At 42.7% G+C, this 144,179-nt stretch overlaps 1 protein-coding gene across 7 annotated transcripts; it reads left to right on the forward strand.

Annotated features, from left to right (window-relative positions):
• Positions 1-502: 502 nt before the first annotated feature.
• On the forward strand, positions 503-69,537 carry ODAD2 (outer dynein arm docking complex subunit 2). 7 transcript variants are annotated; one of them, XM_051834403.2, is made up of 17 exons: positions 504-1,120; positions 4,699-4,805; positions 5,002-5,138; positions 7,718-7,834; positions 25,189-25,394; positions 26,882-26,980; positions 29,554-29,701; positions 34,260-34,406; positions 34,710-34,919; positions 36,593-36,835; positions 37,168-37,278; positions 39,727-39,881; positions 42,694-42,936; positions 50,130-50,244; positions 56,762-56,950; positions 58,033-58,254; positions 69,131-69,537. In XM_051834403.2, exons 3-17 carry the CDS (start codon positions 5,058-5,060, stop codon positions 69,242-69,244), a joined length of 2,400 nt encoding a protein of 799 aa, XP_051690363.1. In that variant the 5' UTR covers positions 504-1,120; positions 4,699-4,805; positions 5,002-5,057; the 3' UTR covers positions 69,245-69,537. The 7 variants fall into 7 exon arrangements, with proteins under 7 accessions (XP_051690369.1, XP_051690363.1, XP_069925779.1 ...); XM_070069678.1 differs by having other exon boundaries at positions 504-874; XM_051834409.2 differs by lacking the exon at positions 58,033-58,254 and having other exon boundaries at positions 503-1,120.
• Positions 69,538-144,179: the final 74,642 nt, after the last annotated feature.

Here is a 144,179-nt window from a genome sequence, read left to right on the forward strand (position 1 = left end):
TCCAATAAATCTTAAAAAAAAAAAAAAAAAAAAAAGATTCACAGAGCTCTGCTGCATGAAGCAAGACCAGGACATCAAGCCACCTCCCTTTGGGAAATTTCTCTCTCTCTCCAGTTGCCCTCGCTCTCACTGTAGCTTGTAGGGGTGACCTAGGGTGAGGGCAGGCTCAGTTGATGGGGTTCAAGTTTGCCTACCCCCAAACGCAGAAGCAGATCACAAGACGTCCACGTGAGAGGTGCCCTTCCCAAACCCACACAGTTAACAGACCAGACCTACTTTAGGCGTTAGTTCGCTTGGGGAGTTGCTCAGAGCAAAGTTTTATTTCCTCGGACCGGCCAAGGAGACCCTGAGAAGGCAGAGTTCCCTAAAGGAATGGCCTGAGAGGCAGCTGCCGGGGCTCTCCAGCCAGCGGGAGCAGGGAGCGCCCAGCACGTGGACAAGCGGGGGGCGGGGGTGGGGGTTCTTCCTCTGTGGAACGTCCGTCTTCACACCGTGCACGCTCCAAACGGACAAACGTTCCTTGGTGGTGGTGGTCTAGAGCCGAGTCCAACGCTGGGAGAGTGGCCTCCGCAGGAACGCGCTCTGAACCAGGAGCGGGAGCGAGGGACCCGCGCACACTCCCTGTCCCCGGGCACGCATCAAGTCCTTGCCGGGATCCTAAGGCCACGGTTACCAAAACAGGGGAGCTGCGGCAGGCAGCAGGCTGCAGTGCCGGCGGAACCAGCGGGGAGCACCGCCAGAGGCGCCCCGCAGCGCCTGAGCCTGGACTTTGGGGGCGGCGCCACCGAGGCCACCCACAGGGGCGGAAGTTGATCGCGTCCTAGCAACCGCGGCGCGGTGCGCTGTGCGCGGTGAGCGGAGCAGGTGCGGGCAGGTGAGTGCGGCTGCGGGGTCGCGCCGCCTGGCGCTGGGAGCTCCGCAGCCCGCTGTCTGATCACGAAAAGCTTCGGTTTCTCTCGCCGCCTAACTTTTCTCTCCGCCGGCTGAGCTTCGCTCGCTCGCGCCCTCTCTGCCTCGCTGAGCCCCTGTCTCCGCCGGGGTCCCGCGCCTCCGACGAGCGGCCCGTGCACCGCGTTTGGCTTGCGTTGGCTGCAAAACGCTGTTCAAGTCAGCGCTGAAAGTAAGTTTTCTGTGGGTTTCACTGCGGGGTTTATTCACTCTCAGAATCCGCCGTCCTAGACCCGGCGGAACGCCTGCGTTTTCCAAAGGCTTCAGTTAGCGTCTGCTCAGGTGTTAACGGAAACCGTGCGCAGCTGATACTTGGGGGTTTCGCCAGCCCACACGCAGCTGCAGAGCAGTTCTCAGTCCATCTACTCCAATACATGTTGTTTTTCTTTTTTAAGCTTTATTTATTTATTTGAAAGAGTTACACAGAGAGAGGAGAGGCAGAGATAGAGAGGTCCTCCATCCGCTGGTTCACTCCCCAGATGGCCGCAATGGCCAGAGCTGCGCTGATCCAAAGCCAGGAGCCAGGAGCTTCTTCTGGGTCTCCCATGCGAGTGCAGGACCCCAAGGAGCTGGGCCATCCTCCACTGCTTTCCCCAGGCCATAGCAGAGAGCTGGATTGGAAGTGGAGCAGCCGGGATTAGAACCGGCGCCCATGAGCTTCAGGCCAAGGCTTTAACCCACTGAGCCCCAGCGCCAGCCCCCCAATACATGGCTTTTTTTTTTTTTACAGGCAGAGTGGACAGTGAGAGAGAGACAGAGACAAGGTCTTCCTTTTGTCGTTGGTTCACCCTTCAATGGCCGCTGCGGCCGGCGCAGCGCCGCGCTGATCCGATGGCAGGAGCCAGGTGCTTCTCCTGGTCTCTCATGGGGTGCAGGGCCCAAGCACTTGGGCCATCCTCCACTGCACTCCCTGGCCACAGCAGAGAGCTGGCCTGGAAGAGGGGCAACCGGGACAGAATCCGGTGCCCCGACCGGGACTAGAACCCCGTGTGCCGGCGCCACAAGGTGGAGGATTAGCCTAGTGAGCTGTGGCGCCGGCCAATACATGGCTTTTGTGACCTGCTTTGTTAATGCTGATTGAATATTCTTGACTCAAGATCGCAGACAATAACCCTACATCTACAATAGAGTTTTAAATACCAGTAGTGCTGTGTTCGCATTGCACTCAGGCGTGTAAGGAAGCAGCCGGTGCTTCCAACTTGAGTAGGACTGTGTGAACACAGCAGCTCCAGAGGCACCAGTCCTGCGCAGATGGGCAGATAGCTGGCCTTCTTTGTCCTCATCACTAAATGCCAGTGATAGGTCCCCTTCCTATCCATTCTGATAACTAGCAACCCCTAAAGCATTTCTGTCTACTAAGAGCCAGTGATCTGGATACCTGTTACTGGATTTCGAAATTTAGTACAGCACAGAAAGTGAACTCTGAAGTCATTTCTATAGAATTTGTACTTCTCAGCCTTTATAATGATGGAGGGAAAAGTTGACTGTGGTCTATATTTAATTTATAAACGTTTATCAGATATTCTGGGAGAAAGATTGTAATAATCAGTGTCACTGGAAATGAGAAAATGGGAGCCGGTGCAGTGGTGCAGCTGGTTAAGCCTCCACCGGCAGTGCCCTCATCCCATATGGGCACTGGTTCCAGTCCCTCTCTGCTGATGACCTGGGACAGCAGCAGAGAGTGGCCCAAGTGCCTGATCGTGGTGCTAACAGCATGAAGGAGACCCTGCCGAAGCTCCTGGCTCCTGGCTTTTGTCTGGCACTGCCCTGTCTGTTGTGACTGCTTGGGGAGTGACCCAGCAGAAGGAAAATGAGAAAAAATGAGAAACAAATAGATAATATAGGTTAGGGGGAAGGCCTTAAATATTCGTTATAAATTGTCAGAGCTTGTTAGAAAAAGTGGATCTTATTTAATGTTACAGATAATGGTACCTTTTTGAAGATTTTTTTGAAGATTTATTTTATTCATTTAAAAGGCAGAGATGGAGAGAGAGGGAGAGACAGAAAATATTCCATCCCAAGATCTTTTTTCTCTATTTACCCAAAGTGAGATTTGTTTCATTTCAATTTATGTTTTAAATTTTATGCTAGTCTATTTTGGTAATCTATTTAGATAAACAGGCTTAAAAAGAAGTAGTTATTCTTTTTTATTTTTTTAAAAGATTATTTATATTGATTGAAATTCAGAAGTCAGAGTTACAGAGAGAGAGAGAGAGAGGTCTTCCAGCTGCTTGTTCACTCCCCAATTGGCCACAATAGCTGGAGCTGCGCCAATCCGAAGCCAGGACCCAGGAGCTTCCCCTGGGTTTCCCACGTGGGTGGAGGGGCCCAATGACTTGGGCCATCTGCCAGTGCCTTCCCAGGCCATAGCAGAAAGCTGGATAGGAAGTGGAGCAGCCAGGACTTGAGCCGGCACCCATACGGGATGCCAGCACTGCAGGCGGCGGCTTTACCTGCTATGCCACAGCACCGGCCTCTGTAGTTACTCTTAACATCTCTCACATATGCTGTTAAGAAAATTGTGAGTCACAATAAAATATTACTATTATAGGCAGAGTATATTGGTAGAGAATATAATACTTGAATTTCTTGAATATTTTGCTGATAATATAGTATCCTCACATAAGTATATTCTCTACTAATCTATTTAGACTTGTATTATGCAATAATATTCTGTTTCTTATTAATTCAGAAGACACATAGGGAACTCACAGGTCTCTCAGAATCCTGTTCATCAGTCATTGGTTGATGCAGATATTGTGGGTGTGAGAAACAGAATAACTGAATTCAGCTTAGTAGCATGATTCTCAATGATAGTGGCCCAGTTACGATGGGTGTTTCTCACCTGTCCTCCAGGCACCAGCAAAGCCATGAACCCTTGACGCAACTTCCTGCAGTCCTTTTTTTTTCTTTTCAACTTTTATTTAATAAATATAAATTTCCAAAGTACAACTTTTTAATTATAGCAGCTTTTCCCCCCTTAACCTCCCTCCTACCCGCAACCATCCCATCTCCCACTCCCTTCCCCATCCCATTCATCACAATTCAAAAGAAGACTCAACTGCACTAAATATGTAAAAGTCACCGAAGTTGATGGCCCAGAGAGTGAAATCCAGATGAAGACTGCCATGCTACTTAAGCAGCTGGAGCCGCACCTTCGCAGGCACTTGCTGAAACACATTTCCCCGTGAGTCTTCGTAAAGAGGAAAACTCAAAAATTCAGCTATAAAAGCTGCTTTCAGTTTTAGAGAAAAACATGAGAAATGTAACGTGTGGAAGTCATTGCTATGGATTTCTTAACATAGAACAAAATCTTATTTGATTTCCTTATAATACTTCTAAAAATTTAAATGTAGTTAAAAATGCTAAAGCATTCTAGTGGGGCTTCATTCAGTTGAAGACGTTAAATGTCCTGTTTCTTCTAAATGACTCTTAAGACTATTACATGAGTTATTAAGTTATAAGGCACATACCACATAGGGTTTGTATAGTCCAAAACTTTTAATTTTTCCAATATTTTAGTGTTATTATTAAGAAACAAGGTGAACTTTAATTGAGTATATTTAATATTCAGTTCAACATGAATCACTACTTCCTTGATATATTGATAGTGTTGTTAAAAAATTATAACCTGGCTAAAATTAACTTTAATTACAAAAATAAATTTTCTCTTATTCAATGGAATGTTCACATGTCTCCTGTAGATTCTGTTTTAGTGCATGCGCGTAAATTTTTAACCATTTATTTCAGAGAAATATATTTAAATCCAAAAATTGTGAAGAAAGATATAAAGCTTCTAAAACGTTTCTCAGGAAAAGGAGAACAAACAGTTTTGGAATCTATTGAATACGCTTCAGGTTTGTGTTTTCTCAGATTCATTTTATGTTATATTTTCAAAATCTTATTTTCAACATGAATTCAATTGCTTCATTATAACTGGATGCTTAAGAAAATGAAACCATAAAATTTCAACAGTATTTATTTGGTTGAAGCCAACACATTTTACAGAACTGCGGTAAAGAAGCTCATTAATTGCTTGATGATTGGTTTCAGATTATGAATTTTCAGATGGATGTCGAGCTCCACCTTGGAGACGGATTTATGGGGAAATGTGTTATGTGCTGGTGAAGCCACATGGTGTGGAAAGTTGGTGCATTACTTGTAGTGCAGAAGGAGTATTTTTAAATGGTGTAAGTAATTGTTTAAAAACGGAACTGAAGCCAGTGGACAGGTTCTTAGCTAGGTGTGCATGAATGTGGGCGTGGCTCAGGGGTTGACTCTCTGAGACAATGAAATAGTTTTATGGGGTGAAAGCTATGCACTTGCAAAGCAAATCCAAAGTCTTGTCAGTCAGCATCGGCTTCATTGTCATTGCGTTCATTAAACCTGTCTAATAGGAAGAGTCTTCAGAGTGACCCACTCCTCTTTATAAAACCAAAACCTCTTCAAGGTAATCAGCTGAGTAGTTGTGCAAACATTAAAGGAAACAAAAGGCAAGAAAGGAACACAGAGGTAATAGAGAAGTACTGCAGCGTCCATACTATGAGTTGGAGGGAAATGGAAAGCAGAGACAGTCACACAAGTACGACGTTGGAAGATGTGTCCCACGAGCTGAGATCCAGAGCTCTGAGGAGTGGGTGCTACCCAGTGAATGCTGGTACTGCAGGAGCGTAGAACTAGGACCCAGACCTTTGAACATGTAGCTCTGGCCTACCAGCAGTAACAGGAGGATGTGAGAGGCTGGTTCCGGGACTATGGGGGGAAAACCCTGGAAACGAACCAGCTGTTGGTGCTGAAAGTGACTGCCCCTGCCAGGTGTACAGGGCCCTCGCAGGGCACCAGGCAACCCGGAGGATGTGTGCCCTCCTTTCTCTTCTGGGTTGTCAGTCTTCCTTTAGCTTTCTGCTGCCTGAACCCAACCTAACATTACAAAGGAAAAATATAATTTTGCAGGTCCCCAGTCCAACCAGCCCAAAGCAGAGTCTGAGTGGGTGCGCTTTGCACTGAGAGAAACAGCACACAGCCTCCGGAGTCATGAGGCTGAAAACACTTAGCTGTGTCACTGAACCTAGCTAGAACGAGCTTTCTTCTCTAACCAGTGTGCTCTCGGTGTCTGGTAGTCCCAAGCAAAACTCCACCAGGAGGATGCAAATCCTCACTGGGGACCCAGCAATCACAGGGAACTGCTTGGAGATGTTTTACACCTTGGTTTCGGTTGAGATCAAAATGCTGGTTTACCCGTTGCTATCTGTTCTGACTTGCCTTTTGTGCTGTTCTTATTGCTATCACACTGCACTAACTTTTGCATACAGAAGGTAGACACCTAGATGATTTTTGCTTTTGGTTTGCTTTGATATTTTAAAAGAAGGTCGTCTTTAATTAGAAAATAAAAGATAATGGAAGGAATGATTTTCTTTGACCTTTGAGACATGGACAAGGACTCTTTGTAGCAAAGGCTATTGATCCATGCACATACATCTGTGTTTGGTATGGAAGCATCTAGGTATTCCTCAGTTTAGAAAATCAAAGACAAAGCCCATAAAACTGTTCATTAAGTGAACATTCAAATCACACTGCAGTTTTATGTACATATATGCTAGTATATACACAGATATGCACAGATATTATATGCATACATACATTTATATGTAAGACTACAGTTATATATAATCAGATTTCAAAAAATTTGTGGACAAAATGGAGTTAAAAGGTAACTTTATGGGTGAGTATTTGGTTTAGCAGATAAGATAGTGTATGGGAGACCAACATCCCATATCTGAGTGCCTGGGTTCAAGTTCTGGCTCTACTCCCTACCCCCTGCTCATGTATACTATGGTTTTTGGTTATGGGGATGGGGGGGGCAACAGATGACGGCTCAAATAGCTGGGTCCCTGCCACTCATATGGGAGCTGTGTTCCCAGCTCCCAGCTTCAGCTTGGTCCAGCCCCAGCTGTTGCAGGCATCTGGAGAATGAACCCGTGGATGAGAGCTCTCTCTCTGTCTCAGTCTGATAAATAAAATACACATTTTTTAAATGAAAAATTAAAACATTAAATATCGCTGTGTATTTTGGTGGAAAAATATTTGAAATCCACATGTGAGGTGTCCTCAAAAAGTTCATGGAAAATGTGTATTATGAAGCCATTGTGCACGGATTTCAAATTTTGCACCAGAATTAACTTTATTTCATGATCCGTGATCTTTTTGATGTTCTTTTGCATATTTATATATGCAGTTATATGGCATATATGCATATATGTATACATATACACACACACACACATAATCCATCAAGAGAGAGTAATCTGGGAAACAAGGAGAGAAGATGGAGGAGGCTCGGAGTGTGGAGGGAGAGTTACCCTGGAATGAACATGAGTGGGTCGCAGGCACTCTGCATGCAGAGCAGGGGCAGAGGGTAGAGAAACAAGCTCTCCTGCGGTGGCCCACGCCTTTTACGACTTCATCAACTAAGGCTCTTTTAGTCATCATGCATTTCATACGGAGGAGAGCAGAAGCAGGGGGCTCTCGCCTACCGCTGTGTAGCTGGATGCCCTGAAAACCAGAGGGGGTCTCTAAGTGCTTGCTGAAAGAGTGCATGGACCAGGGAGTGAGTGGGTGACCTGAGTTATGTATGGGGAAGGACTTTGACTTGCACGTTTCATGTACAAAGGTCGCCGCCTGAGTTCTGTTCAGAGAAAAAAGCGGTGTGTGTACCTAGATTCTGATGTGATCTTCTTGCTATTAATCACACAACATTTTTCTCCCAAAGGGCAAAACAGATGCTGGAGATGAAATTAATTATGAGAGAAAAAGTGCAATTTACAAGGACATTGTCACATTTTTAAGAGAAAAATCAGTAATATTTTCAGAAAATATGTCTAAACATGTAAGTTTTAAGTCTCTTTTGAACTCTTGTAACATTGTGTTACTCAACCGCAGCTTTCTCATAGAAAATTGCATAAGAAAACTGCCTATTTTTAAACCTGCTTTTAGTTATCACAGCATTTTCTACAGTATAGTGGAGAATAAATATCGTAAATATTTCACTTTAAAATGTTTCTGATTGTCTTTTTAGATTGTAGGTGTAATTCTAAAAATGCTTTCTACATAGGACTTTTTCATCTTCCCTTTTGAATTAAAATCTTTTTAATTAATTAATTTATTTTTTTGACAGGCAGAGTGGACAGTGAGAGAGAGAGAGAGAGAAAGGTCTTCCTTCTGTTGGTTCACCCCCCAGTGGCCGCTGCAGCCGGCACGCTGCGCTGATCCGAAGCCAGGAGCCAGGTGCTTCTGGTCTCCCATGCGGGTGCAGGGTCCAAGCACTTGGGCCATCCTCCACTGCCCTCCCGGGCCACAGCAGAGAGCTGGACTGGAAGAGGAGCAACCAGGACAGAATCCGGTGCCCCAACCGGGACTAGAACCCGGTGTGCCGGTGCTGCAGGTGGAGGATTAGCCTAGTGAGCCACGGCGCCGGCCCTGAATTAAAATCTAACAACAGAAGATTCAGTCCTGTTAAGGAAGCCTAGATGTCTAATGACTTCCATCCTTTCTGTTCCTCCTGTGATTGTGGTCTTACAGGATGTTACAATGAGGGTCAATTGCATATTCACGAGAACTACATAATTTTTGTGTATTCCATGTTTCTGAAATAGTGCTGGACACAGAAACTAGTCAATGTAATATTTTCTGAAGTTAAGATACTGCGCAGGCAGAGGATTAGCCTACTGAGCCGCAGCACCGGCACACCGGGTTCTAGTCCCGGTTGGGGCACCGGATTCTGTCCCGGTTGCCCCTCTTCCAGGTCAGCTCTCTGCTGTGGCCAGGGAGTGCAGTGGAGGATGGCCCAAGTGCTTGGGCCCTGCACCCGCATGGGAGACCAGGAGAAGCACCTGGCTCTTGGCTTCGGTTCGGTGCAGCGCGCCAGCCGTAGCGGCCATTTAGCGGGTGAACCAACAGAAAAGGAAGAGCTTTCTCTCTGTCTCTCTCTCTCACTGTCTAACTCTGCCTGTCAAAAAAAAAAAAAAAAAAGATTCTGTTTGAAGCTGAAGGCGGAAAGGAAAGGAGATGCAAGATATGTAGGGTGTGCTAAGGAGACAGTGTGCTCCAGGCTGCTTCTCCAGCCCATAGGTTTAACTTAGGAGAGCGTAGCCATTGTCTGGCCAGCCCCGCCACTTCTGGAGGGCACCCTTCTGTCAGGCTCCGCTGCTCCCATCCTGAAACTCCTTCCTCTGTCTGTCTGCGAGTTCTTTTGTTTCCTGCTTGTTTGGTCACCTGATTCCTGCATCTCAGTTTTACTTTTATGTTGGTTTTTATCTTGGTGATATACACACATAAAATATATAATTGGCCATTTTAGCTATTTTTAAGTGTATAATTCAGTGAAGTTAATTACATTCACAGTGTTGGGCATTGTTACTGTCAGTATCCAAATCTTTCTCATCACTTCACACTAAATAAAACTCTGCACCCATCAGACAGTAGCTCCCCACTTCTACTCCCCCAATCCCCTGGTAAACTCTGCTTTACATCAGTGGAATCATAATGTTTGTCCTTTTGCACCTGGCCTGCTTTATTTAACGGCGTGTTTTCCATTTTGTAACATGTTTCAGAACTCCATTCCTTTTTATGCCTGAATAATATCTTACTTATGTATATGCCACATTTTATTTATCCACTCATCTACTGATGGACACCGGGGTTGTGTCAATCTTTTAGCTAATGTGAACAGTACTGCTATGAATATTGGTGTAAAAGAATCTGTTTGAGTTCCTGTTTTCAATTTTTAGGGGTATTTACCTAGTAGTGGAATTGCTACATCATATGATAATTCTATGCTTAATTTTTGGAGGAACCACTAAACTGTTTTCCACAGTGGTTGCACCATTTTACATTCTCTCCAACAATGTGCAAGTTTTCTCCTCATCCTTGCCAATAATTAGTATTTGTGGTTGTTGCTGCTTAATTATGGATATCATTATAAGTTTAAGGTGGTATCCTGTTGTGGTTTTGATTTTTAGGTATCTAATGATCAATGATGTTTAACATACTCTCATGAGATTACTATTTTATATCTTCTTTGCACATTTTTAAAAACTAGATTATCTTTTTGTTGTTGAGCTATTGGAATTTTTACATATTCTGGTTATTAATCTCTTGTCAGGTAGAAGATTTACAAATATCTTCTTGTATTTTGTGGATCATCTCTTCACTCTTGAAGTCCATTTTTTTTTCTTTTGTTGCCTCTGCTTTTGATTTCATGGTTAAGAAACTATTGCCAAATCCAAGGTCATGAAAATGTCTTCTTCTAAGATTTTATAGTTTTACCCCTTTAATTTAGTCTGATTCATTTTGAGTTCATTTTCGAAAATGATGTAAGGCAAGGCTTCTGGTTCATTCTTTGGCATGTAGATATCCTGCACCACTTGTTGAAGAGGCGGCTGTTTTTCCCCATTGAATCGTCTTGACATCCTTTTTGAAAATCAGTGGCCATAGATGGAAAGGTTTGTTCCATTGTGCTGAATGTCTTTTGCTAGTATCACACTTACAGAAGTACTGTAGCTTTGCAGTGGATTGGAACTGGGAAGTGTGAGTCCTCGAACTTCTTGTTTTTCAAGACTGTTTTGGCAGTTTAGAATTCTTTGACACTTAATATTTAGAATTTTGAATTTTAGACTTGGTTTTACCATTTCTGCTAAAAAATGCCATTGGGATTTTCAGAATGATTTCATTGAATCTTTAGATTACTTTATATAGTATTATTATTTTAATAATATTAAATCTTCCAACCTATGAATATAGGATACCTTTCTATTTGTTTGGGTCTTTAATTTCTTCCAACAATAATTTGCACTTTTCAGTGTAAAGGTCTTGCTCTCCCTTTACCTTTATTAAGTATTCTTTTTGTTGCTACTATAGATGGAATTATTTCCTTAATTTCATATTTTATTGCTCACTGAGAGTATGTAGGAATGCAACTGATTTTGAATGGTACATTCAAGATTATATTCTGCAAATTCACCGAGTTTATTAATACTTTGTGTGTGTGTGTGTGTGTATTCATTAGAATTTTCTACATAGAAGACAATGTCCATTTGTGAACAGAGTGAGTTTTACTTCCTCCTTTCTAATTTGCATTCTCCTTTCCACGCCTAATGGCGCTGGCTAAAACTTCCAGGATTATATTGAATAGCAATGGTGAGAGTGGACACCCTCTTCTGGTTCCAGATCTTAGTGGAAATGCTTCCATTATTTCCCCATTCAATTTGATGCTTGCCTGTGAGTTTGTCATGTATTGCCTTGATTGTGCTGAGGGATGTTCCTTCTACACCCAATTTGCTTAAGGCTTTTATCATGACAGTATGTTGTATCTTATTAAATGATTTCTCTACATCTTTTGTAATAATCTTATGGTTCTTATTCTTCAGTTCGTTAATGTAATATATCACATTTATTTATTTGCATATTTTGAACCATCCCTGCATACCAGGAATAAATCCCATTTGGTCTGGGTTGAAGGATCTTTCTGATGTGTTGTTGGATTCGATTAGCTACTATTTTTTTGAGGATTTTTATGTCTGCATGTTCATCAGAGAAATTGGTCTACAGTTTTCTTTCTCTATTGTATTTTTTTCTGGTTTAAGAATTAAGGTGTGGCCGGCGCTGTGGCTCACTAGGCTAATCCTCTGCCTTGGGAGGATGGCCCAAGTGCTTGGGCCCTGCACCCGCATGGGAGACCAGGAGAAGCACCTGGCTCCTGGCTTTGGATCAGCATGATGCGTCGGCCACAGCGGCCATTGGAGGGTGAACCTTTCTCTCTGTCTCTCTCTCTCTCACTGTCCACTCTGCCTGTCAAAAAAAAAAAAAAAAAGAATTAAGGTGATGCTGGCTTCACAGAAGGAGTTTGGGAGGATTCCCTCCCTTTCCATTGTTTTGAATAGTTTGAGAAGAACTGGAATTAGCTATTTAAAAGTTGGTACAAATCAGCAGTGAAGCCATCTGGTCCTGGAATTTGCTTTGTTGGGAGAGTCTTTATTATTGACTCAATCTCCAGCTTGGTTATTGCTCTGTTCAGATTTTCAGTGTCTTCAGGGCTCAATTTTGGCAGATTGTCTGTGTCTAGGAATCTATGCATTTCTTCTAGGTTTTCCAATTGTTTGGCATACAGCTCTTTGTGGTAATTCTTGATGATTCTTTTTATTTATGTGGTATCCTTTATTACATTTCCTCTTCCATCTCTGATTTTACTAATTTGGGTCTTTTCATTTTTATTGATTAGTTGGGCCAATGGTATACCAATTTTGTTTGTTATTTTCAAAAAACCAGTTTTTCATTTCATTAATCTTTTGTATTTTTCATTTCAATTTTGTTTATTTTTCTCTAATTTTTCTTAAAGATTTATTTTATTTATTTGAAAGACAGAGTTACAGAGAGAGGTAGGGACAGAGAGAGGTAGGGACAGAGAGAGAGAGAGAGAGAGGTCTTCACTCCCCAGATGGCCACAATGGCCAGAACTGCGCCTATCCGAAGCCAGGAGCCAGAAGCTTCTTCCAGGTCTTCCACGTGGGTGCAGGGACCCAAGGACTTGGGCCTTCTTCTGCTGTTCTTCCAGGCCAGAGCAGAGAGCTGGATCAGACGTGGAGCAGCCGGGACTAGAACCGGCGTCCATATGGGATGCTGGTGTTTCAGGCCAGGGCTTTAACCGAATGCACCACAGCACCGGCCCCTTTTTCTCTAATTTTAATTATTTCTTTCCTTGTACTAATTTTGGGTTTGGCTTGTTGTTGTTGTTGTTTTTCTAGGTCCTTGAGATACATTTGTAGCTCACTTATTTGATGCCCTTCCAATTTCTTGATGTAGGCACTAATTGCTGTAAACTTTCCTCAGCACTACTTCTGCTGTACCACATAGATTTTTATGTTGTATTTTCATCTTCATTCGTTTCCAGAAATGTTTTATTTCCATTTGATTTCTCTGTGACCCACTGTTCATTCATGAGCATATTGTTCAGTCTCCATGTGTTTGCATATCCCATGCCCTATCACGTAGTCACAGGATTCCCACAGTCAGTGCAGAGGATCTGCTCTCTGCCCCACAGGGCTGCCCCGTCCATGGAAAGAGCAGAGAAGTCCCCAGACCAGCTGCCTGTGGGTGCTCCACCTGGCAGTTTGCGTCCCGGAGCCTGTGATGGGTTGAGAGGATGGGAGCACTCACAGTCCTAGGTGTGTGTCCAGCCCTCTGTAACCCTCCAAGCCAGACTCGACATCTGTGGCTACCATGCACATGCGAGAGCTGCCAAAGCCTCTGCTGGTGTCAGGGTGGCGCCTTCTCCCTGCCTGTTGCCAGGTACCCTTGTGTGGAGATGGGGAGAAAATAAATGTGAATAGGTGGGTACCCTGCCCTTGGCTAGGGCTTTCTGCCAGACTCATAGTCTGTGTGGTCCCCAGGCTCTCCCTCAGGCGCAGTCACCAGCGGCACAGGTTGCCACAGTCTGCTCTCACCTCACTCTCAGAATCCGGCATCTCCTCCAGTCCCCAGCTGCGGAATCCTGGGTGGTGTCCTCTCTCCCTGCTGCACATCTGCACTTTCCTTTTGTAGAATTTCCACTTCTCTCCAGCCCGCCCCCTGGGAATGCACTTCCTCCACTTTTCTTCTGCTTTCTTGCCCTGGTCAAAATCAGCAAGTCTTTTCCCTATCCAGCCTTCTTGGAATCCACACCGCCTGTATTTTTAAAATTTTTAATTGAGATAACATTTAAATACAGTGACAGTACACATCTTAAGTGTGTGATTTAATGATTTTTGACAATATTTGTGCAATACCTCAATCAAGTTATAAAACATCATCATCACTCACCAGAAAAGGCCTCCATAACCAATTTCATTTAATTTTTCTCTTCCATGGGCAACCACTGTTCTGATATCTATCATGGTAGGTTAGTTTTGCCTATGACTTTATTTTTTTAAAGATTTATTTATTTATTTTAAAGGTAGAGTTACAGAGAGGCAGAGAGAGAGAGAGAGATCTTCCATCCACTGGTTTACTCCCCTGGATGGCTACAACAGCCAAATCTAGACCAGGCTGGCATCATTAGCCAGGAACTCCATCCTTGTCTCCCACAGGGGAGCCGGGGGCCCAAGCACTTGGGCCATCTCCCATTGCTTTCCCAGGTACATTAACAGAGTGCTGGGTCAGAAACAGAGGAGTGGGGGCTCACATCAGCCCTGCAATGTGTAATGCCAGCATTGCAAGTGGCAGCTTAACCTGCTGTGCCACAGTGCCAGCCCCTAGTTACTTATTAAATAACCAGAGTCTATATGTTATTAGTTTATGTCAGATATTAGTTCTGTCAGGTATATGGTCTACAAATATTTTTTCCTAGTTTTTGGCTTGTCTTTTCATTCTCCAACCAATGTCTTTCAAAGAGTAATTGTCCAACATATTAATTTTTGTTTGTATTTTATCTAGTGAAATTCTGCCAGACTCCACATTTGGCAAAGATTTTTTCTTGACTATTTTCTTCTAGAATTTTTAAAATTTTATGTATTACACTTAGCCCATGATCTCTTTTAGTTTAATTTGGATAGATGAGTCAAAGTTTTTTTCTTTTGTATACACATCTAGTTGTTCCAGCACCATTTTCATAAAACTATAATTTCTCCACTGAATTATCTTTATATCTTTGACAAAATTTAGTTGTTCATGTGTGTAGTATATTTCTAGACATTCCCTTCTGTTTATTGATGTCATATTTATTTTTACAACAGTACTACACTGTCTTGATTACTATAGCATTACAGCAAGTCATGAAGCCAGATAGTGTAAATCCTCCAATGTGCTCTTCTTTGTAAAAGATCTTTGGCTATTCTAGGTCTCTTGCACATCCATAAGAATTTTAGAGTTACCCTGTCAATTCCTTAAAAAAAAGTGAAGAAATTATGATTCAGGTTGTGTTGAATCTGTAGGTGAATTTGGGAAAATAAACATCTAACAGTATTGAGTTTTTCAATCCATGAACATAGTATGGCTGTCACAGTGGTTCCTTCTTATCTGCAAGTTTGCTTTCTGTTGTTTCACTTATGCCTAGTCAATGGTGGTTAAAAATATTAAAAAGAATATCCCAGTGATACACAATTCATAGGTTCTGAATAGCATGATAATTCCACACCGTCTGCCTCCATCCCGCCCAGGACATGAGTCACCCCTTGTATAGAGTCGGAGTAGGGAAACTTTTTCCTGCCAAGGTCCATTTGAATATTTAAATAATTCAAAGCCATACAAAATTATCTACTTAAAAATTAGTCTACTACAGACGTTTTGAATTTCTGGTCCTGCCTGAGGTTGTCTTTGCAGAGCCTGACCAAATGATTTTGCAGACTTCACACTGTATGTGCTACCTACCTGTTAGTCACTTAGTGGCCATGTCAATTATCAGATTGTGTGAATCACAATGCTTACGTTCATGTGACCCTTAGTTTACTTAATAGTGGCCCCAAAGCACAGGAGTAGTGATGCCAGCAATCCAAATATGCCAAAGAAGTTTTAAAGTGCTTCCTCCAGTGAAAATGTGAAAGTACTGTAAGATATTTTTATAGAGAAACCACATTCATGTAACTTTTATTATAGTATATTTTGATAATTGTTATATTTTGTTGTTATTTTATTATTGTGAATCTCTTACTGTGCCTAATTTATAAATAAAATAAAATTTGGTAATAGAAATGTATATATAGGATAAATAGTATATTTAGTATTACATAAAAGGTATCTCCTAGGAATCTAGGAACATGTCTCACATGGATAAGAGACGATAACTGTACTTAATTTCTGTCAGTGATATTTTGTAGCTTTCAATATACAGGTTTTATGAAGCAATTGTGAAACATAACTGTAAGTGTTTTATATTTAGGGACAATTATTACAAGTAGTTTTAAATGTTCCACTTCTGATTGATTGTTGCAACTACATAAAATACATTTGCTTTTTATATATTGATTTTATATCCTGAAACCTTACTAAACCCACTTATTACTTCTAGTATCTTGTTTGTGGATTCCGGAGGGTTTTCTACATAGATTATTATATTGACTGTGAATAATGATCAGTTACTTCTTCCTTTCCCTTCTCAGTGCCTTTTATTTCCTTTTTTTTTTTTTTTAAGATTCATATATTTACTTGAAAGAGTTACACAGATAGAGAAGGGGAGGCAGAGAGGGAGAGAGAGAGACAGAGAGGTTTTTCATCTGCTGGTTCACTCCCCAGATGGCTGCAATGGCCAGAGCTGCGCTGATTGAAGCCAGGAGCCAGGAGCTTCTTCCAGGTCTCCCGCGTGGGTGCAGGGGCCCAAGCACTTGGGCCATCGTCTACTGCTTTCCCAGGCCACAGCAGAGAGCTGGACTGGAAGTAGAGCATCGGGGGCCCATATGGAATGCTGGCACTGCAGGTGGCAGCTTTACCTGCTACGCCACATTGCTGGCCCCCTATTTTTTTTAATGCACTAGTTGGAACCTCTAGTAAAAATATTTAATAAAAATTGTCTCTTTTTCCTGATCTTAAAGGAAAAGTCTCCAGTGTCACATTAGGTATACTGTTGGCCATCCTCATGGTTGAGAAAGTTCGCCTCTATTCTGATTTGTTGAGAACTTTAATTAGGAGTGGATGCTGGACTTGATCAATTTGTTTCTGTTGTGCCTGTAGAAATAATCATGTGTTATTTTTTTTTAGCTCATTGATGAGATGAATTGCATTGATTGATATTTCAAAAAATAAACCATCCTTACATTTCTGGGATATTCCCCACTTGTTCATATTATCAATTTTTTTGTATTATTGGATTTAATTTACTAGAATTTTGTTATAGCATTTAACATCTATATTGATGAGGTTATTGGTGTATAGTTTTTTTTTTATTCTTTTTCTTTTTTTTTCCTGTGGATTTTTTTTAACTTTTATTTAATGAATATAAACTTCCAAAGTACAGCTTATGGATTACAATAGCTTCCCCCCATAATGTCCCTCCCACCCGCAACCATCCCCTTTCCCACTCCCTCTCCCCTTCCATTCACATCAAGATTCATTTTTGATTCTCTTTATATACAGCAGATAAGTTTAGCATACATTAAGTAAAGATTTCAACAGTTTGCTCCCACACAGAAACATAAAGTGAAAAATACTGTTTGAGTACTCGTTATAGCATTAAATCTCAATGTACAGAACACTAAGGACAAAGATCCTACATGAGGAGTAAGTGCACAGTGACTCCTGTTGTTGACTTAACAAATTGACACTCTTGTTTATGGCATCAGTAATCACCCTAGGCTCTTGTCATGAGCTGCCAAGGCTATGGAAGCCCCCTGAGTTCACTGACTCTGATCATATTCAGACAAGGCCATGGTCAAAGTGGAAGTTCTCTCCTCCCTTCAGAGAAAGGTACCTCCTTCTTTGATGACCTGTTCTTTCCACTAGGATCTCATTCGCGGAGATCTTTCATTTAGGTGTGTTGTTTTGTTTTGTTTTGCCAGAGTGTCTTGGCTTTCCATGCCTGAAATACTCTCTTGGGCTTTTCAGCCAGATCCACATGCCTTAAGGGCTGATTCTGAGGCCAGAGTGCTGTTTAGGACATCTGCCATTCTATGGGTCTGCTGTGTATCTCACTTCCCATGTTGGATCATTCTCTCCCTTTTTGATTCTATCAGCTAGTATTTGCAGACACTATTCTTGTTTATGTGATCCCTTTGGCTCTTAGTCCTATCATTATGATCAATTGTGAACAAAAATTGATCACTGGGACTAGTGAGATGGCATTGGTACATGCCACCTTGATGGGATTGAATTGGAATCCCCTGGTATGTTTCTAACTCTACCGTTTGAGGTAAGTCAGCTTGAGCATGTCCCGAATTGCACATCTCTTCCCTCTCTTATTCCCACTCTTATATTTAACAGCGATCACTTTTCAGTTAAGTTTCAGCACTTAAGAAGAATTGTGTATTGATTACAGTATTCAACCAAAAGTTTTCTTTAATGTCTTCGATTTTTTATGAAAGTAAAACTGACTTTATAAAATGATTTTGGGAGATTGTCTCCTCTTAGATTTTCTGAAAGAGTTTCATAGTATTGGCATTATTTCTATATTAAATATTTGGTAGGGGCTGGCGCCGTAGCACAGTAGGTTAATCCTCCGCCTTGCAGCTCCAACATCCCATATGGGCACCAGGTCTAGTCCCAGCTCTCCTCTTCCGATCCAGCTCTCTGCTATGACCTGGAAAGGCAGTAGAAGATGGTGCAAGTGCTTGGGCCCCTGCACCCACTTGGGAGACCTGAAAGAGGCACCTGGCTTCTGGCTTCGGATCAGCACAGCTCCAGCTGTTGCGGCCATCTGGGGGGTGAACCAATGGACGGAAGATCTCTCTCTCTGTCTCTACCTCTCACTGTCTGTAACTCTACCTCTCAAATAAATAAAATCTTTATAAAAAATATTTGGTAGAATTCACCAGTAGCCATCTTGGGCTTAAGTGATTTTTTTTTTTTTTTGAGATTTTATTTATTTGAGGGGCAGAGTTGCAGAGAGAGAGAGAGAGAGAGAGAGAGAGAGATCTTGCATTGTTGCTTCACTCCTGAAAGAGCTGCAAAGGCCAGAGCTGGGCCAATGCAAAGTCTGAAGCTGGGAACTACTTCTGGGTCTACCACCTGGTTGCAGGGGCCCATTCATTGGGCCATCTTCCACTTCTTTCTCAGGCCATTAGCAGAGAGCTGAATCAGAAGAGGAGCAGCCTAGACATGAACTGGTGCCCATATGGGATGCCGGCAACACAGATGGAGGCTTAGCCCACTATGCCACAGTGCTGGCGCCCTAAGTCCCTAAATGGTATTTATGTGAAAGTTTTAACTATAAATTAAATTTCTTTGATAGCTACAGAGCTATGCAGTTTCTCTCTCTCTCTCTCTCTCTTCCTCCCTCCCTCCCTCCCTCCCTTCCTTCCTTCCTTCCTTCATTTTTTTTTATTCAAGAAGTAGAGAGAAACAGGCAGGCAGGCAGACAGACAGGGTTCTCATCTACTGGCCCACCCCCTAAATGCCCTCAACAGCCAGGACTGGGCTGGAGCAAAATCTAGAGCTGATGACTCAGTCCAGGACCCAGGCATTCGAGACAGACACTCCCAGCTGCCTCCCCGGGTTGGCACTGTTAGGAAGTTGGAATCAAACCTGGCACTCCTGTATAGGATGTAGACTTCTTGTCCAACATCTTAATTGGTAGGACAAACACCTGTCCACATCTATGTCTTCCTGAGGGAGCTTTGGTAGATTGTCTCTTAAGGAATTTGTCCATTTCATCTGAGTTGTAGGATTTATTGGCATAAACATGTTGATAGTATTATTATTAGCCTTTTAATATATATGGGATTTGTTGCCTACATTATTGCTCTCATTCTTAATATTGGCCATTTGTGTATTATTTGGTCTTGATCCATCTGACTAGAGCGCTATCAATTTTCTACATTTTTTCAACTAGCTTTTGATTTAATTGGTTTTTCTCTATTTTTCTTTTTTACTTCACTTTGATATTTGTTATTTCTTCTGTTTACCCAGGGTTTCATTTACAAGAGTAAATTCCCCTACTTTAGAAAATTATGATGCATTTAATTTAATCTAGTCATATTGTCATTTAAAGGAATTTTGAAGATTTCAGTTATTAATAACATTTTACTCAGAGTATATAGAATAAGGTATCACACACTAAAAATATTCAGAATTTTTCAAAAGATTCTCTAATTCAGAGAATTCATATTCAGTGATGGGATATGGTTTTTTTTTAATCTCTTGGTTCTCACAAGGAGCATTTCTAGCTATTATTGTTATATAATCAAATGTTGTATTTGAAGTGAGTTACTTATAGATAGTATAGAGTTGGGTCCTTTTTCAAATCTACTCTGAGTTATTGATGTGTCTATTGATGTGTTTAAATTGTTTTTGTTTAATTATTGATATATTAGTGGTGAAATCTGCCGATTTTGGTTTGTTTTCTGTTTGTTCCCTATGTTTTCATTTTTCTGTTTTCTCCTGTTTATATATGTTCCTTAGATAATTTTTAGTAATCCATTTTAATTAATCCCTAGTGTTTTGAAAATATCTTTTTGCATTTTGTAGTGGTTGATATAGCTTTAGTGATTGATGTAGGTATTATATTTTATATATGAAAAGTATAATCTGTTGGTTTGACATTTTACCAGTTGAGTGAAGTATAAAACTTTGTCTCTCTCTAAGTCTGTTTCACAATGTCTCATTTATAATTGTCTTTGTTCTCTCTATATACATTGATAACTATTTAAGTGTTATAAATTTTGCTTTCACCATCAAATATTGAGAAAACTCGAGAAAGAAAGTCTTTCGTATTTGCCTATACTGTACTCTTTCCATTGTTCTTTTCTTCCTTTTTGATGTTGCTTTTATCTTTAATTTATCATAATCTTTCTTTTTTATAACTTCTGTTAGCCGTCCTTTTAGGTAAGTTTTTGGAGACAAATTTATTTCATTTTTCTTCACCTGACAATGTTTTGATTTCCCCTTCACTTCTGAAGAATATTTTCATAGGATATAGTATTCTGATTTGATAATTGTTTACTTTCAAAACTTAAAAGTTTTCCCAAGTCCTCTGGCTTCTATGAGAAATCTGCAGTTATTTTGTTTTTCCCTTACAAAGAACTGTTTCTCACTGCTTGCAGAAATGTTCCTTCTGGAACCTGTTCTGTGCACAGTGGCTTTCAGTTGTTGCCTGCATTGCTGGCATCCTGCCTGCTCCACTGTGTACCCAGCTCCCTGCTAATGCACCTGGAAAGCAGTGGAAAATGGTCCAAATACTTTGGTTTCTGTCACCTACTTGAGAGACCCGGTTGGAATTCCTGGCTCCGGGCTTTTGCTTGGCCCAGTCCCAACCATTTAGGGACTGGCCATTTGTGGAGTGAACCAGTGGAGGGAAGATCTCTTTCTCTCTGCCTCTCCCCCTCTTTGTCACTCTGCATTTTCAATAAATAAATATACCTTTTTTAAAAAAAGAATTTTCCGGGGCCAGTACCATGGCTCACTTGGTTAATCCTGCACCTGTGGTGCCGGCATCGCATATGGATGCCAGTTCTAGTCCTGGTTGTTCCTCTTCCAGTCCAGCTCTCTGCTGTGGCCTGGGAAGGCAGTGGAGGATGGCCTGGGTGTTTGGGCTCCTGCACCCACATGGGAGACCAGGAGGAAGCACCTGGCTCCTGGCTTCAGATTGGCGCAGCTCCGGCCGTGGCGGCCATTTGGGGGGTGAGCCAGCAGAGGGAGGACCTTTCTCTGTCTCTCTCTCTCTCACTGTCTGTAACTCTGCCTGTGAAATAAATTAAAAAAAAAAGAAGAAGAATGTTCCTCAGTCAGCCTTATGGAATTTTATTATTATGTAGTAATAATTATTCATTGATGCATTTTATGATGACTGCTCTAAAATGTTAGAATATTACAACACCTATTTTATTTTGTTATAAGCATCTGTTCCTTGTCCTTTCTTATGCAAGCTGTTATCTCTGGGTTCTGATGACACTCCGGGTTTTATTAAAATATTTTCCTTTAGCAGACCTTCTCTGACACCTCACTGGGATAGGTCTGGGGATACTTCAAGGTGAGGGTCAAAGTTCAGGGTCTCTGCTTACAACTGATCCACAACCCTGTTGGGAGAGGATTCGTTACCACTGGGCAGAGGTCTCCCCAGTAGGTGCTGCTGACCCACCCTCACTGGGAGGGGAGAGGACTTTGTTGTATATTTCCAATGAAGCCTGCACTTAAACCACCGAAAGTGACCCTATCAGGCAATCACACTTGTATTGCTTGTCTTGAGATGATGGTATGCTTTTTCTTCTTTATATTCTGATGATTTGATGATGAAATAGATTTTCAGGTATTGATCTCCTGTTGAGTTCTGGGGTAAATCCTTCTTAGATGTCTTACCCTGTTTATATATCGCTGGGTATAATTTGATAACATTTTTCTGAACATTTTTTATGTCTGTATTCATGAAGGATATGAGTTAATAGTCATGTTTTAATGTTTGAATCATTTTATTATCTGGGTAATGTGGCCTCATAAAATGAGCTGAGAAATACTCATTACTTTCTTCTTTCTAGAAATCTTTGGTAGAATGACTGTTACTCCTGTCTTAACTATTTGCTAGAATTTACCAGAGAACTCATCTGTACCTGGAACTTTCTTTGTTAGGAGGTTTATAAAGTGGTAATTTAGTTTCTTTCATAGATATGGAACTATTCAGATTTATTTTCTTGAGATTTGAATGTTTGTGTTTTCCAATTAATTTGTACATATTGTGTAGCTTATCTAATTTATGTGCATCACAAGTACAATATTCCATTATTATCCTTTAATGTCTAGATGATCTGTTGTGGTGTCTCCTCTTTCATTCCTAATATTGGTCTGTTTTTTTCTTGATCATTGTGAATAGAAATGTGTCAATTTTATTGATCTTTTCAAAGAACCAGATAATTATTTCATTGATTTTCTCTATAATTTGTCTGCTTTCAGGTTTATTTCTGCTCTTAATAATTTTCCTAGTTTTGCTTTCTTTAGGTTTAATTTACACTTTTTAAAAATTTTTTAAGTTGGAAGCTTAGATCAATGATTTAAAACCTTTATTTTTTGTACTAAGTTTTACATTTCTGTATAAACACATCATAAACAATGTCCCATAGATTTTGATATGTGGTATTTTTATCCAAATCAATATATTTGAGGATTTCTTCAGACATCTTTATTTTAGTGATTTCTAATTCCATTGCAATGTATTATGAAAAGATGTTTTTTATGATTTTTCTTCTCTTAAATTTGTTGAGATTAATTTTATGGCCCAGCATATGGTGTCTTTTGGCGAATTTTTCCTTATGCATTTGGGAAGTCTGTGTGTTCTGCTCTGTTGGGGGGCATATCCTGCAAGCGTTGATTATGTCGAGTTGGTTGATGGTGGTGCTCGAGTCGCCCATATCCTTCTTCTTGTTGTTGTTATTGTTTTACTTGCTCATTTTATTGATGACTGAGAAGAGTTTTGAAGTCTGATAGTTGTGCATTTACCTATTTTTTCTTGTTTTCCTGTGTTTGCTTCATGTTCTTTGAAGTTCTGTTGTTTGGTCAGTACTCATTTAGAACTTACACCGGTTAATTCTTCATCCTTATGTGCATCTGTCTTTATCTCTGATAATATTACCTGTTTGGGAATCTTATTTCATCTGACTTTAATATAGCTACTCCTGCTTTTTATTATTTACATGAGCAATTTTTCTCTAGCCTTTATTTTTAATGTGCTTTGTCTTTATATATAAAGTGATTTATTTTGACCAAAAGTAACAGAGTTTTCCTTTTTTAATCTAATTGTATGTTTTTTTAGAGATTTATTTATTATTTTATTTGAAAGTCAGTGTTACACAGAAGGAGAGACAGAGAGAGACAGAGAGAGAGAGAGAGAGAGGTCTTCCATCCACTGGTTCACTCCCCAACTGGCCGCAATGGCCAGAGCTGTGTTGATCCGAAGCCAGGAGCCAGGAGCTTCTTCTGGGTCTCCCACACGGGAGCAGGGGCCCAAGCATCTGGGCCATCTTCTACTGCTTTCCCAGACCACAGCAGAGAGCTGGATGGGAAGTGGAGCAGCCGGGACTTGAACTGGCACCCATATGGGGTGCTGGCACTGCAGGCAGCAGCTGTACCCGCTACAACCACAGGGCCGTCCCCTAATTGAAGTTTTTCAACAATTTTCATTTGATATAACTACTAATATAGTTTGATTTAAATGTACTGTCTTCCTAATTCTATTCGTTGTACACATTTTTGCCCCCTTTTGAATTAAATGAGCTTCTAAGTAATGGTTCCATTTTATTCATAGCCATCCTCATTTATTATTCACATCTACATTCATTAATTTTATTCATATGTATATTCATTTCTTTATCTTGCCTTCATTTTTCAAAGATTTTTTTACTTAACAAAGTATAAATTTTTGACACATTATTCCACTCACTGTTCTTTTTTAAATATTTATTTATTTGAAAGGCAGAGCTACAGAGAGGCAGAGAGAAAGAGAGGGTCTTCCATCTGCTGCTTCACTCCCCAGATGGCCACAATGGCTGAGGCTGAGCCAATATGAAGCCAGGAGTCAGGAGCTTCTTCCAGGTCTCCCTTATGGGTGCAGGGGCCCAAGGAGTTGGGCCATCTTCTACTGCTTTCCCAGGCCATAGCAGAGAGCTGGATCAGAAGTGGAGCTGCCCAGCCGGGACTCAAACTGGGTATATGGGATGCTGGCACTGCAGGCGGCAGCTTTACACTGCTACACCACAAAGCCAGCCCTCCACTACTTTAAAGATATTATTTTCTGCAGCCGGCACTGTAGTGTAGCAGGTAAAGCCGGCACTTGCAGTGCCAGCATCCCACATGGGCACCTGTTTGACCTGGCTACTCCACTTCTGGCTCCTGGCTTCAGATCGGCACAACTCTGGCCATTGCAGCTATTTGAGGAGTGAACTAGGAAATGGAAGATCTCTCTCTCTCTCTCTCTCTCTCTCTCTCTCTAACTCTGCCTTTCAAATAAATAAATAAATCTTTTTAAAAAAGATTATTTTCTTTATTTTCCAGCATGCTTTCACATGAAGACTCTTGAAATTCTTAATGTTTCTTCCGCTTTATGTAATATGTTACCTTTAGGGCTGTTGTTATGGCCCGGTGGGTTAAAGTCCTGGCCTACAGTGCCAGCATCCCATATGGGCACCGGTTCCAGTCCCAGCTGCTCCTCCTTGGATCCAGCTCCCTGCTTATGTCCCATGACTCTGTCTTTCAAGTAAATTTTTTTTTTTTTTTAAATGTTACCTTTATCTTTGGTTTAAGTAACTTGAATATGATATGTCTCAGTTAATTTAAGGTTTGAGTTTAATTTTTTCTAGGGGTGGTGAGGGATTAATAGGCTAAACCCTGCTATTGTATCTGTGCATGCTGCCACAGAGGTATGAATTGAGAAACACTGAAAAGCTTCTCCTATTGTCTGTTTAACCCCAACGGAGTCCTTGACCTTGAAGGTGACCTTGTGCATCTTTGTCATAAACAATAGAAGTTAGATGTGTCTGAGACTTTGTTTCCTGAGTTTATCACCAGTGTTAATCTTTAGGTAGCAATGGATAATTCAGAAGTGGTACCATTGTAAAAAATTTTCGTAACTTTTTCTTTGTGAAGGCAACCAAATTTAAAGAACAACAACAAATGGAAAAAGATCAGCATGATAAGGCTCTTAAGAAGGAAGAAACAGCCACCTTCCATAAAACTGCATCTGGTTCAGGAAAGAGTACACTGGAGAAGAACCAAATTAATTTTGTGAAAAATCAAATGACCAGGAGATTAGAGCCAAGCTTAAACTGGAAGACAACCCTTGATTTCAAATCGTATGTAGACAGCTGTGATGGGCTTTCTGAAACTTCAAACTCTTGTGGGGAAATGGGATTAAAAGATAAGTTTTTTGTATGTATAAGCAATATTTGAAATCCATACATAATTTTCTAGGAATGCTTTTGAGATCTCTCTTAAACGTAGATTTCAAAACTTTGGCATAGGATTTTTTGCATGAAACTTTTGAAGTACATTCACAGTATTAAAAAGGCTGAGTCTCAAAAATATTAATGGTCTTATTTAAAGGGAACATTGGTTTGGTGCATCTATGATATGTGCAAAACTAGTTCTATTTGGGATCCTCTATAAATCGGTGGCAAATAAAACGTAAGTCCAGTGCCACCTAAATATGGAGGTAAAACACTTAATTACATTTAGCAAATATCTCAGCAGTTTTAACCTCTTTAACGTTGCTTTGTTACATGATTGGATTAAGAACTGGCTCCTGATAGGTCACACAGGGACTGTCACCTACAGGGGTTCTGGAAACCACAGGGTGATTGTGGTTGTTTTGTTTTCTTTAAAGATTTATTTTCTTTATTTGAAAGGCAAAGTGGCAGAGAGAAACAGAGATAGAGAGCTTTTCCACCCACTGGTTCACTCTCCGAATGGCCAGAGTGGCCAGGGCTGAGCCAGGCCAAAGCCAGGGGCCAGGCTCTTCATCCAGGTCTTCCACATGCATGGCAAGGGCCCGGTAGTTCTGTTGCTCTCCAAGGGGAATCAGCCAGGAGCAGGTTGGACAGCAGAGCAGCTGGGGCTGGAACTGGCCATCCTGTGTTGAATGCTGGCGTTTCAAGCACCGGCTTAGCCTGCTGTGCCACAGCACCAGCCCGGTGAAGGTAAACCCACAGAGTTGTGGGAAAGGGAGATGCTCGTGCTTCCCTGGTTCTCATTTATTCTGGCTAGGGGAGGGAGGGTGTCTGGGTTTCACCTTTTTGACTCTATTTGAAAGAGTCAGTGTGCCAATGAAAAATGCATTGTGACTGTTAACTGGGACTTGCGTTTTAAAATTCTGCTTTGTCTGTGTACGTATTCTTTAAATGATGCATTTCATCAACAAGTATTGAATGAGAGCCCAGTATGTGCTCAGGGCTGCCTAAACCTGGGAATGCCTGGAAAACTCAATGTGAGTCCTGTCCCAATGTTGGCTGTGGGAGATAAGAAGATCGCTATCATCCGGGAAGCTAAGTACCTTTAGAATAGAAGGCCTGTGATGAAGGACTCCCACAGCAGGGCCAGCCTGTGAAGGCCAGTTTCTAGTACAAACACGCACTAGACCAGAATTGATAAAATTCATGGCCATGCTTGAAGAGCAAAAGGGACATCTCCGAATGGCAGGTGAAGCTGGAACTTGTCCTCCTGTGTCAGGAAAATGCATCATTTGGATGCATGAAAATTATAGAGTATTTGTGTACATTTCCATCTTGTATTTCCTTTTCATTAGCATAAAGCAATGAAGCTAATACAGATATCTTATTTGTAGTCACAGAAGTTCAGTAAAAGACAGCCAACAGGAAAAACATGGCGGAAAATTTGAAAAGGTGAGGTCATCCGCTTCCCATGGAAGAGCCCAGTTAAGCAGGTGTGTTTCTGCTGGTGTACCCAGCTCCTTAAAGCCACGCACTGGGATAAGTAGCACGCTAATTACTGGCATTCTTACTATTATAGTAAGGTCCTAAGATACTTATAGTCAAGGTTAGTAGGGATGTTAGTACACCTGATAATATTGGACCTATTTAAAATATATTTACAAGATAGCCTTTGAATGCATTAGAGTTAGTTGAAGTATTGGAATTTACTGGTATTAGTTGGCTCTAAGGAAATAAATGCATTTAATGCTAAGAGCAGTGAATTAAGTGTTAGGAGTACTGAGTTCCCAGCTGATCTCTCAGCTTTCCAACATTTGCTTCCCTGCAGAGTTCTCTCACCTGTCTGGGCCTTGCTTTTGCTCATGACTGACGACTCTGCCCACTCCCAAGTGATGTGTGTTAGTCCTAATTAAAGCGCAGTGCTTGCTAGTCGGCCAGCTAGCACACCTCTTACCTGATTCTCAGCTGCACAGCAGAAGTGACGTGTTTGGAGAAGGGTCTGCCACTTTCATTAGAAACTTCAGCGTAGTGGTAAAAATAAATGGCAGAAATTTCAAATATAAAAGTTGTATGCTTGGGGAAAAGGGTTGTGTAGAGTATAATGTGTATCACTGATGGCGTGCAGATTTGTGTGATGACCCTGGCAATCAGGACACAGAAGCATTCCATCACCACCCCGGGCTCACTCACGGCATACTTTGCACCTACTCCTCTTCCCCCTCCATCTCTAATTGGTGGCAACCATCGATCTGCTTTCCATTCCTACAGTTGTGCCATTTTGAAAATTTTATATAAATAAAATCAGATATTTTTATGCTTTTTTAAATCTCCATAGTACCCCTAGGAACCATCTAAATTTTGCCTATGTCAATAGTATTTTTCTTTTTAGTGCTGAGAAGCATAGCAGGGTATAGATTGTTTAATCGTTCATTTTCAGAGGGACATATTAGTAGTTTGAACCTTTTGGCTGTTACAGTAAAGCCAATATGAATAATTGCTTGCAGGTTTTTGTATATTGGCTCTGCTGTATCGATGCATAGTGATCGTTAAGCTTTCTAAGAAACTGTCAAAAGTTTCCAGAGGCGCTGCCCCCTTTTACATTTATACCAGTGATGGATGAGAGATTCAGTTCTGCTCATCTTCATCAGCATTTGTTACTGCCATTATGTTTTATTCTAGCAATTCTAAAAGATGTATGAAGCTACCTAACTTTGGTCTTATATTTAGCTAGTGATATCTTTTCATGTTGGCTAGTGATGTTGAACTAATGGTTAATGATAAGAACAAATCTTTCTGAGCTTAATTCTGCAGTGAAAACCATCTACAACTGAAGAATTAAACTTAATTCTTACAGATCTACTCAAAATTGTTGCGGATTGGGGAAATTGTGGTAGTTCATGTTTTTAAAAGAAGTGGTCCATTTTATCTAAGTTTACAATCTTGCTAGAGGTTTGTCAATTTTATCAGTCCTTTCAAGAAGCAACCTTTTGTTTTTATTAATTTTTGAACAATTTTGTTGGCATCTGCTTTTATCTTTATTTCCTGTCTTTGTTTTGCTTTGTGTTTAATTTGCTTTTCTTTTTCGAATTTCTTTAGTTTCTAGTTTTTTTTAGATTATTGAATTGAGACTTTTCTAATGGAAATATTTAGTGTTTTATATATTTTTTTTTCACTTCAATTTGAGATTTTTAAAATTTCTTTTAGACCCTTGGATTATTCTGGTGTTTGTAGATTTTTCTTGTTATGTTTCTGTTCTTAATTTTTAGTTTGATTCTGTTGTGATTGGTGAACATGTAAATTTTAAATTCTTTTAAAGTGGTTGACATTCTGTATGGCTGAGGATGTCTTTGTATGTATTCTGTAGATTCTTGTAAAGAATGTGTTTTCTGCTGTTTTTGGATGGAGTGCTTTGTACATGTAGGCTGAATTACATTGTTGAATGCTATTGTTGATTTCTTCTATATCTTTGCTTATTTTCTCCCTAATTGTTCTATCAATTGTTGATGACTTTAACTATAATTGCAAATTTTTCTGGTTCTCCTTTTAGTTCTGTTTTTGTTTTGTGTATTTTGTAGCTCTCTTATTTGGTATGTGAATATTTAGCATTACTATTTCTCCCTTTTATCATGTGTAATGTCCTCTCTGTCTTGGTAATTTTCTTTTTTCTTATTTAATTTGATATTAATGAATGAATTTCTGTGGATAGTGTGATTGCAGAACTGAATTTTTCACTTTATTCAGTTTTCACTACGGAGATAAATTTAAATGAATATCGATATAACTACCTGAAATTAGTTACTGTTTTATTTATACAGTGCATCCTTAGGACATTTACTTAATACTCTTGTTTACGTCTCACTGTTTCCTTTATTACTTATTCTTATATTTGGAGCAATAATACTGAGCTACACTTGCTATGGACCATGGGTTTATCTATTTCCTCATGTAAATCATGATAGAGAACTTCAGATCTGTTGCTTATGTATGTGTTGCCATAGTATTAGCCTTGTAGCCGTGTCCAGGTTGTGGCTCACTGGTATGTGTTTATTGCTGTTGTTATTCTTAGTAAAAGTGCTGATAAAATTGAGGAGATTTCCAGTGAGAACTCCTCGGAGAGTGAGGAGGATGAAGAGCCTGCTGACCACCGTCAGGAGGTGAACGTGGATCTGCCATCCGAGTACTGGCAAATTCAGAAGCTGGTGAAATATCTGAAGGTAAGAAAAACCTTGTGTGCTATGTTTGCAAGGTTTGTTTTAAATCCTCTCCCAAAATTGTCTATTCTGCTTCCATGTTTATTGAATGTTTCTTTTGAATGGGAGTAGTCGCATCCCTGGTATTACCTAAGTGACAAGGGAAAGTCTTACTACCCTGAAGTTTCAAGAGGAGTCTTCATGACGAGTCCAGGCTGCCTGGTAGCAGCCCTGTCTGCTGGCTGGGAAGTGGGGAGTGGGCAGGGCCATCAGCAAATATCTTGTTTTAATGCTATCTTATGATTGGCAATGTGGTGTGATAGAATGAGCATGAATTTTTGAAGTGTTCTTTCAGTTCTAAGCTGCATAACTTGCTAGCAGCCTAGCAGTTGAAAGTTTGCTTGTGTGGTTTTGAGCCTTTCTCCACCCATTGAATGAAATTAATGATAGCAGTACTATAGGATCACTTTGAAGATTGAAAAAAACACATTTGAGGAGCCCACGTTGCTGCATAGTGGGTAAGGCCACCACCTGGGAGGCGGGCATCCCTTATGGGGGTTGATTGAGTCCCGACTTCACTTCTGATCCAGATCCCTGCCAGTCTGCCTGGAAAAGCAGCAGAGGATGATCCAAGTCCCTGCACCCATGTGGGAGACCCCAAGGACACTCCTGGCTCCTGGCTTTGGTCTGACCTACCCTGGCTGCTTCAGCCATTTGTGGAGTGAACCAGCAGATGGAAGATTGCTCGCTCTCTTTCTCTCTCTCTCTCTCTCTCTCTCTCTCTCCCTCTCTGTATATAACCCTGTCTTTTAAATAAATAAAATAAATCTTTAAAGAAAACATCTGAAATATGTAGCATGGTGTTTAATAAATTGTAGGTGCTTCAGATGTGTATTGGTCCAAGTCCATAACTCTCAAGTCAGATAACATGTATTAAAATATTCTCTGTGATAACTGGCCCATATAATGTACTTTTTTTAAAAGATTTTATTTTATTTATTTGATAGACAAAGTTACAGAGAGAGGTAGAGAAAAAGAGAGAGGTCTTCCATCCACTGGTTCACTCCCCATATGGCCGCAACGGCTGGAGCTGTGCCTATCCAAAGCCAGGAGCCAGGAGCTTCTTCCGGGTCTCCCACGCAGGTGCAGGGGCCCAAGGACTTGGGCCATCTTCTACTGCTTTCCCAGGCCACAGCAGAGAGCTGTATCGGAAGAGGAACAGGCAGGACTAGAACCAGAGCCCATATGGGATACCAGCGCTTCAGGCCAGGGCTTCAACCCGCTGTGCCACGGCACCAGCCCCCATATAGTGTGCTTGAATGGAAGAAAGGGCAAGAAAAACAGCTTGCCAAAACCTAAATTTTTTAAAAAACAAATACGATTTATTTATTTGGAAGGCAGAGTTCCAGTGAGAAGGAAAGAGAAAGGAAGATTTTCCATCTGCAGGTTCACTCCCCAGATGGCTACAATGGCCAGAGACGGGCCAGGAGGCAGGAGCTTCATCCGTGTCTTCCACGTGGGTGGCAGGGGCCCGAGCATTTGAGGCATCTCCTCCTGATTTCCAAGGCACGTTATTAGGGAGCTGAGTCAAAAGTGGAGCAGCTAGGACATGAACCAGTGCTGATACGGGATGCCAGCACTGCAGCCAGCAGCTTAACACACTGTGCCACAACACTGGCCCCAACAGCAAAACTTCTCACTCCTGTCTAACAGTAACTTAGTGCCCATTAATCAACACTTTCTCACACCTCCACCTCTTCCCTCCACAGCCTCTTGTTGTTTTAAATTCTGACATCACAATTTTATAGGTGCCTTCTATGAATAAGATCACATGATACTCATTCTTTTGTGCTTGCTTTATTTAATCTAATATCAGGACTTCTAGTTAACATGTATGTTTTGCAAGTGACAGTATTTCAACTTTTAATTTTTTAAAATTTCACTTAAGGTATACAAACGTCATGCATTTCATATGTACAAATTTGAGGACATTGTATGCCTGCTTGTGTAATCACAACATCACCTCCTCTCTTCAAGTTGAGCAGTGCTCGGGCTTCTCCTGCACATGCTGGCACACGAACTGCACAAAAGATCTGTGCAGTCCTCTGTAGGCTTAGAACCCTCTGAACAACCAATGGATAAAGAAGGGAATTATGGAGGGAATTAATACATTTCATGAAACGAATAAAACTGGAAGCAGAACATAGCAAAACCTAGGAATTACAAAAGCAGTACTGAGGGAGAAGTTCATAGCAATCAATGCTTGCATAAAAAAAAAAAAAAAAAAAACAGAAAATCTCACTGAATCTCAAAGTAGTAGAAAAAGAAAAAAATCCAAAATTAGTAGAAGGAAAGAAATAATATTAGAGCACAAATAAAAGACTAAAGAAAATCAATGCAAGCAAGGTGTGATTTTTTGAAAAAAATAAACAAAATTGATAAAATCTCAGCTAGACAAACTGGGAGAAGACAAAAATGGGAGAAGATTCAAATCAGAAAGTCAGAAATGAAAATGTAGATATTATAATTGACACTATAGAAATACAAACAATTGTTAGATATTACTATGTGTAATTATAAGGCAACAAATCTGGTAATGTAGAAGAAATGGACTTTCATCAACTCCTTGATACCAAAACCAGACAAGAGCACAACAAAAAAGAAAGCCACAGGCCAATATCTGATGAATGTAGATCTGAAAACCCTCAGCAGTATAATAGCAAATCAAATCAAATCAAATCAAATGACATTAAAAAGATCATTCACTACGATGAAGTGAGATTCATCCCCAGGATGCAGTGACCCACCCCAGGCAGTCAGGGAGCTCTGAGCCTCTGACACCAGTCACAGTGATTGCCCAGAGACCCAGCTACACCCCACACCCTATTACACAGCCACAGAATTCCCACAGGCACAGCACACAAGGCCTCCACAGTCATGGGGCGCAGCAGACCCACTCAGCTCTGCAAGCGTGCCCCGCCCACGGAGAGAGCAGAGACGTTCCGGAACCAGCTGCCTGTGGGTGCAGATCCACTCCGCTCTGCAAGCATGCCCCACGCACGGAGAGGGCAGAGACGTTCCGGAACCAGCTGCCTTGGGTGCTCCACCTTGGGGTTGGAGCCCCAGAGCCTGTGATTGTTGAGAGGCTTGGCTCACCTCACAGTCCTGCGTGGGTACCCAGCCCCTTGTGAATCCTCCCTGTCAGACTCAAAGCAAGTGAGGAAATCGGATTTTGGTAAAACCCCTGGATCACACACACAAGAGCCACCACGGTCTCTACTGTCGATAACTACCCCTTTCATTTACAGGAAGCACCTTGCAGCTCCTCCTTGGAGAATGTGAATTGTCATCATCATTACTCTTGAGGCCTGGGACCATTATTAAGTAAAATAAAGGTTATTTGACCACAAGCACATTTTCCAGAATCCCCCACGTGTTCAGCACTCTGGAAGCTCTCTGAACCCTGTCCTTTTGGGATTTTGTGGAGGTCTCATGACACAGGCATGATTAAATAATTGGCTATCGGTGATCAGTGGTGATCAACTCAACGTTCATCCCTTCTCACCTATATGTAGGTCAGAGAAGGGACTGAAAAAAATCCTAAGCTAGGGCCGGCGCCGCGGTTCACTAGGCTAATCCTCCACCTGCGGCACTGGCACACCGGGTTCTAGTCCCGGTCAGGGTGCCGGATTCTGTCCCGGTTGCCCCTCTTCCAGGTCAGCTCTCTGCTGTGGCCAGGGAGTGCAGTGGAGGATGGCCCAAGTCCTTGGGCCCTGCACCCACATGGGAGAACAGGAGAAGCACCTGGCTCCTGGCTTTGGATCAGCATGGCGCGCCAGCCATAGCACGCTGGCCGCAGCGGCTATTGGAGGGTGAACCAACGGTAAAGGAAGACCTTTCTCTCTGTCTCTCTCTCTATCTCACTGTCCACTCTGCCTGTAAAATAAATAAATAAATAAATAAATAAATAAATAAAATCCTAAGCTAGAATTCTGCCTGGGTCTTTTTTGCAACCACCCGCAGCCTGAAGGTACCTACAGGTGGGTGGCTTGGCAGCCAAAGGACTAGCATGCAAAATGACATTATCACTCAGAAGATTCCAAGGATTTCAGGAGTTGAATGCCAGGAAACCAGCTGGTCAGAGACCAGCCATAGACTTCCTAGTATCACAGTGTGCAAGAGTAATACTTCAGACATGGTTTGCATTACCCCACCCAGTGTTTAAGAACCAGAGGGGCTACTGATTGCTTCCACATAAAACTTCCCTTTGCACACTCGTTTGCCCCTTGACTTTATTTAATGTAATAATGCTGCCTAATATTTAGCTGCTTAAAGGAGAAAGACCACCTTTAATTGTTGACTTTTAATTGGAACAATCTTTTATGATTTGTCCAACTTTTCCATGCTTCACCTCTGTATAGTTCATTGAAAGAAGTAGAGCACACCCAGAAAACTTAAAATTAAGTTAACATGCTATGAATGGGGAGATACATTTCCTAGTTCATGGATTCATAAGCGCTTAGTACATTTCTGTGGATGGTGTGATTTTACGTAACCTTGCAATGGCATTGCATCTTTGTAGGGAGGAAATCAGACAGCTACAGTGATTGTGTTGTGTTTGATGAAGGATTTCAACCTAGTCCATGAGACCTGTCAGCTGGCAATCAGAGATGTGGGAGGCCTTGAAGTTTTAATAAATTTACTTGACACCAATGAAATCAAGTGTAAGGTGAGTGGCATTGTGGCGGTGGATATAGTCTTGTCCCCACCTTGCAGAGGCTCTCTGCTCCAGGTGTCTGCATTCCTGGCTGCCTGGGTCTTGCCATTTTCTGCTACTGTTGCTGCTAATCAACCTGCTTCTTTTATTAGTTGCATTCTTTCTTGTCTCCCCTTTCTTTCTCTTGCTGTTTTCTATGAGTTCCTCATACTTTAAAAAAAATCAGGGCAGGAATTTAGGTAGATTTGCAATTTTAAAAACACAGTACTGGTGATGGGTACTAAGCACTCACTTATAACATTTTCACTCACGCAGATTGGGTCATTAAAAATCCTGAAGGAAATCAGTCACAATCCTCAAATCAGACGTAACATTGTTGACCTCAGGGGCTTACCTGTCATAGTTAATATACTTGATTCTCCGTACAAGATTCTGAAGTGTTTGGCTGCAGAAACTATTGCGAATGTTGCCAAGTTCAGACGAGCCCGGCAGGCAGTGAGACAGCACGGGGGCATCACCAGGCTGGTGAGTAGCACAGACATGTCTGCGGCTCCCTCCTGTCCTTCCCGGGAGTGTGTTCTGGGAGTTTTCCTTTTAATCACATGTCTATAAGGATTATTCGTGTGGCTACCAAACATGTTCAATCTCAGTTCTCAAAAACCATAGACAATTTAAAAGAATATCTGTCAATAATAGCATTGGTGTGCATGGACTGTGATGGGAAGAGTTGGGTGAGACCTGTGCCACGGGAGGCTGTCTGGTAAGCCCATGGCCTCAGATGCGGTGACCTCACTGTGAAGACTCCCTAAGAGGGCATTCTGACATGCAGGCACTTAGTCTTTTCCTTGTGAGCTAGGAGACTGGGAACTGAAAATAGCCCAATTTGATCAATAAAATAGCTCACAGTATGTCCTCAAGAAACATCTCAAATCCATTGTCACTGTTGTGTTTTGGAAGAACATGAGAGTACTTTAAAAACTTCATAATTGAAAGATACTAGACATTCACCATGAACTTTTGGCAGATCCTTTGTAGTTAATGTCAAGTAATAAAATGTATAATATTTAAATATAATATTTAAAACAAGAGGGGTCGTTGTTGTGGCGCAGCAGGTTAAGCCACCACCTTCAACCCCAGCATCCCATATGAGAACACTAGTTTAAGTCCCAACACTAGTTCAAGTTCAGCTTCCAATCCAACTCTCTGCTGTTATGCCTGGGAAGGCAACAGAAGATAGCCCAAGTTCTTAGGATCCTGCCATCCACACGGAAAACCCAGATATAGTTCTCGACTCCTGGCTTCAGCTTTGCCCAGCACTGGCTATTGTGGCCATCTGACCTGTGAGCGTGCAGATGGAAGATCAATCTCTCTCTGCCTTTCAACCAAATAAATATAAAAAACAAAAGAGATCAAAAACTGTTGATATTTATGATCCCATTTTTTTTTTGACAGGCAGAGTGGACAGTGAGAGAGAGAGACAGAGAGGTCTTCCTTTGCCATTGGTTCACCCTCCAATGGCTGCCACGGCCGGCGCACCACGCTGATCCGATGGCAGGAGCCAGGTGCTTATCCTGGTCTCCCATGCAGGTGCAGGGCCCAAGCACTTGGGCCATCCTCCACTGCACTCCCTGGCCACAGCAGAGAGCTGGCCTGGAAGAGGGGCAACCGGGACAGAATCCGGCGCCCCGACTGGGACTAGAACCCGGTGTGCCGGCGCCGCAGGCGAAGGATTAGCCTAGTGAGCCATAGCGCCGGCTACAATATTTCTATATCTCTATCTCTGCCTTTCAAGCAAATAAAAATAAATCACTGTTTTAAAATATAAGGCTGGATAGGCCTTTTAGTTATCATTAGAAAATTCCAATGGTGTTAAGAGCCCTAGTTTTCTGGGGCTAAGGTTGTGTTTTGCAAATATTACTAGTATTAGAGCCATACCAAGAAAATATGATTACTATCGTGGTGAGATTAAATTTCTTGAGGGAAGGAAATAAAAAAGCTCCCAAATCCAGAGGATAGTGTCTTCAAGAGTTTTCTTTGTCTCTTTGGTTTCATTGGCCACTGTGCAGTGTAAAAGTTGAATTTTTTAGAGCATTCTCATTTTTGACAGAGGCAAGGCTGATAAGAACCTGATAGCTACAGGAGGATACCTCAGCACATTCATTAACGTGTGTGTGTGTTGCATTTGTGTATTCCTGTAGGTGGCTCTCCTGGACTACACACAGCACGCCTCACAGCCTGCCTACTCCAGCCTGTACGAGACCACAGACGTGGAAGTGGCTCGCTGCGGGGCGCTGGCACTGTGGAGCTGCAGTAAGAGTTATGCCAATAAAGAAGCCATCCGTAAAGCCGGGGGCATCCCTCTGTTGGCTCAGCTGCTGAAGACTTCTCACGAAAACACGCTCATTCCCGTGGTGGGCACACTGCAAGAATGTGCATCAGAGGTGCCTGAAACAGTTTTGCCTCCCTGCATTTCCTTCCTTCATTTTCTTTAGCCAAAAAATAATTTATAACATTACCATGCATGCTAAGTATTTTTTATCAAGAAGTCATCATTCTGTTAGAGAAGATCAAACTGATAGTACAGTAAATCAGTACCTGAGGATATCGTTTTTTGAATGCTGGCTAATTCTCTTATTGTCATACAGTGTGTTTAGCTTGCACTTTAGTGTTGATTTATTGAGAAATTGCGTTCAGACTATCAGTCACTGTAAAAGTCTGTCTGTCTCGTATCCATCCACTATGCACATATAAATAGTTGAATGTACGTGTCTAGGAAAACTACCGAGCTGCAATCAAAGCAGAAAGGATCATCGAAAGTCTGGTAAAGAACCTAAGCAGTGAGAATGAGCAGCTGCAGGAGCACTGCGCCATGGCCATTTACCAGGTGAGCGGAGCTCTCCCAGCACTGGGGGACGTTCTTTCTCCTGTCACTCCCCGTCTTCGTGGAGGAACGACACAGGACCCTGCGCTGTTCTTTCGTCTGCTCGGCCCTCCCTGGGTTTGCTGCTGGTTCTTCCCGGGTTGGCTACCGTCCCTTCCACCTCTGTGGAAAGGCGGTTCCCCCTGCCACTTTCCCCACTTCCGCGGGGGAGTGGCACACCGCCGGCCGGCTCTCTCGGGGGCTTCTCGGGGGCTTCTCGGGGGCTGCTCAGGTGTTCCTCAGGTGTTCCTCTTAGATGTTCCTGGTGCATGCTGTCTCTCTCCTCCTTTATAGTCCTCTTCCGCCAATCCCAACTCTGCTACCCACACGCCGAGTACGCTGCTCTCCTCCAATCAGGAGCGGGATCAGCTCCTGCAGGTTACTGGTTGAACTGGAGGCAGCTGTGTAAAAGTTGTTTTTACTCCTCTCCCAGCGCCATATTGTGGGAGAGCAGATGCATAGAATAAGTCTTAATTCCAGTAACTTAGTCTAGTCCGAGTTGCTCCCCACATTCTCCGTGATGTAAGGCAGGTTTATAAACATGGGATCGCCTTCTCTGGGCCTGCGACCACGGAGTCTGCATTGTTTACAGGTGCCAGGTGGTGTTCATGCACGCCTGACCTGAGAGAGAAACTTGCTTCAACATTTTGGGTTATCTACATTTTCAAAAGGAATATATGTCTTTCTCTGTATCCGAAAGCCACTTACCTACTGTAAAATAGCACAATTAAGTACACCATCCCCCTTGTATTGCTTTTTATGTGTCTTGCCATTCACAGCAATCTTAGAAGTGTGTCTCCTACCAAGACAAGATAAATGAATGAATGTATATCTTCCTATTTTCCTAACTTATTTTAGACCACTAATTTTTGTGGATTGCAAATTTCATAATGCACCAAAAAACAGCTGAGAGTGGGGAAGAAGACAAGAGGGCCTTCAGAGAGCAGTGTCTGGCTGGTTACTGGCCAGGCCAGCTTCTACCAGTCACGTTAGATTTCCCAGAAGAATGCACTTAGGGTGTGAGCATGAGAAGGTATGCTGAGAAGACAAAGCCAGAGGAGGGATTCGTTTCAGTAGGGGTGGTCCCAGTCCTCCTGGACTAACATAACAAAGTACCAGTGACTGAGTGGCTTCAACAGCAGATTTTCACTTCCTGACGGTTCTGGAGGCTGGAACTCTGAGATCAAAGTGTCCCTGTGGGCGTCTTCTGAGGCTTCTCTCAGTGGCTTGCAGGTGGCTCTTTTCTTCCTGTGCCTTCACATGGTCTTTCTCTTATGCATATTCGAATCCTATTCTCATAAAAAGTCCTGTTGGAGCAGGACCACCCCAATGACCTGACTTAGCCTTATTTACCTCTTTATTATGTTTATTTCCAAGAATAGTCACATTCTGAGGTGTGAGAGTTAGAAATTTATTATATGAATTTTGAGAGGAAACGATTCAGCCCGTAACATAAATGCCTTGACTTGCATACATGCCTGATGGGGGTGTCTCTTGAGAGCTGCTTAGAAATAGTGGTTAATTTTTTTAAGTTACCACTGGTCAGAATCATACTCAGAAGGTAAACATAACAGGTCCCTCTGTGGCGCATGGAGAGGGTTTCCCTGAGTGACCCTCGGGGATGGCATGTGACATCTCTGCATGACACGGCATCAGAAAACAACAGTTTGCCCAGGGAAATAGCCAGTCCTGTACTAGACTTTTCATCTCTGGGTGTGTCACCTGGGAAGAATGCTTAGAAATATCTCTGCAATAAATACGTATCTCAGAGGGCGACACAGACACAGATAAACATGTTTGAATAGAATGTCAGGTGCCCTTGTTTCACGCCACTGCTCTGAGCGTAGAAATCCTGTGGACACATTCTTCATCTCTGTATTTCAGGGCTTTTTAATGATCTGACTCCTCTGTCTACTGCGTTTTTCTAAAACTCTGGATTGCATCACTGCAGACGTCCTTTGTCCGCCCCTGTGTGTTGTATGCTGGGTCTCTCTTAGTTGGGTCACTGCAGACGTCCTTTGTCCGCCCCTGTGTGTTGTATGCTGGGTCTCTCTTAGTTGGGTCACTGCAGACGTCCTTTGTCCGCCCCTGTGTGTTGTATGCTGGGTCTCTCTTAGTTGGGTCACTGCAGACGTTCTTTGTCCGCCCCTGGGTTTCTTTCTCACCTCCGCTGCCTCAGGGCAGCCCAGGCCACTCAGAACTGGCTTGAGAGAACCCCCAGGGCACGGAAACTGTTGTCCATTCCCAAAGCCTCGTGAGGGGAGAGAAATGATGTTCCGTAGCTGCCAGTGTGGAGAAGTGTGTTGCACTGAAGGTGCCCTCAGAAAATGCTGGAATGGCAGCCTCTCCGGCAGTCGCGGAACGCTGATGCGCCTGGACCGCTGCCAGCCTCTGACTGGACTTTCTGTGTAGTGCGCCGAAGACGAGGAAACGCGGGACCTGGTCAGGCTGCACGGAGGCCTGAAGCCCCTGGCGAGCCTGCTCAACAACACCGACAACAAGGAACGGCTGGCCGCCGTCACGGGGGCCATATGGAAGTGCTCCATCAGCAGGGAGAACGTGAGCAAGTAAGAGAAGGCGCTCGGGGGCCTGTGAGGAGGGCACGGCCGCCACCAGGCTTGGCGTCCCAGGCTGTTTTAGTAAAGGGTTCAGTCTAATGTGACAGATGGCCGCTTTGGATGAGGCTGGCGGAACGAAGTCATTCTTAGCCTGGAAAGACTCCCGTCCCCTCCCGCCAGCCAGAAAGGCAGTAAATTGCTGTGCCTCAGTAGGTCCAAGGGCCAGGACGCTGTGTAACATACGGCAGCCAGTTAAATCAGACACGTCCTGGTGTTTCCTACAGAGGCCTGTCGAGGTGCGGGCATGAATACTCCATGGGCTCTCCTGAGACGGAAGTGGCTCTCTTCTGTTCCCTTTCCTAAGAAACAAGCAAGATGAATCAGCTGAATGCCAGCCAAGCAGTTCCTCCTAAAGGGTAGTCATTTCCAAACCATTGTCACCGCATTTTACTCCAACATATGTGGAAAACTGTATTTGCTTTAATCTTTCAATTTGGCTCTTTCTCTAGAGTTTTAGAGTTTACACTGATGATTTCCTTTAATAAGATATTCATGCATCTTAACACAAGGTAAACCCAAACTCCTGAGACCAAGAGACTGAAATCAGAGGATTTATTGGGCAATTGCAGATGCTAGCCAGAAAGAAAGAGCTGATCCTGGGACAAGTTCTCACAGCCTCCAGAGCAAGGCAAGGGAGCAGCTGGAAAAATGTCCTCTGGACCTAAGAAGTCAGAGTTCTTAAAAATGAAAATTCAGGACGGAAACGCTTGGGTTATTTTATTGGACCTACATTAACCTGAAGTGGGTAATGCTTTGGCATGGGAAGCTAGGCCATAATGGGAAGCAGCTGTTGCTTATGGATTGGTGGAAACAACAAGCAGGATGCAGTAGCTTCTAACCTAGGTCTTTGTTTTTTAAAGATTTATTTTATTTATTTGAAAGACAGAGTTACAGAGAGAGGTAGAGACAGAGAGAGAGGTCTTTCATCTGCTGGTTCACTCCCCAGAAGGCCACAATGGCCGGAGCTGAGCCGATCTGAAGCCAGGAGCTTCTTCCGGGTCACCCACGCGGGTGCAGGGGCCCAACAACTTAGGCCATCTTTTATTGCTTTCCCAGGTCATAGCAGAGAGCTGGATAGGAAGTGGAGCAGCCGGGACTAAAACCGGCGCCCATATGGGATGTGGGCACTGCAGGTGGGGCTTTAACCTGCTGCTCTACAGCACCGGCCCCTCCAACCTAGGTCTTTAGGAGTGTAAATCACCTGACATCGTTCTGGCTTGCAGCTTTTGGTGATTAACCTTTCCCATCTCTCCTGCCTTCCATTCCTCCCAACCTGACCATCTAATAATAAAATTTAGGACATTTCATTTTTTTTCAGTCATCATACAAAATAATTTTACCAAATAAAGGACATTTATTGAATAGCTAGACTGAAAGTAACCTCAGCTAATTAAAACTTTTGTCTCAATTAAAAGTAACCGTAAAAATTCTGCTGCAGCACTTGAAAATATTGCTGAAATTTATTGGAAAGGTTAAAAATGTTTTATGTAGAAACTGGTGATTCTTTAATAGTTACTTTCTTTTCTTCAAAAGACGTCATGGTGGTACCATCCCTTTTTCCTTTTTTTCTTCCTCTTTTTTTTTAATAAATGTTTGTTTATTCATTTCAGAGGCAGAGTTACAGAGAGAGAGGGAGAGACAGAAAGAGAGAGAGATCTTCCGTCCTCTGGTTCACTCCCCAGATGACTGCAATGACTGGGGCTGGGCCAGGCTGAAGCCAGGAGCCTCCTACGCGATCAGAGGTGGCAGGGGCCCAAGTGTGATGCCAGTGTGAGAGGCATCCCACCCCTGCACACAACAGTATACCCCCCTTTTTAAAAATATTTTTCATTTTGTCTGAAAGGCAGATAGACAAAGAGAGACAAATGGATAAACGAAAAGACATCTGTCTGCTGGTTAACTTCCCGAATGCCCACAGCAGCTGGGCCTGGGAATTCAATCTGAATCCTTCACATGGGTGGCTGGGAACCAAGTACTTGAGCCATCACCTGCTGCCTCATAGGGTGCATGTTAGCAGGAAGCTGGAATCAGGAACAAGTCTTGAACCCAGGCACTCGCGATGTAGACATCCCAAGAGATACCTTCTTAACTCCTGTCCCAAATGCCCTCTGCCCCCTCAAATATTTACTTTTATATTATGTGCTTCCTCTTGTAATATACATAGTGCAAATAAACCAGTAAAATTGCATAACAGGAGAGATGCTAAAAGGTATTAGTGGTTAATACTGAAGACATCTGAGGCTAACAGATTTTTTTTTCTTTAGATAACACAAGCTACTCCTTACTTTGAGAGACTTACCAAACACAAATAGATACTGTTATGCCATCTTTAATGTGTTTAAAAACACAAATGTATTAATTCCTTTTCATTAAATATTTAGGGTGCTGTATTCATGTAAAATACCTCTGTAAGATAAGGGAAAACACTTAGCAGATTGGAATGGTGGAAGCTCAACTTTGGAGGAAGCCACAGTTGTCTCAGAAGCTGTGTAGCCTGAAGATTAGGGCACAGGCCCCGAGCCAGTAGCCGGGTGTAGATACCAGCCTTGCTATTCACAAGCTTCAGATTACTCACCTGATAATGGGGATTAAGTAGCACCTGCTTCACTAAGTTGTAAAGATTGAATGAACTTGTTGACGTCTAGTAAATTTTACCCATTATTAGTAGTAGTAATATTATCAATTAACATTGTACTGAAAATAATTCTCTCTCCTCTCTCTGTCTCTCTGTGTGTGTACGTGCCTGTGTGTGATGACCTAGGTTTCGGGAATACCAAGCCATTGAAACTTTGGTGGGACTTTTAACAGATCAGCCTGAAGAAGTACTTATTAATGTGGTTGGGGCCATAGGAGAATGCTGCCAAGATTATGAAAACCGAGTCATTGTCCGGAAATGTGGTGGCATTCAACACCTGGTGAACCTCCTCGTTGGAATAAACCAAGCTCTTCTGGTGAACGTCACAAAAGCAGTTGGTGCCTGTGCGGTAGAACCGGAAAGCATGGTGTAAGTTTCCTTAGGGGTGGAATGATTTTACATGAGGGTGCTGGGTGGTCATGGAATAGTGTCATCATTGGAATTTCAGTGCACAAATCTTGAAAATAAAATACCAGATGACCAAATCATGACTTCCTGAATCAAAACGTTACTTAGGTGAAGTGGGTGCCAATCTGGGCCTAGTGGGAGTATTTACAATATCCAGTAATCAGTTTCTCATGAGGAAACATTAATATCATCCCAAAGAATCGTCTGTCTCTGGGTATAGCCAGAGCAACTAGGGTCGTAGCTAGTCTAGGTAGCATCCTCAGAGTATCCTCCTCCATGTTGCATACTACTTCATCAAATATGTAGAGCACCTTCACAATGCCTACAAACAGATAAGGGGAAGAGACACAGAGTTTTAAGTTCTAATCTTGTCCCTTAAGCAAACTATTGTCTAATTAGAAAGGAAAATCCCAACTGGGGCACAATTTAAGAATAATAGCCAGATTATATAGAGGTTTTATATGCATATATATAGAGAGAATCATGTTCCACATTACAACATTGTGGTCAACACCAGACCGCATATACTACAGTAATGCTATAAAACTACAGTGATGCTGAATAATCTTGATTGTCTAGTGATATGGGGTAGGGAGCCATTGAAACACCCTAACACAATGCATGTTCACATGTTCAAGATGACACTGGTATTAGTCTTATGCACTGCCAAGTTGTGTAAAACGGTAGCATATGCAGCTACGTTTAGTATCTAATACTTGATAATAAATGACCATATTACTAGTCTGTATATACAGACTATACTGCATTTTTCATTGTCTTAGAGTGGACTCCTCCTACTTACTAAAAATAGTGTCAGACAGGTCCTCTGAGAAGTACTCTGGAGAAGGGCATTGCCACGGGAAGTGACAGCTCTGTGTGTTTTATCGCCCCTGAAGACTGTCCAGTGGGGCAAGATGTGGAATAGAGGACAGTGAGGAGTGAGCTAAGATTAATTTATTATTGAGGAAAGAAACATTTTTAAACTAATTTAGCATACTCTAAGTATACTTTGTATATAAAGTCTACAGCAGTGTGCAGTGATGTCCTAGGCCTTTTGTCCACTGACCACTCACTCACTCATTCAGAGCAATGTCCAGTCTTGTAACCTCCATTCATGGTGAAATGTCCTAAACAGGTGTACTATAATCTTCTTTTATACTGTCATTTTATGGTTTCATTCCTTGCTTAGGCATATTTAGATATATAAATATTTACCATTGTGTTAGTCACCTACAGTAGCATGCAAAATAGGTTCGTACCCTGGGAAAAGTAGGCTATAATCTATAGCCAAGACAAATAGTAGGCTATACCATTTAGGTTTGTGTGAGTACATTGGTACTCACACAATGAAGAAATCACTTAATGACATGTTTCTCACATTATTTATCCATCAAATAAATCATCACCGTATATGTTAAGTCCAGAAAAATGGAAACTCATGTACATTAAAATTGTGTTAGGTTCTCCAGAGAGACAGAGAACCAGCAGGGTGTGTATGTTGGTATTTAATGTATGTCTGTGTGTGTATACTCTTTAAAAAGCTCATGTAAATGTGTGTCATGAAAAAGCTGTACATAGATTTCAGTAATTGTACACCAAAATAAGCATTTTTATATCATTCTTCATAAATTTTTTGATGTACCCTTGTGTGTATATGTATATATGTACACAAGATATCTCTATATATCTCTCTATTTCTCTCTGTATCTCCATTTATCAATCATCTATCTCTTTGTGTAGGAAAAAAGAGAGAAGAAACAGAAATTGATTTATTTTAAGAAATTGTCTCAGGGGCTGGCACTGTGACATAGCAGGTAAAGCCACACCACCTGTGGTGCCGGCATCCCATATGGGCACCGTTTTGAGTCCCCGCTGGTCCACTTCCGATCCAGCTCTCTGATGTGGTATGGGAAAGCAGTAGAAGACGGTACCAGCATCCCGGGTTCTAGTCCAGGTCGGGGCGCCAGATTCGTCCTGGTTGCTCCTCTTCCAGTCCAGCTCTCTGCTGTGGCCTGGGAAGGCAGTGGAGGATGGCCCAAGTGCTTGGGCTCTGCACCCGCATGGGAGACCAAGAGGAAGCACCTGGCTGCTGGCTTCGGATCAGCACGGTGCACCGGCTGTAGCAGCCATTTGGGGAGTGAACCAACAGAAGGAAGACCTTTCTCTCTGTCTGTCTCTCTCTCTCACTGTCTAACTCTGCCTGTTGAAAAAAAAAAAAAGGCATAAAGGAAAGGAAAGCCAGGCAAATTTTGTAATAGGTTTTGTTAACAGACCTTAAGAAATGGTTTGCTCTTGCAAAACATGCAGAATGGTGTGAACAGAGGCTTGTTGTTGAAAGAAGAGTGTCTGTGGTCCATGAGTAAACTCATGGTTTCTCTCCGTGTCCGGATGGAGCCCTATGTACACATCTGTTGCAACATTTATTATACTATATGACGTGGTCTCTTCATCTTCTTCACTGTTTCCTAAATATAGTTTCCTAAATACTGCCCATTCTCAGTATTTGCAGATTCTGTACTGATGAATCTGTGTACTCCCTGAACTTGATTCATAATCCCAAATGAATATTCACTCACATCACTTTGATTGTCATTCAGAGACATGTGCAGAGTGGTGAAAAATTCGAGTGACGCTATGCACACATTCCCAGCAGAGGTGGAAAGGTGACATCAGTCTTACTGTTTCAGCTCTCTTACTATAAACAAGCCTGCGGCAGTCTTTGAGTGCGGTGCTCTGATTGATGATACTGCTGGGTGAAAGGGCCCTAGGCATAGCCCTGAGGTGGTGTCCTGTGTCCCTAGGACAAGGAGACCTGAAGTGCCTTACAGAGAAAAGGTGGTGTGAGATGGCCCTCATTCAGGAAAGAACTACAGTGCTGCTAGACAAAAGTTCAGTGTTAAAGAATCAACAGATGTATTAAGTAAGATGAGCTTAAACAGAGACACATAAAACAAGATCAACTGATGAAAATGTGCCAACCAGAAGTTCATAGTAAAACTTTATATGTATGGAGGCACTTCAAAATATTCATGGAAAATGGAATTAAAATTAGCGTGGGGCAGCATTTTACCTAGTGATGAAGCTACCAGTTAAGACACTCACATCTTTCATACCAGAGTACCTGGGTTCCAGTCCCAGTTCTGGTCCCACTTCCAGTTTCCTGATGAGGTGCACACTGCAAGGCAACAGTGACAGTTCAAGAAGTTGGTTTCCTGCCATCCATATGGAGAAGATTTGGATTGAGTTCCTAGCTCCTAGCTCTGGCCTGGTCCAGGCCCAGCCATTGCAGGCATTTGAGAAGTGAGCAAGCAGATGGGAACTCTCTCAAATAACTCAAGTAAAGAAATAAACTTTAAAAAATAAAGTTTTGCTGCAAAAACTTTGAAATGCATTCAGAAGTTTTTAAATATAATTTTATTCATTGGATATAATGATTTCTAAAAGATTTTTTTTTATTTATTTGAAAGGTAGAATTAGAGAGAAAGAGAGAGAGAGATCTTCCATCCGTTGGTTCACTCTCTCGGGCTGGGCCTGGCTGAAGCCAGTAGCCTGGGCCTCCCCACGTGGATTTTAGGGGTTCAAGCATTTGGGCCATCTTCTGCTGCTTTTCCAGGCTCGTTAGCATGGAGCTGAATCAGAAATTGAAGAACCAGGATCTGAACCATCACCCACATGGGACTCCAGCATGGCAGGCAGCAGGTTGACCCCCTGAGCCACAACACTAGCCCATATCTTTTAATAACATACCATGTTCCATGAATATTCATGGGTTTCCCTAGAGCAGTAGTTCAGTGTTTGCTCACTTAATGTCTGTGTGGCTTAAAAGAATATAACCGCCCCCTAATAGTGAGAATTGACTATATCTGTTATTTCTGTATGCCTATACTTAATATTTAGTATTAATATTAATATGTCATATTAATATGCCAAGGTATTTTATGTGCAATTGCTTGAATATAGGAAATTGGCAGGAATACACAAGTTCCCTGAAAAATTAAAATATTGAGCTCAGGAACGGGAGTTTCTGTGTCATGCAGACAGTGGGAAGCTGTGCAAAAACATTTGTTTTTCCTTGGGAATGATTGGTTGTGAGTTGTCCAACAAGCATCGAGTGCATGTACTCAGTGTTGTTATGGACAGAATGAGTGTCTCTGGGACCTTACTTTCAAGAAGTATTGCAGAAGCTCTGAAAATTTCTCAGGAAGATTAATTTCTCAGAGATTTATAGGATGGATTGAAATTAGGAGAAGTTGAAGACACAAAACCAAATGCACACCACTGCAGCAGTCTTGAAAGAAGGTAGTAAATATTGAGATTAGGGTGCTGGCCTAGAGAACAGGGAAGCAAGGCAGATACTAGAAGTAAAAAGTAAAACGGAGTAATCATTCCATATGGAGAATGAGGGGCATGGAGAGGATAAAGTTAAACTCTGAAATCTGCTACCTTTGACTGTGTTTGCGAATGTCTTTCAAAAATGTTTCTCTCATATCAGATTATTTCTCTGTACTATACAGTCTTCTACATAGTCCTCAAGTGTTGCAACCAGGAAGCTGACCAATTGCCTAGGGTTTGGGGTGAAGGTAGGGGACGGTAGATCTAGTTTTATAATTAATGGTGACTTTCAACAGTTAATCATGCAATTTTGCCTGGGTGTCCAGGATTGAGTTATTCTTTTTTCTTTTAAACTGGAAATATGTGCCATCCCAATAGCTTCTACTCTAATAACAAGTTGCATCCAGCAGTGTACAATTAAATATTAATGCTAGGGGCTGGCGCAGTGGCGCAGTGGGTTAATCCTCCACCTGCAGCGCTGGCATCCCATGTGGTCACCCATTCTAGTCCCGGCTGCTCCTCTTCCCATCCAGCTCTCTGCTATGGCCTAGGAAAGCACTAGAAGATGGCCCAAGTCCTTTGTCCCCTGCACCCACGTGGGAGACCCGGAAGAAGCTCCTGGCTCCTGGCACTCCAGCCCCTGCGGCCATTTGGGGAGTGAACCAATGGAAGGAAGACCTCTCTCTCTCTGTCTCTCCCTCTCACTGTCTGTAACTCTACCTGTCAAAAAATAAATAAATCTTGAAAAAAATTAATGCTGAATTTGATTCTCAATCTGAAAGAAGGTAAAACAGATTATAATTCACTGTTGTTCATTGTGCAACTTTGTGCAAAAATATAGAAACACAAGGATCGGAATCGATCATATTTTAAGGAGCTTATATAAGACAGGCATTCAAATTTACATTTAAAAAGTAAGTCCTCCACTGTGTAGCATCTTGCGTGTTTCTTTAGAGTTTTTTTAAGTTGAAAATTGGTTTCCCTTAGTATAATGTTGACAGAAAGCTTTAGGTTTGAATAGCCATTTAGTTAAGCTCTGGCTTAAAATATTCAATGCACTTTTTCTTATTAGAAAACATTTCAAAAAGATAGTTTATATCTTACAGTTAACTATTTGGATCACCAATTTTATAAGTTTGTGCAAAATTGATACCCTACTTGGAAACTTTGGAATAATATTTCTTTTCTAACAAACATCTAAAATAACTAAGAAATGTAGATGTTTGATGTCAAATTTCAAGGAATAATTTGAAAGACATATAAAGCTAGTTGTATTTATTCTACCTGGCACTAAATACTATATGTGTTTAATTCAATTTGGGATTAGAAATTGAAGGAGTCTTGATGTTCTCTTTTTCTATCTCATTTGAGTTGAATATATCTCTGAACAAAGTCATATTTGTAAAGGATATTGAGTTCTTTTTGATCTTCTTCTCAAATACAAGTGTTTAGTGGACCTCACTGCCAGGGTCAAATGATATGAAACCAGAAGACAAATCATGTAGAGATAATTTTGATGATGATTCAATTCAGCTAGTCACAAAGGCATTTGGATTACAGTATGTTTAAATAATTATAGTACCACTTGCAGTGTTGTCTTGCTGGGCAGGAAGCACATATTTTTCATGCCAAGCAAGAACACACTTGGTGGAATGATTTTAAGACCTAGTGCTAGGAGCTGGCATTGTGACCTAGTAGGTAAAGTGTCTGCCTACAATACTGGCATTCCATGTGGGCGCCGGTTCAAGTCCCAGCTGCTCCACTTCCAATCCAACTCCCTGCTAATGGCCTGGGAAAAGCAACAGAGGATGGCTCAAGTGTTTGGGCCCCTGATACCCATGTAGGAGACCCAGATAAAGCTCCTGGCTTTGGCCTGGCCCAGTCCCAGCCGTTGCAGCCATCCAAGGAGTGAGCCAGCAGATGGAGGATACCTATCTCTCCCTCTCTCTATTACAATGACTTTCACATAAATAATTTTTTTAAAAGTCATTCTTCTAAAAACAAGGAAGACCTAAGTCATTTCCTAAGTCAAACATAAACGAAATTTAAAAAGTAATGTCACAATGATGAGGCACCAATATTTATTTTTGGAAAGTAGGTATTATTCTGTGGGAGAAAAAACAGTATTCTTACATTTAGTTAGCAGTCTGTGCACAGCTAAATAAAAAATATATGGCAGGGCCAGCACTGTGGCATAGTGGGTAAAGCCGCCACCTGCAGTGCTGGCATTCCATATAGGCACCAGTTCAAGTCCCGGCTGCTCCACTTCTGATCCAGTTCTCTGCTATAGCCTGGGAAAGCAGTAGAAGATGGCCCAAGTCCTTGGGCCCCTGCACCCACATGGGAGACCTGGAAGAAGCTCCTGGCTCCTGACTTCTGCTTCAGATCAGCCCAGCTCCAGCCATTGTGGCCATTTAGGGAGGGAACCAGTGGATGGAAGACCTTCTCGCTCTGCCTCTGCCTCTGCCTTCTAACTGTTCCTTCTAAATAAGTCTAATATATATATATATATATATATATATGGCTTTATTTTAAGTTTATATGAGCCATAAATTATTAGGCAACTTGCTTCCTGTGTCATATTTTTAAAACTGGAACCAGAGGGCTGACAATTCAATATCATTTTATAATCCTTCTGTCATTGATGTTTTGCAAAAACAAATCAAAAAAAAAAACAACAACAACAAACAAATGTCAACGAAGAAAAGATAATGACACTATGTAGAGAAAAGATAATTAAGTTGTGTAAATAGGTGGGCTACTTAATTTTCATATCCACTTACTAATTGCAGTTTATACCACTACTTTTGGTTTCATTACAGAATAATTGATCGTTTAGATGGAGTTCGTTTGTTGTGGTCCCTGCTGAAAAATCCTCATTCAGATGTGAAAGCCAGTGCAGCATGGGCCCTTTGTCCTTGCATCAAAAATGCTAAGGTAGGAACAGACTGAAAATCAGTCATTCTGGAATCTCTGATACGAAATTGAATAATGTCACCGCAGGTCACCAGTTGCCTTTTACTATTCCTGGTCAGACTTATCTGGTGGAGAAGAGTGCTGATCAGTGTTTATGCTGAATCGTTTTTGAGCAATGCCTTTCCTGGTGCACTTTACAAGGCCAGTTGGAACTAGAGTCAGACTTGGCATTGTTGCCAGGTTCTTCCTGGTGATAAAGTTGAGACAGGTACCCCAGGTAAATCAGGGTGAAGAAAAGCTGCCTGTTCATATCTCCTGGGAGATAAGAAATTTGTATTTATGTGCTGCTGCTTACAGAGAGTGAGAGTGTGTGGGAAGTGTGACTGCTGTGCTACAGCTGATACTGAAGGAGCACCATGTTCTGTTGACCTTGAAAAGGTCACATAATTGAACTGCAGCCTCACTTTCATCTGTCAATAAGTTGCTGGACCAGAAGGCTCTGCCATCTCTTTTAACTCTTCATTTATAAATTCTATTCTTTTCTTTAAAGATCTCTTTTCAGCTTATATATTTACTCAACATTTTTTTTTGTTTTTAAAAATGTTTCTCTCTCCCCTGCCCCATTTCTCCATCTCTCTGACTCTGCCTTTCAAATAAAGAAATCATTTAACAAAAGATGGTGGGGGCTCACATTGTGGCATAGTGGTTTAAGCTGCCACCTTTGATGCCAGCATCCCAGTTCATGTCCTGGCTGCTCCACTTCCAACCCAACTCCCTGCGATGCACCCAGGAAAGCAGCAGAAGATGGCATAAATCCTTGGGCCCCTGCACCCTTGTGGGAGACCCAGATGAAGCCCCTGGCTCCTGGCTTGGCCTCACCCAGCCCTGGTTTTTGCAGCCATTTGGGGAATTGGTGAGTAAATGGAAGGTCTGTCTGTCTCTCTCTGTCCATCTTTCTAACTTTTCAAATAAATGAATCTTTTTAAAAAGGTGTAAAAATGCTTACTTATTTTCACTTTATTTGAAATGCAGAGATACAGAGACAGAGATCTTCCATCCACTGATTCACTCTCCATATGCCCATAATAGCCACTACTTGCTGACTTCCAGGGTGCACTTAGTAGGAAGCTGGAATTAGAAGTGGAGACAGCACTCAAACCCAGGCTAACTGCTATGCCCCACATCTACCCTTCTATCCTCATTATAGATGATGAGATCTCCCTTGAAGCTTCTTGGCACTAAAGCTATTTCTCTATTGAATGTCTTTATCTAAAGGATTTTATTTCTATAATAAATTTAACATGATTCTCATTATCATTCAAAATGCAATATTTTGAAAAGACTAAATTGTGAAATACCTGGGAATAGGGGATACATATCATAAATTAATTTTTTGGATCATTTTTATCACAGTCAAAAAATTTTAAGGATCTCAAATGCTGTCTACAGGAAAATGGACACTAAGATGGCATATTCATATACATATAATGTATTTGTGAAAAATGAATGTATTTCTGGAATGTGTTTATCAATATCAATAAATCTCAAAAGCATATTGAATAAAATAAAAACAATTCGCAGGAGCTGATTAAGATAAGACTAAAGTAGGTTTCAGCATTGTGGTGCAGTGGATTAAGCCTCTGCTGGGGGTGCTGGCATCCTCTATGAGTGCTGGTTGATGTCCCAGCTGATCCACTTCTGATCCAGCTCCCTGCTAATGGCCTGCAACAAGCAGTGGAAAATAGCCCAAGTATTCGGGCCCTTGCCACCCATGTAGGTAACCTGTAAGAAGCTCCTTGATCCTGGCTTCCGTCTGGCCCAGCCCTAGCCATTGCAGCCATCTGGGAGTGAACCAACAAATGGAAAATGTTTCTCTCTCTCTCTCTGACTTTCAAAATAAATAATACATATTTTTTTTAAAATGATCCATCCTTGAAGGGATATTCCTTGTCAGTTGCTTCAGCCAGTCAGTCCAGTCCTTCATTTACAAATATGAACATCCAGGGATTATCAAATATTTAATGAACACTAAAGGCAGTAAATCAACACACCAAAACTAGTAGGTATATCTAACTTCAGAGGGAATAGATATTGTGCAAGAAACAGAATACATTATATTTCAAAAAAATAATATCCTCAGAGAGACGCGAAGGTGAATACTGTCTCCAAGTAGGCTGCTACAGAAGAGGAGCATTCACCGATCAAGACAGGTTTTTTATTTGGTAGAACAAGACATTTATTAAAAGGAATGGCCACAAAGGTTGGTATGGCTAAGGTGTATCCTGAGCTTGGAAAGACCAGTGAATAACAAAGAACATAAGAAGAAAACAGGACATGAAAACACACAGAAAGGAAAAGAGTAATTGAAGGGAAGAAAGAGTAATTTTTTCTTTTTTTTTTTAAAGATTAATAATTGTTTAACAGGGACAATTGCTGTAAGCTGAATTGCTATAGAGAGTTGTCTTCAGATTGAAAAAGATTCATTTAGTGCCAAGCAGAAAAATAAACAAAACCACACCTATACACAGATTTAAACTTGATGTTTTCAGAAATTAATGAAAATGTTACAAAAGAACATGATTTGCAACAGCATGAGACTTAATATCATCCACAATAAATTTTTTAAAGATTTCTTTTTTTTACTTGGAAGGTAGAATTACAGAGGAAGAGGAGAGACAGAGAGATCTTTCATCCGTAGTTTACTCCCCAAGTAGCTGCAATGGCTGGGGCTGGGCCAGGCTGAAGCCAGAAGCCAGGAGCTTCTTCCAGGTCTGCCACGTTGGAGCAGGGTCCCAGCAGTGGGGCCATCCTCTGCCGTTTTCCCAGGCACCACTACTAGGGATCTGGATTGGAAGTAGAGTAGGCGGGACTCTATCCAGTGCCTCTATGGGATGCCAGCACTGCAGGCGTTCTAACCTGTGACACAGAGCCAGCCCCACAATACATATGAACAGAAATGGGACAAAGCCTTTCCTTTCTATGGAGGGAAGGTTTTTCTGTTCTGGAATATTCTATGTCCTACAAAACAAGCGTCCAAGTGTGAGTGTGCCCTAAGGACATTCTTCCTTTAGCAATGCTGGGTCTTAGGAAGTTTATCCCCCCATGGGTCTTTTCTGAAAAAAGTACTTCAGAATATTTTCCAGCAAAACAAAAGATTTTAATAAAATAGCACGGCTTATAAGATTAGAATTTTTCTAATCATGAGTTACATGATTAGAATTTTTAGTCAGATGTACAAGCATGTTAATAATATGACTTTCAAATTTGATTATATTATTAAGAAAATTCCTCTAAAAGTAGTGACATCAAATAAAGACAGTATTATCACAGTCACAGTCGGGCTCTAAATTAACTTTTAATTGAAAAAGTAGGCTAGTGGCAGGTGGCAGGTAAAAGCATTCCTGGAAAAAAATGTTGTAGATACTAATTAATTCTCAATTGTTATTTAAATTTCAATACAAAATGTAATATTATCATTGGTGAGATGCCATTGTTGTGTAGGTAATTTTTCTACTTAGTGCTATTATTTTTAGATTGCACATCTTTTTTATGAATTTCAACTCCAAATCTGCACATCTTTTAATGCACTGTTTCTGTAAAGGCGTTCTGTCCGGAATATCTGGCTGGCTTTCTATGCTGCAACCTCAAACACAAGCCAGCCTCCTTACTCTTAGCCCTGGGCTCCAAGGGTAAGCAAGACCATGAATAGCTCCTTCTTCTTCCATTTCTCTAGAACTTCACCAGCTTTCTACATGCCTCCCTCTCCTACCAACATAGTGTCTTTGACTTCTTAAAAAGCTTACTGATATTGATGGATAGATGGACTCTTGAAAAGAGATCTTGTTCACTTCTCCCACCAAGAGCTGCACTCTCTTTATGTATGTTTTTGTTGCTGTTGTCGTTAGTTAACAAGAGCTTTGATGAACCGTAAGTGAGGGGAGCAGACTGGGGTGTTGAATCTTATCAAGCACTTTCTCTGCAGCCAGTGATGTGATCTGTGGCTTTTGCTCTTCATTCTGTTAATGTGATCTGTGACACTTACTGATTTGCAACTGTTGAACCACACTTGCGTCATGTGATAAATTCCTATTGATCATGTTTGTGTGGCCTTGTGGGTGTAGTGTGGGATCCTGTTTGTTAATATTTCCTTGAGAATTCTTGCATATATATCCATCAAGAATGTCTACTTCATTTGGCTCTTGTGAGCTTTGGGATAATTTATGTGAACTGCATACTGTACTGCCTGATAGGCAGTTGGGATTCAAAGGATGTGAATTTCTGTTACTAGATAAAGTCATGGAACCAAATAATGGGTGGACTTTGCACATGCAGCCGCCATACAACACACGAGGAGGTGGGCATTTCTGTTGCAACCTGTGCTTTCCAGATCCTTGACAAGGTCTCTTCCTCTGCCCACACCTGGACGCTGCCACAGAGCACTCTCCTCCCTCGCTGCCCCCTTCCCATCTGCTGCTTCCGTGGCAGTCTTCTTGCTGATGACTTTAAACCGTCGTTTCCAACTGGCTTGTCTTTCCTGAGCACCAGACTCACCTATCTGTCTAACTCTTGGATGTCCGCTTAAATATCTGTGGGAACTTTACTCAAATTAGATCCTCTAGGACCAAATACCACCCTTCTCCACCCCAAGGAAACAAAGCCAAACCCTGCTCTCCCAGCATTGGCACCACAGGGTCAAGCCAGAAACGTGGGAGGCACCGTGGAATCACATTGCATCAGGCCTGACCGTCACCTTCTTCAATGGATTACCACGTCTCGTCTGGGCTGGTGAAAACACCTCTGAGTTCCCACAGCGTTCTTGGCCCCAAACTCAGCTCTGTGCCCTCTAATCCTAAGAGGTCTCCTAAGAAACAAAATTGAATTCCATACACTGAGACCTCTTCAGTGGCTTTCAGATGCATTGTAATGAACTTCAAGTTCTACGGAGCCCTTTAAGATCCTACAAGGCCTCACCTCTTACGTTTCATTTTCTCCTGTTCTCGTTCCTATTTTATACTCTGTTTTAAACTTGGGGGGAGGAGGGAGTCACCTTCACTCTCACTGTCAGATCTGTGTTACATGATTCTTAGAACCAGAATCCCATTCACACTGGATGATTGCTCCTCCCAGAGGCCTGAGCCTACACTGGTCTCTTAGGGAGGCAGTCCTCAAACCTTTACACAAGCTGAGATTCCCTTGTGTGTGTATTTTACTGTCTTCACCTCCTCCCATGGTGCTATTCCTTATATTTGTCATTTTCTTAATGCTCATCGTCCCACAGTTGTAAATAGCATGACAGCAAAAGAATATAAACAGTTCGTGCGCACTGTTCATGGATTCTGTTTGGGAATTTTCTCACTGGCTACACTTTATCTACAAACTTTATTTGTATTTCCCAAGTCAATACTAACAGTGTTTTTGTAGTCATTCTTGGACACACAAAGGGAGGTGAAAATTTAAGTTAGTCAACATGCACCTCGTCTCAGGTTGAGCAAGGCAGTGCAAAGTTCCCTTACTAAAAACAAGGCTCCGTTGTCTTCTATTTAGCACCACAGTTTTTTGTACTTTTGTGCTATTTATTGGCTGTTTCACTCCTTGAAATGATCCCTAGGAATGGTGTGGAAATGCTATCTAGGATTTCTAAGTGCAAGAAGGCTGTATTGTACCCACGCGGAAAATGCATGTTAGGTGAACCTGCTGGGTATGAATGAGTTCAGTGCTCACAAATTAACAATATATATGTGAAATAAGGTGTCTTCGAGCAGACACACACAAAACAAGGTTATGGATAGTTTCATTGATAAAAATACCAGAGGCTTGTAGGGATATTGACTAGTCTAGTGTTTGCGGTGACTTTATACAGCAAAACTGCCACAAATAATAAGAATCTCCGCCGGCGCCGCGGCTCACTAGGCTAATCCTCTGCCTTGCGGCGCCGGCACACCGGGTTCTAGTCCTGGTTGGGGCGCCAGATTCTGTCCCGGTTGCCCCTCTTCCAGGCCAGCTCTGTGCTGTGGCCCAGGAGTGCAGTGGAGGATGGCCCAGGTGCTTGGGCCCTGCACCCCATGGGAGACCAGGATAAGCACCTGGCTCCTGGCTCCTGCCATCGGATCAGTGCGGTGCGCCGGCCGCAGCGCGCTGGCCGCGGAGGCCATTGGAGGGTGAACCAACGGCAAAGGAAGACCTTTCTCTCTGTCTCTCTGTCTCTCACTGTCCACTCTGCCTGTCAAAAAAAATAATAATAAATAAATAAATAAAAAAGAATCTCCTTCATTTTACTGACTTCTGTATCCTCAGTTGCCAACACAATGACTTTTGTGTAATAAATATTTGTTGAAACCAAATTTTATATGTATACATTACATGTGTATAAATAGATTTCTATTTATATGTACACACATACATAGAAATTATATGTAATATAGAAATAAATTAAGCTGAATTTCTTTTCATGCTAGAGGTGTATCTCACAGCCTTATCATTATTGTCTGCTTTCTTAAAAAATAAGTTTGTGTCTAATACTGTCTTTATTTTAATCCAGGATGCTGGAGAAATGGTTCGTTCCTTTGTTGGTGGTTTGGAACTTGTTGTTAATTTACTGAAATCAGATAACAAAGAAGTTTTGGCAAGTATATGTGCTGTCATTACCAATATAGCAAAAGATCAAGAAAATTTAGCTGTTATTACAGATCATGGAGTTGTCCCTTTACTGTCCAAGCTGACAAACACAGTAAGTAGCACCTTTTTATCTTAAATGCCTACTGTCGTAAGATAGCATGATGTAGTGGAAGAACAGTGAACTCAAAATTCAGAGATTCGGATTAAAGCTTACTTTAATATCTATTCCTTATGAGGTATGAGGTTTTGTTCAACTCATTTAATTTCTCTGAGCCTAATATATGTTAAAAAAAGTATTTTAAAATGCAAAATATTAATAGGCAAGACTCTGTAAAAGAAAGGTCTTTTTTATTTGTCACTGGCAAGGAAAGTGGTACATTTTTAAATGCTAGTATGTGTTCACTATCATCTTCACTACCACCATCATTATTATTATTCCAAAGAGTCCTCCAGCTTGGCAAGCCAGTGTGGAAGACATTCATGAGGTAGCAGACTTTGTATTGTATCTAGAGCTGGACCAGGTAGAATAGCCTTGAAAGACAGTGACTTCACAGCACAGAGACATTTGATGTTCACTTGGGCTAATGCTTCGAAAAGAGCCATAGAGCAGAAATTCAAACACCGGACCCATGCTCAGTTGAGGAGCCTCTGAGTTAGGACACTTAAGCCATTGCCTGTATCAAAATAACAGTACAGTTAACATACAGAAAACATATCCTATTCAGGTAGATTACACCTATTTGAGATAGTTACATGCAAAAACAAAGGATCTAGTCTGCAAAAAGGTAGAGCGTGAAAAAGGGAGACCCCCAAAAATGTCCATATATTTGCTTCACTGTGTTCTTTCTCTTGAACACCAAGTATATTACTGATAGAGAAATATCTCTTTAAGAATATACAGTATTGCCTTAATGTTTTATCACTTAGCAGCTCATTGATCCATAATTTTGTGTTGTCCTTGAGCACATGGTGATGTCATACAACTGCTCACCTTTGAGTACACTGACTACATTCAGTGCATAGAAGGAAAGCTCAGGACTGAACCTTGCTCTGTTGCACCCCCAAACGACGCGTTCCTTCAAGACACAACCTAAGTAGCCAGCTGGCCTCTCTAGACTCGTTGGCAAAGAGCATACACCTGATCTCACAGGACAATCATAACGCACGTTCCACACATCATTTTCCTCTGTGCAGAATAACGAGAAATTGAGGCGTCATCTGGCAGAAGCTATTTCCCATTGCTGTATGTGGGGCAGGAACAAAGTGACCTTCGGTGAGCACAAAGCAGTGGCTCCACTGGTGCGCTACCTGAAATCGAGTGACACCAGTGTGCATCGCGCGACAGCACAGGCCTTGTACCAGCTCTCAGAAGATGCCAACAACTGCATCACAATGCATGAGAATGGCGCAGTAAAGGTACAGCTGAGTCGCTTGGTGGGTTAGTCCAAGCGTGGTGCATGCAGAAGGAAAAGAAACCTCTAAAACTAAAGTTAGACTACTGGGGGGATTTGAACTCACAAAACTGCCTCTCTCTCGGATCATGACTGCATTTCAGCCGTGCGTTATCATGGTTTATCCTGCAGAAGGGCTGCATGCAGATAGAATTCTTAAAGTCAAAATAAGTGCACTTATTAAAATAATTAATCATCTCATTATTTGAATTTGATTAGAGAATGGACAGCACATGAAAAATCGTAAATCTACTTGATAGAGTGCTTACCTTATGTATAAATAACAAGTGAAAGGCAGATCTGCAGGCACCAACTAAACAGCAAAGAAACTGGCTGAACTAGATAGACTAAACCTTGACAGTCTTTTTCTCTTTTTCCAATATCTTTCTAATTGACACATGGCGATTGTATGTATCCGGGGGGGCACAGTGTGATATTTCAGTGCATGTGTACAAGGCATGATGATCATATCATGGTAATCAGCGTAACTGTCACTTCAGAAATGTGTCATTTATTTGTGTTGTGGTCATTCAGTATCCTGTAGCAGATATTTTGAAATGTTCACTTGTTATCAGCCATAGTTATCCTGCTGTCCAGTTGCACCCCTGCACCAGTTAGCCATCTTCTTGATATGCACTCCCTCACGCCTTTCCCAGACTCTGGTAACCACTATTCTGCTCCCTACTTCTGTGAGAGCACCTCTTAGCTTCTAAATATGAGTGAGAACACACAGTATTTGTCTCTCTGTGTCTGATCTTTTTCATAATGACCTCCAGTTCCATCCATATTGCTGCAAATGACAGAATGTTATGATCTTTTTAAGCCTCCAAGATTTCCCAGGGCCTGTTGACTGTGAGACCCAGATGTGTGCCCCTCCCCCCCCCCCCGCCCACAGTGCCTGCCAGCGTAGCTGAGGAACTGTCTCTATCATTCGCCCTCCACCATGGCCTTGAGCAGGCAGCAAGGAACCATAGGACTGTTTGGGGACTCAGTGCCAGGCTGATAATCCCAGCGTGGAACAGATGCTAGTGGTCCCTGTTGCCAAGCCCATGCCTGCAGACAAACTGTCTTGACCTGCTGCAGTGCCAAGTGGAGTTTCATGGTCCCTGTTGATCAGTTTTATGTCCCAGCCAATGTCACCAATGGTTGATAGATGAGCCCAGCCCAGCAACAGGAAGAGCATAGCAAGTTGGGCTTTGATGCTGCCTCCAGAATGCACGGGTTTCACTATGCTGTCAGATTTGGGTGTGATCTACCGTCAAGGTATTGATGAACACAAAACTAGGTGTCTGAGCGTACCACAGACCCAGGGAGAGGTTTGTGGGATGAATTACCTGAGCTACCTCTTTTTAAAAGCACTTCCTCAGTTCATTCTGAAACACACGTCAACTGCAGATTTTGGGAAAATTTGAGTTTGGGAAGTATTGTAGCACTAACTGTAAAAATCTATCAACAGTGGACCTGAGGCAAACCTTAACTTAGGATGCCATCTATTGGTGATACAGCAAGGATAACCTTGGGCTCAGAGAAAATAAATAGACTGCTTAGAATTTTCTAGAAGCAAAGTCACAAAGGAAGCCAGATTACTGTATCCAATCTTTTAGTGTACAGAAGATGTCATAGACCAACAGTCATCAAGAAGTTCCAGGAAACCACGACCTCACCTAATGAGCATAATAAGGTGCCAGAACTGAAATTTTCAAATGCATAGAAGATTTTAAAATGGCTATTTTAAGGAGATTCAATGAAATGCAAGAAAAAAAAAAAACAGAAGAAATTTAATATTCTAACAGATTGGAAAGATGGAAGTAATTAAAGTCAAATATGCATCTTGCAATTGAAAAGTATACTAAATGAAGTTAAAAACTAGATGGAAAGCATCATTAGCAGAATAGACCAAACAAAAGAAAAAAATCAGTGAACTTGAATATAAACTATTTGAAAATGCATACTTGGAGGAGAAAAAAAGTATTAAGAGGTATAAAGAAAGCTTACAGGAACTTTGGGACAATATGAAAAGAGCGAATATCCAAGTTATAAAGGTTCAAGAGGGACTTGAGAATGCTAATGGCAGGGAGAAAACATGTTTAAAAGGTAAATGACAAAACTTCCTGTATCTGGGAAAAGGAACAATTATCTAGGAATAGGCAGGTCAAGTCTCTGGTCAGATACAACCCAAACAAGCCCATCCCAATACTTAGCATAATCAAGGTCTCCAAGGTTAAAAAGCTGCAAGAGAAAGGAAGCAAACAGCACATGGAGGAGGCCCGGTTCATCTGACAGGAGAAAGCTTTCAGGCTGGAGGAGAAAGGGACAAAGCTTCACAGTACTAAAGGATACAAGTTGCCAACTGTGCTCAGCAACTTTATCCTTGAGGTTTGAGAGAGAGATAAAAACATTCCCAGGCAAACACTAAGATCATTTGTTTCCACCAGACCTGTTTTTACACTAAGTGCTAAAGGAAGATCTGTAACTTGAAAGAAAGACATGCTACTGGATAAGAAAATATCAGGTTAAAAATGTACTGGTAACAGTAGCTATGCGAATTCAGAATGTTCTAATATTGTAAACATGGTATATAAACCGTTTATGTCTTCAGTGTAAAGGCTAAATGAAACGTAGTCAAACCTAAACTAGGACCCAGGAACTCCATTGAGGTCTCCCACATAGGTGCAGCGGCCTAAGTCATTAGTCCGTCTCCCACTGCTTTTCCAGGCTCATTAGCAGGGAGCTGGATCAGAAGTGGAGCCACTGAGACTCAGGCTGGTGCTGTTATGGGATGCCAGCATCACAGGCCATGGCTCAGCCTGCTGTGCCACAACACCAGTGCTGATCCTTTGCATTTCTGTGGGGTCAGTCTGAAATGACTGCACTTTCATTTCTGATTTTATTTATTTAAATTTTCTCTGTTTTTCTTAGGCATAAAGTTTGCCCATTTTATTCATCCTTTCAAAAGTCCAACTCTTAGTTTTGTGTACCTTTTAGTATTGTTTCTCTAGTGGCTATCTCACTGATTTCTTCTCTCATATTATTTCTATCTCTTAGTCCCTCTCCTGCTGTTATAACAATGGGGTGGGCTTTTGGCACAGCTGAAGAAGCTTACACCCCATGTCTAAAGTGGCTGGGTTAAAATCATGGCTCAATTTCTGATTCAGAGTCTAGCTTCCTGGTAATATGTTTCAGCCAGGCCTATATTCTGTGTGTGTGTGTGTGTGTGTGTATGTAAGTATATACAATGGCTATATGTATATATATCATGCTTGATAAGTATGTGTGTGTGTGCGTGTAATATTAAAGACACAGATTTGAGAACCTTGGTTCATGAAATAATAAAAGTGAGTGGTGTTTCCGTTGGGTGGGCTTATAAAGGAAAAAGGAAAGGCTGAATATACCATGATGCCCTGAGTTATAGGACTCCACAAAAGTAGCAAACAGAATGTTAAAGGGAGAAAAACCAAAACAAGCTGTTGTAATTTTAAAGAAGTCAAGAGAAGAGAATATTGTTTGCACAAGGGTAAAAACAATGGGATAAATGATATTGAAAAGTAAAAAAAGACAGGAACCAACAGTGCCCACTGGATTCATAGCAAAAATGATTACTGATAAACTTGACAAAGAAGTGAGCAAATGAGGCCACTCTGAAAAGTTTGGGTATGGGAGAGGGAGAGAGGATGGTAGCTGAACTCAAAGTGTACCATGAGAGAAAATCACTTAACCACAAACAAAGACTGTAAGAGAGGGATAAAGAAAGTAAGGAACTACAATACACGTATCCAAGGAGCAGGAGCAAGACCTTAACTCTCAGTAAGTACCTTAAATGTCGATGGACTAAATTCTCCAGTTAAAAACCGTAAAGTGACCAAGTGGATAAAAGAACAGGATGCAACTATATGCTGCCTACAAGAAACTCACCTCACTTCTAAAATACACAGACTGAAAATGAAAAGATGGAACAAGATATTTTATGTGAATGGAACCCAAAAGAAGATAAGAATAGCCTACTTCTCTTAGATAAAATGGATTTTATATCAAAAGCAATAAGATATCAGGAAGGTCATTTTATAATGGCAAAGATTCAGTCTACCAAGGGAAATAATACTAGTGTACTTATGAATCTAAGATTGGAGCACCTGTAAGCAAACATTAATAGCCCTAAAGAGAGAGATAGGCTCCAATACAATAATAATAGGGGACTTTAACAGCCCATATTCAGAGATGGCAGACCATCCACATGGAATGTAAACAAAGAAACAGCTAAGTTGCACCCCAGATTAATTGGACCTAACAGACATCTACAGAACTTCCCATCCAGTAGCTCTATAATACACATTTGTCTCTACAAACATGGAACATATTCCAGGATAGGTTATATAGAAGTCCACAAAACAAGTTTCAAAAAATTTAAAAGAATAGACTATCTTTTCTAAAAACAATGCAATAAAACTAAAAATCAATAATAATAAAAAAACTGAGGAAATTACAAAAATACATGGAAGTGAAGGAACTTACACCTGAATAACCAGTGGATCAAAGAAGAAATTTTTTAAGACTAAAAGGAATGAAAATGGAAACACAGCAAATCAAAACCTATGTGATGACAGCAAAAGTAGTACTGAGGAAAGTTATAGCACTTGATGCCTTCATTTAAGAAACTGGAAAGATCTCAGGCAACTTATTGCTGCACCTCAAGGATCTGAAAAAAATAATAACAAATAGAAAATGGAAAATACAGTAGAACTCAGAACACAAATAAATGACAGAGAAAATTTATTTTTTTGAAAAGGAAAACATCTTTTATTCTTATAAAAAAAAAAGGTTCATTCAAAAAGCACAGTTTTAGGATGGCGCCGCGGCTCACTAGGCTAATCCTCTGCCTGCAGCGCCGGCACACCGAGTTCTAGTCCCGGTCGGGGCGCCGGATTCTGTCCCGGTTGCCCCTCTTCCAGGCCAGCTCTCTGCTGTGGCCCGGGAAGGCAGTGGAGGATGGCCCAAGTGCTTGGGCCCTGCACCCCATGGGAGACCAGGATAAGTACCTGGCTCCTGCCATTGGATCAGCGCGGTGCGCCAGTCACAGTGCGCTGGCCGCAGCAGCCATTTGAGGGTGAACCAACAGTAAAGGAAGACCTTTCTCTCTTTCTCTCTCACTGTCCACTCTGCCTGTAAAAAAATAATAATAATAAAAAAAGAACAAATCTTTAAAAAAAAAAAGCACTGTTTTAAATGACATGAATTTACAATACAATTTAGAAGCCCAATAAGCATCTCCATTTTAGAGAATGATGTCTAGCAAAACATAAAGCTGTAAACCCTTTGGATAGTTTAAAATAAAGACTCTTAAGTTCTTCCAAGCAATTAAAAAAAATCCGAAGATGTAAACTATGGCTGAATTATCCTGTATCTACATGCCAGTTGCCTGTTCATACAGCCCAAATTAGTGTGGAGCTCGTTTTTCTGACCTTCATGACAACTGTTTCTTGGCAGAGTGGACAGTGAGAGACAGAGACAGAGAGAAAGGTCTTCCTTTGCCGATGGTTCACCCTCCAATGGCCGCCGCGGCCGGCGCGCTGCGGCCAGCGCACCGCGCTGATCTGATGGCAGGAGCCAGGAGCCAGGTGCTTTTCCTGGTCTCCCATGGGGTGCAGGGCCCAAGCACCTGGGCCATCCTCCACTGCACTCCCTGGCCACAGCAGAGGGCTGGCCCTGGAAGAGGGGCAACCGGGACAGAATCTGGCGCCCCGACCGGGACTAGAACCTGGTGTGCCGGCGCCGCTAGGCGGAGGATTAGCCTAGTGAGCCGCGGCGCCGGCCCATGACAACTGTTTCTTACAAAATGTCACAAAGTTGAGAGTAGATACTTTCCCTTCTCCCCCATCCCAAGATTCTGGCTGTGCTGCCTTGGGAATCCCAGCTCAGCCTGTTCTCCTTTCATTGTAGGTTTCTATGTTAAGTCTCCTCTGTGTAGAATACAATTTTCCACAGTGCTAACCCAGCACAACTGTTAGGAGAATTAAAAGAGATAAGATGGGCAAAGCACTTAACACAGTGGCTGATAGGCACCCCAAGTTAATCATCTAATACATAGTTTCAAGACACAAAACTGATTGTTTTTTATATTTACCTTAGCTTCAAATAATTCTGGAAGCATTTTGAATGCATAATAATAAATAAACGTGGATGACTATAATGCTTTGTGGTTCAAAACAACTCAAAACTATAAAAAGTTTTATACTAATAAATAACTTCAAGAACACTTTGAACTGTATCACGATATCACCACCTAGTGGACACTACATTAAATTTTTTATAGTTTGTGCCCTAAAAACACTGAACATTTTTCATTTGCTTATTGTTTATAGCCTTTGTCTATCCTACTGCTGAACCATGGGCCCCTACTGTCCATCCACTGAATTCTGTATGTAGTGGAGCATCAAACCTTTGAATATTATGTAAATTTAAACTCTGCCATCTCAAAAAAAAAAAAACCAACAGACAAAGTAGGGTTTTAGGGTTTTTTTTTTCTTTTAAGATTTATTCTGAAAAGCAGAGTTACAGAAAGAGAGAGGGAAAAAGAGAGAGAAGGAGAGAGAGAGAAGTCCTCCATCCGCTGCTTCACTCCCCAAATGGCCATGGTGTCCAGAGCTGGGCCATGCCAAAGAAGGAGCTTTCCCCTATACCTCCCACATGGATGCCGGGGACCACGCACTTAGGCCATCTTCTGCTGCTTTCCCAGGCACATTAGCAAGGAGTTGGATCAGAAGTGGAGCAGCCAGGTCTTGAACCAGTGCCCATATGAGATGCCAGCATTGGAGGCAGAGGCTTTATCCACTGTACACAAACTATTTTTTTTAAAGACTTATTTATTTATTTGAAAGTCAGAGTTACACAGAGAGAGGAGAGGCAGAGAGAGAGAGAGAGAGTGGTCTTCACTCTCCAATTTGTTGCAACAGCTGGAGCTGCACCAATCTGAACCAGGAGCCAAGAGCTTCTTCCAGGTCTCCCACGCGGGTGCAGGGTCCATCTTTCACTGCTTTCCCAGGCCATAGCAGAGAGTTGAATTGGAAGTGGAGCAGCCGGTCTCAAACTGGCGCCCATATGGGATGCCAGCGCTTCAGGCCAGGGCGTTAACCCTCTGTGCCACAGCACTGGACCCCATACAAACTATTAAATTTTACAAAAACCTATTCTTTTCATTAATACAAGAAGGATTTTAAAAAGAAATTATCATATTACAAGTACTCCAGTAGTCAAACAGATATCATCCACCTAACAGGAGTGTAAGTAGGATCAAACAAAACAGTACTTGTTAATTAACCACTGAAAATATTACAGCATTACAGGTGTTTAGTAAGTGACAGCAAACCGTTACTGTTATTTTTCTTTCCTTTTTTTCTTCATCTTGTACCATACAAATACATGTGGTTCCTCTGAACTGAGTGGGTCAGTTTCACTATTCTTGCTGGAAATACACTCTATCTTCTTTTGGTCCCATAGTGAGAGACTGGCCAAAAATTAAATTAACATTAAATTAGTTTAAAAACTCACTTAAAAAGCAAAATGTAAAGATATTATTGGGCTGTTTCTCTGTGACAAAGTTTCTTACCGTAGATGCAATTTTCAAATCCTATTGAATTCATGGATAAGTATTTTTTTTAATTTTTTTTGACAGGCAGAGTTGACAGAGAGAGAGACAGAAAGGTCTTCCTTTGCCATTGGTTCACCCTCCAATGGCCGCTGTGGCCGGCATGCTGCGGCCGGCGCACCACACTGATCCGATGGCAGGAGCCAGGTACTTATCCTGGTCTCCCATGGGGTGCAGGGCCCAAGCACTTGGGCCATCCTCCACTGCCTTCCCTGGCCACAGCAGAGAGCTGGCCTGGAAGAGGGGCAACCGGGACAGAATCCGGCGCCCCGACCAGGACTAGAACCCGGTGTGCCGGCGCCGCAAGGCGGAGGATTAGCCTAGTGAGCTGCAGCGCCGGCCTCTAATTTTTCTAATTCCTTCTTCTTTTTTATTTTATTTTTTTTTTATTGACAGGCAGAGTGGACAGTGAGAGAGAGAGACAGAGAGAAAGGTCTTCCTTTGCCGTTGGTTCACCCTCCAATGGCCGCCGCGGCCGGCGCGCTGCGGCCAGCGCACCGCGCTGATCCGATGGCAGGAGCCAGGAGCCAGGTGCTTATCCTGGTCTCTCATGGGGTGCAGGGCCCAAGCACTTGGGCCATCCTCCACTGCACTCCCTGGCCACAGCAGAGGGCTGGCCTGGAAGAGGGGCAACCGGGACAGAATCCGGCGCCCAGACCTGGACTAGAACCCAGTGTGCCGGCGCCGCAAGGCAGAGGATTAGCCTAGTGAGCCGCTGCGCCGGCTATTTTTTTATCTAACTAAAATTTCCAGAAGTTTGCCTTCTAACTCAGATATTCTTTCTTCTGCCTCATCAAGGCTATTGTTAAGGCTTTCCACCACATTTTTAATCTGATGTGTTGAATTCTTCATGTCTAATATTTCATTTTATCTTTAAAAATCTCAATTTCATGTATGAATTTCTTTAATTTGTGGATTTGCTTCTGATTACTTCTGAGTAATTTGTGATTAATTTTTTAAATTCCATTTCTGGCATTTCATCAATCTCTTGATCTTCACATTCTAGAATTAAAGTGTTATTGTGTTCCTTTGGGGACTTCATGTTGCCTTCCTTAATGTTATTTCCTGAATTTCTGTGTTTATTTTTAGACATTTGTGGAGATACTTATTCGTGTTTTTCTTTTTTTTTTCCCCTCTGATGGCTGTTTTTCTTTGTACTGTGCCTCTGTGGCTTAGTGGAGTGTCTGCTCTATCAGTGAGTACCCAGCAGTGTGTGCTAGGTGTGGCCATGGAGCTCTGTTCAGTGCTCCAGGGTAAGGGGAGTATCCAAGGTGACACCCATGTTGGGTTGGTAGATCTCTTTTGTTTTTTGTCAGAGGGGAGGTTTGATCAGCTCCGTTGGCACAGCCTCCCCCTCAACTCCTCTCCTCCAAAGTTAGCCAATGCCTGGCACTAGCTCCAGTGGGTGCAGTATTTATCCGTGCTGCCACAAGAACCACACTGAGGATCCGTGCAGTCCTCAGGGTGAGCAGGGATCCCACAGCAATGACCCACTCCTGGCAATTAGGGAGCCCCGAGTGTTTGGAGCCTCCCACAATGACTGCCAGTGACCCAGCCACACCCTGTGCCCTCCGATGCAACCACAGTGTTTCCACAGTTCCAGCACACAAGGCTCCCTCAGTCATGGGGTGCCAAGCATCTACTCTGCCCTGCCAGTCCATCTCATCCGCAGAGAGGCAGAGATACTCCCAGAAGCAGCAGCCCATGGATATCACCTGTGTGCCCCAGAGTCTGTGACCTGCTGGGAGGCTGGGGGCACCTCACAGTCCTACATGGATGCACAGCCCCCACCAGTCCTCCCAGCCAGACTCGGACATCTCCTCTCGGCTGGTTGCTGGGCATACAGACACAAGCTAGTGAAGCTGTTACATGTGTCCAAAATGGCACCCGCCCTCCCTCAGCTGGTTTACAGGGTGCCATTGTCAGGGGGGTCAGGGCGAGAGATACACGCCCCTTTTTCCCTCTAGGTTGGCAGGTACAATGTGCCCTACAGGGCTCAAGGCCAGACTCCCACCAGGCTCTCCCCACAGCTTTATCGTCTGTGGCTTGGGCTGCTGCAGTCTGGTCTCCCAGTCTCCAAAGCTGCTGCTCAGGTCTTGGCTGCTGGGGTCCTGTGTTGTGTCCATGCCCATACTGAGCGTCCACACCCTGCACATAAATCCACAGTGTCCTTCTAACTTCCATGGAGTTCCCACTGCAGTTTTCTCCCTGACTTCCCTGAGATTGCACTCTCTCCACTATTTTTTTTTTTAAACTATCTTCGCCTAGACTAGAGCGTAAGCTCCCTCCCTATTCTGCCATCTTGGAATCTTCTTCTATTGCTACATTTAAAAAGTTCTAATTTGTTTATTTGACATATACTTGGCTTCTACCATGTACTAGACACTATATCATAGCCTGAATTTCTTCAAGCATTTATAATCTAAAGGACATAAACACTCCCCAGACTTTCTGTTCAAAAGGGTGGAGAATGAGCATAATGACAGGCATTTGAGTGAACTCTACAAGTTCTGATGAGGACGAAATGACGTTTTGTTCAGTGGAGATCCATGGAGGCTGTTTTAGACAAGTTGACTGGACCCATCTTGAAAGACTGATGAATTCTACATAGTCAGAGAGGGGAAGGGAAAGCATTTTGTAGCAGAGGGTGGGACATGTGTGTCCTTTGAGCACTTAGCAAAACAGGAGAAAGATGAGTGATAGGAAAGACCAACTGAGGCCAGTCTACAAATATCCTAACAGGACAGATTAGCTATTTAGCATTGGGAGTCAACAAAAGTCTCCATTATGGGACTCATAAAATTAAGAAGTGACATGATCAGGTGGACTGGAATTAAGAGAGTTTAAGTCTAAGAGTTATAATCTAGTCATGATATGCTGCTTGCTTGACCTGGGAAGTGGAAAAGCCAGGAAAGATGTGAGAGAAACTTAAGCAGCAGCACTAATAGCAGTTCTGTGTCCAAAGAAAGGAGGGAGAAAGGGGTCTAGCCCAGCTCCAGAAAATGAAAATATAAGAATCGTTTGAAGTATGTCCTGCATCAGATTTAGGCATCATTTGTGTTTGCATGTGCCTAAATGGAATTTCTCAACTTTTCTGTTGCTTTTTCACACATTTATTATTCAGAATTATTTTGACAGCCTAACTCTGTGTCTTTAAATTATTTTTTATTTCCCTTCTCCACCTCCCCTTTGTGTGTGACAGCTTCTACTGGATATGGTTGGGTCCCCTGATCAGGACCTCCAGGAAGCCGCAGCTGGTTGCATATCCAACATCCGAAGGCTGGCTCTTGCCACCGAAAAGGCAAGATACACTTGAAGTTTAACAGACATTGCAAGCTACTGAATTTTACATAAAGCAGAGCACGTTACTCCCATATCCAGGAAAACTTTTATTAGCAAACCCCTTAAACTGTCTAAATGAAAATGCAAAGGATGCTTTTCAACTAAACATTGCATGGATATTTTTATCCTATTTAAGTTTTAGGGATCAGCCATGTGGTGAACTGCTTTGTGATAATTTCCCAAGAATGTATGTATACATTATATGTGTGTTCTGGTGATGCTTCTGCATTTATGGTGATGTTAATAAAGGACACAGCCTTCCCATCATGCAGTTTCCTAGTGGTTCTTCATTGTAGAATGCCCTCCTGTCCAAGCTTCAACAGCCCAGTCATGATGGCTTTGCCCGTTTGATCACTTGCATCCCACAGAAGAGCCTTGAGAAGATGTGCTGATTTCATAAACTGTTATTAAATGCAAGTCATAGTTAAGCAGTTAGACTCTGAGACTTTGAGAGATCATCCTGAGGTCGTCCCAAATACTATCAAAGTATCAAGAAGATAATATGTAACTCACCACACAGATAAGGCAAATTCCAAGTGTATCTGGGTTCTCTAGAAATACAGAATTGATTGGACATGAATATAAGAATAGAAAAGAATTTACTAGGGAGTTTGACCCACAATTGTGGCAGCTGAGAAGTCCAGTACATTATCTGGGGGCTGGAGAGCCTGGAATGCCAGTAGAATGGCTCAGTCCAAGTCCGAGGACCTCCAAACAAAAGTTGAGGATGAGGGTCTCAGTGTGAGATGGAAAAGCCTGAGTTGCCAGCAAATGGATCCTAGCATGGTGCTGGAGTCCAGAGGCCAGCAACTGCCATCGGAGATAGGAGAGGAACTTGTCCCCAGTCTCTGAGAGCCAAGCTCACCTTCCCAATTAGTCTCCCCACACCCCCAGCGCACAGGGGTGCAGCCCAGGCTGCATTCAGATTCACTGCTAATCTCCCTGGGACATGCCCTCACAGACACCCGATACAATGTTTCCAGGTTGTAAATATTCCTAATCCAGTCAAATTGACACCATAAAATTAACCATCACAATAAGCAATGAAGATGTTTCAGACATAACAGAGCATAAACAACTATATGTTTTATTTCCCTCACAGGGAACCAACACTTCTACTGAAAAAAAATTAATTTATGCTAATGTAAGCATAAGATTGCCTTGAGTTCCTGAACTTGTTTTTAGCACATGAAGTATGTTTTTAAAACTGGCTACAAAGAATTTATAGCATTTTATCAGGTCACAGCCTTGGTTTGCTGACAGGTTTGGGAACTAACTGTCCTGAGAATCAAATATTGGCCAAAAATATAGATTTGTGTGTCTCAGCTGTGTAAATTGATAATCTGTGAATGCTTTGAAGAGAAGTCAGGGAGATTTTTTTGAAAATATTAAATGCTGTATATGATTATCATAATTTAGAGATCATTGATTTATTAGAATTAAATGACAATAATTTGTATAAGCTCTTCCCTCCACTTATTAAAGAATTCAAGAAAAAGGCATGAAGGTGTACAGAGGGCAGTATTTATTTAAAGGGATAGCGCACGCTCAGATATGAATGTGGGCCGCTTCTCTAAATGAGGGAGGAAGAGCTGCCACCCCCACCAAAGTTGGGGTAGGGGTTGCCATAAATGTATATGAAAATGGGCTGGGGGTTGGGAGGAACTTGAGATCAGTGTGCTTCTCTGTCCCTTTTTTGGGGAAGTCTTCAAAGTGTCATGGCATCTCCATATGGGGCTGCAGCACACACATGGTCATCATAGGGAATGTGTCATGGCATCTCGTGCATGATGGGAAGCGAGGCCCAGGTGCGTGGTGGGGAACGGTGTGCTGGAACTGCAGCCCTGTTGGAGCCACATGGAAAGGGGTGGGGCTGTGCAATGCTGGCAGTCTCTCAGTTCCTCTTTGCTTGCTAGCCACCTATCTGCCTGCATCAATACCAATCATGGATGCTCTGTTAAAAATATAAGGCACTTCTGGCTGTTTTAATGTTTTTCAAAACAATTCATCTATTTTCAGAGGTTATGAAAGAGGATAAGATGAACAAGAAAATAGTATTAATACTAAAACTAAGGATTGAATTTAGATAATAAACACTTTTGTCTTAGAACTGTACCTAAGAGGGACTGGTGCTGTGGCACAGTGGGTAAAGCCACCACCTGCAGTGCTGGCATCCCATATGGGCGCCAATTTGAGTCCCGGCTGCTCCGCTTCCTATCCAGCTCTCTGCTGTGGCCTGGGAGGGCAGTGGGGGATGGCCCAAGTCCTTGGGCCCCTGCATCTGTGTGGGAGACCTGGAGGAAACTCCTGGCTCCTCCTGGCTTCGGATCAGCACAGCTCCGGCCATTGCAGCCAACTGGAGAGTGAACCAGTGGTTGGAAGACCTCTCTCTCTCTCTGCCTCTTCTTCTCTCCATGTGTAACTCTGACTTCAAATAAATAAATAAATAAATCTTTTTTTAAAAAAGAACTCCACCTATGAAATACATGAAATCTGTTCTCTTTATATTAAAATTTTTTTTAAAATTTAAAATTACACAAGAAAGAAATATCTGTTGCTGAGGGTGTTTACTATACTGGCTGATTCATTTTCTAATTTTATTGGAAAGCTAAACATGTGTGTATGTATATGTAAGGAAAACATAAATTATGTATACATGTTATTTCTAACTCAGAAAACACCCTCAACAGTTTCTGACATTAAAGCCATTGTTTCATAGTATTAAAAATACACTTAAAAATCATGCATTATGACAACTTTAGGAAATGAATTAACCTACTATTGTTATAGGATTATTAACAGAACCTTCTACTGTGATCATCAGATTTTAAAATTCTCTTGAAAGTAGCAAGTCCTGGCCGGCGCCACAGCTCAATAGGCTAATCCTCCGCCTGTGGCACCGGCACCCTGGGTTCTAGTTCCAGCTGGGGCGCCAGATTCGTCCCAGTTGCCCCTCCTCCAGGCCAGCTCTCTGATATGGCCCAGGAGTGCAGTGGAGGATGGCCCAAGTGCTTGGGCCCTGCACCCGCATGGGAGACCAGGGGAAGCACCTTGCTCCTGGCTTCAGATCAGCATGGTGTGCCGGCTGCAGCGCGCCGGCCACGGTGGCCATTGGAGGGTGAACCAAAGGAAAAGGAAGACCTTCCTCTCTGTCTCTCTGTCTCTCTCTCTCTCTCTCACCACTCTGCCTGTCAAAAAAAAAAAAAAGCAGCAAGTCCTTGAAATGAAGAGAAGTAACAGGATAAACAACAAAAAGAATCCTACAAATGTTGAGAGGAAAGGTTTTTTCCTTCACAGTGTGCTCGATAGAATTAGGCCTTCTTCCGCTGTTAATAAGTGCATGAATTAACAGCAATGGTGCAACTTCAGAAGAAACTAAGCACTCGGAAACAGAAAATTAACATGAACATTTGCTTGTATATTTCCATGTAGGAACTTCTCTTTAATAAACAGCAGAAACATTGCTGCTTTTAGAGAAAACACATGGGAAATTGAATTTAGATAAACATTTTGGCTTATTTTTGTAAAATGACATAATAAGAAACTGATTTCTAGAAAAATGTCAGAGCCAGTGATGGCTCGCGCAGCTTTCAGAGAACATGTGTGCTGATCAACGCGCACCTTGTTAGGCTCACACACACTGTGAGAGCACTTACTTTTATTTTTCAAAATTCTTGTGTTTTGTGGTGTGTTTATGTTGTGCTATTTTGGGTAGACAACCTTAATTCTTTATAAGGTTCAGTGGCAAAGTTCCATTTTGGGCTTCATATAATTTGCCCTCCTGGTAATGGGCGGCTGTTTCAGTGTGAAAAGGCTTCAGTTTAAAGCAGAAGGAGTTTAAAATAGATACTCTTTAATCTTCCAGTCTCCTGGGTCTGCAAGTTTTGCTTTTGGAAACACTTGCCATGACCCTTCTGCTGCTTGCACTCAGTGTCCCTTTGATGCTATCAGGATGATTTTTCCCACTAGTAACTTATTTCTTTTTAAAAACCTTTCTAGCTTTTGAAAGTGAGGGGAAAGTTAGTCTGCTTAGGCCCTGGCATTGCCATCCTGTTATTTTTATACACTCTGAAGTTACCACTATACATCTCTAAGACATTTGCACAGAACTAAGACATTATTTAAAATATTTGGAAAATATATTTCCACTTCAGAAAATGAGAATCTCCGTTGTTGATAAATAAGCAACCAAGAACAGTGAGTAAATCCTTTATTTTTTTAACATGGTAAGTATGGTTAACAAGATAAAATTTCCCAGTTCAAATAATTTAAGGTGTTTGATCTTACTTTATTAGTACTTGGGAATGGAGTAATCTACATCCATTCCTGTGATTTAGTGAAAACAGTAAGAAAATCCAGTATCTCAAATACATTAAATACATTATGTGTATGATACATACAAATACATTGTATGTACCAAGTGTAAAATGTAGAACTCTCCCCTCAAATGAAAATAGATAAGAAAGAAAACCAAGTGGTGTGTGATGCTACTATATGCAGGCATAGTATTTGTAGTCATGAAATCATTTGAAATACAGCAGAGTTGATGAAATAGAGCCTTTGAGATCTTCCTAGAGGTTACCTAAATGGGCACAATCATTCTGTAAGGGCAATTTGGGACTACAGGTCAAACAGTTTATAATGTTATGTCTTTTTAATTATTTATCTTTTTAAAGATTTATTTTATTTATTTGAAAGACAGAGTTACAGAAAGAGGTAGACAGAGAGAGATCTATCTGCTGGCTAACTCCCCAGGTGGCCTCAACAGCCGGAGCTGCGCTGATCCAAAGCCAGGAGCCAGGAGTTTCTTCCAGGTCTCCCACGTGGGTGCAGGGGCCCAAGGACTTGGGCCGTCTCCTGCTGCTTCCACAGGCCATAGCGGAAAGCTGGATTGGAAGAAGAGCAGCTGGGACTAGAACCTGCGCCCATATGGGATACGGGCACTTCAGGTGGGGGCTTTAACCTGCTGCGCTACAGCACTGGCCCCTCCAATCTAGGTCTTTAGGAATGTAAAATCACCTGACATTCTTTCTGGCTTGCTGCTTTTGGGATGCCGGCACTTAAGGCCAGGGCTTTAACCTGCTGTGCCACAGCACTGGCCCCCATGTCTTTTTAATTAAAGCCGAAGGATATCTATAGTGGTATTCACCACACAATTTATAATGGTTAAATGTTAGGAAGACATTGATTCAATTATGGTTCAGCCACCCAAAAGAAAACATGCTGTAGAATAATAGTTAATCTCACAAAGGGGTGGGCATTGTGGTGCAGTAGGTTAACCCGTTGTCAGGGATGCCTGTGTGCCATACTGGAGTGCTAGTTCAAGTCCCAGCTACTCTTTGCTTCTGATCCAGCTTCTTACTAATGTGCCTGGGAGGCAGCATCTAAGTGCTTGGATTGCAGCCACCACATGGAAGACAAAGACAGAGTTCCTAGCTCCTGGCTTTGACATTGCCTAGTCCCAGATGTTGGGGAAATGTAGAGAGTGAACTAGTAGATGAAATGTGTATCTATCTCTTTGTGTGTGTCTCTCTCTCTCTTTCTCTCTCCCTCCCCACTCCCACTTCCACTCCCTCTCTCCCCCTCTCCCTCCCTCCCATCTCTTTAAAAGATGAATACATCTTTTAAAAAATAGTGAATGGCATAGACATCTTCAGAAGATATTAAGGTGCAAAATATGTTCTAAAGCAATGTATTCACAGTGTGAGCACATTTGAAATAGTGTGTATATTAGTCCCAATGACAAAAGGTTGTGACATATACATCAACTATAAACAGGAGGTTTTATTCCTGAAGAGTGAAAGAAGAATGATTTTTGTTAACTCTTGTGCTCATCTACGGTTTCTAATCTAATTCACACATGAATAGATTTTTTTTAAATAACTGCTAACAATAACTACATATTTATGGGCTACAGTGCAACATTTCAGTATGTGTATATAATGTTCCATTCAAATCAAGGTGATCCACATTTAGCCTTCTTCGATATGACTTTATGATTAAAGCCTGGGGACTTCTTTCTATTTGCTTATATTATATATAATAGATCACTGTCAACTACCCTTTGTCCACCATGTTTATTGAATTACTTTTTTAAATAAAAATGTTCTCAATTAATTGTATGTTTTTATCATTTGGAAACTTCCAACACAGATGGTCTCCCTACTTCCTAACATGAATTTTGAAAGAGATTCTCAGTTCACAAACAGGATGGCATGACACATTTGTAAAATACAGGGTTTGTTAATATGAGGAAAATAGTGTTAGTAGACATAAGAGGTCCATTCACTTGGGAGGTGAGCAGAATTTGGTCAAAGGACAGCATAATTTACTTGTGACAAGTAAAGGATACGTTGGGGAGGGATATTTCCAAAGAGAAACCAACTCTAAGAGACTCACTTTGCAAGAGCTTTTAAAGCAAGGATTAGGGGAGTGTCCAGGAGCTGGGAGCAGGAGAACCCTCTTGCTCAGGCAACACACATCGTCATACACTGCGTGTTTAAAACCCTAGCTCTGTCGGGTTTCTTGCAATGTCATTGGTGGATTGGTGGCCTGGCCCTCTTGGGTACAATGCTGCAAGATAAGCCTACCTAGAACATTCTCTGGTAAACAAACTCTGTTGAGTAACCTATATTGGATTCCCCGACCCTTCCTTGTGCCCACCTCCTACCTAAATCCCATACTCTTTGTTTAAAAAAAAAAAAAAAAAAAAAAAAAAAAAAAACTCTTGAGAGTTATTCTTGAGGGATAAAGGAAAAAGTCATTCGTTTGTACCCACTTCTTGTTGAAAGGGGAGCCAGCCTCCCCCAGATTAGAGAAAGAAAATCTCCTTGTACAAGATGAAGATGACTGAGTGGAGAGGACCCGCACTCACCTCAGCTACAGAAAAGTACCAAAACAAGAACCACACTTCCAAGAGATTGAGGGAAAACTTCCGCTAAGAAGTTACAAGAACTGCAAATGCACAGAGACTCTTCAGAGCCAGCAGAGATCGAGGAACAGAGCACGTCTCAGCACCTCCCCGGTCCTTGATTGAAGGAAAGCTGCTTTCTGGGGAAAGGCAGGCAGAAAGCACTGAACTCCCTCCGCCGTGAGAGTCTAGCAGCCCTAAATACAGCAGTGCACAGTCCTCACCGACTTTAAATCCACTCTAGAGGGGCCGGGGCGCAGTAGGTTAATCCTCCGCCTGCAGCACCAGCTTCCCATAAGGACGCCGGTTCTAGTCTCGGCTTCTCTTCCGATCCAGCTCTCTGCTGTGGCCTGGGAAAGCAGTAGAAGATGGCCCAAGTGCTTGGGCCCCTGCACCAGCGTGGGAGAAGCTCCTGGCTCCTGGCTTCTAATCGCCCCAGCTCCAGCCATTGCAGCCATTTGGAGAGTTAACCAGCAGATGGAAGAACCTTCTCTCTGTCTCTCCCTCTCACTGTCTGCGACTCTATCTCTCAAATACATAAAATCTTTATAAAAATCCACTCTAGAAAGCTAAGGTCTGAGTGACAATTGAGTAAGTAGCCTCATCACTACCAGAAGCTCTCTGAGCCAGATCAAGGGTGTTACTTAGAACAGAGACCAGACCCCTTCGAAACCTAAGCTATGTGAGTTCTGGAGCCCTGTGGCTATTTTTGCTTACTGCATGATCTGGAGATGTTCCCCCAAGCTTCTTGTAGCTCAGTGCCACCAGCAGCCAATACACAATCCCAGAGGGCCAGAAAGTTCTTTACAGCAACTGTTAGCACAGGGTGCTGAGTGGCCGGGTAACAAGCCCTAGCATCACCTTTCCATGTCTTCTGGGAACTGGAGACCACCCCCTCTGCTTTGAAGCTCTAGGACTATAACTCTGGGTCTTATAAACCCAGGAGCAGCTTGCACACAGCTTTGGGAATTAGAGTCATGAGTTTCTATGCTTCAGACCAGCGGACTGCCAGTTCTCAATCCCTAGTATGAGTGGCACTCACACCTGGGTAAGTACCACACTGTATACAGCAGCTCCAGGACTTTATTACAACTATATTCTTAAGACCCAATGAAATCTACCCTGCAGGACCTAGGGAAGAACCTGCATGCATGCCACTGCTCCAGACCCACACCTACCAGTACACAATGTCCACCACAACCTGGATCTGCACTGTAGGACTAGGGCAAAGTCACTTTTAAAACCCCCAGAGCTGGGACTAAAGCTATAAGCTGAAACTTCCTGCTAGAAGCCTCAGTGTCAATCATGTCCATTCACCAGGACCTGGAGAAGGTCCCAACCACATTACATTATCCCAAGGCCATAGCTGTTGGTGCCACAAGTGCCACCATCACTCATGCTTACCTGGCAGGACAAGGGAATAGGCCCTTCCCTGTCCACAGCACGAGGAATGTGGGTACAGCCTTACAAACTCCAACTCTTTCAAAACTGAAAACACACACACACACACACACATTTGGAAGCCTAAGTCCACATTCTACTACCTCCCCAAACTTCTGCAGATTAGGTAATTGTAGCACTAATGAACACTGCTGACACTAATTAGAGCTGAAGAAATAACTCATTTCGGGAGGATTCCGTCCCTTTCAATTGTTTTGAATAGCTTGTGAAGAATTGGAGTTAGTTCTTTAAATGTCTGGTAGGATTCAGCAATGAAGCTGTCTAGTCCTGGGCTTTTCTTTGTTGGAAGGATGTTTATTACTATTTTAATTTCCATCTTGGTTACAGATGGTCTTTTTAGGTTTTCTAAGTCTTCATGACTCAATTTTGGTAGGTTGCAAGTGAATCTGTCCTTTGTTGGCATATAGTGCTTTGTAATACTTCTTCTTCTTCTTCTTCTTTTTTTTTTTTTTAGAGAGAGAGAGAAAGCTCTTCCTTCCATTGGTTCACTCCCAAAATGGCTGCTACAGCCGGTGCCACACGATCTGAAGCCAGGAGCCAGGTGCTTCTTCCTGGTCTCCCATGTGGGTGCAGGTGCCCAAGCACTTGAGCCATCATCCACTGCCTTCCTAGGCCACAGCAGAGAGCTGGACTGGAAGAGGAGCAACCAGGACTAGAACCTGGCACCCATATGGGATCTCGGTGCCGCAGGTGGAGGATTAACCAAGTAAGCCACAGCACCGGCCCTGTAATACTTCTTGATGATTCTTTCTATTTCTGTGGCATCTGTTGTTACATTTCCTTTTTCGTGTCTGATTTTGTTGATTTGAGTTTCTCCCAAATGTGGGGTGAAAAGTTTTTTTGTAATTATTTCACTAAATAGGCCTTCTAGTTCATTCTCTGTTTCCATACCTTCAGGAACTCCTAAGACATGTATTTTGGGTCATTTGATAGTATTCTATAAATCTCCAACACTGTTTGTTTTTTTAAGTTTTCTAATTTCTTGGTTTTTTTTTTCCTTTTGGTCTGAAATTTCCAAAGATTTGTCTTCTAGCTAAGATATTCTTTCTTCTGCCTCACCAAGTCAGTTGATGAGATTTCCAATGCCTTTTTCAAAGACTTATTTATTTATTTGAAGGCAGAGTTACAGAAGGGCAGAGGCAGAGAGAGATAATGAGAGAGTTCTTCCATCCATTGTTTCACTCCCCAGAAGACAGAACAGCCAGAGCTGCACTGATCTGAAGCCAGGAGCCAGGAGCTTCTTCCAGGTCTCCCATGTAGGTGCAAGGACCCCAGCACTTAGGCCATCTTCTACTGCTTTCCCAGGCCTTACAGAGAGCTGGATTGCAAGTGGAGCAGCTGGGACTCCAATGCATTTCTAATTTGATCTATTGAATTTTTCATTTCTTTTTTTTTTTTTTTTTTTTTGGACAGGCAGAGTGGACAGTGAGAGAGAGACAGAGAAAGTTGAATTCTTCATTTCTAATATTTCATTTTGATTTCTCTTTAAAATCTCAATTTCATGGGAAAAGTTTTCATTCATGTCATGTATGGTTTTCTTTAGGTCATGATTTGCTTCTGATTGTTTTGAGTAATCCTATGATTAATCTTTTGAATTCTGTTTTCAGCATTTCATAAAACTCTCCATCTTCACATTCCAGTATTGAAATGCTATTGTGTTCCTTCACGGGGGAGGTCATGATGTCTTCCTTATTCTTGTTTCTTTAATTTATTATTAGGCATTTGTGAAATTACTTGTTGGTTTTCTCCTCTGACAGCTTTTATCTTTGAACTATCCCTCTGTGGCTTAGTTAAATGTCTGTACTTCCTATGAATACCAACAGGTGTGTGCTGTTGTGGCCAGGGAGCTCTGGTCAGTGCTCTAGAGTGAGATAAGTATCCATGGTGACACCTATGTTGGGCGTGGTAGATCTCCTTTGTTAATAGAAGGCAGAGAATGGTCACCTGTCTTGGTGTGATCAACCCCTCATCACTCCAGGCTGACAATGCCCAGGTGTTAGCCACCAGGGTTCAACATTCATCTGCACCACTGTATGAACCACACAAGTGATCACAGTCCTCAATCTGAGCACAGTTCCTGCTCCGATGTCGCACCCCCGGCCATGCTCCAAGCATGTGGAGCTGCACACAGTGATTGCCCAGAGACCCAGCTACACCCTGCACCCTCTCATGCAGCCATCGATTCCCCACAGTCTCAGAAACAAGGTTTCCACAGTCACTTGGTACAGAGGTTCTGCTCTGTGCTTTCAGCCTGTTCAGTACACAAAGAGGCAAATGTTCCCTGAGTCTACTCCAACCCAGCGCCTGTGGTTTTTTGGGAGGCTGGAGCACCTCACAGTCTTGTGTGGGTGTCCAGCCCTCTGTCCATCCTCCCAACCAGATTCAAAGTCAGTGGGAACTGTGCATTTTTCCCTCCACTGGAATCTCTGAATCACACGTGTATACAACAGCCACTAGCCAAATGTTGCACTCTCCCCACCACAGCCACCAGTACTGTGAGAAAATGGTCCAAGGCATTTGTTTTCATTTTGTAGAATTTCTAGTGTGGTTTTCTCTGTAATTCTCCCCTACACCGCCTACACTTTTTTTTTTTTTTTTTTTACTATTTATCCCTAGCCTAGCACAGTATGTTTTTCCTTATTCCACCTTCTCGGAGTCTCCGAAAACCTCATGTCCTAAAACTCACATAAATGAGGGGAAAGAAAGCTAGAAACAAAGGAAGTTTTTAAAAAACCTAGAGGTAGCTGGAATCATGGACATAAAGTCTTTGTTTTTGAGAAAATTATATAGTTATAAACAAGTAAACTGAATGAAAATTCAGATTTAAAGAAACTTTTAAAGATGTTGGCCAGAAAGTCTTCCAAAAAAGCACATTTTGAAGGACCGTCATCAAATAAGAGACCAACATGGATAGAGAAAAGGAAGTGCCAGAGAGAAAAGCCAATGTCTCAGAAAGTGATGGGATGGAGAGCTACCAAGGTATAGAATCCAGGTCTTATCAAGGAAATTTCCCATCCTGAAGGTAGAAGCTACTCATATTTGCCTCCAGGATAGATGCAAAAATTCTAAACAAAATATTAACAAACCAAGCTAAGATATGGAGTCAACCCAGATGTCTATCAACTGATGACTGGATAAAGAAATTGTGCTATCTATATACAATGGAATACTAATCAGCCACTAAAAAATGAAATCCTGTCTTTCATAACAAAATGGATGCAACTGGAGACCATTGTGCTTAGTGAAATAAGCCAGTCCCCAAAATACAAATATCTTACATTTTCTCTAATGTGATCATGCACAGAGTACAAAAATAGTATATGAGCAAAATTGATATTTTGAGATTTGATTATTGTTTATAGCCCTCATCTATTCTCTTGAAAAACAGTGGTTTTTTTTTTACCTACAACTCTTGAATTCTTTATTTAATTGAGGATTAAGATTGTGATTATAAAGAAAATTGAAAGTACGTCATAAAAATTAAAAGCAAAGAAGAAAAGATGGTAGTGTGGAAGGGAGAGAGGGTATGGAGAGAAGTATAATTATGCTCTTAAAACTGTATATATGGGCCGGCGCCACTGCTCACTAGGCTAATCCTCAGCCTTGCGGCGCCAGCACACTGGGTTCTAGTCCCAGTCGGGGCACCGGATTCTGTCCCGGTTGCCCCTCTTCCAGGCCAGCTCTCTACTACGGCCCGGGAGTGCAGTGGAGGATGGCCCAAGTGCTTGGGCCCTGCACCCCATGGGAGACCAGGAGAAGCACCTGGTTCCTGGCTTCAGATCAGCGTGATGCGCCGGCCGCAGCATGCCGGCTGCAGCGGCCATTGGAGGGTGAACCAATGGCAAAAAGGAAAACCTTTCTCTCTGTCTCTCTCACTGTCCACTCTGCCTGTCAAAAAAAAAAAAAAAAAAAAAAAACTCTATATATGAAAGACAAAAAAATGTGATTGACAAAATTAAAGGAAAAAAGAAAAGAAAGAACAGGGTTTTGAGGGAGGAAGTAAGGAAATATGGTTATATTCTTAGAATTGCATCTATGAAATACATGAAAACTGTTCTCTTTATATTAATAAAAATTTTAAACATTATCAAAACAAATCTAACACAAATCAAAAAGATCATACATTATAATCAATGGGATTTAATCCTGGGATGAAAGAGTGACTCAACCTTCACAAATCAATAAATATCAAAATCACTTCAATAGAATGAAGAGTAAAACCATGATAGATGCAGAGTAGCAACTGGTAATATTTGACATCTCTTCATGATAAATATTTCCAACATTTTGGTATAGAAGGAACATATCCCAGCAAACACATACTGAATGGGGAAACGTGAAAGGCTTTATCCTCAGACCTGAAACATAACAAGAATGTCCATTTTCACCATTGCATTCAATATAGTATTGGAAGAACTAGCAAGAGAAAGAAATAAAAGACATGAAAATTGGGGTGGGGGTAGGAGAATAAAGCTAAAATATCTATGTTTATAAATGACATGATTTTGTACATGGAAAAATTTAAACATTCCACTTAAAAGCCTGTTAGAAATGATAAACTCAGTAAAGTAGCAGAATGCAAAATCAACATACAAAAAATAGAAGCACTTTTATACATCAATAATGATCCTGCTGAAAGAGAAATCAAGAAAGAAATCCTGCTCACAACAGTTACCAAAAATCAAACATTTACGGATAAATTTAACCAAAATGAAAGATTTCTACAATGAAAATTATAAAACACAAATGAAAGAAATCATCAAGGACCCAAAAACAGTGTTCATGAACTGGAGTAATTAATATCATTAAAATGTCCATAATACATATAGCAAAGCAATGATACTTCTAACAAAATGCCAATGATATTCTTTACAGAATTAGAAACAAATTTTATAATTCATATGAAACTTCCAAGGAACCAGATAGCCAAAGCATTCATAAATAAAAAAAAAACACAATAACTGATTTCAAAGCATATTGCAAAGTATAGTAATTAAAACAGCATAGTATTATCATAGAATCCAAAATTAATCCATGTACATACAGCCTACTGGTTTTTGACAAAGGTGCCAAGAACAAAAACTGGAGAAAGGACAGTGTTTTCTGACCAAACTGGATTTATATATGTAGAAGAATGAAATCAGATCTTTACCACTCACCACTTAAAATATCAACTCAAGATGGATCAAAGACCTAAATGTAACACCTAAGACTATGAAGTTGCTGGAAGAAAACTTAGGGGAAATAATTAAAGATGCTGGGCAGGCAATGATTTCTTGGATCAGACCCACAAAATGCAGGCAATTAAAGCAAAACTAGACAACAAATGGGATTATATCAAATACAGAAGCTTCTGCATAGCAAAGAAAACAATCAACAGAAGGAAAAGACATCCAACAAAATGGGAGAGCTACTTATCCAACAAAAGATTAATATCCAGAATATATAAGAACTCAAAAAAACAACAAAAACCCAATCAAATTAAGAAATTGGACAAAGGACCTGAGCAAACAATTCTCAAAAGAAGAAATACAAATGACCAACAAATATATGAAAAAATTCTCAACATCTCTAGCCATCAGCAAAATGAAAAGCAAAACCACCATGAGATATCACCTCACACCTGTCAAAATGGCTATTATCAAAAAAAAAAAAATGTTGGCAAGGATGTGAAGAAGGGAAACCCTTATACACCATTATTGGGATTGTAAACAATGCAGTCGCTTTTGAGGACAATATGTAGATCTCTTAAAAATCTATATCAAAAACAAAATCTATAAATACAACTCCCATATGCTCTAGCAATCCTACTACTGAATATATATTGAAAAGACAATGAACCATTGTATCAAAGAGAACCTGCTCCACCCTGTTTATAGCTTTTTGCAATAACTAAGATATGCAATCAACCAAGATTGATTTTTAAAAATAAATAAAGATGGTCAAACTGTCACAAAATAAGAAATACAAATAAGACCATTATTTGTATTATTTAATTTTGGTTGCACCATAATCCAAGTTATTAACCTAATATATTTACCAACAGTCCAAAAGTTTTACAAGACCTTTTGTGAAACAGTGGGCATATATGACCCATCTTAGTAGCTCTACTCTCAAAATACAGTGGGCCATCCCATCTGTGAATTTCACATCTGTGGATTCAATCACAACACATTGAAAATGGAGAAAAAATATCTCTACTGAATAAAGGGGAATGCATTTGGCACAGTGGCTAAAACACCAGTTGGGATGCCCACATCCCGTATCAGAGTGCCTGGGATTGAGTAATAGCTCCGCTTCCAGTTCCAGAGCCCTGCTAATGCACACCCTGGGAGGAACAGGTGATGGCTCCAGTAGTTGGGTTCCAGCAGCCCAGCAGCCCATATGGGATACCTGGATTGAGTTCCTGGTTCCTCTCTTCCTCCTAACCCCACCTGACTGTCATTAGCACTTGGGTCATGAACAAGTAGATGGAGATTCACATCCAATCTCTCTCTCTCTCTCTCTCTCTCTCTCTCCCCCTTTCACTTTCTCCTTTTCAAGTAAATAAAATAAATGTTAACAAATATTTTTAAATTAATGGAAAACATGAAAAAATTATGCACAAATTTCAAAATTTTTGTACCAATATAAATTTATTTATTTTATAAATTTATTTAATTCTATGTTTCCACAAACTGTTGAAGTGCCCTCATATAACAACTACTTAGATAAAATTTATATTGGGTTATTCAACTAATGTAGAGATTATTTTAAATTATGTAGGAGGATGTGTGTTCACAATATGAAAATGCTATGCCATTTTATAAAGGATTTTAATCATCCAAAGACTTTTATATCCATAAAGGTCCTAAATCAATTATTCATGAATATGAAGGGACGCTTGTGCACCTAAATTAAACTAGTCCTTGCGATTTCTATTGTAACTGACATTTTTGCAAACCACCAGAAAAAGTCACTTACATGACTAATAGCTTCTCAAGTGGATCTTGTACTTCTAAACTTTCCCTGGGAGAGACCCGGGGGATGTGAAATCCGGCAGAGATTCCGGCAATCACAAGAAGAAGGAATGACAAAATTGTGACCTTGAGGGGGCACAGCATGGGGGACACTTCTCACTTCATGACCGTTGCCAAATTCTGAAGATCTGCAGAACAGGGAGCTAAATCAAAAGCTACAAAAAAGGACTAAAACTTGATTCATTCTCTTATTGTTGAGGTTACAGCTACCTTCCAGGGGAAGGGATCCCTTCAGTATCAGGTGTCATTTCAAAGGACTGGGCAACCTGTGATGTGTGGGCCAATACAAATGGTAAGCCTTATTAGTAGCTGGAGACTTCAATAGTGGGTAGAGCTAGAAAAGTGTTTAGGGGGCCAGTGTTGTGGCTCAGTGCTATGACACCACCATCACATATGAGCACTGATTCAAGTCCTGGACACCCCACTTCCAATCAGCTCCCTACTAGTGCTCCTGAGAAGGCAGCAGATGGTGACCCAGGTGCTTGGGCCCTGGCCACCCACATGAGAGACCCAAATGGAGCCCCTGGCTCCTAGCTGTGCCCTCACCCAGCTGCAGCCAATGCAGCCATTTGGAGAGTGAATCGGCAGATGGAAAATTTGAGCCCCTCTCTCCTAGTCTCTCCTCTCTATAACTGTGTATTTCAAATAAGTAAATCTTAAAAAATAATTTTCCAGGTCTGGTGAAAATTATAAACCCACAGATCCAAGAAGTTCAGCCTACAGATCACAAGCTATATAGTAAATGATTAACGTTTCCCAAAGAAAGGTTTAGCTCTTTGCATTTGAAAGGTTTATCAGGTATGAATGTCTTTGAATTTTTTTAATGTTTTACTTATTTTAGAAGCAGAGAGACAGAAAGACAAAGAGAGATGTAAAAAGAGGAGTTGCTATCTGCTGGCTTACTCTCCAAATGCCCAAAATGAACCTTGACCAGGCCTAAAGCCAAGAGCCAGGAACTCAAATTTGCATTTGTTATCAAAAGAACCATGGTTGATGACGCTCAGACTTCTATTGCATGAAAGCATGAAAATGGATAACCTTCTGCTGGATTTCAAGAAGGGGGAATAGGGAATGTCATACCGTACTAGGCTACGGATAGAGAGATTTAAAAAAAAAAGTGTAGGAAGTGCACTCTCAGGGGAGAATTAGAGAGAAAACAGCACCTAAAATTCTACAAAAGGAAGAAGAATGTCATGGAACTAGATGGAAGGCGAGAACGTGCAGAACAAATACAGACATAGCACAGAACTCCAGCAGCTGAAAGACAGCTGGAGATGGAATAAGACCAGATTGCAGCAACCCTTGGTGATAAAGCTGAAGGGAGAGCATGGTGTGAATACAGCCTGGAGTCCTTAGCAGTTACCCGTGGACCCAGTGGAAGTAATAGGGGAACGTTTATCCCATTCCATCCCACCACAACAGTGAAAGGTGCCTGATTGAGAGAGGGCAGGTGCCATTTTGGGCTTGGGCAGCAGCTTCAGAAGCCTTTGTGTGCATGCACAGCAACTGGCTGAGACAGGACGCACTCCTCTTGGCAGTACCGGAAGCAGTGGCAGAGAGGATAATGGTCAGCCAGTGGCTATTGTGCATGCATGTGATCCAGATATTCTAGCAGAGGGGAAAAAAAAAACACAGTCTACACTGACATTGAGCCTGGCTGGGAGGATTGACAGGTAGCTGGGCACCCAACACACCACCAGCTCTGGGGCTCAAGCCACCTAAGCGGAGCTGGCTTGGGGAACATCTGCCTCTCTGTGGACTGGACAGGCTGGCAAAGGAGGGCAGAACCTCTGCACCAAGTGAATGTGGGAGCTTGTGTGTTGAGACTGTGGGGACTTGGTGGCTGCACAAAGGATTCAGGGCATAACTGGTTCTCTGGGAAATCACTAGGTGCAGCTCCATAAGCTCAGAGCTTCTTGGTTGCCAGGGGCGGGTCATTGCAGTGGGAACTTTGCTCAGAGTGAGGACTGTGCAGATCATTTACATGGCTCATAAGGCAGCAGGGAAGAGTGTTGAACCCACTAGGAGCTTACACCTGGGAGTTGATCAGCTTGGAGGAGACGAGGTGAGCGGGTGATCACACCAACGGAAGTGACCGTTCTCCACCTTCGGTTAAAAAGAGATCTACCAGGCCCAGCTTGGTTATCCTGCATACTCACCTCACTCTAGAGCACTGACCAGAGCTACCTGGCCACATCCAGCACACCTCTGTCGGGGAACGGGACAGCCTGGCCAGCTGTGCCCCTCCCGACATGTACAAGCACAAGAAGTTTAGTGCTGGGCTTTTTCCACCCTGCCCGTTGCTAATTGCAAGATCCTGTTTTGACTTTAAGCATCCTGTTATTGCATGTTTCCCACACTTAGTTGGTAACATGTTTTCCGTGAATCATATATAAATAGGTGGACGGTGGGCGGGAGTGAGGAATGAATGCTGGTAAAAGGCGGAGTTATGAATGAACGCTGGTAAAAGGCGGAGTTGTGAATGAACGCCGGTAACAGGCGGGAGCTGTGAATGAACGCCAGTAGTAAGCGGGAGTGGTGAATGAAGGAGTTGTGAATGAATGCCGGTAACAGGGCGGGATATATAAGAGGGTTGGAGGAGGCGAAGACGGCGGACGTTCGCGACATGTAACGCGAGTCTGCTGAAAAATAAAGTGGAAGCTGAAAAGCCGATAAACGCGTCTGGTGTCTCCGAGGTCTCGCCGGCGTTAACCTATCCGGAAGGTGTACGCCTGCAATCTCTTGGTAGTCACTGAAAGTGCAGCTATTCCACCAATCACAGAGACATAGTTCAAAGATTAAAGCCATCAGAGAAGAAAACCAACAAGTAAATGCACAAATGCATAAAAATAAATGAAGAAATTCAAGAAACAAGAATAAGGAAGACATCATGACCCCCCCCAAAAGGAACACAAAAAATATTTCAATATTAGAATGTGAAAGTGAAGACATTGATGAAATGCCAGAAACAGAATTCAAAAGATTAATCATAGGACTACTAAAAAGCAATCAGAAGCAAATCCATGAACTAAAGAAAACCATACATGACATGAATAAAAACTTTTCCCATGAAATTGAGATTTTAAAGAGAAATCAAAATGAAATATTAGAGATGAAGAAGTTAATTGATCAATTAAAATGCAGTGGAAAGCCTTATCAACAGACTTGGTGAGGCAGAAGAAAGGACATCTGAGCTAGAAGAAAAATCTTAGGAAATCTTTCAGTCAGAATAAAAAAAACAATAAATAAGAAAACTTAAAAAGAGTGTTGGAGATTTATGTGATACTATCAAATGACCCAACATACAGGTCTTAGGAGTTCCTGAAGGTGTGGAAAGAGAGAATGGATTAGAAGGCCTATTTAGTGAAATAATCATAGAAAACTTACTCAACTGGGAGAAAAAAAAAAGGACGTTCAAGTATAGGAAGCGCATAGAACTCCTAATAGATATGACTAGAAAAGATCTTGGCCACAGCACAGTATAGTCAAACTCTCCACAGTAAATCATAAAGAAAAGATTCTAAAATGTGCTTGAGAGAAACACAAAATATTTTCAGAGGATCTCCAATTAGACTCACAGCTGACTTCTAATCAGAAACCCTACAGGCTAGGAAAGGAGAGTGAGACTAGTTCAAGTCTTAAGAGACAAAACAACTGGGACAGCATTGTGGCCTAGCAGATAAAGCCACATCCTGCAGTGCCGGTATCCAATATGAGTACTGGTTCGAGTCCTGGCTGCTCTACGTCTGATCCAGCTCCCTAATATGGCCTGGGAAAGCAGTAGAAGATGACCCAAGTCCTTGGGCCCCTGCACCCATGTGGGAGACCCGGAGGAAGCTCCTGGTTCCTGGCTTTGGATCAGCACGGTCTGGCCATTGTGGCCATCTGGGGAATGAACCAGTGGATGGAAGATTGCTCTCTTTCTCTCTCTGTCTCTCTCTCTCTGCTTCTGCCTCTCTGTAACTCTGCCTTACAAATAAATAAATAAATCTTTTTAAAAAATTGTTTAAAAAGAGAAAACAAAAACAACTGTCAATCTAGAATACTATACCCTGTAATGTTCTCACTTATTAGTGAAGGTAATAAAAAGACCTTCCATAGAAAGTAGAAATTGAAAGAATTTGTCACCACGCATCCAGCCTTACAAAAGATGTTTAAGGATGTACTACACATAGAAACACAGAAACATAGTTATCACTATGAAAGAATGTGAAGGCAGAAATCACACAGTAAAAGTATAAAAGAAATCCAAATAAACAATAGGAATATTTATGGAAAAGTGACAGGGCCAAGTCGTTACTTACCAATAGTCACCTTGAATGTAAATGGCCTCAGTGCTCCAGTTAAAAGATACAGACTGGCCAAATGAATTAAAAACAAGACCCATCTAATTGCTGCCTACAAAAAACACACCTCACCAACAAAGATACTCACAGACAGATAGTGAAAGGATGGAAAAGGATATTCCATGCTAAAGAAAAGCAAAAATGGGCAGGCATGGCCATCCTAGTATCAGACGAATTGACTTTAACACAAAGCGTTTAAAAGAGACAATGAAGGGCACTATATAATGATTAAGGTATCAATTCAACAAGAAGATGTAACTGTAATAAATATATATGCACCCAATTATAAAGTGATTGGATATTTAAAATAAACGTTAATGGATCTAAGGGGAGACATAGAATCTAATACAATAGTAATGGGGGACATCCACATCCCACTTTCATCAATGGACAATTCAAATATATAAACATCAACAAAGAAACAACAGAGTTAATTGACACTATGACCTAACGGTCCTGATATCTATAGAACTTCTCATTCCACAGTTGCAGAATACATATTATTCTCATTAGTCCATGGAACTTTGGCTAGCATAGACTGTATACTAGACCATAAAGCAAGTCTCAGCAAATTCAAAAAAAAAAAACTGAAATCAGACAAAGCATGTTCTCTGACCACTATTGAATGAAGTTTGAAATCAACAACTCAAGAATCTTTAGATCAGATGTAAACACATGAAGACTGAACAACATGTTCCTGAATGAACAGTGGGTCACAGAAGATTAAAAGAGAAATAAAAAATTTGTGGGAATATCAAAATTTATGGGATACCGCAAAAGCAATGTTAAAAGGTAAGTTTATAGCAATTGGTGCCTAATGAGAAATTAGAAAGGTACCAAATAAATGAGTTATCAATGCATCTCAAGGACCTAGAAAAATAACAACAAACCAAACTCCAGATTAGTAAGAGGAAAGAAATAATTAAAATTAGATAAGAAATAAACAAAATTGAAACCCCAAAAATACAAAATATCAGTGAAATGAAGAGCCGTTTTTTAAAAAAAATAAACAAACTGATATACCATTGGCTCAACTAACCAAAAAAAAAAAAAAGAGAGAGAGAAGGCCCAAATAAAAAAATCAGAGATGAAAATAAAATACAACAATAAATACCACAGAAATAAAAAGAATCACCAGGAATTACTATAAAGAGCTGTATGCTAACAAATTGGGAGATCTAGAGGAAATGGATAGATTCCTAGACATGTACAATTTACCAAAATGGAGTCATGAAGACATAAAAAACATAATAGACCAATAACTGAGACAGAAATTGAATCAGTAATAAAGCCCCTCCCCCAACAAAGAAAAGCCAGGACCAGACAGCTTTACTGCTGAATCCTACCAGACATTTAAAAAAGAACATTAAAAAAATTCTTCTCAAGCTATTCAAAACAACTGAAATGGAGGGAATCCTGGCAAACTCCTTCTATGGAGCAAGTATCAACTTAATTCCTAAGTCAGAAAAAGATACAACAGAGAAAGAGAACAATAGACCAATATTTTCAACAAAATATTAGTTAATTAAAACCAACCACACATCAGAAAGATCATTCATCCAAACCAAGTGGGATTTATCTCTGGCATGCAGGGATGGTTCGGCATGTGCAAATTAATCAATCACATTAACAAACAAGAACAATAAACCATATGATTATTAAAGATGCAGAGAAAGCATTTGATAATATACAACATCCTTTCATGATGAAGACCATAAGCAAATTGTGTATATAAGGAACATTCTTCAACACAATCAAGGCAATTTATGACAAATCCACAGCCAGCATCAAACTGAATGGGGAAAAATTGGAAGAAGTCCCCCTAAGATCTAGAACCAAAGATGCCCATTTTCACCATTGCTATTTAATATAGTCCTGGAAGTTTTAGTCAGAGCCATTTGGCAAGAAAAAGAAATCAAAGGGATACAAATTGGAAAGGAGGAAGTCAAACTACCCCTATTTGCAGATGACATGATTTTATATATAGGGGACCCAAAATACTCCACTGAGAGATTATTGGAAATCATAAAAGAGTTTGGTAAAGTGGCAGGACATAATCAACACACAAAAATCAATAGCCTTGGGGCTGGTGCTGTGGTGCAGTGGATTAAAGTCCCAGCCTGAAGCGCTGGCATCCCATAGGGGCACCAGTTCGAGTCCTGGCTGCTCCCCTCCTGATCCAACTCCCAGCTTACTGTGCCTGGGAAAGCAGTGGAGATTGGCCCAAGTCCTTGGACTCCTGCACCCATGTGGGAGACCTGGAAGAAAATCCTGACTCCTGGCTTCAGATCAGCTCAGCTCTGGCTATTGCAGACATTTGAGGAATGAACAAGCAGATGGAATACCTCTCTCTCTCTCTCCCTGTGTGTGTGTGTGTGTGTGTGTATGTCTGCCTCTCTCTGTAACTCAGTCTTTCAAATAAGTAAAATAAATCTTTTTAAAAAATCAATAGCCTTTGTGTACACAGAGAATGCCGTGACTGATAAAAAAAACTCTTAAGATCAATCACAATCACAATAGCTACCAAAAGAATTAAATACTGTCACTCCCCCTCTTCGCGGAGGAACGACACAGGACCCTGCGCTGTTCTTTTGTCTGCTCGGCCCTTCCTGGGTTTGCTGCTGGTTCTTCCCGGGTTGGCTGCTGTCCCTTCCACCTCCGTGGAAGGGCGGTGCCCCCTGCCACTTTCCCCACTTCCGCGGGGGAGCGGCACACCGCCACCGCCGGCCGGCTCTCTCGGGGGCTGCTCAGGTGTTCCTTCAGATAGATGTTCCTGGTGCATGTTGTCTCTCTCCTCCTTTATAGTCCTCTTCCGCCAATCCCAACTCTGCTACCCACACGCCGAGTACGCTGCTCTCCTCCAATCAGGAGCAGGTCCTGCTGCTTATTGGTTGAACTGGAGGCAGCTGTGTAGAAGCTGTTTACTCCTCTCCCAGCGCCATATTGTGGGAGAGCAGATGCATAGAATAAGTCTTAATTCCAGTAACTTAGTCTAGTCCGAGTTGCTCCCCACAAATACCTTGGAAGAAATTTAACCAACAATGTTTAAAAATTTCTACAATGAAAATTACAAGACATTAAAGAAATAAATAAAAAAGACATTAAAATGGAAAAATCTTTCCATGTTTATGGATTAGAAGAATCGGTATCACCAAAATATGCATACTACTAAAAGCAATTTACAGATTCAATGTGATCCCAATCAAAATACCCAGGACGTTCTTCTCAGATCTAGAAAAAATGATGCTAAATTTATATGAAAACACAGAGACTCCAAATAAATAAAGCGATTTATACAAGAAAAACAAAGCTGGATGCCTCACAATACCATATTTCAAGACATACTACAGGGTGGTTATAATCAAAACAGCCTGGTATTAGCAAAAAAAAAAAAAAAAAAAAAAAAAAAAGCAAAAAAACAGATGTGTAGACCAATGGAACAGAATAGAAACTCCAGAAATCAATCCATGCATCTACAACGTGGCTTTGACAAAGGAGCTAAAATCAGTCCTCGGAGTAAGGGCAGACTCTTCAACAAATGGTGCTGGGAAATCTGGATCTCTGCATGCAGAAGTGTGAAACCGCACACTTACCTACACCTTATACAAAAATCAACTTAAAATGAATCAATGGCCTGAACCTATGACCGGATACAATCAAATGACAGGAGAACATTGAGGAAACTGAAAGGCTTCTTGGAGAAGACCACAGAAACACAGGCAATCAAAGCCAAAACTGACAAATGGGATTACTTCAAACTGAGCTTCTGCACTGAAAAAGAAACATTCAGCAAAGCAGGAGAAAATATTTACAAACTATGCAACTGATAAAGGGTTAATAGCTAGAATCTTACAAAGAGCTCATGAAATTCAACAACAAAATAAGCAATGTAGTTAAGAAATGGACAAGGGATTTGAACAGGCATTTTTCAAAAGAGGAAATTCAAATGGCCAAAAGACACTTTAAAAAAATCCTAAGGATCACAGACATCAGAGAAATGAAAGCAAAAACCACAATGAGATTTCACCTCACCCCAGTTAGAATGGCTGTCTTACAGAAATCAAAAACAACAAATACTGGCAAGGATGTGAGGGAAAAGTACCCTAATCCACTGTTGGTGGGAATGTAAACCGGCGCAGTCACTGGGGAAAACAGTATGGAAATAGCTTAGAAATATGAATGTAGACCTACCATATGATCCAGCCATCCTACTCCCAGGATTTACCCAAACCAAAAGAAATCAGCATATTAAAGAGTTATCTGGGGGCCAGTACCATGGCTCACTTGGTTAATCTTCCACTTGCAGCACCAGCATCCCAAATGGGCGCTGGGTTCTAGTCCTGGTTACTCCTCTTCCAGTCCAGCTCTCTTCTGTGGCCCGGGAGGGCAGTGGAGGATGACCCAAGTGCTTGGGCCTTGAACCTGCAAGGGAGACCAGGAAGAAGCACCTGGCTCCTGGCTTCAGATCGGTGCAGCACTGGCCATAGCAGCCATTTAGGGGGTGAACCAACGGAAAGAAGACCTTTCTCTCTGTCTGTCTCTCTCTCACTGTCTATAACTCTACCTGTCAAATAAATAAAAAAAGAGTTATCTGTACCCCCATGTTTACTGTAGCTCAATTCACAATAACTAAGATACGGAATCAATGCAGATGTCCATCAACTGAAGACAGAATAAAGAAATTGTGGTACATATACACTATGGAGTATTAGTCAGCTGTACAAACAAAAAGAAATCCTGTCTTTTGCAACAAAATGGATGCATCCAGAAACAATTATACTTAGTGAAATAAGCCAGTCCAAAAACACAGATACTGGGGCCAGTGCCGTGGCGTAAAGCTGACACCTGCAGTGCCGGCATCCCATATGGGCACCAATTCCAGTCCTGGCTGCTCTACTTCCAATCTAGCTCTCTGCTGTGGCCTGGGAAAGCAGTAGAGGATGGCCCAAGTCCTTGGGACCTTGCACCCAAGTGGGAGACCTGGAAGAAGCTCCTGGCTTCAGATTGGCACAGCTCCAGCCATTGCCACCAGATTGGGAGTGAACCAACAGATGGAAGACCCCTCTCTCTCTCTCTCTCTCTCTCTGCCTCTCCTTCTCTCTCTGTGTAACTCTTTCAAATAAATAAATCTTTAAAAAAAAAAAAGACAGATACCATATGTTTTCCATAATCTGAGGTAACCAATAAGAGTACCTAAAATGTAATGTATTAGAGTGAAATGGACATTTTGAGTTGCAATGATTATTTTCAGCTCTTGTCTCTTCTGTTGAGGAACAGTGTTTCTTTTTTCCTTTGTTTATTTTGTTTTGGTTTGGTTTTTTTTTTTTTTTTTTGGTCTTCATACTATTTGTTGAACTGTTTTACTTAGTGTAGGGTTAACTTTATGATCATTAAGTAAACTAAAGTAGATCTTTGTGAAAGCTAACAGTGAGGCGGCGCCGTGGCTCACTAGGCTAATCCTCCACCTGTGGCGCCGGCACACCAGGGTTCTAGTCCCGGTTGGGGCGCCGGTTTCTGTTCTGGTTGCTCCTCTTCCAGTCCAGCTCTCTGCTGTGGCCCGGGAGTGCAGTGGAGGATGGCCCAAGTGCTTGGGCCCTGCACCTACATGGGAGACAAGGAGGAAGCACCTGGCTCCCGCCTTCAGATCGGCGCAGTGTGCCGGCTGTGGCGGTCATTTGGGGGGTGAACCAACGGAAAAGGAAGACCTTTCTCTCTGTCTCTCTCTCTCACTGCCTAACTCTGCCTGTCAAAAAAAAATTTTTTTTAAAAGAAAGCTAAGAGTGGGAGAGGGAGGAAGAAGAAGGGTTGGAGCCTGAGCAGGAGGTAAGATACAGTGGGCAGCATCACTATGTTTCTAAATCTCTATCTATGAAATTGATGAAGCTTATATACCTTAAATAAAATTGTAAAAAGAAAAGAAAATATGAAAATTAATACACCCAGGAAAATTGTAATCAAATAGCCAAAAACAAGAAAAAAAGTTAACAGAAATCTAAGAAACATAAATGAATAAGGAACACTGAAATTTGTAAATATGTGAGTAAATACACGTTGGGCTTTTGTTTTTAAACTTCTTAGAAACTGGGCCGGCGCCGTGGCTCAATAGGCTAATCCTCCACCTTGCGGCGCCGGCACACCAGGTTCTAGTCCCGGTCGGGGCGCCGGATTCTGTCCCAGTTGCCCCTCTTCCAGGCCAGCCCTCTGCTGTGGCCAGGGAGTGCAGTGGAGGATGGCCCAGGTGCTTGGGCCCTGCACCCCATGGGAGACCAGGAAAAGCACCTGGATCCTGGCTCCTGCCATCGGATCAGCGCGGTGCACCAGCTGCAGCGGCGGCCATTGGAGGGTGAACCAACGGCAAAGGAAGACCTTTCTCTCTCTGTCTCTCTTTCTCACTGTCCACTCTGCCTGTCAAAAATAAAAAAAAAAAGAAAAAAAGAAAAAAAAAACTTCTTAGAAACTCATTCTATTTAAAGCAAGATAGTAATAACGCAGTGTGGAATTTACACCAGTTAGAAGTAACGTATATGACAGTAATGGCACTGAAGCTGGGAATAGATAAATAGAAGTATACGACTGTGTCCTGTAAACACACAGTTCCTGTATTCCTGTATTCCTCACGAAGCGGTATGCTACCACTAGGGTGCAGAATGTACGTCAGAGACGAGTGCTATACACCACAAAAAGAGTTGCAGCTGGAAAGCCAACACACACACACACACACACACACACACTCGGAAGTACGGTAAATCTGTCAGGAGGGCATGATATTCCCGTTTCCACTTTGCATGAATTACTGCTATGGGAGAAAGACAACATGTGTTTTAAAAAAGTAATGAGAGGCTTAAATGTAAAATGACAGTCCAGGGCAGAGAAATGTAGCAAATATACAGAAAGGAGAGATCAAGTGGAGGAGACAGATTTTAAATATAAGTAACATAAAATCCGTATGACTGGTGTGGTAATGAGAAAACATTTATACAAATGAAGTCTCTAAGGAAACAAATCACCAGATTTGAATAAATCCTAAAGTACAATCATTTGAGGAACTGGAGAACAATCCAAACAAGTCAAAAACAACATTGGGTCAATAAAAATGCAAACACTGGGAGCTGAAAGAGATGGAGAATCAGCTCTGGTCACTGTAAGGAAAGTAGAGTTTAGAATCTGAATCCGGCCAGCCAACAAACATGGAATATAACAGCATCCACAATACCTGGAACACATAACTTACAACATCCGGGAGAAATTCAGAATCACTACATACATAAAGGAACAGGTAAGAATTATTCAAACTCAAGGCAAAAAATTGCTAGAAAGAAACCCAAGTTAACCCAGCTGTTCCAAGTAGCTCACAAGTTGGTTACGCTATCGCTAAATATTCTCAAGCACTTAAAGGATGTTATAAAAATAATGTAGAAAAAACACAATGGAAAAAAAAAATCACAATGGAAATTCCAGAGCTGCTGAAAGTGGTGGAGACGCTACCAGTCATCTGCAGGAGGTGTGAGTGCACTCTGGAATAACGTTTGTGAGTATGTCGCTATTGTGTGCTTGGATATTGTCTAGCTCTATTTTAAATATATTTGCATATTTTTTCAAATATGAATACCTATATATGTCTGTATAAGTAAATGCACACAAGTATACATACTTCTGTACAGATGAGGAAAGATAGGGAAATACAAATATTTTCTATTCTCTTACTTGGAGAAGCACATCAGACTGTCCAAATTCCTCACATTATTTCTTTTTTAAAAAATCTTAGTTTGCATTGTTTCTTGACATTTTTATTTTTTTATTTAAAAGGCATAGAGACAGAGAAAGATGGACATAAAAACACTCTCGCTGACTGGTTTACTCCCCAAATGCCCCAAATAACTGGGACTGGACTGGAGCTGATTTCTTTTCTGTTATTGTTGGACAAACCTACCAAATGACCCAACCATCCCACGCCTGTGAATTTACCCAAATGAAAAGAAATCAGCATATTAAAGAGTTGTCTGTACTCACATGTTTATTGCAGCTCAATTCACATTAACTAAGATATAAAATCAACCCAGATGTCCAATCCAACTGAGGATTGGATGAAGAAATTATGTTACATGCACACCATGTAACACTACAAAGCAGTCTGGGGCCAGCACTGTGGTATAGCAGGTAAAGCCATCGCCTGCAGTGCCAGCATCCTATATGGGCACTGGTTCGAGTCCCGGCTGCTCCACTTCCAATCCAGCTCTCTGCTATGGCCTGGGAAAGCAGTAGAAGATGGCCCAAGTCCTTGGACCCCTGTACCCACATGGGAAGACCTGGAGGATGCTCCTGGCTCCTGGCTTCAGATTGGTGCAGCTCCAGCCATTGCGGCAAATTGCAGAGTGAACCAGCGAATGGAAGACCTCTCTGTCTCTCTCTGCTTCTCCTTTTCTCTGTGTAACTCTGCCTTTCAAATAAATAAATAAATCTAAAAAAAAACTACATAGCAATAAAAGAAAAAATGGAATTTTGTCATTTGCAACAAAATGGATGCAACTAGAAATCATTGTACTTAGTGAAATAAGCTGCCCCCAAATGGACAAATAACATGTTCTCCATGATCTGTGGTAACTAATAGAGTACCTAACAAGTGATCTATAAGAGTGAAACTAACACTTTGAGATGAGATGATTTTAATAACCCTCATCTTGACTGTTGAGGAACAGTGTTTTTATTTTTTTTCTTCTTACTTAGGATAAGGTTAATATCAAGTTAACCTTATCAGTATAAAGTTAACTGAAAATATATCTTTGTAAAAAAGAAGAACAGGAACAGGAGAGGGAGGAGGAAGAAGGGTGGGAATGTGGGTAGGAGGGAGAGTAGGCTGGAAAGTATCACTATGTTCCTGAATCTGTATATAGGAAATACACGAAGTTTATATACCTTAAATAAAATTTAAATAAATAAATAAATAAAAAAGATATAAGCTTAAAAATTTATTTATTTGAAATTCAGGGTGACAGAATGAGTGGGAGAGACACAGAGAGAGAGGGAACATCCATCCACTGGTTCACCCTCTTCCCCAAAATGACCACAGCAGCTAAGCTGGACCAGGCAGAAAGCAGGAACCTGAAACTCCATCTGGGTCTCCCACATGGATGGCAGGGGTCCAAGGGCCATCTTCCCAGGAGCATTAGCAGGTGTGATCAGATCTTGGAACAAATGTGGAAGTAGTGGGTATATATGTGTCTGAGATTCTGTGGGTTTTCCCATAGTCTTTATAAATATATATGATCAATTATGTATATTCTCAAATATATGTATACCTATGTATGTTTGTATAGATATATATGTGTGTACACATACCGATACACACACTAATTTAACCATGTATACATACAGATGGGGGGAGATTAACACAAAATGAGAGAGATTTTTCTATCATCTTGATACCTAGAATGTCCAAATATTCCACACTTTTTCTATGAAATGTGTGATGAGCTGTTCCCAAAACCTGAGAAACTGTGCTTCCAAAGTGGACTGAACTATTTTCCAAACTGGGAACTCTTCAGTGAAGCCTTTCTCCTCAGTTTTCAGTCATGTCTGCGCAAAGTGCATATCAGCCCATTATGAGCACTACAGAAAGACCTCTTGAAAATAAGAAACAAGGCCGGCGCCGCGGCTCACTAGGCTAATCTTCCGCCTAGCGGCGCCGGCACACCGGGTTCTAGTCCCGGTCGGGGCGCCGGATTCTGTCCCGGTTGCCCCTCTTCCAGGCCAGCCCTCTGCTGTGGCCAGGGAGTGCAGTGGAGGATGGCCCAAGTGCTTGGGCCCTGCACCCCATGGGAGACCAGGAAAAGCACCTGGCTCCTGGCTCCTGCCATCGGATCAGCGCGGTGCGCCGGCCACAGCGCGCCGACCGCGGCGGCCATTGGAGGGTGAACCAACGGCAAAAGGAAGACCTTTCTCTCTGGCTCTCTCTCACGGTCCACTCTGCCTGTCAAAAAAAAAAAAAAAAAAAAAAAGAAAAGAAAACAAGAAACAGAAAAGGTTTAAGAGATGTGTGGTGGGGCCAGCACTGTGGCATAGCGGGTAAAGCCACTGCCTCAGTGCCAGCATCCCATATAGGCACCGGTTTGAGTCCCAGCTGCTCCACTTCCAATCCAGCTCTCTGCTATGGCCTGGAAGAAGATGGCCCAAGTCCTTGGGCCCCCGCACCTGTATGGGAGATGCAGAACAAGTTCCTGGCTCCTGGCTTTGGAATGGCCCAGCTCCAATCATTATGGCCATTTGGGGAGTGAACCAGCAAATGGAAGACCTCTCTCTTTCTCTCTCTCTCTCTCTCTCTCTCTCTCTCTCTACCTCTGTGTAAATTTGCCTTTCAAATAAATAAATAAATCCTTAAGAAAGAGAGAGAGATGTGTGGTGCACTGCATTTTCCCAGTGAGTTGAACCATTTTCCTAACTAGGAGCTCTGTAATTAAGTCTTTGTCCATGGTAATTTCCTGATGTCTCGCAGCCTTGCACATACAGGCTCACTGTAAGCATCAGGAGATGGCTTCTTCAAAGATGCATTGCATTCTGCTTTCTCCTAGTGTATTGAACTCCACACAAAACTAGCAATTCTGTAATGAAATATTTTAAAACGTATTTATTTGAGAGAGAGAGAGAGAAACTCACACCTGCTGCTTCACTGCCCCAGTGCAACGCCAGGGAGCCAAGGTCTCAATCCAGGTCCTTCACACGGCTGGCAACAACCCAGCTCTTTGAGCCATCACATTGCTTCACAGAGTCCACCTAAGCTGGAAGCTGGAATCGGTAGCCAGAGCCAGAACTCAGACCAAAGCACACCAATGCGGGATACAGGAATCCTACCCGGAATCCTGTTAGGCAAAACACTTGCCCTTGTAATGAAATTTTACTTCAGGGCAGGCACTATGGCTTAGCAAGTAAAGCCGCCACCTCCAGTGCCAGCACCCCATATGGGTGCCAGTTCAAGTCCCGGCTGCTCCACTGCCAATCCAGCTCTCTGCTATGGCCTGGGAAAGCAGTGGAAGATGCCAGGATCCAGGTGCTTCCTCCTGGTCTCCCATGCAGGTGCAGGCGCCCAAACACTTGGGCCATCATCCACTGCCCTCCTGGGCCACAGCAGAGAGCTGGACTGGAAGAGGAGCAAGCGGGAATAGAACCTAGCGCCCATATGGGATGCCGGCACCGCAGGCGGAGGATTAACCAAGTGAGCCATGGCGCCGGCCCCAGAAGAGTGTTCTTAAAGGATGCATTCCTCTCTGCAAAACAGGGAGCACTGTGATGCAATTTTCAGCCATTTCCAAGCATTAGGCATGGATGCTGCTTTAGAAATGTGGAGTACTCTGGGTTTTCACACTGGAGTGAGCGTTTCAGCAAACAGAACTCTGGGATGACGTCCAGCCATTTCTGGGCATTGTCATAGAAGCAGAGGACACATGGAAACAGGAATGTCAGCACATTTATTCAACGTTACATTGTGCATCGTGTTTTCCCGGTAAATTAAACTCTGTTCTAACCTGGGAGCTACATAATGAGATATTTTTCTATGGTGCTTTTTTGTCATTTCTGAGAACTTACTAGAAGCGGGTGAAGACCCCTCCTGAAGCATGGCTCACAGGACGGATCTCAAAAGGCACATTGTAAGCCAGGTTTCCCCTGTGACTTAAACTCCTCACCCGACCGGGAACTCAGCAGTCAGTCCTTTTCCATGCTGCTTTTCAGCTGCTCCTGAGCATGGGGCGTATGAGCCCAGCATAAGGGGTCTCCACAGAGACCCCTGGGAAACATGAATCAGGTCACGCTTCTCAAGACAGGTGTGTGCTGCACTGCGCTTTCCTATGGGGTTGGCCTCTTGAGCAAACTGGAAATCATGCATTGAAGACTTTTTCCATGATGCTTATCAGCCATTTCTGAACATTGCACACACAGAACCCAGAGAACATAGGGGAAAATGAGTCACAGCATTGCTCTTAAAAGGTGCTCTGTGCATGCTGTTGGCCAAGTGTATTTAACTATTTCCCAACTGGGAACTCTGCAGTGAGTAACTTTCCATGGCACTTTTCAGATATTGATAAGCATTGCGTGTATAAGCCCATTACACAGTGTACTGAGATCTCACAGAATAATGTACCAGAGCATCCTTTTTCAAAGATGTGTTGTGCACTGAGTTTTCCAGGCAATTGTACCCCTTACTAATCTGGGAACTGTGTTATGAAGCGATTTTCCATGGAACACAACAGCCAGTTCAGAGCAATTAGACCAGTTGTAAGAAGAATCCAGAGACGTGGGAAAAAAAATAATCAGGCTCTATACTTCATAAAAAATGCATTGTTCACTGTGTTCTCCCAGTGAATTGAATTCTTTGCAAATTGAGAACTCTATAATGAAATCATTTTCTTGATGTTTTTGAGCATTCTGCATATTTTCCCATAAAAATCAGAATCCAGAGACCTGGTTAAAAAAAATCTCAGAGTATGCTTCTTAGAAAACATATTGTGCACTCCGCTTCTGCAGCGCATTAAACTCTTTGCCAGGCTGAGAATTCTGCGATGAAGCCATTTCCCGTTGTACCTTACGGCAATATCTGAGCCTCGGGCTCATTGTCCGCTTTCAGCACTATACACAGAACCCGTTGAAACATGAACTGCAGGATGCTTCTTAAAATGTGCATTGTCCGCTGTGTTTTCCCAGTTAATTGCACTCTATCAGACTGGGAGTTCTGTAATAGAAACGTTTCCCGTGGTGGTGTGGGCGTAAGAGAGGCCCAATCAGTCTGGATACTCTCTGTGCTGTGAAGATGCCATGTAGTCGGCTCTGCAGATTCAGCACAACGTTCTGCATCTGCGGGCTATTGTAGGGAAGGTGGTGCTATGACAACCCCAGTGCTCACCTCTTCCCGCATGTAGGTACTGTAAGCGTGTGGGATGTAATCTTCTCTCTTGCTTAACAACTGACTCTGTAAGTATTACCATGTATCCTTCTTTGATTGTTAATGTGATTGAGAGCCATCACACACATCGGAAGGAGGTCACAGGAGTTCTTTACTTGATGACCCGATGGCTTGTGGCCATCCCTACCCTGAATACCTTAGGAAGGTCTGGAAAGACGTCCTTCCCAAATTCAGCTCACCTGTTCCCTCCTAGGGCTGAATTTTACCCAGCAGTGTCAGACTAATTATTAAATTCGAAATGTTCCGTAGCACTTAATAAAATGTCACCATCCTTGGGTACCATATGCCACTCACAACACCTTGATTTCTGCAAAACCATCTTGGAACTCCTCTGACTTCCCCAAAATCAAGGAATTGAAAGGTTAGAGCCTGTCTACTCACTCCAGGAAACTGCCTGCTCCATTACGCCCAGCCCCCAGATCCTTCTAACCAAATGCAGATCTGATTGGGAGCAGTTGTGTCTAAGTTAACCCTGATCTTCAAAGCTTTGGATTACTGCATTGCTGTAAGGCAGCAGGGCCAAAAAGAAAACACAGCTTCCAGCTCTCAGCCTAGGTTTTTCTCTCTACATAGCAATAACAGGTATGATTCATGGAGCACTAACATACCAGGTACACATGCATTATTTCATTCACTCTTAACAACAGTTGTCTTGCAGATGAGCAAACACCTAGAACTACCACAAGGCCCCATAGCTAGTGCATGGGAGAGCTATAATTTGAAGCAGATCTGCTTAATACCAAAGCCAGACTTCTAGGAAAATTGATACAATACTGCAAACCTAAGGATGATGCAAAAAGTACACAGCTGACTAAAGGATCATCCAGAGAGGAGCTCCAGAAATGTACGACAGAGACAGGGTCACCAGGGTGAGCGTGCAGTCACCCAACGGTAAGCCACCTTGGGAAGCGAATGGTCTTCTGCGTTTGTTACTATATGATCTCAACCCTGCTCAGTCATAGTCCCTGCTTTAAAGATAGCAAGAGAACTAAATTTTGGATTACCTTGGTACAAAGAAAGAAAAGAGGAAAGGCTCCCAGAATCCCCTTTCAGCTTGGTTTTTTTTTTTTTTTTAATATTCTTACAGAATCTTTGGCGGGGCGAGGGGGGGAGGTACAATCAAACAAATGTCAAACTTTCATTTAATTCACTAATAAAATGGGTAAACTGTTACCGGTCAGAGAGGGGAGGGTGGTTACCAGAACAAATCTGGTGGGTTCTTTTCCTCAGCTCAGTATAGAAATAAAAAGCTGGGAAACAATTTGCAAAGAAGCGGAAACTTTATGAATCTCTGTAGCATCTCCTCTGAGAGCAACAGAGACGAGTGCCTGGATAGGACACTGGTTTTCAGAAAGTGCGCAGGGTTTTCAAGGCTTTATTGTCTTTTCATTGGGTCTTTTAAATGGGGGTGCCCATTGGACGGGGGTTTCACATATTGTATGCTCATTGGCTTGGGGACCATGGAGATAGTGGAGGTCTCTTGGTGACAGTCTGACTCCTCTTAGGTGGGCTCAGCCCTCCCTCCTCTGCTAGTTCTTGGTGGAAAATTGCAACTAGTTTGAAGATACAGTCAAAATCACAGACTCAGACATACAGAACAGTATGTTACAGTAGGGAGGTGCCAACAGGTCTCAAAGCAAGCCTCCCTGCCGTGGCTTACAGCCTGCTTGAACAAGACATTCTATTAACATCTGAGGAGCCCACAAACACCCAGTCCCACAGGACAACCCACAGCCAGCATCCTATTGAATGGGGAAAAGTTGGAAGCATTTCCACTGAGATCTGTTACCAGAGAGGGATGCCCACTCTCACCACTGCCATTCAATATAGTACTGTGAGTGTTAGCCAGACCCATTAGGCGAGAAAAAGAAATTAAAGGGATACAAATTGGGAAGGAAGAAGTCAAACTACCCCTCTTTGCATATGATATGATTCCTTATTTAGGGGATCCAAAGAACTCTACTAAGAGACTATTGGAACTCATAGAAGAATTTGGCAAAGTAGCAGGATATAAAATCAATGCACAAAAATCAACAGCCTTTGTATACATAGGCAATGCCATGGCTGAGAAAGAACTGCTAAGATCAATCCCATTTACAATAGCCACAAAAAAATCAAATACCTTGGAATAAACTAACCAAGGTCATCAAAGAATCTTGATGTGAATGGGATGGGAGAGGGCGTGGGAGATGGGATGGTTGCAGGTGGGCAGGAGGTTATGGGGGGGGAGCTGCTAAAATTCAAAAGTTGTACTTTGGGCCGGCGCCGCGGCTCACTAGGCTAATCCTCCGCCTAGCGGCGCCGGCACACCGGGTTCTAGTCCCGGTTGGGGCGCTGGATTCTGTCCCGGTTGCCCCTCTTCCAGGCCAGCTCTCTGCTGTGGCCAGGGAGTGCAGTGGAGGATGGCTCAGGTGCTTGGGCCCTGCACCCCATGGGAGACCAGGAGAAGCACCTGGCTCCTGGCTCCTGCCATCGGATCAGCGCGGTGCGCTGGCCGCAGCGCGCCGGCCGCGGCGGCCATTGGAGGGTGAACCAACGGCAAAGGAAGACCTTTCTCTCTGTCTCTCTCTCTCACTGTCCACTCTGCCTGTTAAAAAAAAAATAAAAAAATAAAAAAGTTGTACTTTGGAAATTTAAATTTATTAAATAAAAGTTAAAAAAAAGAAATATCTACCAGAAGGTGGCAGTATTGCTTCTTCAAATATCTCATTGGTCAGCTAGGAAACCAGCTGAGGTTACTTCTTCATTCATTTCACATTTAATTCATGCATATCCTTTATAGAAAAGAATGTGTCCAGTCCTCCTGCAAAAATTATCATTATAGTAATCCTCAAAATATCCACGGAGTGAAAACATAGTAGGAGTATTTTTGTTATAGAGTACAATACGGCAGATCATCATTGTGGGTTAAGCCACCACCTGCCACACCCTACATCTGTATGAGTACTGCTTCAAGTCTCATCCAGCTGCCTGCTAATACACCTGTGAAAGCAGTGAAAGATGGCCACATGCTTGTGCCCCTGCCAACCCCATGGGAAACCCTAATGGAGTTCCTGGCTCCTGTCTTCAGCTTATCCCAGCCCTGGCCAATTTGGGATGTGAACCAGCAAATGTAAGGTATCTCTCTCTCTCTCTCTCATCATCCTCCCTCCCTCCCTCTCTTCCTCCCTCTCAGTAACTCTGCCTTTCAAACAAATAAATAAAAATATTTTTTTAAAAACTACAATGTGAGTCAACACACATGCATTGAGACATCCGTTACTCTGCAAGACTTCTTGCCGGAAGTTGTATGTGACAGATATAGTGACAGATATAGAGAGATGCCGGACCTGAGCTCATCAATTTGGAATACACTTGGGAAGAGCTGTGTTCATGTAATCGTCAAATTCTTATTTAGAATATAGACCCCAGTCTAAGCAGACACTCCCTGGTCTTTCCTCCATTTAGACACTCAGCTAGCTGTTTCCCCTGCAATCCATCCGTCTCTCTTCACCCTTAGCCTATCATGACCACATGTTATCTGTGCTTCTCACTTGTTTGACTTGAAATATCTTGGTACTTTATATTTATGGTACTTTATATTTATATTTATGCTGGAAGGCAAGTGGGAATTTATTCCAAGTGGAAATAAAGATATTTTTCAACCTTCTTCCCAGACAGTCAACAGCTCGGAACTTTTGAGATCCCAGTACAACATTCAGTCTGAGTCTTGCAATTCTCCCAAGGCTTATTTTCCAACAGACTTCCCAGCAGTCTGCCTACATTTAAGGTTTATGAACCAAGAACTTTGAAAAAAGAAGAAAAAGACTTGTATTGTTTTGTTTCCCATAACTTGAACCATTTGACAACCTACATTGCAGGATACTTACTAACATGTCATAACCAAGAACAGTGATTTTGGGCCAGCACTGTGGCATAGGTCAAGTCTCCTCCTGGTGCCAACATCCCATATGGGCACCAGTTTGTCTTAGCTGCTCCATTTCTTTTTTTTCTTTCTTTCTTTCTTTTTTTTTTTTCTTTTTTACAGGCAGAGTTAGACAGTGAGAGAGAGAGAGAAAGGTCTTCCTACCATTGGTTCACCCCCCAAATGGCCACCACGGCCGGCGCACTGCGCTGATCCGAAGCCAGGAGCCAGGTGCTTCTCCTGGTCTCCCATGCAGGTGCAGGGCCCAAGCACCTGGGCCATCCTCCACTGCACTCCCTGGCCACAGCAGAGAGCTGGCCTGGAAGAGGGGCAACCGGGACAGAATCCGGCGCCCCGACCGGGACTAGAACCTAGGGTGCTGGCGCCGCAAGGCGGAGGATTAGCCTAGTGAGCTGTGGTGCTGGCCAGCTGCTCCATTTCTTTCTTTTTTTTATGGTGAAAAAACATATATTTAGAATTAGCCAGCTGGACTCCGTTCAGATGTTCCCAATTTTGTTGGCAACGTCCAGAGCATCCTAGTCAGGAGCCAGCCGCACATACGCCTTCTCTCCGTCAGGTCTGATCAGGGTGTTGACTTTGGCCACATCAATGTCATAGAGTTTCTTCACAGCTTGTTTGATCTGGTGCTTGTTGGCCTTGTCATCCACAATGAACACCAGTGTGTTGTTGTCTTCTATCTTCTTCATGGCTGACTCCGTGGTCAGGGGGAACTTGATGATGGCATAGTGGTCAAGCTTGTTTCTCCTGGGGGCGCTCTTCCGAGGGTATTCGGGCTGCCGTCGGAGGCGTAGCGTCTTGGGCCGCTGGAAGGTGGGGGACGTGCGGATCTTCTTCTTCTTGTGGCTGTGGACGCCTTTCAGCACTGCCTTCTTGGCCTTCAAGGCCTTCGCTTTGGCTTCGACTTTAGGAGGGGCAGGAGCTTCCTTCTTCGCCTTCGGCGCCATCTTGGTGAAAAGGCAGCTGCTACATTTCTAATGCAGCTCTCTGCTGATGGCCTGGAAAAGCAGTGGAGGATGGACTAAGTACTCAGACCCCTGCACCCACATGAGAGACCTGGAGAAAGCTCCTGGCTCCTGGCTCCTGGCTCCCGGCTTCAGAACAGCCCAGCTCCAGCCATTGTGACCATTTGGGAAGTGAACCAGCAAGCAGATGGAAGATCTCTCTTCTGTCTCTCCATTTCTCTGTCTGTAACTCTGCCTCTCAATAAATAAATAAACAAACCTTAAAAAAAGAAAAAAAAAAAAACAGAAAAAAGAACAGTGATTGTTCTTTATTTGTCTCCTCAGAATTATTATTGTAATTTAGGCTCCTTAGTGAGCCTAAAAATCAGCAATAATGGTAATCTGTAGGCTGTTTTAGATCTTTTTCTATCATGCAAATCCTCTTGTTTGGTTGTAATTAAATTCAAGTCACTGTATGGACATTGCTTCTAAGTTACTGTGTTCTAACTTAGAAAGTTCATTATGCTCAGTTGGCCGGCACCGTAGCTCACTAGCCTAATCCTCCGCCTTGTGGCGCCAGCACACCGGGTTCTAGTCCCGGTCGGGGCGCCAGATTCTGTCCCGGTTGCCCCTCTTCCAGACCAGCTCTCTGCTGTGGCCAGGGAGTGCAGTGGAGGATGACCCAAGTGCTTGGGCCCTGCACCCCATGGGAGACCAGGAGAAGTACCTGGTTCCTGCCATCGGATCAGTGCAGTGCGCCGGCCGCACCGTGCTGGCCGCAGCGGCCATTGGAGGGAAACCAATGGCAAAGGAAGACCTTCCTCTCTGTCTCTCTCTCTCACTGTCCACTCTGCCTGTCAAAAAATAAATAAAAATAAAAAAAAAAAGAAAGTTCATTATGCTCAGTGAATATCTCTTGCACAATTTTGCATAATTCCGGAATTCAAATAGTGGGGGTAGATGGAGTGGATGGCTGCGTGTTAGCTTATTTTACTAGATTTGCTGACAAACAGAAATCACAGTCAGCTTATATCCACACCTCTCTCCACCATTTCTCAGGTTTGCAATGTTTTCCTAGTGAAAGTTCATTACTGAGAACATACCTGAACAACTAAGCCACATGCTCCATAAAAGCCTCTTTTTCCTCTTTTGTGAACTTCAAAGTTAAATAGCAGAGAAACATGACCACAGCAGAGGACAGAAACTACACTATAGCTAAGCTTAAATCTTTGCAGCAATCATTCGTTTTTAATGTGATAGTTTATGGAAACTGCCTTTTAGTGTTTAGACGGTCTTTTTCTTCATTGGCTATTTACGATGCTTGAGCCTGGAAACACGAGTCAAGTGTGAAAGCCAAGCCGGCGCCGTGGCTCACTAGGCTAATCCTCCACCTGAGGCGCCAGCACCCTGGGTTCTAGTCCCGATCACCCCGATCGGGCTGGATTCTGTCCCGGTTGCTCCTCTTCCAGGCCAGCTCTCTGCTGTGGCCTGGGAGTGCAGTGAAGGATGGCCCAGGTCCTTGGGCCCTGCACCCGCATGGGAGACCGGGAGGAAGCGCCTGGCTCCTGGCTTCGGATTAGTGCAATGTGCCAGCCGTAGTGGCCAGTTGCGGGGTGAACCAAGGGAAAAAGGAAGACCTTTCTCTCGGTCTCTTTCTCTCTCACTGTCTAACTCTGCCTGTCCAAAAAAAAAAAAAAAAAAAAAAAAGTGTGAAAGCCAGAAAAGAGGATTTTCTTAACAAGAAGCAACCTTGTCCTATCATAAATACAAAGAAGAAAGCCCATCATCTCTTCAAGCTGTTTGATAAACACACTTGAAAAGAAAAGGCTACGAGGACTTCACAAAATCTTGTTTTCTTCGCAACCTGGAATTCCCCATCTGTGATGCTTGATCGGTCTCTGTTATCTCCAGGGATCCTCAGCCATGCTGTCTGCCTCGATTGTGCCATTTTAGTATTTGGAAAGTGAACATAGGGAAAGCATTTTCAATGAAATCAAAGAGCTAATAAATGTCTTCATCCCAGTAAAAGTCGTTTAAAGGAGGGATGGATATTAACATAAAATTAAACATTAACAAAAAATTAATATGGGTTAATTAATAAATGGACGTTAACTATTGCTCACCATTAATTGATTGATTTAATTGACATTAACTGAATTAAGGCTATTGTTTGATTTGTGGAATTATTGTAAATACAAAATTGGGTCTGAGAGTGACAAACAGTAAGGAACGGACAGCCCCAGGAAGCAAGCTGGCCCCGTCTGTTCTCTGCAGTTTTGATATAAGCCTCTCAAACGTAGACGCATGGGTGGGCCTTTGGCTTGGAGAGTGAGTCTGAGACTCCTTCAGAGAACACTGCAAATCTGCGGGGAACATGGTTCTGGTTAAGCTTCGGCAAATGAAATCGTTCACGTAAAGCTCAGTGACGGAGCCCACAGGCTGGGCTCAAGGAGCGACCATCCCTTATTTCATTTTAATCTCGCACCAGAAAAAAAGAACAGTGATTGTCCTTTACCACTCCCCTTAGAATTATTTATTATAATTTTAGGCTCCTCAGTAAGCCTAAAAATCAGCAATGAAATGGGTTGCATCATCCAGGCAATTCTGCCGTTTTCAGAGAAGTTGTCCTGAAACAAGAGATCAGGCCCCATTCAGAGTTGGGATGAGCTCTACAAATACTGTAAAAATTGAGCAGCTAGGAAAGCCAGGGCCCAGTGTGGGGATTTGTGAGGTAGCTCATTCTGTTTCTTTTTTTTTTTTTTTTTTTTTTTTTTTTTTTTTTTTTTTTGACAGGCAGAATGGACAGTGAGAGAGAGAGACAGAGAGAAAGGTCTTCCTTTCCATTGGTTCACCCCTCAATGGCCGCTGCGGCCGGCGCACTGCGCTGATCCGAAGCCAGGAGCCAGGTGCTTCCTCCTGGTCTCCCATGCAGGTGCAGGGCCCAAGCACTTGGGCCATCCTTCACTGCACTCCTGGGCCACAGCAGAGAGCTGGCCTGGAAGAGGAGCAACCGGGACAGAATCTAGCACCCCAACCAGGACTAGAACCCGGGGTGCCGGCGCCGCAGGTGGAGGATTAGCCTAGTGAGCCGCGGCGCCGGCCGCTCATTCTGTTTCAGAAGATATCCTGAGTCACTCATGACCATTCCCATTTCCAAATTCTGCTTTTATGAAGAATTTTGCATTCCATGGTAAATAAAACACAGCCAATAAGACAAAAGAACTACCTTAAGTGATCTCATAGCCGTTACCTGCCTAGAATTTCAATTTTTTGGCTTCTCTCCAGCCAGCCACATTAATTACAGGATGATAACAAATAGTCACAGGAAATTTGCTGACAAAGGCCAAGTTCACTTAGTCTCCAGCAGACTCTGAGCTGTAATGGTCTCTACCTCTCCTGCCGATCAGACTTGCAGCCCCTGGAGGTGCACAGAGCTGGGAGAGAGCTCGTAAGAATAACACAGCCAGAGGAAGATGTGAGAGCCCTCACGTTGTCTGGAGCAACCCTAATGCAACTATGTCCCAGAGACTGGCCCAACAGGCAAGATGTTTGTCAAGTCTGAGGTACTCAGACCACTGCAGCTCTCTCTACCGTGTAGAAAGAGGGTGAGAACTCTGAAGATAACACTTAAAGCTGTTTCCAGGGCTGGCTTTGTGGCCGAGCAGGTGAGTGGCCACTTGCTGTACCCACATTCCATTATTAGAGTGTCAGTTTGAGTCCCAGACTCCACTTCCACAGCAGCTCTCTGCTACGGCCCGGGAAAGCAGTGGAAGATGGTCCAAGTGCTGGAACCCCGCACCCAGGATGGAGTTTCTGCCTCCTGGCTCCTGGCTTTCGCCTGCACCTAGCCCTGGCTTTTGTAAGCATTTGGGGAGTAAACCAGCAGATGGAAGATCGAGTGCTTGCTCTCTCTCTCTCTCTCTCTCACACACACACACACATACCTTCTCCCTCTCTCCCTTTCTGTCTCTCTGTCTTTCTCTCTGACTTTCAAATAAATAAACAAAACTTCTTTTAAAAAGACCATTTCTGGGGCCGGCGCCGTGGCTCACTAGGCTAATCCTCTGCCTTGCGGCGCCGGCACACCGGGTTCTAGTCCCGGTCGGGGCGCCGGATTCTGTCCCGGTTGCCCCTCTTCCAGACCAGCTCTCTGCTGTGGCCAGGGAGTGCAGTGGAGGATGGCCCAAGTGCTTGGGCCCTGCACCCCATGGGAGACCAGGAGAAGCACCTGGCTCCTGCCATCGGATCAGTGCGGTGCGCGCCGGCTGCTGCAGCCATTGGAGGGTGAACCGATGGCAAAAGGAAAACCTTTCTCTCTGTCTCTCTCTCTCACTGTCCACTCTGCCTGTCAAAAAAAAAAAAAAAAGAAAAGACCATTTCTGGAAACACTTAAACTTGGTGCCAACTACCTTTGGACTCACATGCATTGACATGAATGTTTGTTTTAAAGTAAAACAAAGTCACAATTATTTCTTTTTGTGAATTATATTACATGAGGGTGTTCACTTTGTGAAAAATTACTGAACTGTCACTTAAAACTGTGTATTTCTAGATACTTTAACAACGTTTCCTTTACATAAATAATGCAGGGGATCGTTACAAATATGAGCTCAGGAAGCTACACCTGAGAGACAAATCCCGCCACCTCTTGCTTTCATGACTTATGAGCTGCAAATGGTTTTTCTGTTTCTTTTTCTTTTTCTTTTTTTTTTTTTTTTTTTTTTTTTTGACAGGCAGAGTGGACAGTGAGAGAGAGACAGAGACAGAGAGAAAGGTCTTCCTTTTCCGTTGGTTCACCCTCCAATGGCCGCTGCGGCCGGTGCACTGCGCTCATTCGAAGCCAGGAGCTTCTCCTGGTCTCCCAGGTGGGTGCAGGGCCCAAGGACTTGGGCCATCCTCCACTGCACTCCCTGGCCACAGCAGAGAGCTGGTCTGGAAGAGGGGCAACCGGGACAGAATCCGGCGCCCCGACCGGGACTAGAACCCGGTGTGCCGGCACCGCAAGGCGGAGGATTAGCCTATTGAGCTGCGGCGCCGGCTGGTTTTTATATTTCTTAATAGTGAAAAGGAAACAAACAAAAAAATAGTACTTTGTGGCATATGAAAATTATATGAATTCACTGAAATTTATTACACTGTTGCCTTACACATTGTCTATGGCTGTTTTTGTGCCGCAACAAATTAGTTAAGTAGTTGCAACAGGACTGCAAAACCTAAAATATTTATATTATTGTTAAATAAATATATGTTTATATTTATATCTCATCCTTTAAAGAAAATGCTTGTTCATTCTTGCTGTAGATTGCAAGGCAAAGAACATAGGACAACCAAGTAACAGCATGTGATTCTTGGGCTAGATGAGGAAAAAATATTGCGATAAAAGGCATTTTGGAAACAATTTTGGAAATATAGATGTGTCCTCTGTAACAGGTAATTGTAACAGGTGTTACAATGTTACTGTTCCTGGCATTACAGTGATATTGTGGATATGTGGGCCAATGGGTTTTACTTGGGAGTTGCACACTGAAGTACCCAGAGCAGGAGAGTGGGCCTGGACACATCTGTGGGTGTGTGAGAAGAGCACACACGCACTACAACCGCGCTGCAACGTTAGTAACCAGGGAACGCAGACAACGGCCGCAAGAGTGTCCATCCTACCGTTCTTTCCACATTTCTGGACGTCTTGAAAGTTTTCAAAATTAGAAGTTGGGGAAAATAGTAGTAGTAACTCTGAAGGAAGTCTTCAGTCAGGACACAAACGATCAGTCAGTAGCACCCGCTGCCAGGCCATCAGTGAACACCACTGCCCTTGAACCCCCCAGCAGTTACGCTTTCCCGGCTGTCATCTCTCAGCCCACAGCTCTCATCCTTGTGGCTTTTCTGAATTCTTCTTCTGTTTGTTCTGAGCTGATTCCAGGCTGCGAGGGTTTAGCAAAGATTCACTTGTTATTTGATCTCCACATTTGCAGCTAATACGATAATCAGTGTTTATCCTGTCTTTCAAGAAACATTTTTTAAAAATTACCTCCCACATAAATGTATTTTTTGTTTTTTCTTAGTGAAGCATGAAGGATCCATCACTAACTGTCACTTTGCATTTTAAGAATCATTTAATTCTTTGAAGATTTATTATCTCTTTAATCAAAGCAAACTCTACCCACCAGCATTGATCAGTAAGGTGGAAGTAATTACACACAATTTTCAACATGCATTTCATCTGTGTGATCTTGTGGGAATATCTTTATTCTTTTTTAAAATATTTATTTATTTATTTATTTATTTATGACAGGCAGAGTGGACAGTGAGAAAGACAGAGACAGAGAGAAAGGTCTTCCTTTACCATTGGTTCACCCTCCAATGGCCGCCACGGCTGGCGCGCTGCGGCCGGAGCACCGCGCTGATCCGAAGCCAGGAGCCAGGTGCTTCTCCTGGTCTCCCATGCAGGTGCAGGGCCCAAGCACTTGGGCCATCCTCCACTGCACTCCCGGGCCACAGCAGAGAGCTGGCCTGGAAGAGGGGCAACCGGGACAGAATCCGGCGCCCCGACCGGGACTAGAACCTGGTGTGCCTGCGCCGCTAGGTGGAGGATTAGCCTAGTGAGCCGCGGCGCCGGCCTTTATTTGTTTATTTAAGAGGTCCAGTGACAGAGAGATATGAAGAAACAGAGAGGGATCCTCCAACTTCTGGCTCACTCCTCAAATGGCCACAACATCCAGAACAGAGCCAGGCCAAAGCCAGGAGCCGGGAACTCCATCTGGGTCTCTCCTATGAGTGGCAGGGATCCACGCACCCAGGCCATCCTCTGCTGCCTTCCCAGGCACACTAGCAGGACACTGGATCAGAGGGACAGCAGCCAGGAGTCCAGCTGGTGCTCTGTGCAATATGGGACGCCAGAGGTGCAAGCAGCAACTGAACCCATTGCACCTCAGCTCAGCTCTGGGAATTTCTTTTCCAAATTATGCTTGTCTGCAGGGAGTAATTTCGAGGTTTAGGAACCAGTGCAGGCAGAGTGGCTCCGGAAAGGCTGCACATAGATCTGCAATGGCTTTGAAAGTCCATTCAGAATGGCAAGAGCCTTAGCCTTGCAGCTCTGCAATGCAGCTGTTACTCCTAAGGACCAGGCCCTGGCTCCCACATCAGGGTGACTTGTCATATTATAAACTCTATTTTATCACGTTCATTTTGGCTCTGATTTTCAAACAGAGATTGTGCTGGTTGCAGCTCCTCAAGGAAGTGAAAATAGCATGTGTTGTATTAATAAAGCAAAAATGTCAATCAGAAACAAACTATGCCTTACCCACTGAGATTTAAAGCAACTTTCCATCTGCCATAGAAAGGAACTAGATTTAATGCAGTGTAAAATGCATGAAGCAGTTTCTAAAAATAAAATTGGAAGCATTTGAGTTACTACAAACTTCACTCCAGGAAAGTGAACTATATGAGCGTCTAAAATTGTGTTATGGAAGTTGGAGAACAAAACGGTTTTTGGTAGACATTCTGTCGGCTTCCTATTTGAATCAATCCAAAAATGAAGCTGAATAGAATTATATGGGGGGAAATGAATGACCATTGCTGGCCGTAGAAGAACCACACATTGCCAGTGACTTTAAACACATCCATACACACCTCACACTCCCGTCAGACTTTCTACTGGTTGTGTCCACATAGACTGAATTTTCCACGTCAGCGGTACTCTCCATGCTGACTCCTAATGATTCCCCCTGTTCTATGGCATGGTCAGCTCCAGGGTCTGGAGCTTCCAGCAACCCCTGTATCTCCAATTGCCATTCAAGGCCAGCAGCGGACAGCAGTGCCGTCTAACTCCAAAGAGACAAAGCCCTGGCAGCAATGAAATGCTTGCCGAGCCCTGCGTTCACAAACAGAAGTGCAAAAGTGAAGTAGACAAACATGTAACAGGAATAATATTTTATATCTTCTCTCTTTGGTTGCTTATTTTTAATTCTCCGGTCTTATTTATACTGAACATGAAAGCTGGGGGAATATCTTCCAAGCCTAAGAGAATAATGAAGACCCCAAGAAGAACTAAACTAAAGTTATAAAGTAATATTAGTTGCCTTATTGAGTTCTCAAATATGTTCTTAAACCTATGGCAGAGGCAGATTTGAGACGGAAAATCAGTTTCTTGAGAACATAACATTTATATGATAAAGTTGAATATCTGATTGCTAAAGTAGTTTTCCCAAGACTAGAAAAAAGAAACTTGAAGGAGGGAGTTGGAGAGAAATAGAAGTTAAGAAAGCTCAAGACCAGTACCGCGGCTCACTAGGCTAATCCTCCGCCTGCGGCGCTGGCACCCCAGGTTCTAATCCCAGTCGGGGCACTGGATTCTGTCCCGGTTGCTCCTCTTCCAGGCCAGCTCTCTGCTGTGGCTCAGGAAGGCAGTGGAGGATGGCCCAGGTCCTTGGGCCCCGCACCCGCAAGGGAGACCAGGAGGAAGCACCTGGCTCCTGGCTTCGGATCGGCGTAGTGCCCTGGCTGCAACGCGTTGCGTGAACCAACTGAAAAAGGAAGACCTTTCTCTCTCTCTCTCTGTCTCTCTCTCTCTCACTATCTAACTCTGCCTGTCCAAAAAAAAAAAAAAAAAGCTCAAGAGGGGGCCAGTGCCATGGGGCAGTAGGTTAATCCTCCGCCTGCAGCACCAGCATCCCATATTGGCGCCGGTTCGAGTCCCAGCTGCTCCTCTCCCAACCCAGCTCTCTGCTATGGAATGGGAAAGCAGAAAGATCCTGACTCCTGGCTTTGGGTCGGCGCAGCTCCAGCCATTGCAGCCATTTGGGGAGTGAACTGATGGAAGAAAGACCTCTCTCTGGTCTCTCCCTCTCACTGTCGGTAACTCTACCTCTCAAATAAATAAGTAAAATCTTAAAAAAAAAAAAAAAGAAAGAAAGAAAGAAAGAAAAGAAAGCTCAAGAGAATGAATGATGTGGTAGTCTCTGTAAAACGACCCCATTTGCTGCTACATCTGGGTCAGATCCATAGCAGAAAAGGGGTGATTGAACCCCCAGAAAGGTGTGGGAAGACAAAACAGCAGAGTACTTTCTGTCTGCAATGCTGGAAAGAAGTAGCCTTCTAGGGTACCCCACACCAACGTGGAGTAGCCACAATAAAATGTGTTGAGGTTGATTTCGTTCTCAGAGGAGGAGTGTGGTGGGGGCAAGAGGCGCAGTCACCACACAGACACCAGGAGTCGGGTGAAAGCAGGCCTGAGGCAAGCAGCCCACAGACTCGTTTATTTCAGTTGCTACAGCAGCTTATATAGCCAAGGCAGCCAATCCGGTCAAGGGTCGTCTATGCCCTAACCAATCACATCCTGTTGCCAGGCAGTTTCTGAAGCCATCCAATTACAGCCTGTTGCCAGGCAGGCTCTGTTGTCATGCAGTTTCTGAAACCATCCAATCACAGCCTGTTGCCAGGCAGTTTCTGTTGCCAGCAGCCATCTTGGCATGGCCTTCTCATTCCACCACAAAAAATGGAAACAACAGGACAGATGCACAGGGGAGAATGTGGGACTCCTCACTTCTCCCACAGACGGCCCTGAAGGAGCCTCTACAAGTGGTCGAGGACTTGAGTGCACACACACAGAGAACGAACGAGGGAGACAGAACCCCAACAACAGAAAAGGCTCTGGGGTGAATGGGCAGCCAGCAGCAGAGATGAGATGAAAACTGTTGCTGAGTTTCAGAAGCTTAGCAGCCACCAGCCAACAGCAGAGATGGCTGACCCAGCCAGGTAGTAGCCCTGCAGAGAGCCTCTTGAGAGAACAGGCTTCGGGCCACAGCAGCCATGGACAGCAGCAGAGACGTGCTTGCAGACCCAAGGTTACTCTCTGCATGCCAAGATTAAATGTAAATCCTCCAGAGACTCTGGCCATTCCTGGGGAGACGAGAAGGAGAAGGAGATGAGGTGAAATAGGAAATTACTAAGTACCCTCAAAGAAACTGAGTCTATACTAACTACAGTGCTTCTCAACCCAAGGCAATGTAATTGCTCCAGGGACGTGTGGCAAAGTCTGGAGACATAACCGGGAGGATGAAGAGCCACAAAAGGTGTGGTCTTTTGTAGACAGAGGCTAAAAATGTTGCTGAACATTCTACAATGCATAGGACAGCCCTCACAACAAGGAATTGCCCCACCCCAAATAGTGAATAGTACTGGGATTGAGAAACTCTGAGCAGAAGTTGAGTTGGACTGGCATTGAGGCATAGTGGGTTAAGCTGCCATCCGTGATGTCAGCATCACGTATGAGCAGCTGTTTGAATCCCTGATGCTCTATTTACAATCCAGTTCCCTGCTAATGAGCCTGGGAAAACAGCAGAAAATGGCTAACCACCCATATCAAAGACCGTGATGGAGTTCTGCACTCCTGGTTTCAACCTGGTCCAGACCTGGCCATTGTAGCCATTTGGGGAGTGAACCAGTGGGTGGAAAATATCTCTCTGTCTCTGTCTCTGTCTCTGTCTCCCCACAAATAAATTTGAATTTTCAGAATAAAGTTACACTTTTTTATACCTGAGTTCTTTTAACTAAACACACACACACACAAAACACACACACACATTACAATACAAATATGGAGGTTTGAAGAAAATAGTGAGTGAAACATAAAATGGAAGGGTGTAGCCCTGGAAACTTGAAGGTCTAAAGCTTAGGTAAGAAAGAACAGTGAAGAAGACTTGGGGGATAGACAGCAAGATACAAAAGAAATCAAGAGAGTAGATAGTGTCTCAAAAATCTAAGGGAAAAGACAAAATGGTCAACTATGCAAAATGTTCCAAAAGGTCATGATGATTAATAAAAAGTGGAAACTAATTGAGTTCCTCTTCATAGGTAGGGAAAAAACGATATCCACAGAACAATAAAGCATTAGCTTGGCACGGACAATCCCCCTCCATTGGAACATGAAGGAGGAAGAGAATGGACACTGATACAAATATTTTTGCAAATAAGTCACGAACTTCTTACATTGGAGGCAAAATTGCCTGCCAAAACAGAGAAGAAAGGAAGCAAAGAGCACGGAAGATTTGACATGGTCATGATGGAGAACAGGTGCATCAGTCAATCAGAAAATCTTGGTTGGATGCAGAGACAGTGTGGGCACCCAGTTGAATTGGTGACCACAAAACTGCAGCATGTTGTGTGAGTGTCCCCAGCATGTCTCAGCTGTTCAGTGCCATCACAGAGAAGACAAATGGCTGCATTACCCAATGTGGCATCTTGATAGGATAAGTGATTTGCATCAGAAACACACATAGGCATGGATTATGTCCCAGGGATTCTGGCTCCATACACCTCGTGGTTGGTATAGACATTTCATATTCAGAGGAAGTTCTCCAGCGATGTGCAGTCTCCATGTAGGAACCACTATTCAGGGCCAGCACTGTGGTATAGTGGGTAAAGCCGCTGCCTAAAGTGCTGGCATCCCATATGGGCGCCGGTTCAGGTTCCAGCTGCTCCACTTCTGATCCAGCTCTCTGCTGTAGCCTGGGAAAGCAGTGGAAGATAGCCCAAGTCCTTGGTCCCCTACACCTGCGTGGGAGACCTGGAAGAAGCTTCTGGCTCCCGGCCTCTCTCTCTCTCTCTCTCTCTCTCTCTCTTTCTGCCTCCTTCTCTCTCTGTGCAACTCTGACTTTCAAATAAATAAATAAATCTTTTAAAAAAAAAAAAAAAGGAACCACTCTTCTACTTGGATCCAATCAAAGAAGACTGTCAAGGGTGGGGTAGATTGGAATGGAGCATGTAAAATCTAAACCCATCTAGAGAGAAAAGTAAAGCTGTGGGTGTCCCACAGATAGGGAGAGCACGGAGGTCAGGAGCTAGCAGAATTCATAAAGTAAATGCTATGTCTCCCATATAAAGAGTGCTGATAGCAGGTCTAAGAGCAAATTTAGGGTAGATTTTCATTCTCACCGTATTTATGGAGGAGGAAAAATAACCTGTAATCTCTGATAAAGCTGTGTTTTCTTGTAAATGATGGTCTAGAAATACTCCTCATCTCTTTGATACAAATTAAACACCGGAGTCTCCAAAGACCAATGATGATTAGCACATGGTGCTGCTCACGGGTTTAGGCGTTTCGCCCACTACTCACAGGAAGAACAGCGAGAGAGACTCACTGTGTGTTCTGAAAGAGGAAAGTCAAGTGAGGAGGGCCATCCCTACCCTGACAGCTGGAGCAAGGAGGAGCCTGCCCCCAGACTGAGAGAGTAATACTACATCAGAGGCAGAAGTCGCGACTGCCTATACCCGACATGTGCCATTTTCCTGCAAATTTATAACCCTCCTTAGAGTAAACAACATTATTCCTAAAAAGAGCACATTGTTTTAGGCTGGAGGCCAAAGGAGACTGGATACTGAAGGATGTAGAAAATGAATTAGAAGAATTTTTATCTCTGGTTAGTAAATAATTTAGATAAATAATCTCATTAATATCAGAGAGGATGGGTGCTTGGTATGGCAGTTAAGATATCATTTGAGGGGGCCAGCACTGTGGCACAGTGGGTGAAAGCCCTGGCCTGAAGCACTGGCATCCCATATGGGCACTGGTTCATGTCCCAGCTGATCCTCTTCTGATTGATCTCTGCTATGGCCTAGGAAAGCAGTAGAAGATGGCCCAAGTCCCCTGCACCCACGTGGGAGACTTGGAGGAAGCTCCTGGCTCCTGACTTTGGATCAGCTGAGCTCCAGCCATTGCAGCCATTTGGGGAATGAGCCAGCAGATGGAAGACCTCTCTCTCTCTCTCTCTCTCTCTACCTCTCTCTCTGTAACTCTGTCTTTCAAATAAAATAAAAATAAATCTTTAAAAAAAAGATACCATTTTAGATATCTGCATGTTGGGGTACTGGGGTTCCAGCTCTGGCTCCACTTCCAATTCCAACTTCCTGTTAATGCCCTCCGTGGGACACAGCAGGTAATGGCTCGAGCACATGTGTCCTTGCCACCATATGGGAGATCCAGATTGAATTCTGGGCTCCTGGCTTTGGCCTGGTCCAGTCCTAGATATTGTGAGCATCTGGGTAGTGAGCCAGCAGATGGAAGATGAATCTCTCCCTTATTCTGTCTCTGTCTTTATAACTCTCTCCACTTTTCAAATGAAAATAAATTTTTAAAAAAAAATGTGGGGCTAGTGTCGTGGCACAGCAGGTTAAGCCCCATTGAGATGTCTGCTCGGGATATTCCAATCCCAGCTACTCTGAATCCAGTCCCAGCTCCCTACTAAAGCATCAGAAGATTACTCAAGTACTTGAGCCTCCTGTGGGAGACTTGGACAGAGATCCTCATACCTGGCTTCAGTCTGGCCCAGCCCTGGCTGTTGTGGTCATTCAGGGAGTGAACCAGCAGATGGAAGATTCTCTCTCTCTCTCTCTCTCTCTCTCTCTGCCTTTCAAATGAATAAAATTATTTATAAAGAAAAATATCAGGGGCTGCGCCATGGCTCACTTGGTTAATCCTCCGCCTGTGGTGCAGGCATCCCATATGGGTGCCAGGTTCTAGTCCCGGTTGCTCCTCTTCCAGTCCAGCTCTCTGCTGTGGCCCGGGAGTGCAGTGGAGGATGGCCCAAGTCCTTGGGCTCCTGCACCCGCATGGGAGACCAGGAGGAAGCACCTGGCTCCTGGCTTCAGAGCATCATAGTTCCGGCAGTAGCAGCCATTTGGGGGGTGAACCAACGGAAGGAAGACCTTTCTCTCTGTCTCTCTCTCTCTCTCTCTCACTGTCTAACTCTGTCAAATAAATAAAAAAAATTTTAAAAAAAAGATCAACAAATTTCAAAATTTGTGGGCTTCTAATTTTAAGAATATTACCTATGATCACCAATATTCTTAGCCCCCCACAAACTTGCTGCCCAGGTCTATCAACTGGGCAGATTCCTCCAGCAATGGGCTCCATGTGTAACTCAGCTGAGCCTGTGCACTGACCTGTGGGACTCAGAAAGTCTGTGGTGAGCAGAGAATGCCCTCTGGAGACAGTCCTCCTGGCCTTGCCTCTAAGCATGGCTTCCCCTGACTTGCTCTATGGGGATGTCCAACGCTGAGAGTATAGTTTGTCCCTGGAGCATTCTCTTGGGGACCAGGTCTGCACTGCAAGTTAATGGCTCCCAAGTTTTGTTTTGTTTTCCCAGGGTCCATACTCCATGGCAGCAGAGAAGGCTCCTCATGACCCCTTCCTTGACATTTTCTTCCACTCTCTTTGAAGCAGCCACACCAAGCAATGGCATCTCTTGGTGACATTGTGTGCCCATGGTTGTGGCTTGTACATGTAGGAGTGGACTCACGCAGACCTCCTGATCCAGAGACAGAGAGCCCCAGATTCTGTCTGCACTTTTGCCATCAACTGTATGGCTGGATTCATTGCTCCTTCGGTAAAATAAAGGGTTAGAGACTGTGGCTGATGGGCCTGTCTGGCCCCATATGCATTGCGACATGCACAGGGTATATGCATGTGTGTATGTATATGCACACATGTATACGTGTGTGTATGAGTGTGCATGTGTGTATATGTGTGTGCATGTATATGTATTGTATGTGTGTGTATGTACATGTATGTATGTGTATATGTGAATGTATAAATGTGTGCATGTGTGTGTGTGCATGCATTTGTGTGTGTGTATGTGTGTCCTCCTCTCCAGGCCAGATGCGTGCTCACCCTTCTCTCACCTACACCCAGCAGCATTACACATTACTTTAGTGCCTGGTCCCTGAAGACATTTCAGTTGGCCACCAAAAGGCCAGGTGATCTCTGAGGCTCCTTTCAGGTCCACTGACATTGGAAATAACTTAACTACAAAAACACAGGCTCAAGCAGATGGGACACATAGAAGAAACACATAAAAGACCCCAGCCTCAGGTACCAGAGACCATATCAAGGCCTTTATTAAACAACAGATTCCCCTGACTGATCCCACGTGGCTAATGAATGTCCTGTTTTTTGCTGTGTGGCCAGGCAGACATAAGCACCATTGCTGCCAGGAGGGTATGTTTCTCCACACAAAAACAAATGGATTACTCCACAGAACACCTATTCCCTTTTGAAGCTAAAACCCAAAGATCAAGCATCTTTATTTTCCTCCCTGAATAATCATTTATGTGAGAGAAAGGGGAGGTACTATTTCTCATTTTAACAACAGCTAGCCCTGCACCCCATGGGAGACCAGGAGAAGCACCTGGCTCCTAGCTTCGGATCAGCGCGGTGCACCAGCCGTGGCAGCCATTGGAGGGTGAACCAACGGCAAAGGAAGACCTTTCTCTCTGTCTCTCTCTCTCACTGTCCACTCTGCCTGTCAAAAAAAAAAAAAAAAAAAAAAAAAAAAAAGACCCCTTTGGTTCTGTGATTTTGTATGCTAATTTTGGTCATTAAGATAGTGTGCCCATATTATTGCAAGCAATTTACATATTCAATGTGATGCTAATCAAAATACCAATGGTATTCTTCACAAATATAGAAAAAATGACTTAAATTCATATGGAAACACAAGAGACCCTGAATAGCTAAAGCAATCTTTTTTTTTTTTTTTTTTTGACAGGCAGAGTGGACAGTGAGAGAGAGAGACAGAGAGAAAGGTCTTCCTTTGCCGTTGGTTCACCCTCCAATGGCCGTCACGGCCGGCGCGCTGCGGCCGGCGCACCGCGCTGATCCGATGGCAGGAGCCAGGTACTTATCCTGGTCTCCCATGGGGTGCAGGGCCCAAGCACTTGGACCATCCTCCACTGCACTCCCGGGCCACAGCAGAGAGTTGGCCTGGAAGAGGGGCAACCGGGAAAGAATCCGGCGCCCCGACTGGGACTAGAACCCGGTGTGCTGGAGCTGCAAGGTGGAGGATTAGCCTAGTGAGCCGCGGCGCTGGCCTCTAAAGCAATCTTATACAACAAAAACAAAGCCAGACCAAAAAAACAAAACAAAACAATAACAAAAAAAAAAAAAAAAACAGAGAAATCACAATGCCAGATTTCAAGACATACTACAGGGTAGTTATAATCAATACAGCCTGGTACTGATACAAAAACAGATGGGCGCACCAATGGAACAGAACAGAAACACGAGAAAATCCACACATCTACAACCAACTTCTCTTTGACCGAGGAGCTAAAACCAATCCCTGGAACAAGGACAGTCTCTTCACCAAATGGTGCTGGAAAAACTGGATCTCCACATGCAAAAGTATGAAGCAAGATACCTTATATCTTTTTTATATTTTTTAAGATTTACTTATTTTATTTGAAAGTCAGCACACAGAGAGAGGAGAGGCAGAGAGAGAGAGGTCTTCTATCCAATGGTTCAAACCCCAATTGGCTGCAATGACTGGAGCTGCGCTGATTCAAAGCCTGAAGCCAGGAGCTTCCTCTGGGTCTTCCACTCGGGTGCAGCGACCCAAGGACTTTAGCCATTTTCCACTGCCTTCCCAGGCCATAGCAGAGAGCTGGATCAGAAAGAGGAGCAGCCGGGTCTCAAACTGGCACCCATATGGGATGCTGGTGCTTCAGGCCAGGGTGTTAACCCACTGTGCCACAGCACCAACCCCCCATTACCTTATATCTTACAGAAAATTCCACTCTAAATGGGTTAAAGACCTAAATCTATGACCCGATACTATTATTAGGGAACATTGGTGAAACCCTGAAAGACACTGGCATAGGCAAAGAGTTCTTGGAGAAGACTCCAGAGGCACAGGCAATCAAAGCCAAAACTGTCAGATGGGATTACATAAAACTGAGAAACTTCTGCACTGCAATGGAAACACTCAGCAAAATGAAGAGGCAACCAACAGAATGGGAGAAATTATTTGCAAACTATGCAACTGATCAAGGATTAATAAGCAGAATATATAAAGAAATCAAGAAACTCAGCAACAGGTACTGGCGCTGCGGCAGAGTAAAGCCATTGCCTGCAGCGCCTGCAACACGTACAGTTGCCAGTTTGAGTCCTCGCTGCTCCACTTCCGATCCAGCTGTCTGTGATGGCCAGGGAAAGCAGTAAAAGATGGCCCAAGTCCTTGGGCCCCTGCACCCATGTGGGAGACCCAGAGGAAGCTCCTGGCTCCTGGCTTCAGATCAGCATAGATCTGGCCATTGCAGCCATCTGGGGAGTGAACCAGCAAATAGAAGGCCTCTCTCTCTCTCTCTCTCTCTCTCTCTCTGCCTCTGCTTCTGCCTCTCTGTAACTCTGCCTTTCAAATAAATAAATAAATCTTAAAGAAAAAGAAACTCAACAACAACACAACAAACAACCTGTTTAAGAAATGGGCAAAGGACTTAACAGGCATTTTTCAAAAGAAGAAATCTAGATGGCCAACAGAAACATGAAGAAATGCTCAGGATCACTAGCTGTCAGGGAAATGCAAATCACAGCCACAGTGAGGTCTCACCTCATCCTCTTTGAAATGGCTGTCACACAGAAATCAACACACAACAAATGCTGGCGAGGATGTGGAGGAAAAGGTACCCTAATCCACTGCTGGTGGGAATGTAAACCGGTAAAGCCACTATGTTAGTATGGAGATACCTCAGAAAGCTGAATATAGACCTACCATATGACCCAGCCATCCCACTCCTGGGAATTTACCCAAGGGAAATGAAATCAGCATATGAAAGTTATCTGCACCCCCATGTTTATTGCAGCTTAAGTCACAATAGCTAAGACATGGAATCAACCTAAATGCCCATCAACCAAAGACTGGAAGAAGAAATTTTGGGACATGTACACCATGGAATACTACACAGTGGTAAAAAAAAAAAAAATAAAACTCTGTCATTTGCAACAAAATGGATGAAACTGGAAAACATCATACTTAGTGAAATAAGCCAGTCCCAAAAGGACAAATACCATATGTTCTCCCTAATTTGTGATCATTAATAAAGCACATAAAAAGTAATCTAAAGAAGTGAAATTAGCACTTCGAGATGCAATGACTTTAAACAGCCCTTATCTCAATTGTCGAAGAATAGTTTTTTTCATACAACTTGTTGAACTCTTTACTAAGTATAGAGTTAATCATATGTGTATAAAGTTCACTGAAAATAGATCTTAGTAAAAAATAAGAATGAGAATAGGAGAGGGAAGAAGAAGTGGGGTGGGAAAGTTGGTAGGAAGGTGAGTTCAGTGGGAAGAATCACTATATTTCTAAAGTTGTATTTATGAAATGCATGAAGTTTGTATTCCTTAAATAAAAGGTTTCTGGGAAAAAAATAAATAAAAATAAATTAGTATGCCAATGCTTGGATGCCTTATGCTCATGAATGAAAATTATTACTGAAAAATAAATATAATTGATCTAAAAGTACACTAAGAAGTCTCTTTCTGAAAAATGAAAATATGGAACCATTGAGGAAGTACATGTGGTAACATCAAATTCTGGACTTAAAGAAGAGGTGGAAGTAACTTAGGACTGCAGTATGCAGAGTGGCACCTACAGACTGGAGAACCGTGTTCAGGTAGCGATCCATGGCTCCGGGGACTCCAGACCTGGGATACTCAGAATGACTTATGATTACAGAGCTATGTACAAAAAAATTATTTTGACATAGAGTAAAGAAAAATTAGCTAGTGTTTGTAACCATCTGAGATATGTCCTTTGGAACCTTATAACTAAATTTGTGAATTTTTAACCTTGATCAACCCTTTGGAAGTGAGTAGTACATACTGTGATCAGAATTACCCCAGTCTCAATTGCTTTTATTCATTTGAAAGTGATCTTTTACTTCTGCAATGTATTTGGTTAGGCCGTGTGTCAACTAAAAACTGTATACAATTTAGCTAAATAGTGTAACTAGAGGACTACATTCTAACAACTTTTTCCTGTACGGAGCAGACAAAAAGGATTGCCCTCCCCCCAAGTACAAGGCAAAGAAAATCAATACAAGAAAGAGAAGGAAAAAAGCAATGAAAGGGAAAGAAGAAAAAACGGAGGGAGGAGGGGAATAGAGAGGAGGGAGAGAGCAAGAGGGGTGAGGAAAGAGAAGAGAAAGAAAAGACATATAGAGAAATATCTGAGAAGAATGACTTTTGGAAGGTAGGCTCAGAGAGGGGACAGAGTTTGCCCAACATCACACAGTTAAGCACAGAGCCAGCACTTGAACACATCTGCTTCCCTGGAGAATTCTACTCAGAGGGTGTGGTTTTCAAAGACGGCCCTAAGGTTACTGTTGAAACACCTTTGGAAGGCAAGAGTTGCAAAATTTCCCGCTTCCCTTCCCTGCACAGCCCTCAAAGAATGGCGGCATTGGTAAATTGATAAATACTTGAGAGACTTAATTTTTTTCTCTGAGTAACTAGACATCATTAAGAATTTGTGTGCTAAGTCCGGTGCAAATCAAACATGTTATGCATTAAAAGTACTTTATTTTTATGCTATACAACTGCAAATAATTCAAATTGACACTAAATGTATACAAACTATTTATATTAATGTTACTTTATATATTTTGGTTTGCCATATTCATAAACAAGTTTTATAGAAATGTAAGGTATAAGAACACATCAAATAGTTTGTGGAAATGTAATCAAAAATGGGTTTATTTTGGTGCAATAATTTTTAAATCCATACACAGTTTTTTCATGATATATATTTTTCATGAACTTTCAGAAGGCCCCCTCATAGGCATTGATTTTTTAAAATTGCACCAAAATAAGCTTATGTCTTTAATTCATTTTCTGTTGACTTATTGAAGTACCTTCACATAATAGTATTGTCTTTAATCAAAATATCAAAGTCATTTAATAACATGTAACTGTTTGATATGCTCCGTTAAGAAAGTGATGGAACTTGCAAGGTTTAGTGTCACTCTGAACCAATTTTCACCGTGACCGGGCTGCCTGCCCTAATCCTTGTTTCTTGTGAGGGGCATAAATTATTCAACTTTACAGTTGAGACACAGGGTCTCTGAGAAAGTGAAAAGAACAACTTGAATTATAGGCAAGTCAGAGATTAAATCACACAAAGAATGGATAGATTTCTGTGCTTTTCACCTTATTTTTCTTCTTTTTTACACCACAAATAGGCTGCCTCTATACCCATAATAAATTCTGCCAATTTGACAGACTTGATTGTGCTGTTTAGATTAAAAAAAGAAGTGCTAGTTTTATCATTTTCATCTGTAGCAACTGGTAAATAACAATCTTACAATACCTAGAAGTATCTGTTACCTCAAAATTGTACACGCAATTTTTATGTAATGATTAAAAAAAACTAATATGTAACTGGTTATTGTTAACATGTTAACAAAGTTAACCTTGATATGATTGAACAGAGAGAGAATGGCTACATGAAGTTGGACCTGCTGCAAACAGTCCAGTCATGGAAAGTAGGAGGAGTTCTTTAAAGTTAGAAAGCCTTTTAGGTTGCAAATCTAAACAAAAAAGACTTCAACAATAAAGGCTGTGACAGAAACACACACACACACACACACACACACATACACACAGAGAAAGAGAGAGAGCTTCCTTTCACATTCCAATCCTGCACAGATTGAATCCTAACCTAGAGGATATGTGACAGCCGAATGGGCTTGAACAACAGGATAGAGTGGTGGAAGGAGTCTAGTTAGGAGCTAAAAACCTAGAGTCTTGACTTTTCTTTAAGGTTGTGCCAGTGACTTGCAGTCTGGGCTTACACTGTTGTTATTGTCTCTTCCTTCTCACCGATGTTTCAATTTCTTTCTTTATAGAAAGCATGGTGGGTGGGAGAGTGTTGCAGAGGAGATCATGTGTAGTATGCTTTGTTCAATGCATGCTGAAATAACAAACTGTGATAAAAGAGTTCTGTTCAGCCCTAGCCCAGAGGTGACTTAGAACATAGGTGAGTTTCTAAGAAGCAATGATCTTCTTTCCCTGCTTTCCATTTCAGCATGAACTAAATTGGAAAGTACAGAAAAGTAAGAACAGTTGGAATTTATCCATAAATACAGAAATCATCCCTGTTGGCATTTGGTATAGTTCATTCAATCTTGTGTATATGTGACACAGTATTTTTATAAGGATTTAATTATTTATTTGAGAAGAAGATATCTTCCATACACTGGTTCACCTCCTCAATGGCCACAACAGATGGAGCTGGGCCAGGCCAAATCCAGGAGCTAGGAAATCCATCCAGGTCTCCCATGTGGGTGGCAGGGACCCAAGTTCTTGGACCATCTTCTGCAGCCTTCCCAAGCACACTGGTAGGGAGCTGGACCAGAAGTGGAGTAGCCAAGACTTGAACCTGCACTCAGATATGTGTAGGTTGTGGTCCACACACCATCCTTTGACTCACTATTAAACAGGAAAAAAAATGTTTTATTAAATTTACTGTATAGTCTGAGCTGACCAGTTTGTGTTCAGAAAGGCTAGCGGATGGAGTGGGGGAAGCAGGGCTGCAGAGGCGGTGAGGAAGCTGCTGCACAGGGCATTGCGGCTGCAGCCAGGGGAGTGGTGCTGGGATAGGGAAAAGCATGTGGCTGCATTAGTTTGAAGGGATTTAGTAAAAGCTACCATAAAGGGGACGGCACTGTGGCACAGCAGGTTAATGCCCTAGCCTGGAGCTCCGGCATCCCATATGGATGCCAGTTCGAGACCCGGCTGCTCCACTTCCAATCCAGCTCTCTGCTATGGCCTGGGAAAGCAGTGGAGAATGGCCCAAGTCCTTGGGCCCCTGCACCCATGTGGGAGACCTGGAAGAAGCTCCTGGCTCCTGGCTTCAGATCGGTGCAGCTCCAGCCATTGCGGCCAGCTGGGGGAGTGAACCATCGAATGGAAGACCTCTGCCTCTCCTCTCTCTGCGTTAACTCTGACTTTCAAATAAATAAATAAATCTTTAAAAAAATAAAAGCTACCATAAACTGAGTGGTTTAAAACAACAGAAATATATAGTCTCACACCCTGGGGGTTAGAAATTTGAAATTGAGGTGTCAGCACAGCCGTGTTCCCCCTGAATCCTTCCTCGCCACCCCTCGCTTCTGATATTTGCCAACAATCCTTAGCAAATCCTTGCTTGTAAACGCATCACACCAGTCACATGGCCGTCTTCTGCCCCTATCTGTTAACATCATCTTCCATCTGGGAGTGGCTGCCTCTATGCTCAATTTCTCCTTTTCCTAAGGACACTGATTATATTGGACTACAGTTTACTCTTATCATTCCATTTTAACTTTCTACTTATTTCCAAATAAAGCCACACTCTGCACTGATAGGGATTAGAATTTCAACATGTTGTTGAATGATAGGGGGATATAATGCAACCCAAAACAATTTTTCTTTTTTTATTTTTTAAGATTTACTTATTTATTTTAAAGACTGAGTTGCAAATAGAAGGGAAGTGACAGAGAGAGAGAAGGTTCTTTCATCCTCTGGTTCACTTCCCAAACAGCCACACTGCCAGGGCTGGACCAGGTCAAAACTAGGAGCCAGGATCTCCATCCAGGTCTCCCACCATACAGGTGCCAGGTACCCAAGTACTTGGGCCATCTTTTGCTGCTGTCCCAGACACATTAGCAGGGAGCTGGATCAGAAGAAGAGAAGCCAGGAACCGAACCAATACTCACACTGGATGCCATCATTGCAAGCTGTGACTTAACCAACTGAGCCCCAGCACTAGCACCAAAGGGTCCTTCCTTATTCAGTCTCTGTGTGATGTCCTGGACCAGATGGGTGTGTTGCTACAGCCTACTTCTTCACAGCACTCCTTCCAAAGGATACACACTTGTCTCTGCCTGGGACATGGGATCCTAGGGACTTTCCTAATCCCATTGCCTGCCAGGTCAGCCCTCAATGTCTAGATTCCTCAGCAGAGGCTCTGTCTCTCCTCTGCAACACTTGTTTTCCAGAATGGGATATTCCCTACTCTAATTGCCAGTCCTATCACCTGTCACTATTCTGCAACCCACCACATCAGTGTTTCTCAGACGGTGACCCACAGACAACCTACAGCAAAATCACCCAGCAGCAATGTTCAAAAGATGGTTTATTTTAATCCTCCCTAGCCCCCAAATCACAGTCTCTTCTGTGGAATTCAAGAATCCGAGTTTCTAACACACCATCCTGGTGGCTTCTGAAAACACCCATGGCTGAGAATCACAACTCTAGACCACGCATTCTACTCCTGGGCCTTTCCTCCCAGCCCCTGCTGCAGGGGCTGCTTCCTAGAGCGAGCACTCTTCTGGACGCACATCTCCTCTGGGGCTGCCCTTCCAGTCTGCCTTCAGTCCCATGGTTACACCAGCCATTTCCAGCCACCAACATGCATCTCACAGTCAAAGAAACAAACTACTCTCATGAAGAAAAAAAACCCAAGTATCAAATTCCATTAGACCCGGGAAACATCTAATGGAAATAGATGTTTAATGGAAATGATAAATGGATGGAAATAATATGAAAATAAAGTTATTTGTTATAGGGCCCTAAGAATACCCAGAAAAATTGTGAACCCAAATGAAAAGCATCTTTAGTGAAATTGTCTAGATTACCCACATAATTCTGTAATATATATTATAATTTGTATGTCATTTAATTGGAGAATGGCTACCAGAGCTCCAAGAGTAACAGTTCTGAACACTGCTCTCCATTCAAGTTCTCCATCACCTGCTATTTAGCTTCAAATAATAAGTTTACCTTCTTGGTGTTCTAAAGGATTTGGACTTTTGAAGTCTGGCTCCAGTATAAGTGAGTTATACAATGTATAAGTATGTCAAAATACCTATTTTTAGAGATCAGCTTACTAACATTTACAAATTTATTTGAGAGATCAAAGTTTCAACTGCAGAAGCAGCACCCCTGCAGGTACCAAGTACATATTTGATGGTGTTGGTCATATTCTTGTCCAGGGCAGAGAGATCATTGCAACAAAGGTACAAATGATCATCTCTCAAATGATTCGCTCTTATTTGTCATAAAACTCATATCCGACTTTCTATGTTGCAATGACAGAGGTATTTTTTAGCAGTGGGCAATGCCAGGACTTGTTGACCCTCCAGCATCATTGGAGGCCTCAGTAAAGTTTACTTGAGTAAGAGGAAGATTTTCTTTGCTGCCTCCTAACCTTCTGTTGAACCGCAGGCCTGCCATCTGTGTGATGCTCCTATACTGAGTTCTGCATACGACCTCTGTCCTGCAGAGCCTGTTAACAAAATCCCACTTAGGTTTTATACCGCCACTTTCACCAAGCGCTTCAAAATAAAATGCTACCATCCTCATGTTCCTCTTGCCCTTTCCAAAAGTTCTTCTTAGCAAGAAATTTTTAAAATTCAGCTGCTTAAAGTAGTTCATATTAGAGGCAGGCATTTGGCATGGCGATTAAGCCACTACATAGGGTGCATGCATCAGAATGCCGGCCTTCAAATCCCGGCTCTGCTCTCCATTCCAGTTTCCTGCTAATGTACAGCATACAGGCAAGAGGGGATGGATCAAGTACTTGGATTCCTCCCACCTATGTGGGAGACTTAGACTGAATTCCAGCTCCTGCCTTCAGTATGGCCCAGCCTGGGCTATTGTAAGCACTTGAGGAGAGAACCAGAAAATGGGAGATGGCTCTCCATTCTCTCTCTCTCTCTGCCTTTCTATGAAGTAAATTAAATAAATAAATAAAACAGCTCATATTCATGTTACATCATAAAAGAAGAATGTGTTAGATTGAATGCCGAAGGAAAGAGAATGAAACATGATTCTCAGTGCCCTCTCCACGGCTGACTACTTCCACATTACAGATAAGCAGGAGGATCTTGATCTTTCTGCGGGTATAACAAAATACCTGAGTTCAGGTCACTTATGAAGAAGGGAAGTGTATGTGGCTCCTGGTTCTGGAGGCTGGAAAGTCCAAGAGTGTGGTGCCGACATCTGCAGGGTAGCAGCAAAAGATGAAGGGGCAAGGCTGAGCCAGCACGAGAAAGCTGGGGGGGGGGGGTGAGTGGCAGCTTCTAGAACAACCCATTCTCTCAATCACTAACCCACTCCAGCAGCAACAGTATTAATGCATTCATGCCCCAAGCCCTCCTGTTAGGCCCTGCCTCCCAACACTGCTGCCCTGGGAATCAAGATTCCAACACATGAATTTGGGACACACCTGCACACCACAGCAAGGAGGAAGAGTTGTGGGCTCCATCTTGGAAATTTCATGCCTTGGAATATCTGCCAATCCAGTTTCCCTGACTGGTTAGTCTCAGCCTTTCAAATATAAACATGCCTGCACTTTGGTGATCTTATACGCAGGCCTCAGGAAAAGGTACGGTTTGAGCACCCAGGAGTGTTCCCTGTGAGACACAAACACAATGTAAGAAAGCATTGATGTTGACTCCATTTCATCTTCTCTTTAAAAAAAAGAAAAGAAAAAGATTTATTTAGTTAGTTGCAAGTCAGAGTTACACAGAGAGAGGAGAGGCAGAGAGAGAGGTCTTCCATCCACTGGTTCACTGCCTAGATGGCCTCAATGGCCAGAGCTGAGCCTATCTGAAGCCAGGAGCTTCTTCCGGGTCTCCCACGTGGGTGCAGGGGCCCAAGGACTTGGACCATCTTCTACTGCTTTCCCAGGCCATAGCAGAGAGCTGGATTGGAAGTTGGGATGCCAGTGCTTCAGGCCAGGGCGTTAACCCACTGAGCCACAGTGCCGGCCCCCATTTCATCTTCTTTGAACACATAGCAATCTTTCTCTCTTTAAGGTAGTTTTTAGGTAATTTGGGAATCCCAAACTATGTAAATAACCACACCCTTTTCCAAGTTTCCATAAAGGAAACTTCTCTAAGTTTAAAATCACTTCCTTAAAAGACTTTGGAAAATAGGTTGGCTTTGAAAATGTCAGTTGGCTTTTCATTGTACCCAATTTAAAACCAGCCCCATACCATGCTGTTACCATTTGTTTTGAATATGCAACTACAAAGGAACTCACTGGGACAGACATGAAGTTGTGTTTTAAAAGACAACAGTTTGCAGCTCAATCCACAATAGCTAAGATATCAAATCAACTCAAATGTCTACCAACTGAAGGCTGGATAAAGAAATTATAGTTAACTATTAACTATGTATAAAGTTAACTGAAAATGGATCTTAGTGGAGAATGGACTGGGAATGGATGAGGGAGGAAGAAGGGGTGGGACTGAGGGTGGGAGGGTGTGTATGAAAAAGTCACTATATGCCTAAAGCTGTACTTACGAAATGCATGAAGTTTGTATTCCTTAAATAAAAGGTTTCCTTGGGGAAAATATTAAAGTGTTACATTCTTTAAAAAAAAGAAATTATGGTATATGGTATACTGGATAAAGAAATTTTGGTATATGTACACCACTGACACAGCAGTTTAAAAAAAATGAAAACCTGTCATTTGCAACAAAATGGATGCAACTAGAAAACATTATACTTAGTAATGGTATTTGTCACAGAAGCACAAATACTGCATGTTCTCCCTGATCTGTGGTAACTAATGAGTACCTAAAAGGTAATCTGTAGCAGTGAAATGGGCACTTTGAGATGCGATGACTTTGAACAGCTCTTGTCTCAACTGTTGAGGAACAGTTTTTTTTATATTATTTGTTGAGTTCTTCACTTAGTGTCAGGTTAATCTTATGAGTATAATGTTAATTTTAAATAGATCTTACCAAAAAAAGAATGGGAATAGGAAAGGGAGGAGGAAGAAGGGTGAGAGTGTTGGTGCAGAGAGGGTAGGGTGTGAAGAATCATTATGTTCCTAAATTTGTATCTGAAATGCATGAAGTTTGTATAACTTAAATAAAAGGTTTTTAGGTAGCAAAAATTTAAAAAGGTAAAAAAAAAAAAGGTTTCTAGGTTCCAAAAAAGACAAAGGTAATTAGACTTTTTTAAGTTGTATATTTTAAAAATATGAAGATTGTGATGTAGTATTGTTTAGATTTTTTACCCCCTTTTTAATGAGATACATTGGTTTAAGTTGTATTTTTAAGTGTTTCTGAGTCTACAGAAAAGAAGTAGAAACAAAGGACCAGCATATTGGTTTCCAAGAAGGAAAGTGAGCAAACAGGCTGAGCTCAGCATCACACCAAGCACCGTTTAGAGACAGCCCTATGACGGAGAGCATTAACTGCACAAATATCATTTTGCAAGCAGCATTTTGAGTTTACAAAAACAGTTTCCAGAGATTTTTTTTTCTCCACCTTGAGTTTGTCAACAGTGTTTCACAATGGGAGGAAGAATATAACCATCACGTGATAGACCACTGTTGTACAGAGGAATAATGAGTTTCATCATGTAACCAACTCAGTACATAAGCATCTCAAGCCAATTTAAAAAAGGGTAGACTAAGAGCAATCCACAGCTAAGCACTCAGGAGACCGTGGTAGGGAGGAAGCCTTGTCCATTGCTGAATAAGGAGCAACATTAGAAGGTGAGCTGACTAAAGACACTGTTCCATGACCACATGATGCCGGAGGCCTGCGGAAACGTCTTTATGTTAGAAGATGTGACAGCTATAGGTCACGATACTGCAGAGAATAGACACCAACATATTCTATCTGAAGAAAGACAGGTGTTTCTTTCAGTGTTACTCCCCAGAGGGAGCGGAGCTTTCCGGGTGGTGCCATTTCAAGGCGAGGCTGCAGTTAGCAGCTCCACATTCTGTAAAGCGTCGCTTGTCCTTATCTGACAGCAGCTCACTGCCCCGTGCTCAGAAGCGGGAGAGAGTAAGAAAGCAGAAGAAAGCCAACCTCCTGAAAAGACGTGCTCCGGGAACGGCTGCATCACATGCGCTCGCGGCAAGATGTGAAGGAACTGGGTTATGTTGTCCAGCTCTGGTCACTGAGGCATCTGTCTAAAACTCCAAGGTTGCCCTGCACACTGGAGTTAAATAGGGTTCTCTACCATAGCAAGTAAGGATGACAAGATTCACAACACCTGTGTGTGTGTGTGTGTGTGTGTGTGTGTGTGTGTATTGGTGTACAAATGCTCACACATAAGCATTCTCAGTAGTTGTTGGGGCTTAGAAGGAAGGCAGACTTCTACAGCAGACTTTGACCACAGCGGTCACTGAATTTGAACCTGGTTCTATCAGTGAGTAGGTGTGCAGATCTTTGAAGCACTGATTTTACATTTATAATTGTCTTTCTTCTTTTTTTTTTCTTTTCTTTGAGAGAAACAGAGACAGACAGAGATAGTTCACTCCCCAAATGCCTGCAATGGTCCCTTGCGCGACCTCAATCCAGGTCTACCACGTGGGTGGCAGGGACCCGACCACGGGAGCCATGACGGCTGCCTCTCAGGGGCACATTAGCAGAAAGCTGGAATCCAGAGCAGGGCTAGAACTCAACCCCAGTTACTCTGATACGGGATTTGGGTGTCCAGGAAGCAATGTTTTTTAATTGAACTCAGGCTCTCTGATGTGGTGTGTGGGCATCTTTTCTTTTTTAAGATTTGCTTATTGATTTGAAAGGCAGTTACAGAGAGAAAGAGATCTTCCATCCACTGGTTCAACCCCAAAACAGCTGCAACAATTGGAGTTAGGACAGTCCAAAGGAGCTAGGAGCTTCTTACGCGTCTCACACGTGGGTGCAGGGGCCAAAGGACTTGAGCCATCTGCTGCTGCTTTCCCAGACACATTAGCAGGGAGCTGGATTGGAAGTAGAACAACCAGGACTTGACCTGGCACCTATATGGGATGCCAGCACTGCAGGCCATGGCTTAACCTGCTATGCTACAGCACCGGCCCTCCAGGCAATACCTACACCAAATATCCACCCAGAGCTTTAATTTTCTTACCTATAAAATGGAAAAAATTCATACCCCATAGACTTATGAGAGGCAAATTAAACACTTGTAATGTGTATTATTATAAAGAATTGTCTGTTCTTTATCCCAGATTGCTGACAGGAAGTTTCCAAAATCCTTGTGGTTTCCAAGCGATAGGGAGTTTTTTGTTTCTCTTGAGTCCCTTTGGTGACACCTGAATTTTTGCTAAGGGGTGAAGAAGGCCCAGGGTGGGGCTGGTTACCAGAAATACCACCCAAGTGATTAGATAGTTGGACTTTTATCTTATCAGGCTGATCTCTTGTTCTCTGGGAAAGGAAATGGGCTGGAGGTTGAGTTCAATAATGCACGCAGGGATTCAGCACGTTAGCAAAACCTCAGTAAAAATTCTGGACACAAAGCTCAGGGGATCTTCCCGGCCCATCAGTGTGCCAGGAGGGTAACGAACCTGAGTCCACAAACAAAAGGCTCAGAAGCCCCGCATCTGGGACCCTCCTAACCCTGTCCTGTGTGTCTCTTCATTGGAGATTCGCATCCTCTGCAATGAAGCTGTCATCCTAGGTACAGTGCTTTCTGAATTTTGAATTCTGCTTTTGCAAAGTATTAAACTTGAAGAGGTTGTGGGAATCCCCAAGTGTGAGGCAGTCGGAACCGTGAGCGGCCAGGGGACCCCTGAAAGGGTGATAGCATCTGCAGATGGACTCTTGTGGAGAGCGGAACACTTAACTTGTGGAATCTCTGCCAAGTTTAGGTGGTTAGTGCCAGAATTAAATTGCAGTAAGGCAATATGCTTAGAGAGCACCTGTCCTGGAGAGAGCTCAATAATAAGTGCTATTATCATCATCATCATCATCATCATCATTATTGTTGGGGTTCTCATTACCTGATTGGATGACTAAGGTAAACTGTTGAAATAATTCTTCTGCAATCCTTCTCATCAGAATTTCATGAGTGTCTTCCTCAGCAGATGGCTATCTCCAAGCCTCTTTCTAGAAAAAGAAAGTTAACATGAAGGCCTTGTGTCTCTACCACGTCATGAAGGAAAGCCAGCATACCCGCAGGCTTTGCCTCAGATAAGCAGCAAACATCCCCTTCAACAGCTCCAGTGTGAAAGGTCCCACACGAGTGCGCCTTACAAAGTGGCATAGGTAAGGAGGTAGCTAGCAAAGGGGGACTGAGGCCTCCAGTCCTTTCCTGCAGCCCTGAGGGCACCACCCAGCTCCCACAGTTTCGTGGCTGGAAACCAGGACCAGCCAAAAACAATCAACATGGCCGCCACTTGTGTCCCTGCCATGACCTTCAGGTCATCATATAAAGTCTTTTAATAAAATTTCCAGGACTGACACATCTACTGCCATCATGCACCTGATGCCATGACACCTCTGAGCTTTCCAGAGAGGGCAAGGAAATAGGCTGTATGCACTATTCAAGCCCTGTTCTCAAACTCTGCTCCTTGTGAACACCCCAGACAACACCCCGTATGCCTCCTGGTCACCCTGAGTCCCATCGATTGGCCCTCTCTCTTGATTATGCCAGCATTCCTTCCTGAGTATGTACTTTGACCTTGCAAGCAAATAAATCTTGCTTCTACACTGACATTCACCTACATCTCTATATCTCATCCTTGAATTTTCACTTGTGTTAGAAAAAAGAACCTGGACCCAGCCATCCCATGCCAAAAGATACAAGCTTTTGAGCCTCTTGGAATTTGGAGCCACTGGAGGAGGTGGAATTGTTTTTGAAATCCGGGGATCTGGGTGAGACAGTTCTAGGGAAGGTTTTTTTTTATTTGAGAGACAGAAAGAGGGGAGGGAGGGAGAGAACTCCCATCTGCTAAAGAGAGAGAGAAAGTGAGAGAAATATTCAAATCTGCTGGTTCACTCCCTAAATGCCCTCACCGGCTGGGGAAGGCTGAAACCAGATGATGGGAACTCGGTCCACATCTTCCACACGGGTGGCAGAGACCCAACTATTTGAGCCATCGCCTCTGCCTTCCAGAGTGTACATTAGCAGGAAGCTGGAGTCAGGAAGCAGAGCCAGGTATTCTGATATGGGATATTGGTGTCTAAAACACTAAGGTAAATGCCCACTCTGGGAAGATTTTTATAATACTTAAGGGTGGTAAAATAAAAACATGCAATTTTGGGGCCGGTGCCGTGGCTCACTTGGTTGATCCGCTGCCTGTGGCGCCAGCATCCATTATGGGCCCCAGGTTCTGGTTCCGGTTGCTCCTCTTCTGGTTCAGCTCTCTGCTGTGGCCCGGGAGGGCAGTGGAGGATGGCCCAAGTACTTGGGCCCTTGTACCCACATGGGAGACCAAGAGAAGCACCTGGCACCTGCCTTCGGGCCAGTGCAGCACCGGCCGTGGCGGCTGTTTGGGGAGTGAACCAACGGAAGGAAGACTTTTCTCTCTGTCTCTCTCTCACTGTCTGTAACTCTGTCAAATAAATTAAAAAAAAAATGCAAATTGTAATTTGGCAGAAGTGTGTACAAATTCAGACATTGTCACTAGTCAACTATATCATTTGAGGCACATTTTTTTCATCTCTGAATTTCAGCTTTCTTCTTCTATAAAATGGGATAGTAATAGGTTAGCCATTGGAAGGAAGCAATGAGAGGCATGTAGAGAGTGTTTACCATAGAAGGCAACTGAAAGCTGACTGCCTCCCATCCACTTTCCCTACATCTGAGGCAAGGCTGGAGGGAAATCCTCTTCTCTCTTAAAATCTGAAAAGCCTAGTACAGAGAGCTTTTTAGGTTCGTGTTACCAGTTATTCTTTTCCTGAAAGGAAAGTCTTAGGTTACACTTTTACCGTAAACATCTCTGAAACACTGCAGGTAGAAAGATCAGGGAGATTTGGAGTTCTTAGAAAACTTCATGCTATCCCCTGGAAGTTTGTATTTCAAGACTGATCCGCTGGCTGATGGGATTCTGTCATCAAGAGTTTTCTTTCTCCCTAAGACGTCTTAGAAGATAATCTGACCTTCACGGTTTATTCCCCATAATGTGTGCTTTTGCCTGGATAGTATTTTGGCATTTAGAAAATATTTCTGCCCAGTATTTATTTGGTTGGAGCTTTCAACTCTTTTCTTTCCTCAGTGCTAAACTCCTGCCTGCTAATATTGTCAAGGCAGAAATGGCCACAAAGTTCAAGGTTGCTTTCAACAGAAAGCTTTTGTGTGGTGCCATGAGAGGTGGGATAGGGAGCCTTCAGGAATGTGCTTTTACGCCTGCTGCTGGGCGCAGAAACATCATGAAACTAGTGCTAAGGATGCAGTCATGAAGTGTTCGTAACTACATGTGTGTGCAAACCAGAGATAGTAAAATGTTCACCTTAATAATTTTCAATGATTCTATTTTGTGGAAAAGTAGAAGCAAACTAAATGCACAACCCTTAAAGAATTTATTATGGAATTATATATAATATATCACTATTCAGTCATTAAAAATGAAATAGAAACACATTTATTAACATATTTGTGTATTAGTTATCTACATGTACAAAAAATAAGAGTATAAAATTCTATTGTACCATCTCATCTTTATAAAAATAAAGCGACAGGGGCAGGCATTTTGTTCAGATTTTAAGATGCCCCTGGGATGCTGCATCCTGCATCAGAGTGCCTGAAGTTCCAGCTCTGCTTTCGATTCCAGCTGTCCGCTAGTGTGTACAAGGAAAGGCAGCAGGTGATGGCCCAAGTAGCTGGGTCCCTGCCACCCACGTGGGCGCTCCAGATTGAGTTTCTGGCTCCTGGCTCCATTCAGGCCCAGCCCCAGCTGTTGCTGGTGTTTGGAGAGAAACCAGCAGATGGGGGTTCTCTCTGTGTGTCTCTGTGTCCCAGGTTTTCTGGCTTGTTTGCAAATAGAAACTGACAAGGCCATGGTGCAACCCAGGCAAGGTTTATTGGGGCTTATCAAGCACAAAGGAGGGACAGTGCTGGAAGAGGCTCTGCCAGCTGGCTCCATGAGGGGAACTTGGGTGAGGAGGTGTAACAGTTCCCCCTTGGTGTACAGCACTTCAATCTGCACCCAGCCTGGAGATCTGGCTCATTCTCCTTGGTGCACAGACCTTTGGTTACCCCTGGCTTTTGCACACAACATACCCAGAGTGGTGATGTTGTTCACGACTGCCACCACAAAAAGGTATTATCAGTCACATTGGGCTATCCTGGGTGTCTGTGCAGGTCAGGGAAGTCCCTAGCAGGACAGCAGAGGGTCTTCCGTGGTTCGGATGGACACTTCTTGCTCCTGATTGGTTTGGAGCTGGAGATGGATGTCAGGTGAGGAGTGGCTTGATATAGTGAGCCTTTTCCTTTCTTTTTTGTTTAAATTTTTTTTTCTATTTTTATTTGAAAAGACCGAGTTACAGAGAGAGGGAGAAACAGAGAAAAAGAGAGAGAGAGAGAGAGCTGATTCACTCTCCAAATGGCTGCACAGCAATGACCAGGGCTAGGCCAAGCTGAAGCCAGGGGTAAAGAGTCCATCAAGGTCTCCCAAGGACTTGGGCTTTTTCCAGGCCATTAGCAGGGAGCTGGATCAGAAGTGGAGCAGCTGGGACTTGAACTGACACCCATATGGGATGCCAGCATGGAAAGTGGTGGCTTAATCCTCTGTGTCACAATTCCAGCTCTTAGTAAGCCTTCTTCTATTCTGTTTCATCTCAGCCCTTCAAATAAATTTAAAACCCATATTTGTGTATTATACTTATATGTATACCATGAATATGCCAAAGAAAATACCAAGGGTATGCACTAAAAGCCAAGTGATAGAATCACTGTTGATTTTTTCTTTGTTCTTGAATAGAGTTAGTTTCTTCTATCATAAATATTCATCACTTGCATACATTTTAAAACTTGTTGTGAATATAATGATTTTCAGATCACTACACTAGACTCAGCAAGTGGTAAGGAAAGCATAATAAGGCTTCACAATAAAGAGTTTATGTGCTGAATTTAGGCAGGACAGATCTAGCTGAGCACTGGAATGCTAGTATCCACATAGATTCATCTCCATGTAAGATGACCATAAAGAAGCTATGTCTTTTTCTGCACATGGCTTTTCCATATATACAAGCACAATAATATTCCACATTTGAATGTTGTCGCTCCCCCTCTTCGTGGAGGAGCGACACTAGACCCTGCCTAGGCTTCATATCCGAGTCACGGCACCATTATGTCGCTCCCCCTCTTCGCGGAGGAACGACACAGGACCCTGCGCTGTTCTTTTGTCTGCTTGGCCCTCCCCAGGTTTGCTGCTGGTTCTTCCCGGGTTGGCTACCGACCCTTCCACCTCCGTGGAAGGGCGGTTCCCCCTGGCCACTTTCCCCACTTCCGCAGGGGAGCGGCACACCGCCGGCCGGCTCTCTCGGGGGCTGCACAGGTGTTCCTTCAGATAGATGTTCCCCTTAGATGTTCCTGGTGCATGTTGTCTCGCTCCTCCTTTATAGTCCTCTTCCACCAATCCCAACTCTGCTGCCCACACGCCGAGTACGCTGCTCTCCTCCAATCAGGAGTAGGTCCTACAGTTTATTGGTTGAACTGGAGGCAGCTGAGTAGAAGCTGTTTCTCCCTTCTCAGCGCCATATTGTGGGAGAGCAGATGCATAGAATAAGTCTTAATTCCAGTAACTTAGTCTAGTCCGAGTTGCTCCCCACAGAATGTGATATCCACGCTGTGCTCGCAGGAGAAACCCACACACTATCAGCATGCTGGATTTCCATTGCAGCTATGGGTTTGTTGGTGGTATTTATTTATTATTTCTGGATTTATTATATTATTAGATTATGGTCTGGAAATTTTTCCACGCATCATGAAGAGTCTCCCCCGTGGGAAATCTTAAATTCATAAATCATCTGTATCAGGAGCCATGAATCCATTTTGCTTTTTGTTTCTCTGTTAAGGTAAGGGGCTCTTTTATTAGTCTCTGTATTGTTTGGATTTGCAGGGAAGGCTTTATGGACGCAAGGCACCCGTCGCTGGGTTGTTCGGCAAAAGGGAAATCAGAGCAGGTAATGGCTCCGCAGACAATGGGAAGGCCATGAGGAGAAAGCAGGCTATAGAACGGAGAAATGTCATAAAGCTGCGCAGGGTGGTTGGTTTCCAGCCTTTCCAGTCTTTGTAGCCTCTATGTGAGACTCTGTGGCTCACACTTTTGAACGTGCGCTATGTCTGGTGATGTCTGGTGATGGGAAAATGCTCTCGTAATCATTTAAGAAGAGCAGGGCAAAGGCTGATTCCTATCGATTGCTTCTTCAGATTAACAAAATAAACCTGACATTGGGCACTTAAAGCTGAATAAATAATAATGCTAATAAGCTTCAAATGGGTTTCTGAGACTCTCTTCCTGATTAATTCCATATCATGCTCACTTCTACATCCAGCAGAAAGCTGGAGGGCTGACAGTCATTCTGAGATACAGATAATAAACGTCCCATGCCTGATTAGAATTCATTTTCAATTCAAATGTAACCAATAAAGCAGGTATCCTTGACTTGACATTTGGTGCAAGAAAAGCTCACAAAGAAAATGTGATACACAATTCTCCTGAAAAGCCACTGACTGCTTCCTTCATAGCTGTTGCTCACCGTAACTATAGTAACCAGCATTTAAGACGCAAACACACAAAATCAAAGTCCTGGGCTGATGTGACAGCTCTCAAATGTCTTTGTTCCACGTCTAAGATGTCCCTTCCTCCTCCTGCATCACATTTCACCCCAAAGTCTCAAGGGACTAACTCGCCATTTGGAGGGTGGGCAGGGATAGGCTGGAGACAGGCTGCCCCAGCACCACCTGCCCATTCAGAAAGAGTCATCTGTAGATGTCCAGTGGGTTAGGGAGAGTCAGTCCCCTTTGTGTGCTGCTGGGGAGAAAGAGGCAGCCCCGTGGCTGCTGTTGCATTGTGTGGGGGCAGTGTTTGCCCCTCCAGAGCAGAGATGGGGTCAGGCCCTACGTGGCCTGGCCACAAACTCACCATAACCTGGCCTGGGCAAGGATGAACTGCAAGTGTGGCCTTTAGTTCTAGACAGGTGATTTTTCAAGCAATGAGTTTTGGACAAAGCAAAGGGAAGGCAGCAGGGTGGGGGGAGGAGGACAAGCTAGAAATTAATCCTTGAGAATTTAGGGGGAAGTGGGGAAGTTATTTTTATTTGGATTTAAATAAACATTTTAGTTTATTTCATTTATTTTTACAGCAGGCATGGGCAACATGCTCAAATAGAAAAGGGATAAAAAGAATCCATTCTATTTGGACATTTATATTTTCAACACAAAGGATGCTAACAGCTGCATCCCACACTGGCCTAAAATTCCGACGTTCTAGTTATCAAGAAAAATTAGGCCACTTCCAAAGCAAGGGAATTTATGGGTCCTAAAAATCACTTTCGGAAGGCTACATGGGACATTACATTACAGGGTACATTACCTTGGTTTGAATAATTTTGTACACATAAATGCTTAACCAAATGACAAACTAATAATTCCCAAGAATTTATTTAAAGGAAGGCTAATATTTTGGTTATCAGATGTGCCCAGAAGAAATAGCACATTAATGACACTTTATTTTAACACAGCTCCTTTCTTTCTGTGATCAGAATGCTCTATGGTGGATTAGATTCACAAATTGAAAATCGAATGAGCGCCCTGAGCTTTTATGACTCCTGTGTCAAAAGGATGCTCATAAAATGCACAGAACTCAAACCCTGTTTCATGCTTGAGGGCAAGGTTAAGTGATGAATGCCTTGACAAAAATACAGCCAGTTACAATGTATGTCAGGAAATAATCCATTAATGAGATATGGGGGAATATACAATATTTCTCTGCTAGTGAATATCATAACTGTAAGTTAGCCTTGGACTGCCTGAATTAGATGGGACTTCAATCCAATGGTCTGTGGATAAACACGCAAAATTATGACCCATAACACAAACACTACATCACGTCTTTGAACGAGTTATCTAAACGGAGAAAAGCCTTATGTAAGAGTTGTAGAACTTCCTGTACATTTGAAGGGCTGCATATGACATTTAAACCTATAAAGTTCATTTATTAGTTGAGTTTCATGGTCAGTTTCTATGTAAGGGGCAGGCAGGGTGACGGAATTTAGAAATCCCATTCTGTTTATCTCATCTTCTGTTTGTACAAAGCCCTAGAGAAAAGCAGCAGCAGTTAAAGAGGTCCAGCTGTTAGCAATGCATTTTTATTTCCATCAGCTGGCAGACACGTACAATGGGATGTCTTAATGCCAAAGGACGGTCGCCGTTGAATGCAGCCATTAGCAAAAGAAGGCTATGCCTTGGTGATTGCTACAGCCAAGAATTGTGCTAGTAAATATGAAGTTGACATTTATAAAGCATTATGCCCCAAGCAGTTTAGACATTCACAGGGAACCAGATTGGAGGTTTCAGCCACAAGTGACTTTAGCAAGAACGCTTGCCTGGATCTTTTGAAAGCCTCTGTCTAAAAGAGCAACTTTCTAAATCAAAAGCGTGTACGTGTACTACACGCAGGCAGGAGGGAGATGGATGGGCTGGGGAGGGGCTCACTCTGTCAAGGGATCGAAAGTCCCAGCAACGTGCACTCATCACCTGTCTTGATGCTACAGGGAGAGCTCAGAGCACAGGCATGCGATCCACAGAGACATAATTTAAAAAAAAAAAAAAATCTATGGTCGGCGCAGCG

The sequence above is a fragment of the Oryctolagus cuniculus genome, chromosome 2 (assembly GCF_964237555.1).
Source record: "Oryctolagus cuniculus chromosome 2, mOryCun1.1, whole genome shotgun sequence".
Lineage (NCBI taxonomy): Eukaryota > Metazoa > Chordata > Mammalia > Lagomorpha > Leporidae > Oryctolagus > Oryctolagus cuniculus.

Excerpts from the sequence above, each read along its gene's own strand:
- ODAD2 (XM_051834403.2), top strand. The coding sequence starts at position 5,058 with ATGTGTTATGTGCTGGTGAAGCCACATGGTGTGGAAAGTTGGTGCATT. Across the intron at positions 39,882-42,693 it reads AGCAGGGAGAACGTGAGCAA|GTTTCGGGAATACCAAGCCA; the intron begins GTAAGAGAAGGC and ends GTGATGACCTAG. Across the intron at positions 58,255-69,130 it reads ATGAGAATGGCGCAGTAAAG|CTTCTACTGGATATGGTTGG; the intron begins GTACAGCTGAGT and ends TGTGTGTGACAG.